Source organism: Petromyzon marinus, chromosome 9, assembly GCF_048934315.1.
Source record: "Petromyzon marinus isolate PM22_M1 ecotype Great Lakes invasive population chromosome 9, UKy_Petmar_22M1.pri1.0, whole genome shotgun sequence".
In the NCBI taxonomy this organism is placed as follows: Eukaryota; Metazoa; Chordata; class Hyperoartia; order Petromyzontiformes; family Petromyzontidae; genus Petromyzon; species Petromyzon marinus.
Window position 1 is genome coordinate 11,453,279 of NC_133675.1, and position 118,905 is coordinate 11,572,183.

Below are 118,905 nucleotides of genomic sequence, written 5' to 3' on the forward strand. Positions count from 1 at the left end.
AAGATGAATCTGTCCTTGGTCAGTGGAATTTGATGCAGCCATCTGAGCTCTCACAAACCAAGGCCAACATTTAACATATTTTTGGAACACTTAAGCTGATATTGCAAAGCAGAAAGTAGCAAAAATGCATATCTGAAAGGGGGTTCACGCAAGCGATACAGCAAATTGAAGGAAGGAAGTGATCACAGGCTGGTAAACACTACCCTTTGCGGTGTGAAAAAAGGGAAAGGTCTCAGGCCAGATGGAATAACCGTGGACATCATTAAATAAGTGAACAAGCTGTTGGAACAAAAATAGTGGAACTATTTGTGAAACTATTATATCATGAATTATATACAGCATCCAGGGAATGATGCCTCAATCTCTCCATTCAAAAAGAGAGACACGTTGACGACTTTACCGAACCACTTTCCTCATATCACAAATACGCGTGCATTCTTCACAAAGATCGTTGAAAACAATGCATGGACGATTTAGAAGGCAACCATCCACGTCAGCAAAGCTGCACTCAAGAAATGTGCTTCTGCCATTGGCCACATTTCTATCAAATCTGATTCCAGAAAAGACGAACGATAAAGATGTTCCATTCTGCTCTCTCTTTTTTTAGATTATGAAAACGCATTTAGCCTCATTGCAAATTCATGCGGTCATCCAATCTCTCACAAGCCGAGCGCTATAAGTAAAATGTAATATTTAGATATGATGAACAGGAAACATTTAGAGGAGTAGAAACTATAATGAGATGGATAAATTAACAAAATATATATGTGTTGGGGAGTCAAGCAAGTAGGTAACACCTACGCCAAAAGTTAATCACACCGACGTTATAAGTTGTTTTTCAAAATTGGATGGGAAAATAAATAAACATATGAGAAATACATATATCAACATTCACCATTTCAGATTTGCTTACGGCAGTCATTGTAATGGCTAATTTAAAAAAACACTTAAAGTACACTAAACGGTTGAAAAACTTAAAATGGCAGGGTTTTCAGTTCAGGATGCACAAAAACGATTTTTAATTTTTTTTCAATTAATGAAACTTAATAACTGAATATGTCTGTTTGAGAAACACAATTGAGAAGACATCACTTCGTGTGTACTGAAGGCAGACCAGGATCAATATGACAAATAAAAGAGGTGAGCAAGAGCAGTTTGATAATGAAGAGCAATAATCCAATGTGCCTAAAAAAATGAAAATGTCCCATCAATACTTATTGCCTGCTGTAACGTATGGATTAGAAACATTCGCACCGACTAAACAAATTGGAACATGAACGGAAATGTAGGGAAAAAATGGCCGAGAAGCGTTTGCTTGTATTCACACTGAGATGCAGAATGAGGACCACACGGAACAGGGAAGCAATGAAAATTAGAAACGCTAATATTGACTGTTAAAGTAAGTGAGTTAACTTTAGATGGACACACCGCTAGAAGAGGTGATGACCAATGTTAGAGATATATGATGGGGAGATAGCAAGAGGAGGAGGGAACTTGCCCAAGAGGATATGCAAACCGGAGATGGACCGATGAGATCAGCTTTGTTGACAAATGGATTCTTGTAACACGGAGCCATGAGGGTTGGTGAGGCCTTCATACAGCAGTGAATAGATAACGGATTGCTGCTGATGATGATCATGATGCAGAAGCAAACTAGGCGACTGAGATGCATGTATTGATTAAGATTCTACACACATGACACCATTGTCAGAAAGCATCAGCTTGCCAAATTTACAATCCTCGGTGCAAATAGATCACTATCTGTCATGTCTTCATGAGAAAAGGAATGGGTCACGGAAGGTGGAAGGTGATGGGTTAAAGCAATTGGAAGCTAATCTTTCTTGATGTCTGAAATATTACCGAAAAATGTAATGAAGGGAAAAGGGACACTGCACAAAGAGTATATGCATTTTAATTGGTAAGTCCGATATAAACTATGAAACGACGCAACTCGGAAGCACTAATGTAGACTGTAGCCTGGTTCTTAATCGGATTGAGTGGTTTTTTTTTTACCTGAAGAAGATCGCTTGTGTTGCGATCGAAACGTCGTGGGATGATGGCCTCTCGACGCTGTGTCGCTCAGAAGGGAGGTTTGACCGTCCTTCATCCCAACGGTCAGTGTGGGCTGGTAAAGAGTGGAGGTACCCACTATCCATTCAGATATCCCACGCCACTGATGTTAGCCGTGGCCGGTAACCTAACCGATGTCTCTAAGGTTCATAGTGCATTGCATCAACCACTGTGCCACTGCTTCACACATATCAAATATACCAAGATCTCATCACATAGGGGGCATACAGATGTACATAATTCTGCTTTTAAAGTATTTATTTTAATAACTCAGGTTGCAAATTAATTGGGGGGAGGGGACAATCTACAACGTTGTGATAAATAAATATATTTTCCATAATAGCCCAACCCATTGCCTCTGCAGGGCTACACTCATGTGGCATTGTATAATGATAAAGAGACCACAGCTGCATGTGAACTTGAAAAGGAGAATTATTTGTTGATCTAATGGTTGGCAAAAGGGAAATTGACTGTTAAATTGGAAATGGTCGGTCCACTTGTGTTCTCAATTGCTGAAAATGTATACAAAGGAAGTTTAAAGAAAGCAAATTGTCCAATTTTTGGAAAAACGAAATGAGGCCTGCGTGACATTGAGAATATTGCAATACAACATGCAAATATGCTGAGTCGCTGGTGGCGAGGTATATGCTGATATGTGGGAAGTAATACCTGCTGTGTTCTGGTGCTCATCCTTCTCCAACCCCCAAGAACCAGTGTAGTGAATTATGGTAAAATAATCCCCATGAGCCACATGGCATGGGAAGGCCTACATCCATCAGTGGATTGAGATAAGACCGTACATATAACCTAACTTTGGCAATGCCTTTGTTGCCATCTTACCACCATGACCGTGCACACAAGGCACACCAGTCACACGGGGGCTCATTCATCTACAACTTGTGGTTCTCGAGTTAAGAGCAGTATAATGGAAACACATCTTCCAATCAGAATTTCAATACCGTATAATGATGAAAAAAACATCATTCAATAAGCAGAAGTATGATGATTATAAATTTTGTGATACTGACATTCTTTAAATAGCTGTCCCTATAGCCAATACCCGCCATTCGTAACTAAGTGACACTCATATCGCCACAGCGCCTATGCCAGGCTAGGTGCACTTTGAGGCCACGTGAAGTGTCGAAAGCTCGCTGACATGAGGTCTCGGGACAGACCCAGCAGGTGCCATGGGTTGGCTGACTGAGATAACCGGTAGATGTACCACATGTTTTCAATATACAATCACATGATCTGTTGACCTTTCTTCAGCCTTGTGGGTGGATGATTGCTGGTGGAGGGATGTGAATTTGTAAATTAACATAGCTTGATTCTGGATGTAATGGTATATCTGATTGCAGCATGAAAGCCCACATATGACTTCTGTGTATTTGCTGATATCGGACTTTTTTTCTCTCCAAATAGCTATCAAGATACATCGCCACGAAAAGCTTTGGCTTCGTAGGTGAAACCACTGCCTCATATATTTAACACGTCTGCTCGGTATATCACTTTTTTAATACATACAGAAAATGCCTGCATTGAATAACAAACGCTAGTTTGCAACAGCACCAAACGTGTCGTTTCATCTCGTCGATGTGAAAGCCTCGAGTTAAATCCTAGACTGACAAAGTGACCGGCTCAGCTGAAGTGAAAAGATTGTGAGTCATATTTGAAATATTCATATTGACAGTTCAGATGTATTATCAGTGACGGCTTCATCTGTATGCGCCATTAAGGCAGTATCCCACCTAAATATTAGCTTAATTATTTATGACATTAAAATAAGTGTATTGTATTTAGAAAACAAACACCAATAATTTTACATAAAAAATGAAGGGGTTAATTAAGTAATTTTCATTTAGATTCTGATTAAATCGATTCAAACCGAGATTAAATGTTGAGCACTCATCTCACTGTCCCTATGAGATACGTATTTCAGTTATCTCATTGGCCCCAATCAAACTACTTCCAGTGCCACAATGTCTCACCAATATATTAATTCACAAACCGGCACTGTGCATCGTAATTAAATGCCACATCCTGTTGGTGCAACGACAATGTTGAGATTGGTTAATGTGCGTCTACGGAATATTCTGTACCAGCAACACCACTAGCCAGACCAAAATATATATTTTTTTACAATCATTTACGACATTTGCAAGACATCCCTGACAACTGCTTATACCCACCAACCTTAAAAAATAACCTGAAAAAACTATACACGCTTACATCATGATAATAATAATAATTCATAGCCCGTTTTTTTAATCCACTGCTTAATGAAGATATCCCCACAAGCTTCAAATCTAGAATATCCCCACAACTTGTTAGGCATGGAGATTGTGTGATCGCATAGTACGTACTTCATCACGCTGGTCAGTGCAGTTTGGTGAAGGGGGTCGGACACCTCGGACTGGTTCAAATTTCATGAGCCATTGATGTTGGTCACGGTTTAGGAAACAAACCCCATAGCACAGCACATTAATCATTGCGCAATCAATCCACTTGCACATTTTGCCACTTTCTATTATCATTAACGAGTTTTGTAATAATTCAGGGTTCCAGATAGCACCTGTGATGGATGGTGACCGGAATACTTCACTCCTTCCCAGTGTTTTTGGATGCCATTCGCTTCTATGAGGCTCGTCTGCCTTTAGTAAATCAACAGATCACCCAGGGTGCCGCTACCCTGTTGGTGATGCTGAGTTTGGCCACCATGCTTTGTTTTAAATAGAAGCGACTTGAAGCAGCAAATAAATATGCATGCAGAGAAAAAGAAGAAACATATCCTTCAGTCAAACGGCATTATAATCCAGTTATGTTTTTGTCATGTAGAAATACTTTTACTTCCATTATAATTCAGGCCCACTTTCAACCAAGCTTCCCTACAGCTTACAATAATAGCCCTTGTGCTGAAATTAATGCGAGTGTTTTGTGTTGTTGTAAGTTTTTAATAATGTCCTTGAATGTTGTGTTTAACATATTTAGCAATTGTATGAATGACAACGTATAGAAAATGCTATTGCTTTAGATTTCAAGGTTAAGTGTTCACGTTAGTAATAATAATAATGATTCAAATGTATAATGCGCATTCCATCCAAGGATCCCAATGCGCAATTCATGGAAATCAGGAAACAAAAACAGAAGCAGGGCAATCGACCGAACTAAAGAAGGAAGGCCACTTTCAAAGCGATGGGTTTCCAAAGCAGACTTGAATATATCTACCGACACGGATTGCCTGATTTCAAGTGGAAAGGTGTTCCATAGTTGGGACGCCACGTTAACAAATGCCCGATCACCAAAAGAGCGCAACTTAGACCTAGTATGCGAAGTTGGGGAATACTATTCCGAGTTTGCTGTTTTTTTGTTGTCATTATTGCAATACCGTATTTGTTTGACGAATGTAATGAAATGACCACGTGAATGTAGACAGAGGATGACATCATCGCTCCAATTCGCGCCAACATTGGACACAAGTGTAGTGGCATAGTGACGGCTGCTGGCGAAAAAGGTGGCACCGGGTCAACGGCAGCACTGAAGTTAGCAGGCCACGATATACACTAGAGGGGGACATCTAGGGGGGAAAGGTCACAGAGGGGGTGGCCATCGGGAAGCTTCGGGAACCCGCTGGTAGGTTCCAGAGAGGGGGCGTGGCCGGGGCGAAGCGAGGCCACGCTGAGAGTATAAGAAGGGCCCCTGTGAGGGACCTCGGGGCTGTTGCTGGAGTGGGATCCCCGTCGTGCTGTTCAAGATCATCGTTACCATCTCGTCGCCGTCGTCTCGTCGCCATCATCGCTGCCGTCTTCACTCGACATTGCGCTGCTAGATCGTTGTTGGCTGTCTCGGTTCAGTGCCGACGGTGTTAGACGGTTAGTGTTGTGTATAGGCTAGCAACAGTAATAGTGTGTACCCACGTAGTGTTGTGTATTATCTCGATGGTGCTCGTTAAATAAAGAAGTGCCTCCAAGTATTACTTTCTCCGACACAAGTTCTGTAATGTGCCAGTACATATACGAGGACGGCTCGTTTCCAAATCCACTGCAGAATGCTGGCCTCCCCACTCCATGGGACTCGCGCGAGTTATTTCTCTTTCGTGAACATGCCGGTCACTGTAAACACTTACCCTTGATTTCGCCTACAACACCTGCTTCATTCATGATGATTGGTTATCTAAGCACCATCCAGACTCAGCCCTGCTTAGTGTCCAAGATGTGACGAGACCGACCGCATTCTGGGTGATTTGATGATAGGCAATATACTCGTCTTCTAATTGTTATTTTTTTTTTATTATATTTATCATGGATTTAGTTTTTATTTAAGTGAACTATGTTTTACTCCTAAATGTAATACAAGATGCATATTTTAGTCATTCTATGAACAAGTTGTCACTTCACAGCTATACAGATTTGGGCATGAATGAAATGATTGCCTGTCAATTATTTTATGAATGTACCATAATTGTCCATCATGACAATCCCGCAATGGTGTTGCCCTCAACCAGTTGCCAGCAGTGGATTGCCAAAAGAACTGTAAATGTAAAAGTAAATATATACATAATCCGAAATGTTCAAATATAGGAAAAATAAATAAATCACAAAATACTGTTTACATGTACAGTGAGGGAAAAAAGTATTTGATCCCCTGCTGATTTTGTACGTTTGCCCACTGACAAAGAAATGATCAGTCTATAATTTTAATGGTAGGTTTATTTGAACAGTGAGAGACAGAATGACAACAACAAAATCCAGAAAAATGCATGTCAAAAATGTTGTAAATTGATTTGCATTTTAATGAGAGAAATAAGTATTTGACCCCTCTGCAAAACATGATTTAGTACTTGGTGGCAAAACCCTTGTTGGCAATCACAGAGGTCAGACGTTTATTGTAGTTGGCCACCAGGTTTGCACACATCTCAGGAGGGATTTTGTCCCACTCCTCTTTGCAGATCTTCTCCAAGTCATTAAGGTTTCGAGGCTGACGTTTGGAAACTCGAACCTTCAGCTCCCTCCACAGATTTTCTATGGGATTAAGGTCTGGAGACTGGCTAGGCCACTCCAGGACCTTAATGTGCTTCTTCTTGAGCCACTCCTTTGTTGCCTTGGCCGTGTGTTTTGGGTCATTGTCATGCTGGAATACCCATCGACGACACATTTTCAATGCCCTGGCTGAGGGAAGGAGGTTCTCACCCAAGATTTGACGGTACATGGCCCCGTCCATCGTCCCTTTGATGCGGTGAAGTTGTCCTGTCCCGTTAGCAGAAAAACACCCCCAAAGCATAATGTTTCCACCTCCATGTTTGACGGTGGGGATGGTGTTCTTGGGGTCATAGGCAGCATTCCTCCTCCTCCAAACACGGCGAGTTGAGTTTATGCCAAAGAGCTCAATTTTGGTCTCATCTGATCACAACACTTTCACCCAGTTGTCCTCTGAATAATTCAGATGTTCATTGGCAAACTTCAGACGGGCATGTATATGTGCTTTCTTGAGCAGGGGGACCTTGTGGGCGCTGCAGGATTTCAGTCCTTCACGGCGTAGTGTGTTACCAATTGTTTTCTTGGTGACTATGGTCCCAGCTGCCTTGAGATCATTGACAAGATCGTCCCGTGTAGTTCTGGGCTGATTCCTCACCGTTCTCATGATCATTGCAACTCCACGAGGTGAGATCTTGCATGGAGCCCCAGGCCCAGAGAGATTGACAGTTATTTTGTGCTTCTTCCATTTGCGAATAATCGCACCAACTGTTGTCACCTTCTCACCAAGCTGCTTGGCAATGGTCTTGTAGCCCATTCCAACCTTGTGTAGGTCTACAATCTTGTCCCTGACATCCTTTGAGAGCTCTTCGGTCTTGGCCATGGTGGAGAGTTTGGAATCTGATTGATTGATTGCTTCTGTGGACAGGTGTTTTTTATACAGGTAACAAGCTGAGATCAGCTCGTTACCTGTATAAAGGACACCTGGAAGCCAGAAATCTTTCTGATTGAGAGGGGGTCAAATACTTATTTCCCTCATTAAAACGCAAATCAATTTATAGCATTTTTGACATGCGTTTTTCTGGATTTTTTATTGTTATTCTGTCTCTCACTGTTCAAATAAACCTACCATTAAAATTATAGACTGATAATTTTTTTTTGTCAGTGGGCAAACGTACAAAATCAGCAGGGGATCAAATACTTTTTTCCCTCACTGTATTTAGTATGTAATTTACGATTCGGCATGAAGAGGTTAATTTCGATTTTGTTGATTACTTCTCACAAATGACTAATAACACTACACCTGCTAATGCAGTGGGAAACTTAAGCTCCCATAGGTATGCAAACATGGCAATGATTAATTTATGTTTTAAAATAAATACGTGCCACGGGTCGGCATTTAGCATAAAATAATGGAATACTTAACAATGTCTGTGGGAGGATGGAAAAATATAGAAATATTAAATCATGGCCTTACTTCCTATATCTCAAGGTTCCAGTTTTTGACTGCACACAGTCATGAGATATTAACTAGCTTTGGATTTAGAGAAAGCTTGCATGAGGTAGGTCAGTGTGCATTAAGCCTTCAGTGCGATGGCATATTTAAATTTTCTAAGTAAACCAGTGGTAAGATATTAACTACCTCGACTCGAATAGAGGAGGCCGTGGGTTCGATCCCGACCATGACACCGGCTGTATATTTGGAGTTTGCACGTTCTCCCCATGGATTTTTCCGCGGATCCTCCGGTTTTTTTCCCTCCACATTTCGAAACATGCGTTTAGAGTATTTGCCTGCTATACATTTCCACATTATAAGCCACTTCGTTGAGCTATCTTAAAAAAGTGTCTGATTTCAGATACGTATATGTTTCTATAATAGCTCATGAAGAACTGGATGCATTACTAACACATTGATACTCCCTTCACCAATATCTCATTGTGTGTATTGTTTTTACTGTTGAATGTGAAATGCTTTCATTATTTACACGATTTGAAGAACGGCCATTAAAAATATCACTGGTTTAATATATATTTTTTTATTTTGAAGGCCACTGTATTATTAACGTATGTGTTGAGTTTCATTCAATAGTATTTGTACTATGCGTTATCAGCATTAGTGCAGCTTCAAGTGCATCATTGCTGTAGAATAATGACGATGTATTCTGCTCAACCCCACTGTCTTCAGCTCAATATAGACCTAAACCCATTATCAAACCTCTCCAATGCCAAGATGACTCATAAGTTTTTAAAGAAACCAGCAGCGTGGTAAAGTCATGGTTACGGTTTCCAATTTTAGCTCACATTGCCCCTCAATACCAGGCTTATCTAATCAGATTCACAAGGGGACAACCGAGTAATAAAAAAAATAGGCCCCGTTCTCTTTATTTTAACCACTGTGCACCACCGCAAGTTTGGATGACTGCATGATTTTCTTTAGCGTTCAATGCCTTTGCATTGTCTACAAAGACTTGGCACAAAGGCATTTAAAACGCATTGGTCTTTTGCAGAATATGATTCATTGTATGTGGCCAATGGAAGGGAAACTACTTGAGATATTATATTCTTAGCTCTTTCGGTAAAGTCACGTTGAAGGGAAACAATAAAATAATAAAATATTGTTTTATATATTTTATTGTTTCCCTTCAACGCGACTTTACCGAAAGAGCTAAGAATATGAATTACTGCAGTCACGGAAGCTTTAAATCAAAATTTACTTGAGATATTGTTCAGAAACTTGGTCATGGACAAAATAAATAAGTAAATACAATTACTAAAAGAAGCATTGAGCGATGCATGCTTCCGATTACATTGAGAAAAAGAGGAGCACATGGATTATAAAACATGCGCTGTTTTTAAAGACAATAAAGACTGTTCATATAAGTAAAGGACACGTCACAAGCAGAGATGATGACCAATGGCAAATAAGAGCGATGAAGTGGTTGCGACGGAATTGAATGCGCTCGAGATGGCGTCCATCGAGGAGATGAAGCGTGCAGTGATGAAAGCTCATGTGCACAGGCTGGGTGAATCGTTATATCGTGGCATTGCGGGAGAGATGGTGGTGGTTTTGGTAGGCTTTCATCCAGCAGTGCATTTACCATGGGTGATGATGTCGATACTATACTGTCGTGTATGGGTAGAATAATGACTCACGAACTGCGCTATGAACCTGAGGATCGGAGTTAGATTCCCGGCCATGGAGATAGCAGGTTAACAAGGTGGTGAAGATAACAGTTTAATAAGGTGGTAAAGTATGGTCAAACAGATCCCCATGACTGACATAGGGTGGATAAGCTTTCATCCAACAGTAGATTGACAGATCCTTAAAAAAGGTATACCACAATACAAGGACACTCAATATACACATTTGTAAATAATTCATAAAAATGACTCCATTTACACAATAGAGTATCTGCATAAAGAATGTTATGGATTTTCTTTTTTTAAGTCTTACTTTACCCATTATAATTACGCCCCACTGTTCGGCAAATAATAAGTACTGCTGATGATCAGAGATTAGCCTAAAGCAGTGCCTGGCCCAAATTGAGTGAGCGCTTGAGATCACAGAGAGAGCGAAACACTCCACTGAATACATAACGAGAGGTGGGAGACATTTCCCAAGCAATGTCAGAAACATAGTAATTCAAAGTATTAATTAGTACCGTGTATATATTGATATTTAATTTTAAAAAACACACATGCATGTGCTATTTTGGGTTTTGGCATTTAAATGTATCATGTTTCACATAGCATAGACATACATTATATATGTACACATTTATCATATTCAGTATCTGTTGTGTACGTTATCTTTGGTATGGCTTTTGGTCAATTCTCAAAGCTAAGCAAATCGCTTTATTACCATCAAAAATACAAGGCACTGTTTCCATACAATTTCCATGCGATTGATAGACTGATAGACATTTATAGATCTAATGATAAACATATGTACAAAGCCTCATCTTTATATAATGCTGTATTCATATAACAGCTATTGGGCCTTACTATTTGGAATAATGAATTCAGAAATGTTCACGTGTTGTGTTTTTAATCCGTTGCCAAACGAGTGTGTCCACCTCACACTGTGTATATCAATATAAATGTGCATTTACTGTGTACTGCCTTACCTGGTAAAATAATATAAATAGGTGATGGTTTAATAGTTTTTTAAAAGCTCCATCTTCATGCCCTGATTTTTTCAACATAATTCCTCCCACTTGGCAAAGTCATCGCGAGTTTTGACATTTGATCATTATTGCTTTGCTGATGACAAGCAGTTCTACATTGACACAGACTCCACAAACCCAACTTCACTGTCCACTCTCACATTCTACCTCAGCACAATTCTCAAATTGCATTCGTTCTAACTTCTTCCAGATGTTCTTTCGTACTTTCGTTTCTCAATCCGCTTGTCCTAGTGATGGTCACGACTTCCTCCAGATGTTTTTTTTTGCCAAATAGGGCTCTCTCAGTTAAGAATCCGGTGGCAAAGATAGACAGAGGTACATGAACATGACAGAGAGACGGACACGGAGAGAGAAATACCAATAATTGTGAGGGCTTCTCAATAAGTGGAGCTCTGTGTAGTAGAACACTAACTATATGTGCACCACACTGGTTTTCCAACTGAAATTCACAAGAGACCCCATAACGTACCGTGGTTTCGCTCTGCAAGATCGGTTTCCGTGGCCGACACACCGTCCCATCAATACATTGTGGTGCACTCTCATTATTGACTCAGTGTGAAAGGGTCAATAGGCACTGTTGAAAAAAATGTTTTCCACCCACCTGAACTGAACGACTTTGTGTACATGTACATCCACTTTGTCAATCCACTGCTGGATAAGGCTTCCTAGTGTCGTGTTGGGGGGGGGGGGTTTATTGGTCGTGGGGGATGTTTGACCGACGTTTCAGCGACCATACTTCATCACCCTGGTCATTTCCGGTTCGTGTTGGCAGATAGTATGTACGTACACTGAAACAGCGAATCTTGCTTGCACCACCCTCTGCTGCTGCTGACAAAAATCCAAAATGTACATGAAATATTGCTCCAACTAAAATCGCAAGGTATTCATGCACGTGTCTTTAGCTGTATCTGCATTGTTATTATTTATCATATCAACCACATTACTTGATATCAACCATTCAGTCTGACAACCCCTCGGGCACGGCGTGACTCATATTTGGGCTGCATTTTTTAACGTGTGGAAACGATGTCATCGAACATCCTGCATTTGTCATGCTGTGCTCGAGGGAATGAGATAAATCACAGAGCTTGCCTATTCCCTGGTTAGTCGCACAATGGAGCAGAACTCAACTCTCTTAATTTGCAGGACGCATGCAGTGGTGGTGGGAGTCTATTGGCGGTTGGTGAGCGGGGCGGTGTGGGGCCTAAAGCAGAAATTATTTCTTGGGAGGAGGCTCCCCTCTCATTCTATAAAACCCGAGTGAGATGACAGAAGGTATACAGATACACATATATGGTTGAGAAATATAGACGCGGTGAGATGAAATAAATTATGGGCACGAGAAGAGATGCAATGAGATGATAAAATAGAGATGCTGGCGAGATAGAGATGACAGAGCTCAGTAGGCTGTTTATGGTCATTCGCTTATGTTTATTGGGATTTACATTTTTCGCTGATATTTAATTAAGCTGGGGCCCCGTTCGCTGCTTGGGGTCCTAAGCTTGTGCTTAGTTCACGCCGCCACTGCCGACGTGGGACCGTGGCCATACTCTCAGAGCAATCAGCAATTCGCACGGTATCCTCACGCTCGCTTAAACACAGGCGGCGAAGCTAACGGACAGGTGTTTGAGTAATGATTCACGTCGTGAATGAATGCACGCCTTCTTGAATGTGGTGTATAAACGATGTGCGTGTGAACACGCCATTCTATAGCGAAAGGAACACATGCTTTTCAATAGGATCTCACCCTTTATGTGTTGAACCAGTTGAGAAACCATATGTATGCATGTTGAACTTCTTTCGCACCGTACCTAGCCAACCGTGCTAATCGTAGGTGCGGTAGGCAGGACAACAAACTAAACACAAAACGCAGTTCTAAAGACGTGAGTTTACAATCTAGTTTGCAAAAGTGCATCGCTCCACTGGCTTCCTAATATCGGAAGAGCGTTCCAGACGGCCGCAGATGCAGCGCATCTGAAAGCGCGCGATGTGGTGTGCGTCTTTGTTCGATGCTGCGAGGATGACCGTGATAGTTTGCGTGATGATGGTTTACGCTCCTTGACGAGATCAGCAAGGCATTGTGGTTCATTTGCTGCAAGAACGTTGTGTGCCTAAAAAAGTGCGACCTTACAGTGAGGGAATAAAGTATTTGATCCCCTGCTGATTTTGTACATTTGCCCACTGGCAAATAAATTATCAGTCTATAATTTTAATGGTAGGTTTATTTGAACAATGAGAGACAGAATAACAACAAGACAGCTGGGACCATAGTCACCAAGAAAACAATTGTTAACACACTACGCCGTGAAGGACTGAAATCCTGCAGCACCCACAAGGTCCCCCTGCTCAAGAAAGCACATATACATGTCCGTCTGAAGTTTGCCAATGAACATCTGAATGATTCAGAGGACAACTGGGTGAAAGTTTTGTGGTCAGATGAGACCAAAATGGAGCTCTTTGTTATCAACTCAACTCGCCGTGTTTGGAGGAGGAGGAATGCTGCCTATGACCCCAAGAACACCATCCCCACCGTCAAACATGGAGGTGGAAACATTATGCTTTGTGGGTGTTTTTCTGCTAAGGGGACAGGACAACTTCACCGCATCAAAGGGACGATGGACGGGGCCATGTACCGTCAAATCTTGGGTGAGAACCTCCTTCCCTCAGCCAGGGCATTGAAAATGTGTCGTAGATGGGTATCCCAGCATGACAATGACCCAAAACACACGGCCAAGGCAACAAAGGAGTGGCTCAAGAAGAAGCACATTAAGGTCCTGGAGTGGCCTAGCCAGTCTCCAGACCTTAATCCCATAGAAAATCTGTGGAGGGATCTGAAGGTTCGAGTTGCCAAACGTCAGCCTAGAAACCTTAATGACTTGGAGAAGATATGCAAAGAGGAGTGGGACAAAATCCCTCCTGAGATGTGTGCAAACCTGGTGGCCAACTACAAGAAACGTCTGACCTCTGTGATTGCCAACAAGGGTTTTGCCACCAAGTACTAAGTCATATTTTGCAGAGGGGTGAAATACGTATTTCCCTCATTAAAATTAAAATCAATTCATAACATTTTTGACATGCGTTTTTCTGGATTTTTGTTGTTGTTACTCTGTCTCTCACTGTTCAAATAAACCTACCATTAAAATTATAGACTGATAATTTATTTGTCAGTGGGCAAACGTACAAAATCAGCAGGGGATCAAATACTTTTTTCCCTCACTGTATGTGCTTCTCTTGTAAAGGAGATCTCGGTGAAAAGGACAAAACATTAATTTAAAGTCTTGTATAGAAACTTTCGCGACTGCAGGATTTCATACGCTTAGCTTCTTTCGATAAAGTCACGTAGATAGCAAAATAAATCAAGAATTACGAATACACAATAAATAAGTAATGAGAAAAATATTTTGTATTTATTTCCCTACGTGACTTTATCGAAAGAACCTAAGAGTATTCATTTAAAGTGTTTCACAATGCATGTGTATTAACACATTGAGTCGAAGGTATATTAAGAATGTATATACTATACCTACATTACAGACATTACTAAACAATTACAAATGCATACAGTGTGATAATAACATACAATCATTTGTCAATCCATGTCTCCCCACGCCGTTTCGGCCATGGGGATTGTTTGACCATATTTCGCCGTGCTGTTTCACTGCACATTGATGAAGAGGAGATATCACTCGCTACTGATGTTAGGTGTGGCCCTGGACTATGGCTCAGAGCGTCGGGTTATAGCGCAGTGAGCTAACCACAGCTACCACCACCCACCCGCCTCCCCCACCACTACACCCCCCACTCACCACAAACATTAACATGGAGCGAAGTAAAGAACGTGTGTCCATTTATAACATTGATTAATCAATTCACGAATACGCGAATTAATGACCGAAGGCGAACGCACACTGATTGAGACCAACGAACCGCCTCGGCGTTGATTAATTACGAATTCAAATGCTGCACATTGCAAAGATGTGTTTATGGATGAATGCATGCGTGCAAGAAATCGCCCATGGACGGATATAACGCGAGCGCGGAATCGAACAGAAGGCGCTGAATGAACCGTGGGGTGAGTTAAGGAAGGCTGCTGCGCTCCATTCCACTGTCGGAGCAGCAGCGGTGCTGCTGCTGCTGAGCGCAGCAGAATCACGCGGCGGTGATTTCCTGCCGCATGCCTTCTCGCTGCTCCCCACACTTGTCATCGTCCTCAGCCACGATCCATCCACTGTTGGATGGAGGCCTCCCCAAGCCCCTGTACACCTCTCGCGACTGATCCCAGCGATTCGATAATCCACCGAGCAAGCAGCACACGAGGCGATGTCATCATCGCTCCGTTCACTCGGGAGATTGTCCTCTCGGACGAGTTCGGTGATGACAACGATGACGATGGACACCACTGCACCCCCGACAGACTGCCCTGCGTCGTGACAGACCTCAATCCCCCCCCCCCCGCCATGTAATTTCGCAGCAGCCGCAGCAACAACAAAAAAAAACTTGTATCCTCCTGCAAGAGACATCACTCCCCAGCTTCCACGTCACGCCATGGAGATCCAGCGAACGAGCGAGGGAGTGAGAGAGGGAGGAGAGGTAGGGGATGTGGGGGGGGGTAGAGAAAGGCACAGAGGGAGAGAGAGAGAGAGATTAAGAGACGAGAAAGGAGATCCTACACCAGTCGCCAGCACCTTGCGCTGGGGGGTGGAGCGAAGATGTCGTTTCTGCAGACGGAGCCGGGGAACGGCTCCCTCTTTGCGGTGGTCCCTTTAAACCGGTCCGTGGCAGGACCTGGTGAGAACACCTCCTCGGCCACCTGGCGCTCCAAGGCAGGGGACATCACCGTGGGCTCCCTGCTGTCGGTCATCGACCTCGTCACTCTCCTGGGCAACCTGGTGGTGTTCGTGTGCCCCGTGCTGGAGAAGCGCCTGCGGACGGTCACCTACATGTTCATCATGTCCCTGGCCACTGCCGACCTCCTGGTCGCCTGCCTGGTGATGCCCTTCAGGTAAGAGTGCGCGCGACGTTCGATTCAGGGTTGTGCCACTGCGTACGCTTCGCTCGCGTGCTGAACTTCTTTCGCGCCGTACGTAGCCAACCCGTGCTGGAGGTGACGGGGGGGTGAACAACAAATTAAACACAACAACAAGCGGTCACACGCATGCACTGGACAATGGGAGATGTTTTTACTGTACCTGACATCGGATTGGTCTTTCACCTTAGTTGACGTGCATTAACAACAAAAAAGTGTGCAGCTGCCCAAGCGTGAGCCGTTCGTTGTAGGGCGACCACGGTGAATGGACATTGGTGCTGGCTTCTCACAGCTCTTACAATGACGCTGGTGCTGTGCCGACCTTAATAGCTGCTTGCTGACAATGCTTCCTGAACTCAAGTATCGCTGTTCCCCGAAAACATGTCCGGTCACAAACGGAGACTGCACCCTGATGTGACAGGAGCACACTTTCCGTCGGTGAATTTGGCAAGTGTCAAGTACTGCAATGTGATGATGTCCTATTTGATTGTTTTCGCTGTACAATATAACACCAGTAATTTATAGCACCATGTCAATTCTCCCCTAGGGCGTGACTGCTGGGAAATCTACCCCAAAAACGCTGACCACCGAGTCAGTCTACATGCAGAGGCGGTTCGATCCCAGTTTGCGGCTTTTCCCATGCTGACGATCAAGTTTCATTCCACCCAGCACTCCCGTCCGATGTGCAGGAGGCATTTAAGTGGTACTGTAACTGGATATTTGGCAAGAGTATCCCTTCGGTGTTGCGATGTTTTGGTGCCACCGTGCAAATTTTGTGAAAAGCCATCTGTGAAAGCTATCTGCATACTTGCAATTGATTCTCTCAGCTTGATTAATGCTTGGAAATTAATTGATGTAGTTGCATTAATAGAGTTTGACGGAATAGACGGCATGTAACACACGTTGGTGCCGGTCCTTCCATTCTAAACGAATTATGAATGCCTTTTTGGTTTTCAGGTACAAGAATAGTACGAGCACACGACATCGGTACAAAATAATGTGTTATCACACTCAGGCAGACGAATGTTCTTGCGCGAGAATCGCAAGCGATAAGGTTTACGAGAAATTGCTTACCTACCGGTAGTGTCCAATTTTGCCCCTCATGAATCAAGCACCGCAATAACAATTGGACACGTGCAACACGAATCAATAATCGGTGTAATTGCCCATACATTAACGTTCAACCTTTGACCTCGAATTGATTTTTTTCCTCTCCAGGATTTCCACCTCTGAGAAAAATATATTGACACAAAACCAATACTTTTACTGGATGGCAACCATGGGACATTGGTTAAGAAAGAGAGACTGGAGGGTGAATTAAAGGCATGGGAGCTATTTAGCACGCATACCATTGTACAGCTGAGATTGGGAAATGTGGGGAAATATTTCCAACTTCACCAAGCAGTGGATTGAGATTGTTGATCGAGTGACTCACCCACCCCATGCAATCCAAAGTGCTGCATTTGCTGCACAAACATTATCAATGTATGTATGTGTAGTGACATGGAATGGGTCACTATGGCGCGTAGCGCTGGTTGCTGGCAGAGAAGGGCATCTGCAGTTGCAGCAGCCCTGTACTGTCTGCAGGTCACGTGATAAGTCAGAGAGAGGGATGTGGGGCAAAGGTGATTGAGGGGGCACGTGAGGTAAAGCCCGGGAACCTTCTAGTTGGTCCTAGAAGTGGGGCGTGGCCGAAGGTCAGAGAGCGAGGCCACGCTGGGTGGATAAAAGGGGACCCTGAGCGAATGTTCGGGGCCGTTGTTGGAGTGGAACCGTCGTGCTGCTGGAGTCTTTGTCACCATCTTCACTTCCTCGGCGTTGTTAATCAGGCAGCCTGTTAGCTGTCCTGACCATAATGTAGTTACTCCTTGTACCTGTGAAGGCTGTAATAAATAGAGTGACTTCTGCTACTAGTGTCTCTTAGTGACTCACTACATATGTCTAACTTATTTCGCACCGTACGTAGCCAACCTCCTTACGTAGGTGTTGGAGAAGGACCAAAATCATATTTAGAAGTGCATAGCTCCAGTGGCTTCCTCATATTGGAAGGAAGAGCGTTCCAGACGGCCGCGGAAGAGCATCTGAATGCGCGCGATGCAGTGACCATCATTGTTCTATGTCCAGCCTATGCATAAACACGTGAATTAATGTTATACAGCAACGGTGCACGTGTGTAGTCTTACAGATGCATACGGGAATTAATGCCTGCATGCAACTGCCAACTTCTAAAATTTGCAATACCCGTACGCGTTTGTCTCTCCATCAGCGAGAGAAAAACATTTTTTACTTGACTTATCACTTTTGAACTCATCCAAATATGTAATCCAACCGAACTGTGTCACAGGCACTGTTTTAAATTTGACACTTAGAAGAAAATAAACAGTCCAGATAATACCATTTAAATATAATGTAAATTATATTTCAGACAATACAATAAAACAAATGAATGTGATATGAAAGATTTTACGAATATGAACATAAATAGGAAGTTTGTAATAAGCTTTTTGCCCATGGTGGTAGTTACTGCCCGTGGTGGATATTGGTCACTTTTGCCATCCCAGGCAGTACTGGCCAACCCCCTTTGCTCATGGGCTATATAACCCAAACTCAAAATTTTCTAAACTGCTAAAAAATAACGATATCAAATAATAAATCTCAGACTCACATTCAGTTAAACAATGTATGCACATATGTAGTATGTAAATAATAATTCAGCCACATATTTAAATGTACGGTGCAAAAGACGTTCAATATACATGCATAGTTGGTGACTTAGATAAGGCTGAATGAACCGTATGTAAAGAGAGGATCCTTAACATTTGTCAGCATCAATAACTGTAACTGACTAATGATGATACACTAAAATATATCGAAACAAGTCCAGAGTTTGCGTGTACTGAACTAATGCTGCTAAAATAATGCATTCTCAGAGAGATGTTTAGGCATATGGGTTGTGTTTGAAATATTTTACCTTTTTTTAGATGGATAGACATTCATATGAAGGAGACATCTGCTTTTTCATTTTGTTATTGACATAGTCCGCAAGAACAGGCGTTATGTATTATAAACACGGCTGAGAGCAATCTAAATGCAATGTGATGGTTACGTGACGTGCAGTGAGTTTGGTCAAATGAAGTTGTATGCCACATATTTAACAGTACACTATTTTGTATGCTGTGTATATTTAAAACAAACATATAAATGGATTACTGGATTTACTGGCGAGTTCAATAACAATTTATTTTCAGCACTTGGAGGGAAAACTTCTGTAAGTGTTGGATATTAAATTCATTTAATGAGGTCCCCAATGTTTTTGTGTTTGAACCATTAAATCTGTTCTGTCGATGAAAAACGTAATGTTTTTTTGTAATGTACTGTATAATTCGGAGTATATACAGTAGTGGAGTGTACCTGTAGGTGACCATTAAAAACCCGAAATATCACTCAAGAATAAATCACTGCATACCTAAGCCATCATGGTGCTTGAATCCATTGGTCCGAAAATGACTTATCAGTACCAACCAGGGTGGCAAATGCCAACAAGGAATTTCTCATAGCATTTTGTCTTTAAATCACACATATGTATGATAGCAAGGTCACTGTGGTTGCTTGTTTCATGATAAAAAAAATGGTTAAAGGGTACAAAAGTATGTTCGATAGATAATACCATAAAAAACCAAATGTTATCTGAAACATCTAAAAAGTATGGAAATACAGAGGAAGTGTGTGTGTAAAAACAGACAGTATTTCTCCTAAGCGTCCTGCCCATTGTAAATACCCCCATGGTGGATATGTCATATACTCTACTGGTAGCTTTTTCCACTCCAGTTAGTACTGAACAACAACCCCTTTGGTGCATGGGCAATAAACAAAACTCCAAATATCAAATTTTCCTGTGGCTAAACTGCAATAACTCTTACAAGTTAAAACATATCTATGCATGTGTATGTATCATGCAAACAATAACACGGCCACATGGTGATCTCTGTCGAGGCGGTGACTTGAACAAAGCTGAGAGCATTGTACACGCAATGTGGTGGTCACATGACATGCAATCAAGGGGTGATGGGAGTCGTGTCTTCCTGATTTTCGTGTGCTCTTGCATTTACAAACAATGTATGCCGGGTTTATCAGAGTTCAATAACAAGTTCTGTTGCACTTTGAGGGACGAAACTTCTCTAAGTGCTGCATATCGGCTGCCTGTTTTAATGAGACTTCCCAATATTCTTGTGCATCTTCTATTAAATCTGTTTTGGTGACCGAAAAGTTGTCTCGTTGGAATGGACAATTAATTCCACAAACTACACGTACAGTGTACTTGTAAAGTGGAAATTAAAGACCTTGCCATTTATTCACACATATAAATCACTGAATGAATATGCAATAGTCCAATTTCCAAAATCTATAACTTGCCTGCTACTATACAAAAAACAAAACTCTCGTACTGACTAATTTTCAGCTTTGTAGATCTCCTTTATAGTGGCAATACATCTTAACAGACTTGCAACAATAAAAAAAAGACATTGATATACAGCTAAAAGGTAAGGTGGCGATGGTAAATAATAAAACTAACGTGGCAGCCAAGGGATGAAATACACCCGCGAGTACTGGATGCACCATTGAGGAGATGGAGTGATGAAATCAGCACGTGTGCAAGTGCAATGCGGAGTAATGCATCGCAGGATTATGAGAGATGGCAGCAGTTTGGGGAGGCTTCCATCCAGCAGTGGATTAACCACAGCCGTTGATTAAGCAGCAATGGCATACGGCACATTAGACAAACGCGCATTGTAGGCGACAGCTCTGGCACTTTGTTAACATAGCGGAGCGGACGCTCTGTGAGGTTCGATCAAATATTGATTTGCGATCTTCCAACCACGATGCATCAGCATCATTTACGAGGTTACAGGACGTTGGATGTTCGGGCGGATCTTCTGCAAGGTGTGGATCTCCTTCGACGTGATGTTCTGCACCGCCTCCATCGTCACGCTCTGCTTCATCAGCCTCGACCGCTACTGCTCCGTCTCGGCGCCCCACCGCTATGTGCGCAGGATGTCCCGCCGACGGTCAGTGCACTCAATCAGTTGTCTCAAAATTCTTCAACGCCAGTGGCGACGGAACAGCCAATGCACAGCTCCCCAATTACATCAGCACGCTCAGTACATGGGCATACGCGGTCGTTTTGCATAGTTTTATTTGCCTGTTGTCGTGCCGACCATTGTGCTGTTTCCCATGATGCCAGATTTTTTGCCACGATTTGAAGAAACTGAAGAAGCTCCCAGCACGTTGAGTGAAACGTTGAACATCGTACCGAGCAACACGCGGTCCAGCCAAAGCACGCATCAGAGAGTTATGTTCAGATGTCACTTCGGTGGGATGCTCTTGACTGGATGACCTAGAAAGCTATACCATGTGTTACTCTGAATACAGATGTTTTTTTATACTTGTGCCACTAAAACTAGCGTGAGGAACCGTTCCTTACTGGGGGTCGAATAGGACTTTCAGATACCTTTGGCTGGCCCCAGATTAGTTGCCATACCAAGATAGTATGCATTCACTGTGCTCAAAATAGCTTAAAAAACAACAGGTGACTGAACGCACTAAAAATTAGAAACAGTGTTGCCAGGAAACAAATATTCCCCTCTAGTACTCAATTAGTGCGGCTAAGATGGCTGCTACGATGGATAAATACGTAAATATAATTTACGTGCTGTTTCTAAATGGTGGGGCTCATGTATGTAAATTGAACTTCTTTCGCACCATACGTAGCCGACCGTGCTAATCGGAGGTGCGGCGGAAGGACAACAAACTAAACACAAAAAGCCGTTCGAAAGACGTGATTTTTCAATCTATATTTAAAAGTGTATAGCTCCAGTGGCATCATAGTGTCGGAAGGGCCATGCAATATCAAATGGAGTCTTGGGTCGTGTATGGCCAGTGGGTTGCACGTTCCCCACCCCTCGACGATAATGACGCTGGTGTTTAAGTTATTTTTTTACACGACTGGCAGGATGCAGAGCAGCTTTTTCCCACCCTTGACGTCACAGGTCGCCCACGTGCAGCCTCACGTTAATGCAACTTGCTGCATGTTCACTTCATATGCTCGGCTCACCAGGCGCTGTCGATGTTATCTGCCTGCCAACACTTCCACTTGAGCCTATTACAGGCTGCAAAACTGAGTTGTCATGGATTTGCAATGCAGCTGAATTAATAAACGATACGAAAGCAGCTATAAAGATCAAAGGTCAAAATGAAAATGAACTTTTTTTTAATTATGAGCAGAGAACCCGTTTCTCCGCAATGGCATAAAACAGGGATTTGCTTAGGGTTCCAATGCCAAATATAATATTTTTAAATCAAAATATTATAAACATTTTGAGATGCAAAAATATCTATAAGCAGTGCCTGTCCACTCTCTATCCCATAATAACCCCCCCCCCCCCCGATGATCATAAGGTTTATCTCACCTATAGTGAAAACATTTTGATTTAAAGCTTTCGTGACTGCAGGGATTCATATTCTTGGTTCTTTCGGTAAAGTCACTTTACCAAAAGAACCAAGAATATCACCTACAGTGAGGGAAAAAAGTATTTGATCCCCTGCTGATTTTGTACGTTTGCCCACTGACAAATAAATGATCAGTCTATAATTTTAATGGAAGGTTTATTTGAACAGTGAGAGACAGAATAACAACAACAAAATCCAGAAAAACGCATGTCAAAAATGTTATAAATTGATTTGGATTTTTATGAGTGAAATAAGTATTTGACCCCCACTCAATCAGAAAGATTTCTGGCTCCCAGGTGTCCTTTATACAGGTAATGAGCTGATCTCAGCTTGTTACCTGTATAAAAGACACCTGTCCACAGAAGCAATCAATCAGATTCCAAACTCTCCACCATGGCCAAGACCAAAGAGCTCTCCAAGGATGTCAGGGACAAGATTGTAGACCTACACAAGGCTGGAATGGGCTACAAGACCATTGCCAAGCAGCTTGGTGAGAAGGTGACTACAGTTGGTGCTGTTATTCGCAAATGGAAGAAACTTAAAAGAACTGGCAATCTCCCTCGGCCTGGGGCTCCATGCAAGATCTCACCTCGTGGAGTTGCAATGATCATGAGAACGGTGAGGAATCAGCCCAGAACTACACGGGAGGATCATGTCAATGATCTCAAGGCAGCTGGGACCATAGTCACCAAGAAAACAATTGGTAACACACTACGCCGTGAAGGACTGAAATCCTGCAGCGCCCGCAAGGTCCCCCTGCTCAAGAAAGCACATATACATGCCCGTCTGAAGTTTGCCAATGAACATCTGAATGATTCAGAGGACAACTGGGTGAAAGTGTTGTGGTCAGATGAGACCAAAATGGAGCTCTTTCGCATCAACTCAACTCGCCGTGTTTGGAGAAGGAGGAATGCTGCCTATGACCCCAAGAACACCATCCCCACCGTCAAACATGGAAGTGGAAACATTATGCTTTGCGGGTGTTTTTCTGCTAAGGGGACAGGACAACTTCACCACATCAGCCAGGGCATGGGTCGTGGATGGGTATTCCAGCATGACAATGACCCAAAACACACGGCCAAGGCAACAAGGAGTGGCTCAAGAAGAAGCACATTAAGGTCCTGGAGTGGCCTAGCCAGTCTCCAGACCTTAATCCCATAGAAAATCTGTGGAGGGAGCTGAAGGTTCGAGTTGCCAAATGTCAGCCTCGAAACCTTAATGACTTGGAAAAGATCTGCAAAGAGGAGTGGGACAAAATCCCTCCTGAGATGTGTGCAAACCTGGTGCCCAACTACAAGAAACGTCTGACCTCTGTGATTGCCAACAAGGGTTTTGCCACCAAGTACTAAGTCATGTTTTGCAGAGGGGTCAAATACTTATTTCCCTCATTAAAATGCAAATCAATTTATAACATTTTTGACGTGCGTTTTTTCTGGATGTTTTTGTTGTTACTCTGTCTCTCACCGTTCAAATAAACCTACCATTAAAATTATAGACTGATCATTTCTTTGTCAGTGGGCAAACGTCCAAAATCAGCAGGGGATCAAATACTTTTTTTCCTCACTGTATAGTGCTTGAGTTCTAAGCATGTGAGCTGTCAACAGCCAGTGTCGCAGATGACCAGATTACAAAATCAATTACTGAGTTCATTGGAGTGTTTCCCTTTTACCTCTACACAAAAGCTATTTAAAAATTATTTTCCTATCTTACACAACACTTCCCAGCTAAAAGCCAAGGTCACAGATGTTGCACCTCAAATAAACCCGATGAGCAATGCGAGCATTATTGCAGTGGCTGAGTAAGAGATATTTTCGTGACATTACATTAATGCAAAAAAATAAAAATAGCTCAATGGCTTTGTGAATAAGCAGATGGTCAATAGACACTTAAATAACACCATTAATATACAACCTTTTGTCAATTTAAAGCTTTCGTGACTGCAAGGATTCATCTTCTTTGGTTCTTTCGGTAAAGTCACGTATTCTCATTCTACGTGACTTTACCGAAAGAACCAAAGAAGATTAACCTTTTGTCAATTCACTGCTGATTAAAGGAATTCTCACATGGTGTCAGTCATGGGGGTTGTTTGATCATCTTTAGCACAGTGTGAGTTCTTGAAAGTGGGCCCACAGAGACAATTAAGTAGTTTAAATTTAAATCATTCCACTTGTGCCTGACAAAAGAAATAGGATTAAAATTGTCACATGTGAGGTCTTTATTAAGAAGAGGAAGCATTAAGACTGGGGTTATGTGTGACAATTCTTCATTTTTATATAATCAATGAAACCAACATTGATCATGGTAAAGGAATGTCAAATTCCGTTGTCAGGAATATTCTCTAATGAGATGATTACACCCACATAGAGAATCCTTGCAAACGAATTTCCTTCACTAAATTCCGCACCCTTTCCACTCACTGTTGACCTCATAATAAATTACAATAAGTCCTTGCTTTAAGCCTGGGAGTGGGGGGAAAAAAACTATAACACAAAAGGATTGATATGACCCGAGATTTTATTTCATATGGCCTGCCACATTGAAATGTCCTGGACACGATGCGTATCTGTTACTACAGGCATCTTAGTTGCACTATTCTGGTATAAGAGCGGAATAATTTCAACCTAATAACATTTCAGTACACTCAATTACTTGTTACCTCAAGAGCCTCTTGCAGTTACAGAGGAGGGTGAGATATGTGTGTAAACGTGTGTCCTTGCAAAGATATTTGAAAGTCCTTATCAGCCCTCGATTAAGGAAAAGGTTCCCCAATCAATGCTTAAAGCATTGTCCGGAGTTTTCTTGTTGCACACTGAATGTGTGGCTTTGTGTGTGTTCTCTCAGATGCGTAGCCATGACCGCCGCCATCTGGGTGTACTCCTCACTCATCTCCTTCCTGCCAGTCATGCGCGGCTGGAACGAGATTCCCGGCCTGGACTTCGACTCGAGCCGCGAGTGCGTGTTTGTCACGAACCGCACCTTCGCTGTCGTGGCCTCGGCTCTCGCCTTCTACATCCCCTTCCTCGTCATGTGCACCATGTACTTCTTCATCTACCGAGCCTCCAGGCTCAAGGCGGCGCGCATCATGTCGCAGACGCTGGACATCCACTACCACCCCAAGAGCAGGCGTCCCAACAACCTGCAGCTCGAGCACAAGGCCACGCGCACCATGAGCATCATCATCTCGGCGTTCGTCCTGTGCTGGCTGCCGTACTTCTTCTTCAACGTCTTCATTGGCTTCTACTCGAACAACGAAGACTCCGCACACGTCGTGCAAATGGCGTTTAAGGTGATTACCTGGCTGGGCTACTGCAACTCGGCCATCAACCCGATGCTCTACGCATTCCTCAACCGTGACTTCCAGCACGCTCTGCGGAAGATTTTCATCTGCCGCCGACTACGCTCCAAGGTGGACATTGGCGAGGACATGGTCTCCATCGTCACGTACTCAAAAACCGCACTAGAGGCGGACAATGCTGCTGCTGCTGCTGCCAAAGGAATGACCATCATTAAGCAGAAGCAGACATTGTGATTAAAAGGTGTACTTCTGCTTCTAAATAGCAGCTTACGTAAACATAAAGCACATAATTCTTGGTTCTTTCGGTAAAGTCACGTAGAAGGGAAACAATTAAATAATAAAAATATAAAACAATAAAATTCTCACAGTGAGAATCCCTGCAGTCACGAAAGCTTTAAATAAAAAAATAAAGCACATAAGTTAAGCCTGCTTCGATCCACAATGATTCCATCAATCCGAATTCTCAGTGAAGGTCAACTGAACAAAACTTTTACCGGTGTTTTGTGTCCAGAATCATTTTAATTAAATTAATAATTGTGTTTTGTCATAGTCCATGACTGCAATGACAACATTTATCAGTAAAGCCAAACTGTACATATGGAACTATGGTGTTTATTTTGGAAACTTGATTAATCTGGACACTGGAAAGTATGGGTTATTCATATTTCTTATATTCAAGACAATCCATTGGTTGCTGGACATTTAAAGTTTAACGAAATGAGTAACAATGTATCACGTCATTGTGGCTTATGTGGTTGTTTTATGGAACCATATATATATAAATACTGTAAATGTATAATACGTCTCATGTTACGTGAATCAATTGTCCATTATGTGATGTACTTTTAAAATTGTGTCATCTAAAAAAAAATGCACAAATTAAAAAAGTTAATCAAGTCATTGAAGGTGATTGCGTCGCTAAATAGTGGAACAGAATGACATGTCTGGATGCTAATAATGTATAACATACAGTATATCAACAGTGTACTTATAACAGCACTTGTGAAATATTGCATCTCAAATTGAAGAGATTGTGCAATCATGGTGTGAATATACACTTGAAGCTGTACACAATTCAATACGTGATACATACAATACATATTTTAAAAATTGTACCCATAATTGCATACAACTTCATGATAAGTACATTTGAAGAGACATTTTTAGCAAATTTCATTTTTTGTGGCAGATTTTTATTTTTGTGGCTCAACTACAAATCATCCTTTGGGTACCAAATACGAACATTTTGAATTGAAAATGTTTTAAACTAGAAATTAAAAGTAAATATTTGTTGTCACAATGTTGAGCAGCCTAATTATCCAGTTCAAATATTGCTTTGAAAAAAATCAAAACCTCACCATAAAAATGAAGCTTGGAAAACAATGAAAAGTAAAAAACGGTGTCTGCCAAAATTGGAATGTCAACAAGGTGGCACAAATGTTGGCATTAGAAACATCTGGCAGAATCCAACAGATGGAACAGCCACAGGTCAAGCTATTAAAATACGTATACCTTTTGTTAAAGCCCATGTGGACTGCCAAGCTGGAAAACCAATTTCTAGAAAGGTCTACTGAGACTTGAGACATGTCAGGATTTTTAAGGTTCGTAGCTGCAAAAGTGTTATTATCTTCAAGCACAGGTTGTTTGTGGTAAACGCAGTTTTGTTGTAATGGTAATGGATAAATTATAACTTTAAAAAAATGACAGTAAAATTTATATTATAATTACCCATAGGTATGTTTTTTGTGTCCACTAATGCTCATATCTGTTACAAGGCACATTCGTGGATGGAAACAAAACATATCTAAAATAAATAATCCTATATCCAAATCACCTGGAATGCACCTGCTCTTGTCAGATTGGGAAGCAAAGCTGGTTGAGCCTAGAGCTTGGCAGGGAAGGCACCAGGCATGAGACATGTTGTTATATGCGATGTTGAGGAACCATCGAGGCCAGTGGAGAATAATCCATAGTTGTAATGTACTATGCCCCGGCGTCTATGTCACCCTCGTTTACCAACCCACACCGACCATCGTAGTGGAGTATGTTCAACTAATCATCATTACCTGCAAGGCGTAGGGGAGGCCCTTATACAGAAATTGATTGTCAAAAGTGCTATATATGTACGTTCCATGCAATACCTATTATACAATCACAGTTCATGAGGCGGCTGAGAGAAAATTTTATGAACATGGCATCTTAACGATTTTGCTACTGATAGTGAAACAATTATACAATAAAGAATCCCATACATTTCTGAAACTGCAGTGCAAAAAAAAGAACAATACTGCTGCAGTGTTCTGGAGAATGTCTTTCCCTTATCCATCATTTAAAACATATGTTAAGTTTCACAGACAAAAGAGAGCCCTCTTTTTGTTCCCAATTATAACTCTGTTTTCCCTTTGACAATGGCTTAAATAAAAGGTTTGAAATGTTTGCTGAGGTGAGTCATAGCACAGGAAATCATATGAAGAGTCACATCAATGTTGATCCCCAATGCCCTTTTGAGTTTTACTGAACCTGCACTAAAATAATACTATCCCCCAGTCCACAGCTTGCTTCAATTCCCTAGTAACAATATGCATGTTGCCTCTGAGTCACTGGGGTATATTAAAATCGGGCCAAGTTGAACAATCACAAACCATATATGGTGTCCGTTCCATCTGTTACGAAGCCTTCGCGTATACGGGTTCATATTCAGACCAGGGATGAATATTAAGAGCTGTTTACAAAGTGAAATACGGTAATGCATAAATCTAGAAAACGCATTTTACTCAAAATCTGGCTTGTCAGTGGCAGGCTTGTAAGTGGCATATTCGCCACAAATCTTAAGTGGTAGCACTTAGCGTTGTATTTTTTCTTATAAAAGAGGTATGCCAATGATCAATTTAGTGTGAAAAAAACGATCTAGGAAGCGAGATTGGTGATAGTGATTTTTTTTTAATCTGGCAGCAAACGTTTGGTTTTAATTATATAAGTGGCACCTTGTTTCATAAATTGCAGATGAGCAGGCTTTTCAACTTTCAAAGCGCATTCACTTGTGATGTGCTATTGGAACAACGGTGTTCTAGTAATTAGGGTAAAATACATTCTGATTGCAAGTCAGTGTGTGTTGTGATGTACAGATTCGTTCTCTATGGATTTAACATGCCTTTGATACATATGACATTCGTGGAGAACACATGCATTTTACATATTCCACGTGGATGTTTAACAAATTATATTGTTCTATTTCAATGAAATAAAATGTTACAAAATATATTGTTTTCCTCTCTTACAAGACCAATAAACACATGATCAGTCATGTGATTTTTAAATTAATGTTTATTGCCCATCATGGGTTCCAATTACTGTGAATGCACATGGTATTGTTTGCACTTTAACCATGTAAGGGCCCATTTATAATAATTTTCTGTTATCCCATGGAGACCTGGATGGCTGCATATATGCTGCAGTATAAGGGTCAGCAAGTATTTTGTAGGTAATTTTAAAATATACATTTTCCCATCGGATTTGTATTTTTTTTTACCTTATGCAATTTTATTAATGTTGCAGGAAGTCTATTTTAATAAATCACCGTTTATAAACATGTCACCACAAAATAGGGTTTGATGGAAAAGAATAAAACATATATACACACATGAACCTTATGGCGGTACCCCGGGGTACCATAGTACCCCGGCTCTCGCATAATGTCCGTGATGCAGTCATCTTTAGTCCGTTGATGGTCGGCAATCGACTCATCGAGACGAGCGGTACACGATGCACGATTCAAAGTTGATTTTTTCGATAACGGATTTTTGATGTTAATGTTTGGCATTTTGATATCGCAGAGTAGCACCGATTTCGGATTGATTGGTACCCCAGTCGCGGAGTTAATTACACCCCTGGACAAAATGTAAAACCCTTAACGAGTAAAAACTGTGTGAGAGAGTGGTAGCGCAGTGTTTAGTACACTGCGCTATGAACCCAATGACTTGAGTTTAATTGAGAGCCATGAAAAACATACATATTGCATGATAACCGAACCTATCTTAGGCCCAATTTACCAACCCATACAGATTTGTATTGACTAAGGGCGGTGCTATACACGACGTTGCACACGATCTAAAGTTACAGATACTTTTTTGGTTGATTGTAATTCTACAACAGAAAAACAGCCCCAATATAATCACAACATATCGTAATTATTTGCATTTTAGATATTAATATATTGATTCAAATAATCAAGAGAGTGATGAATACGAAACACATTTTTGCTATTCTGACAGAAGAGTACGGTAGATGAAAAACTCCAACACTATTTCGTTGCCAAAGCAAAACGTTTCTGATAAGCGCCTCTTGTAGTTCATGGGACCAGCAGATATTGTACCACCCACCTATGGGAGAAAATCTGAAATAGTACCTATTTATTTAGTTATACGTCTAATAACAATTAATTACTTGGTAACCCACTCATAATAAACGGTTGACACCGAATGCACTGTTGTTGACCACATTAAGAAATTGGACCACTAGAATTATATGCCATCTGAGCTGGTTCCCACAAGGGAAATATCTCGTCTGTACTTATGGCCTATTAGTTCACTTTTCACTGCAAGACTTATCATGGCTTCTGGTCACAATACAGTTGAACTGATATATTTTAAGCCTTTCTGACTAATGTCGAAAGCGTCACAGAATGTGCTCTGTATTTCCCCTTCTGTCTGAAAATGGGGAGGATGACAACTTGCCTAAAGGTGATCCCATAGGAATGAAATGTAATTAAAAAGTTTGGGTTACTTTTGTGGACTTACCCAACAGAAAATTGGCTAAATTGATCCAGCGGATGCCCCAGAAATTGACAACAAATCCAGCGTGACAAAGATTAGCCTTGCCGGCCAGGCCATGTGTGACGTAACCTCCCGCACCTCCCCTCCTCACGTCACTATGTACTATGTTATCTCATCGTGTGGCTTGAAATGCAAAAGATCTCATCACGAATTAAATACCTCTGAAAACAAATGCATTGGTAAGCGTTGGAGAATCCATGTGTATCCATGCTTTTTTTTCTTGTTCAATTTTGCCAACCACTGATCCATTCTTTTCACATTATCTATTCAGTCGTGAAAAAAACAATCATTGGATTGGACAAAACCATCTAGCTACTGTAGTTACATCTTATAGAAGCACTATACTACATGTATGGGTGATCAAACACAAGTCAATTACTTGATGTGCATGTTAACCATTGCACCAATGCCACAACGTGAAGGAAATAAAAGTAAACCCTATTTCACATCGGTTGATTTGCCATTTTACGACCAAAAACCCCCACTGAGAACATCACAGGCACCTTTTTTGCAAGAGTTCAATTCATAGCAGCAGATGTGCACCCTGTTTGCTGGGCACTTGGGATCAGGAGGCATCAAGAATTTATGGCTAACCTTTTGGAAGAGTGTCTGAGCTTATCACAAACAGGACGGCGTTATTGCCTGGGAGCAAACAGTACATACCAGCCATGTGGTGAAATTGTCAACTATTTTGTGAACCGGGCCATTTGTGATTTCTCACGTAAACAATTTGATGTCAGCATTACTTAGTCACGAATTTGTTTGGTTCAAAATGCTTAGTTCAGCAATGCCCTTTGTACATTTCCCTGCATTATGCAGACAAATTTAACATTGGATACGTTTTCACAAAATGCCTTTCAGACCATCGACAATAAACTGTAAAATATATGATCAAAGAAGACAATTTTGGAGGAAAACATGCAATGTAAGTGTACAAAGATGACACAATTTGCTTATAACCATATAGTGTACGTTTTGTTGATTCTGATAACCAAATACAGGGTGCTTCAAATGTTTTTTTTTACACTTCTGAGAATTTGCAACAATGCCACAAGAAATGTGCTGCCTTCGGGGCTCTGGAGACCACCTGGAGAAGATTCCAGGCGTGTGTTGACAATGATGCTGAACAAATGGAGACTTTTTAAAGCTATTAACATTCATTTGTTATCATGTCACAGTGTATTATCACCCGTTCTTTTTACATTAAAAACGATAGTCCCATGTAAATGTTAACATTGTTTGGAAGCACCCCGTATAATCACGTGTGGTTCAACCAAAATAAAGCCCAAATGTTTTTTTTTAAACGACAATATAATCAGCAATCATGATCAATCCACTGCTGAATGAAGGGCTCCTAGAAGCCAATACCGTCTCTCAGGTTTGTGATGCAACATTCACATCGCAACTACACAAGAGCTACTTTCATTGCTCCATCTCCACAGTGCTCTCAAGCATCTTCCTTTCTTAAAAACTAAACTATTTTTTTTATTTTACCAGATAAGGACCACTGAACTATAGAGCTCTTTTTCAGAAGCGACCTGGTCACAAATGGTAGCTCAATGAAGTGACTTGTCAGGTAGAAATGTATAACAGCCAAATACTGGAAACCCATATTTCTACACGTGGAGGGAAAAGAACGGAGGACCTGGAGAAAAAATACACGTGACCATGGGGAGAACATACAAACGCCAAATACACAGGCATCGTTGTTAGTCTAGATCACCAGACATCATCACTTCTAGCAATAAACATGTCCTGCCCAAGCTCCACTTACTTTTCTTGCGGGTAAATGTGGTGACCTCTCACGTGTATATATTCTCTAGCCCATCCATTTCTCTTTCTCTCTCAGTGCCATTCCAAGCATGCGCCTCCCCAAGCGTCTTTGCAATTTTTTTTTTATCGAACTTGACCTACGTACGTACTGTATGTTGAACTTCTTTCACACTGTAGGTAGCCAACCGTGATTATCAGAGGTGCGAAATTGAAAAGCAACATTCCAATAGGCCTAAACGAGAGGCATTTTAACAACCTAGAAAATGGAACATTCCACCCATAAACACACTTATATAAATAATAAACGTTGACCCGTTTCCACCTCAGAGTGAAAAACGATAGCGTTGTGCCTATGGACAATACAGGGTAAGAGACAAAGCAATTACAATGGTTCAAATGAGGCAACCACTGACAATACCATAACTAGATGGTGCATACGGGAAATAGCACTCATAATTGGTGGTCCTTTAATAACCATGCATTCTGTGCATAGCTGCGTTGTAATTAGCATTCCAACTATGTATGCTGAACTGCATGTTGTGGGGGAGTGGTGACACAGTGGTTCGTAAGCTACAAACCACGATGCTGTGAGCACAGATGCTTAAGAGTGGACTCCCGACCGTGGCGAACATCAGAGGCGAGCAAAATCCGAGCCGCAGTCAATAGGCTCCAATCGCGCACAGCGAAAGTGAACGCTATGCAAGAATTCAAAAACAGCACGCTTCAGATAGCAGTGGGTTTGAGAAGTGGAGGTGATGTGGTTGTGTGAAGGACAAGCTTGCCCATTACCAACAGTGTGATGGTACACTCGCATATACAGGGCGTGCAATAGCGGAATTCTGTGAAAAAAATATTTTGTTTTGCAGAAGTACAATCTTGGGAGGTTCTGATGAACCGGTTATACACCTCAGCAGCGTGCAAGAATAGTTGAAATTTATTTCGGAAATAATTGTTCAATTATTTCTCCACTGAGAGACTATCGCAAATATTTAAGACCTGAACGGCTCCAACTCCGCACGGTATTCGGGCCTTTGATTTCCCGATTTCGGGAATTAGAAACAACGGTGGGATGCAAAACGTGTTGGCAGACCTCTAAGCAGTCGATCCCCGACTTATATTGAGCGAGTAAAGGAGAGTGTCAATGAGGACCCCGAAACTTCGACAAGGAGACGCTGCTCCGCTCAATTGGGGATCACACGACGGTTCGCTACGGCGAATCTTGGTACAGGACTTGCATCTTTTTTTTTTCAGATATCATTCAGCTGGTGCAAGAATTGTAGCCCAGAGACCATCAATGCCTCCTAGAGAGTGCTCACGTGCTTTCATTGAACTTGCAGACCAAAGCGATGCTTTCATTACAAATGTTATGTGATGTCAGACGAAGCTCATTTTCACCTTACGGGCTCCGTCAAACAAACAATAATTGCAGATTCTGGGGTTGATACACAATTATATCGAATCTCCATAAAAAAATGTTAAATTATATCATTCAGAGTTCGTGTTTTTATTTAATATTTCAAAAGTTACAAGCAAAACGAATCAGGTAGTCACGTATGACTCCCCCCCCCCCCCCCCCCTGTAGAATGCCCTGTTCGTGGTTACAATTTGTTTGTTTTACCGGGTGGCCGGGCGGGGGTCGCAAAATGCTCCTCGCCACCCCCTCCCCTCTCCCTTCTGGGCGCCTCAATCCATAGTCACACATTCTTCATCGGATTCGCAGCAGACGTGAATGTTGCCTAAGGACTCATCGCGAGCCAAGCTGGATGTCGCTCTAGGCTTGAGAAGTGTGGATGGTGTTGCTCCCAAGACCCCCAGCTCGCTCGTTCCCATCACCGTGAAACATGCACATACAGTGCAGGATTTATATTCATTTTAGCTATTGTCTTTTTTAAAAAAAAGTTTATATGTATAAGAATCACAGCAAAAGCGAAGGTTGCGAAACGAATTGACAGCTGTCCAGCTTTACATGACAAAATGCTTACAATCTCATCAGACATCAGAAGCCAAAGCAAAAGTTTGAGCCTGGATGTATAGATACTGTAATCCGGATGGTTCGTGGAAAAAAAAACAAGTGATATTTAAAATCTGTCAAATTAAATTAATTATGCTTTTTAGCTCGCATGTGATGCCCATTCTAAATTAGTGCTTTTTATAGGAATAGCTGACAATTCAACGTGTAACGCACTTTAATCATTCATCACATATTTCCATTAGATAGCATCTACAGTGTCAATTACATGTCATTGTGTTTAAAAGAAAAAAGGGCACCAGGCTTATACAATACTCCCTGCAGGCCATTTATGAGTGTCCATGTGGGCAAGTTATAAGCTTGATAGTATCACAGGCGAATTGGTTTTCATCATCATAAAGTGTTCTGTCCGTAGACAGGTTCGAGGCACAATGCTCTCGGCCATATATTCCTCTGCTTTGTCATGGAAATTACATGAAGGCAAGAGAAAGCTACCTTAACTTGCTTTTCTCGAGTATGGCATTGATCAAAACATTGAATTGGTGTCAGCAGAGGTTAACGAGTAAGCCTCAACCAACAATTACGATGACGACAAACTGACTTGTAAAACCCAAGCTCAGGAAATTCATGAGAAATAAAGAAAAAAATCATATTCTTAGCTCTTTCGGTAAAGTCACGTTGAAGGGAAACAATAAAATAATAATATATATAAAACAATAAAAATTCCCTTCAATGTGACTTTACCGAAAGAGCTAAGAATATGAATTACTGCAGTTACGAAAGCTTTAAATAAATAAATAAATGCGTACATGAATGGACATGAATAGATTGTTTGATTGTTGCAAACTCATAAATTTGGAGGCCTCGGGAAAACTTACTCAACTGCCCTCCCCTCCTCTGTGTGGTTCATCTCACGCAATATAGTACTGTACTATATATTATTTGAAGCTTTCGTGACTGCTGGAATCCCCATACTCTTTGGTTCTTTCGGTAAAGTCCACGTGGGTAGAAAATAAAACAAATCAATCACGACGTTTAGGGCGCAACACAAGCGCCCATCATCAGTTGGGTAAACTTTGATGATGGACTGCTTGTGTGTTGCGCCCGAAACGTCATGATTTATTTTATTTTATACCTACGTGACTTTACCGAAAGAACCAAAGAGTTTGTACTATATATATTTCACTATAATCAAGTGTAAACCTATGTGAATTGTGTATATGCTAAATTGTTCGTTGGCTCTGCATTTATGTATATTTTTTGGGACTGCAGAAGGAGTGTAACACAATATTTGTCCTTTTCACAGAGACTCTAGGGTAGTGTACAGTGAAGTCACACTGCCACATTACAAGTTCCCGAATTGTGTTTTAAATTCGGTGTAGGCTTTGTGGCTTTCAAGTCGATTAAGTAATCTCAACAATATGACTGCAATGCGGTGACATCAGTTGCCCATGGCTCGTGAATTAATGCACCAAGGGCCCCTAATCTGTGTCAGCAGCGCATAACAGTAAAGTGTCCTGTACACACCTCACCACCCTGAGTTTTTACAACAGCTGGACATCTGTGATGACCTTTTTAGAATGTGGCACGAAGATTTGAGTCAGAGCTGAAAACACCCAGGGGCTGTGAGCTATCAGCCACCACAACAGACTACATTTTAGTGGGGGAAATCCTTGTTATGTACTTTGCTTTGCATAGGGGTGTTCTACCAAAGCATTGATTCCGATTAATATCGACGCTTACACTCGCGATGGATACACTGAATTGTGTAATCAAGAATCCACGTGTTTTGATTAATGAAAATAATACACAAATGATCACATATTAAGCTAAAGGCACGAACAAAAGACTTTTGCAAATGAGAAACAACACAATTACAGTACTGAGGGATGATGAACGCTTGTGTTGCGCCCGAAACGTCGTGATTTATTTTATTTTATACCTACTTGACTTTATCGAAAGAACCAAAGAGTATAGATTCCTGCAGCCACGAAAGCTTGAAATCAAGATTAATAAAATAGCTTCGCAGAATTGTGATCATTCATCGTATCTCTTGCAAGTGGGGAGGAATGTCGGAGGATTTGTTGAGTATCTTGCACTGTATTCAGTAACCCAGGAAGGCTCTAAATCTGAGCTCCCAAGCGTTACAAATAACCAACTATAAAAACGAAACAAGTGTTTGTTATCCTGTATACCCGACTCTATTCCCTGTGCCATGCAGAGGTAACGACATCCATTCGTGAGCTGTTTTGCTAATTTGATTACAATAAAATACAGTTCTTAATCATTATAATCTTTGATTTATCCACTGCTGAATGAAGGCCCAAGTCATCAACATTTAACGATCTGGCGATGCAATCATTCTGCACATGAGCTTATTTAATCACTTTATCTCCGAAAAGGATGTACTGTTGGGCATATTTCCTCCTTTATTTCCACTGTCATTAGCCTCATACACTGGCCATCAACACTTCTAACGACATGTCCTGCCCAAACCCACTTTATATGAGCAAACACATATGGTATAGTCTTGCTTATTTCGTTATTTCTGTGACTCTTGTTCAGCATATCTGAGGGTGTTCTTTGGCATCTCTGCAAGCTGTTCCACAACCAGAAAACCATTACAGCTTGAAATAATGTAAGCGAGCATAATTTACCAAGGCATGGAAGGAATCATGGTCTAATACTTGGGTGACCAAATATCCTGACCCTACAAACAGCATAGAAAAATGTTCATACAGTATTCCCAAGAGCCACAAGACACACATTACATTACACATGCATTCTTGAAATGTGGAACTTTACAACTTAACAGAGATTATCCTGGACCAGCAAACATCATCCACTATAAAAAAAAAACATAAATAATACAAATATTTAAATATAAATGTGTCGTTAACTCATCACCACCCACCACAGCCAATTAGTAAAGTTTGTCACGTAAGCAAAACGTGCCAATGACAAACCTTTACGCGATCTAACCAAAAACACTTTATTATATTCGCCGTAACGCGAAAGCATTCGTGTTAAATTAAGCTCTCATAGAGAAAGTCTGAGGGTGGATAGGCTGAGTGGATCACATTAGGTGGTTATGTGGGTCTGTTCACATGAGGTTGTCATGCGGCCAGTCCGGTCAAGCTGGTTGGTCGTGAGGTTTTGACATCATAAATCATTTGGAGTGCACTGGGAGAACTCACGTATACCTCTGCTGCTCGAGGTGAGTGCCCCAGCTGCCTGCGTAGGATTTTCCTGTTTTAAAATACAGTTATATTGAGTGATTCTAAAAGCCGTGCCCTAGAGACTCTCTTTTAATAGAACTTCCCCCCACAGTTAAATCCTGCTTGAATTACTAACCTCAAGATTGAGTTACGACAATTGTGCATTTTTTTCCCCGAGAGGTTGAAGTAACATTATTATTATTGCCCTTGTTTACCCAGGAAAGCCCCACTTAGTCTCATAACTCCTTTTTCAGGCGGGCCCTGCCAAGTTTTTACAGTAAATAAAAAAAAATACACCAAATATGTAAAAAGCACAGCCTCTGTGTCCATGCAAACATCATGAGCAGTTGTTGAAGAAGTGCATTGTGAAACGCATGATATTCAACCTACAGGTATAAATTACCACAGGATATCTGCGACATGGCCATATGTGGCTGTTGTCCAACTTCATCTGTTCATTATCTTGCAAACAGACGGGGACTTGGTACCAACAAGCATCATGGTTTTAATGCAACATTTGGCCTTGGCTACCTGTATAATGAATGTCCTTTTACAGACGTATGCACGCAGGTCACATACATATTGTGGGTCATACATGTGGGGTAGGTATCATTTAATGACCCGTGTGTTTTAGAAACCCGTGGGGGAAAGATATTGACTACAATATAAAGAAAAGTGGACTTGAGCAGGACATGTCTCCAGAAGGTATGATGGCCCGTGGTCAAAACCAATGATGGAGTGTGAGCCAAAGGGGATAACATACCCGAGGGAATGTCAACTGAGACGATGGAATTATGAAATCAGCTTATGTGCAAGACACATTAAAGGATTGTAGCAGCTTGGAGAGGCATTGATCTTCTGGTGATCATGCCCAATAATGATGGTGTTTTTGGCATAGCATTCGAACATTCTTTTATAATCCAGTTAGCATCCCACATAGCCCCATATACAAATGCAGGAATGTTTAACGCACCGTGCGGGCCTTTTGTTCTTCAAATTTTTTTCTCACATTCAGGTCGGTTTGCATTACATTAGGTTTAATCAGTGACGTTTGGCCAACGCCCAAAGAATGACAGAACTCATTACGCTTTAGTCAGACAATACGAATATTAACTTTTGGAACGCCGTAAAAAATGTCCAACTCTAACTGACTTAATTGTTCGTGAGTCAATCACACGTCCCATTTTCTGATTATGATCAGATATCCACCTACTATTACCTTCCCACCTCACCTGACAGGAATATTGCTTGGAATATTTAAGGCTCTGTTTTCCGATACGTTGATGCATATCCTCTTAGTGACAATACATAACTGCATGTAAGAACCCTGGGGATCAGTTGAACACGTAGGCTTTCGCGACCAGTATCAATCCAGCGAAACGTCGGACTCAAATTGTAAATGTTGTGGATTCACTCTTCAACACATCGGTGGGCTGAAGTAGTGAACTATTTTATCTTTTGTCAACGTGACACATGTTTTACTGATTGGCCGTGTCGGTTGGTGGAGCGTTGCGACACATTTATAAATAACGCGATCTCACTCAAAAACCTTTATTATTAATAACCCTGGGGATATATATGTTTTTTTTACTTTACGTGTTCACAATACCGTAACGCAAAACATGTTGCGACTTATTGTTCCTAAGACTGTGTGTAGGCCCCCTCTCGTGGCCCAAGTGTAGTTCCCATTGCTTTATAACAACTTTAAATTATTATTTTTTTTATTTTACCAGCTAAGGCCCACTGAAGCGACCTGGCCACAAAACGATAGCCCAACGAAGTGGCTTATCGTGTGGAAATGTATAGCAACCAAATACTCTTGAATTTCATGTGGCGATTCTTAATGTGGAGGGGGAAACCCCCGGAGAAAACCCCAATCGACCACGGCGGGGAGAGACAGCGAGAACAAAGCAAACTCCAAATATACAACAGAGTAGGGAACTAACCCACGACCTCCTTGCATACCAGGCGACGGAGTTAACATTTCTCAACCACGGCTTTAATAGCATCGCAGAATTACATTGCGTCCCACCCCTCCCAACCTCACACCACGGGCAATTTCTGAAAATAAAATGGAGCAATTATATATGTGTCCTGTGTCGTGCTCGTCTCTTGGGGGGTGGGGGGCAATGCTCAGGACGTACAATTCTAATTAATGTACAGCTTAAGGGGTTTATGTATAGAGGCTTGGAACGAGCTAAGATATCGAGTTCGAGGGATATCAGAATCTGTATTTAGACTGGAGAAACCCGATGAGCTATGAAGCTCTTTTCCACAGATGTCCGGTATTTTCACAGATTTAACCGGTCCTGCCACCCCCTTGTTCAACAATTCGCAAATGACCAGCGTGGTGAAGTACGGTCAAACACCTCACATTAGATTTTAGATTTGAAGCTTGCGTGACTGCAAGGATTCATACTCTTTGGGGATTTTTTTCCGGTAAAAGTCACGTAGGTAAAAAAAAATCTACAAAATAAAATATAAATGAAAAAACAAATAAATTAAATTTTGAGTTGGGCATGCCAGGAAAAAAATGTCATCTCCATTTTATGTTTTTCCTAAGTGGTTCGTTCTTATTTGAACAAACTGGCTCCCATATTCTTGGTTCTTTCGGTAAAGTCACGTAGAAGGAAAACAATAAAATAATAAAAAAAATATAAAATTGTATTGTTTTATGTTATTGTTTTATATTTTTATTATTTTATTGTTTCCCTTCTACGTGACTTTACCGAAAGAACCAAGAATATGAATCCCTGCAGTCACGAAAGCTTTAAATCAAAACTTGCTCCCGTCAAAGAATGCGGAATCCTTCCCGCTGTTGGCTTCGGGCCACATTATTGTAGATCGTTATTGTGTGCGAGTTGTGCAAATCGCGTCAACAACCAGAGGTGATGCAATAAGCGAAGGGATAATTTAATCACCCCTATTTCTCCTCATGGTACGACCCAACACGTGCCGAGTCGCCTAAGGAAGCTCTTGCGTGGAAGAGACCAAAGTCAATTACAAGGGGTGTACGGGGAGGGGGGGTTGTAAACGGGGCTCGCGCTCATCACACGGAAGCGGGGGAAACCAGTTCGCGGAGTTGGAATCGCGCCCGGACTGATGACAATAATTTAAGCGAAATAACAAGACCTCTACAAGTAAACGCACGTATAGGTTCCGCTATAAGGTGGTCAATTGCACATCGAAGGATATTTAATTGCTGCTGACGTCACACCTCGTTATAATGGGCGATTCGCAGGTGAGATAATCCCTTAAAGCGATTTTAGTTTTGCATTCACTGATTCCAAGCGTCACCGTCACGACTATAAACAAATGGTATTTTTTTAAGTGAAGTACTGTGTTTGTGGGAATGTACAATAAGTTTGAACCCGTGATAGCCCTGGCAAGTTGCTGCTTGTTTGATGTTCCTAAGGTTTAATTTTTTTTTATTTTCCCGCCATCTCTCCCACGACGCCCCCCTCCCCTGACGTTATAAAACATTTCTTAAGGTGCTGCTCTATTTTGGTACCCTTGTGCGTTTAAATAATGGTCTTTAATAAGTTGCACGTGTTTCGGGACCTCGAGCCCTTTGCAATCGGTGGAAAAGCCAAAGTTCGATCAAGTAGAGAGTTAGTAAACAAGATTATTTACATTTTGTAATGAAAAAGGTGTCTCAGTAACGACACGGGGAATGTGTTTAGTTCGCAAGTTGCAGCCCAACATGCGGTGAATGTACATCGACTACAGATAAGAGCGTCCAGTTCAGAGGACATCCATGAATGAGAAACAAATCGTATAAAAGGTGCTCACGGCTGTAAAAATCACAAGTTTCAGACAACCACAGAGATAGCCTATTGAGTTATATAGGGCTTTCTCGTCATTCACAGACGTAATTGTCGGCATTTAGACAAGCTGATGGTACTTGGCAGCACGCAGTGAGCATTTGGTGACATCGGTCCTCGTGAGGACGAAACCTGTCAACATTTGAACCTTTTGTACGGTACCCCGGGGTAGCATAGTACCTCCTGCTCAGGGCTATACCTAATAAATGAAACTTTAACTTGAATAATGTCCGTGATGCAGTCATCTTTAGTCTGTGTTGACGGTCGGAGATGCGGCAATCGACTCGTCTCGACGAGCTGTACTCACGATGCGCTATTCAAAGTTTGCAATTTCTCCTGTACGACTATTAAATGATGGGTGCCTCATCGGTCAGGGAGCTAAGCCAGAACCACAGGGATATAGGTTTTAATCTAGGTTACGGCCACTTGTAATTTACCTGGGATGGTCGAAGCACAGTCACCGAATGACTGTATTAAACATTGCAGGTAAAATGTTCAATTTCATTTGGACGAATAGCAGATATGTCATGATAAAAAAAAAAAACTTATCGCTGCACACAAGCACCCATACACAAAACACACTAATTTGGGTTTTCACTTACTTTGGCTATATTCCAGCATTGAAATCTTAAACATCGGTTTGACTTTCATGGGGGGGGGGAAAAAAACCTAATCGCAGGGTGCATGGGAGAGTTCGACCACGAGTTTGCGAGACATCGTGCATAAAATAATAATAGCAATTCTACCGTGAGACTTCCAAATGGCTTCTTCGTCTCATCGTCTGGCGCTACGACCTTGAAATAAATTGGACGGAACAAAAGATCCCTTTTTTTGCCGTTTCACACGCACAGTTTATGGCAAACATGCAGCGATCCTCACTCATCTTTCAAAGGGCATTGAGCGACGCTCTTGCAACACACGTTCGTCCACAGTACACCCGAACAAAATCGCTATCCTCAGGGGTGGAACGATTCACTCCACTCCCCGAAAAAAAGTGTCCCAGAAATAAAATATTTGATTGCCTCGGCCCATTTTTTTGTTATTATTTGGTACCCCGGGGTACCGCCATAAGGATCATTTGTCATTAACTGGGAACACTGTCGGCCTCTCGGTCACATTTGCTCAAATTTATTTTGATGGTGACCAAAAACAAGAGCACCACAATGAAATTATTCAAGAACCGCCTATGGTTTTTTTGGCATAATTGCATAGAGGCTGTGTGTGCTTTTGTTCCACGTGCACTAAGTCCGCTTAAGCTGCAGTGACCCACCAACACGACGCACAGAACAAACTCCTCCGTTTTGTGCAGTCTTCTGAAGAGCTCTTTAAAACACCACAAGTGATTGTTTCCCTCATGAAGGAAATACAATCCTAACAGGGAGCCAAATACCTGCCTTGCCCAAGTGCAGGGTCGGTTAGTTCATTGTAACAATACGTAAACAAGTAAACAACTGCATCTCTTGTACGTTTTTTATATATGCAGTTTTTTTAATTCACTTAAAAAGACGTGGCATGTGAGATGTATGAAACAAGGTAAATATTACTAGATTAAAACTGGGTTTCTATACATTACTGTATGCTAGTTATATGAAATCCCGTAAGATATACAGGAAATGTATGGCCAAAACGAGTGCCTTGCAATTTCTCGAAACTGCATATTTCACCGCTTTGTCCTGTGAAACTAATACGAAGGCGATGTCTTGTGGCTTACCTGATTCTGCTTGTTCTAAAGGAAAATGATCTGTTGGGATTGGATGAACACACGGAGCATCTGTTGCAATTGGAGGCAATCAAACGGGAGCTGGAGGAAATGAGTGAGATGATATCGACTCTCTCTGGTATGGCATTGTTTTGATTATCAACCATATGTAAGCTCACGAGCTCTGTTTTAATCCAAGGTGGAATTGCTGATTTTTGCAGACTTGTAATATTTTTTCTCTTTAACAGAGCAAGCCCACCGTCTGATGATAAACATAACATTTATGGGTTCTGATCCAACGTTTGGTTTGGACTCCACGGAAGAAGTTAGAAAAATATGCAACGACTGCAAGGAAAAGATGGAGCAGGACTGGTTGGAGGTCATTCAATCTTGCCTTGCCACAGTTGCCATTCCACCTCCGGAGAAATGAATACATTGCCTTTTTACACATTTGTGTGTTGTTTAAAACTTCTGGAGCTGTAAAAAATGGTTGGTTGGTAACCAAAATGGTTATGTAAAAGTTGATTTTGCATGTGGTATAAGGAGCCGTCCATAAATGACGTCACACGATTTTGGACGATTTTTAACCAAACCCCGTCAAAGTCAGACCCCCCCCCCCTCAAATATGACGTCACAAAGCTCTGCCCCCCGCCCCCAAATTAAAACATTCTTCAAATCGCTTTAAACTAGTCATTGTAGTGCGTATTTAATGTGGCGCTGCACTCTGATGTTGTAGGAGAAAACATTTATTAAAAAGTCTATTTAATTAAATAGAACGTGTTGTCTATATTTATTTAAAGTTGAGCATTTTGATGTGACATCACATTTCTCAAACCCCCCCTCGTCACATGTCTGACCGCCCCCCCCCCCCCAGGTGCGTGACGTCATTTATGGACGGCCCCTAATTGAAGCGTTTCATTTTAATAAGTAAAGTATGTGATGTATTTCCTTCTGACACCCTAAAGCTCTATTCACCCCTTGTCTCCTAATTTTTCTAGCAATTAACAAGCACACATTTCCAGTCATTTGGTGTCAACAAAAATATTTTTCGTGGACATTTTATTTTAATCGGTTTAAAAATAACATGGTATTTTGGTCACCATAAAATATTGCACTTAAAATGTCAACCACAAAAAGAATATCCAAAGCCTAAAATAATTTAATTTACAGGTTTCACAAAAGAACATTGCTCTGGATTTAACCTATAACTCATAAAAATTTACATTTAAAACTTTATATTTAAAAGACAGACCAAAATATACAAACCATTGATTTGATTTTTTTTTACAGTTTGTGCACGTCAAACATTGCAATACTGTAAAATAAAAAAATATTAATGGTTTTCGTTACTTTGTTGAATACAAGCCCTTGTTCTTGCTTTCATAAATCATTCACACCTTGTTACATTCATTTTTGTTCAAGTTACCACCATGTTGTGGTTCCTGGAGGAACCATTACCTCATTCTTAGGCTTCCCTGTGCCTATTAACTGTTATGCACTGTTGTTCAGAGTTACTTAAATTTGTTTATTTGCTGTGCCGGTTCATTTTTTCTTTGAAAATACTTCATCACCAACAACAGCAACTCCATGTGATTTATTTCTAGCTCATCCTTCAATATATGCGCTTTGGATTTTGCACGACTTTTTTGCATTGTATTGGACATTTATTTAACAGTACCTCCGTGTTACATAGACCATTTACATTTGCCAATGCTTAGAGGACGTTTTGTGCTATTGCCATATGGACTGAAAAACTGTTATGCATGAACATCTATTTTGAATTACAAGTCAGGTCTTGAAATGGGTATAAAGTTGGAGCTGTAGAAATTATTGTATGTTATTTCCTGCAGCTTTAACCAAATGATATGCCATATGTACAGGTTATCATCCCTAAATAAAATGGTTTACTTTCATCGTACACTTGTCACACCTATTTATTCTTAAAACTTTATTATTTAGTATAGGTGGTGACAATTAGTGGAGCATTCCATTAATTTAGAGGTATCCATAGAGTTAAGTTGTTCTGAAAGGTAGCCTTAGAAAAGTTAACATTGAACAAAATAGTATCATTGTACATGTCTCCATAATGAGCATGTAATGTATTCGTTTTGGTAACATACTGGATGGAAAAAATAGATTTTAAAGAAAAATGTAAACAGACAAGCTGCCAGTATTTATAAATGGTCCTGGCCTATTAACAGCAAAAGATTCAAGTAAAATGTTAACATTTATCAGGAAACTAAGCAGTGAAACATTAAGATAATTTGATTTTTTTGTAACTCAATGTAACCAGAAAAAAGCACAGACAAAATTCTGCATGTATGAATTTGTATTATTATACACAATGTACAAAATCTAACCAACCCCAGGTCAACATAGAACAACCAAAAGCGCTTATGTACTAGAAAATGAGTTGGAACGTAATCTTATGCCGGAGAGGCTGTGTGTTCGGGAATGCTGGCGATTGACGGGGATTATGGGCGGGTCGAGTTCTGCAAACAGTGCAGCCTGGGCTATCTCCTCCGCCTCTGGCCTGAGTGACGGGTCTTGAGCCAGCAACCTCTCAACCAGCTGGTGCTGAAAGCACAAAAAAACACGAGTGAACGTGTCGCCGTATTTTCAATACTGAGCAAGTAACACTATTATAACCAGTTCTTACACGAAAAATGCATGTGTAGAATTGTGAGTGTGAGAATTATAATACAAATATTATGCTAATACATTGCATACTTAGGCAAATTTAATTAAAGCAGACAATACAAATGCGACAAATAGATTATTGAATTGTCAAAATTCCAGGGGGTGAGGGTTAACAACAACATTGTTTTACCAGTAATTTTCCCACTGTAAAACCTTACAAATACACAATTATTTGTACAGATTACACTTTGGAACAATGGGGCACATTAAATTCAAGGAACTATCTTCACACAATTCATACACAACACTTACCTCATCCACATTGCTCGTCACAAAAGGATCAGGGAATATGCGATTTCTGGCAGCAGAAAGTGTCTGCAATGACAAAAAGGCATGATTTATTTCCCAACGTGCATACATATGTTTATTTATTCAAAATCAAATGCATATGCATTTTGCAGTAGCCAGAATCCAGGACTTGAAGAACTGCATATGCTCACCTTGATTCTTTCCATTTGTGTGCCAAAAGGACACAGCAGCTCAAACAGAATGAGGCCCAAAGAAAATATGTCCACCTTATGAGAGTATGCTCTGCCAGCAAGCTGTAACAAAATATAAATATGACTTTAAAGCATAAATACACAGCACTTAATAGTAATCTGACAATACATCAAATATGAAACCCTGACAAATCGGTTGTAGCCAAAAATTGTTCTAACAATGTTGCACAAGTTTACTCCGTTGTTTCATGCCATACGTTCATAACTTCATGCATGATTGATGTTGGCAAGTTTTATGTGTTTGCCCGTTTGAAATAAAAAATAAACTCCATGTTGGTCATGCTGTGTCTCTACAATACAAAACACTTTACTCTTAAACAGATGCTCTATGGTTTGTAAGGATCTTTATTCTCAACAGCCATATACACAGTTGTGGCATTCGGGTGTGTGGTTCAATAATGTCTTCTATAGTTTCTATGTTAGCATAAAACCTCAACCTGAAAGCATATGAACCTGTGATGCAGTCATTTTTAGTCTGTTGATGGTCGGCAATGCGTCAATCGACTCATCTCGACGAGCTGTACACGATGCACTGTGGTGCATATGAACGTTCAGGGTTTCAGCACAATTGTCCTCGCTGCGTTTCGACATCGCGGAGTAGCACTGATTTCGGATTGATTGGCACCCCAGTCGCGGAGTTAGATACACCCCTGGAAAAAATAGTGTCCCAGAAATAAAATATTTAATTGCCTCGGCCATTTTGTATTATTTGGTACCCCGGGGTACCACCACAAGGATCAGTTGGAGAGCGTAGGAACACACTGCCTATAACACAGCAAATGTGGGAAGTAGTTGCAGGTGTGAAGATATCACGAGCGGAAAGGGTCGTCGTCACAGGTGTGAAAGAGTCTTACAAATAGTGATCGTGCTCACTTGCACACACCTGCTCGGGGCTCATGTAGAGCTTGGTGCCGACCTGGCCAGTGTGGTGAATATGACCCGGCATGGGAGTCAGCACCGCCCCTTCCTCCTCGTGCTCCGTGCCCGTTACCAACCCAAAATCTCCGATCTTCACAACTCCATCCAGCGAGAAAAAGATGTTTGATGGCTGTGAATGCAGAAATAAAGAACACACAAACCCAAATTATACATTAACATTACATTTGTTAGATTGCAATGCTTAATAGTTCAGAAGATGTAAATTACCTCACCCCACAACGCGCAATCTACCGATTAACTTTTACAAACGTAATCTTGCCAAGTCGCTTCAACCACCACTCCATTTGCGTGAAGCTGACAACTACTCAACGATGGCAGCTATACAAAAATAAAAAGAGATCCCACCAACAGCCTGGTTACCAAAATGAACAAAATCATCTCTGATTCAACAGCATTAATTGATCAGACCAAACAGTTCTCGTTGAAACCCTCTGCTGCCAGACCACCAAGATTATATGGCCTTCCAAAGATACACAAAGAAGATACAACCCTTCATCCCATCGTCTCTACTATCAACTCCCCCACCTATAAAAACTGGCACGTTTTCTTGCTGATATACTGCGACCTTTCACTGGAAAAACCACCTCTGCGGTACTAAATTCTACTCACCTGGTATCGACAATCAAAGGCATTTCCCTGTCCCCAGACGACCTGCTTGTCAGTTTTGATGTGGTGTCCTTGTTCACCAAAGTTCCAGTACCTGACACCATCGCTATCATTGAAGACTTGGTTCATCAAGGACTGCATACTGATGTACCCCCCCCTGGTGAGACATTGCTTAACCAACACATACTTCACCTGGAATGGAACTTTCTACAAACAGACTGAGGGCACCCCAATGGGCTCCCCCGTCTCCGGTTGTAGCCAACGTATTCATGGAAAAATTTGAAACTGACGCCATCCAGACTGCCACTCTACGCCCGATCTTATGGAAGAGGTACGTGGATGACACTTTTGTCATCTGGCCACATGGCCAGCCTGCTCTAGACCAATTCCAGGACCACATCAATTCCATACACCCAGCTATCAGATTTACCATGGAGGTGGAAAAAGATGGCAAGCTACCCTTTTTGGATGTCTTAATTAAAAGGAGACCTGATGGCTCAATGAGCCACTCTGTCTACAGGAAAGCTACCCATACAGATGCTTACTTGAAACCGGATTCCCACCACCATCCATCCCAGAAGCACTCCCTCATCAAGACTCTATACCATAGAGCCCAATGCATTTCCGACCAGGAACACATTACCAGTGAACTCAAGCACGTACACCAGGCTCTCAGGGCTAATGGTTACCCCGACTACACAATCCGCAAAGCCATCACTCCAGTTATGAAGAAGGATCCTCTTGTGGAGCCACTCAAAACCATCACCTTACCCTACATTGCAGGGGTCACTAAAAAGATTTCCAAAATCCTGAATAAACACAAGATCCAGGTCCGATTCAACACAGTACATAAAATCCGTGATCTGGTTCCATCTGTAAAAGATGCTGTTCCAGACATACAGTACCCGGGCGTTTACAAACTAAAGTGCCTCTGTGGTAGTAGCTACATTGGAGAAACCAAAAGACATATCTCGGACCGCATCCGCGAACATAAAGCAGACTTGAAACACGGTAGAACGAACTCCTCCGCCGTGGCAGATCACTGTTATAATTCAATGGGCTCACATGACATTGACTTCTCCAAGACGGAGGTTCTTTGCAAGCCAACCTGGCTACCATGAGAGATTCGTTCATGAGGCTATCCACATATACAAGCACAGAGACAATTTCAACCGAGAAGATGGATTTTGGCTTAGTAACCATTGGAAAGATGTTTTAAACCATTTCGGTTCTTAATTAATTATTTTATGGTGACCTTCAGACCGCAGCTCTTTCGCTGGCATTGACTCTTGATACTTCTCACACCACGGTTAATGGAATGGTTTATAACATGATTATAACAGTGCCTCGCAGCTGTTTCTCTCCTCTGTTCCGACCATGGATGGACTCGTCCGTCTGAACGGGGCTCGTAGCGGTCCGTGGTGCTGATGTGAAGGGTAAGAATCCACCTATTTTTTCACCATATAGCATCGTGATATACAACGACTTATTGTTGGTAGCTCAGCTGATTGGAGAATATATAGAGTTTATTGATAACATTGAGGTATTCTTAGTTTTTTCGGTAAAGTCACGTTGAAGAGAAACAACAAAATAACAAAATATATATAAAACAATAAAAAAAAAATAAAAAAACATATATATATTTTGTTATTTTGTTGTTTCTCTTCAACGTGACTTTACCGAAAAAACTAAGAATATAATTACTGCAGTCACGAAAGCTTTAAATCAAAACATTGAGGTAGTTTATATTTTAGTTTTTTTATCTGTTTACTATATGGTATTCATTATATAGTGTAGTGTATACCCAGTTGCTGTTAATAGCTCTGCTTATTGAAGAATATATTGAGTACATTTATTATATTGATGTAATTTAGACTTAGGTTTTTTTCACATCGGTTTACTGTATGATAGTTGAGTTGTTGCAGCTCCTTTGGCGTCCATGCACTAGGTACCTCTGTGGATGTGTAGGCTTTGACCAGTCACAAGCTAATCCCTCAACTATTTCAATGGTAAATTCTCCTGTTTGATATGTAAACCCCTTTGTCAAGGTGCCTCACTTCTCTCAACCACCTTAAAAGACGCTGCGAATCTTAGCAGCGTTCATTGTAGCTCTGTCGTCCCGACAGGTTTGTTCCTTTCACCTGAAGGCCACTTGTGTTGTGGCCGAAACGTCGTGAGAATTTTATTGTTTTATTTTATTCTCATTCTACGTGACTTTACCGAAAGAACCAAAGAAGATGCACACATTAAAGCTGATGTGGTTTTGTACCCAGTGTTGTATGTACAATTTGAGGGTAAAATCCGTGCGGCACCTTCAGGTCACGGTGCATGAGGCCGGAGACGTGCAGGAACTGCACGGCGTTGACGATCTGCTGGAAGATGGTCAGGCACTCAGCGCGGCTGCGATCGGCGGCATTTGTCCTGCTGTTGAGCCACTCCTTGAGGCTGTCCTTACGGCACAGCTGCATCTGGATGTAAAGGAAGAGCCGGGGTACCGGCCCTGTCTCCGTGCTCGCGTCCACGTGCGTCCTCGCCGGCATCGGCGCCGTGTGCGTTTCGTTCAGCAATAGCGACGTAGGCCTGTTGGGCTGGGTGGCCGTGGAGCTTGTGCTGGTGCTCGCGGTTTCGACCGGAGGAGTCGCCGCTTTGTTGGAGTCTGTCGAAGAGCTGGAAATAAAAATGTGGAAAGAACAAAGTTCGCAAATGTTCCAACAAGGAATGGCAACCTCTCGCACCCATTTTCATAATTTGGTCAAGTGGTGGTAAACAGCGGTGAGTGGTTTGCTACGTGGCATCAACTCCTGACTACGGCTAATAGCAATGGCGAATGATATGCGAACTTGTCCGTGTCCCTGCCTCCTACCCTTTTACCAGCGACCAGTGTTGTGAAAAGTAGTCAACCAGTGCTACGACTGACGTGGTCATTGCGGATTGGCGAAGCAGGGGGGATCAGAACTGGTTTCGATATCACTCACCACTGATGTTAGCCGTGCAATGCCCCCACCACTCCTCATGAATCTTTGTAAAGGGGGCAGGGTTAACCAACTCACCTATCTGTGGAGGTGCTGTGCATGTGGGACTCCTCTGGGTTCCCCGCTGCACCAGAATTCATCTTCCTGCTGGACTTCTCCCCGCACCCCGAGTCCTCAAATACAATGTCCAGCGAGTCGTCCGTGTGCTGCGCACCCCTCACAAGGCTCGTATCCTGCGATGTGGGCCCGGACTCCTCGCACTCTGTGAGGAGGCTGTCGTCCTGGCACTCTCGTGGTTCGGGCGACTTCTCAGTGATGAACGAGAGGTCGGAGGACAGCAGAGAGCCCTGCGTGTCGACCGCTGATGAGTTAACGAGGAAGGAGATGGAAGGCAAGTCGAAATCACTCCACGAGCGCGACAGGGTAGTGCTCTCCCGTGGCATGGGCCTCAGTGGCAGATGGGAAGGGAACTTCTCCGATTCCACCGGGCTTTGAGAACTGAGCACCCATTCACTGCTAAATGAGAAACAACATTAGTAGCAAGTGATGTATTAAAAAATATAAAGTTTTCAACGAGTAGAGTTTTACAACTACAAGAGAATACTATTACTACAAAGACATACAAATTCGGTAAGTTATAAACAGAATTCTGACCTTTAATCATGAAGTAACAAATGTTATTTAGATGCAATGAAAGATAATGTAAAAATATTTTGAAATAATTCAACTTGCTACATAGTAGAAAATGTTCACCTAAACACAATAACGGATGACAGTGTTATGAAAGCACAAAAACTAACCCATCAAACTGCCAATTGTATTATGCTTATTCTCTGCTGGGCATCGAGCAAAGCCATCAACTCAAGTTATTGACATTAATATATAAAGTGGTCGAGTGGTGGTGCAGTGATTAGCATTCTACGCTCGTACTTGTCGACATGAGTCTGATTCCTGGTCATGGCTTACAGCAATCCCGAGTTACATGAACCGGTCTTGGGATATAACCCCCCTCATCACCCTTCACCAACCAGTACTGACCAGGAGACTAAAGCAAGGCTCCACAACCCTGATGACCAACATGGCATGGTAAGACCTTCACTCAGCAGTGAATTGACAAAGGCCTAAAAATTAAGAATGTATTAATGGCTGCAAAGGAATACATTAATGAACTCGCCTGCAGTCACTGATCCACTGCTTGTCCTTCTCCTCCTGCCAGTCCTGTGGCGGCATCTCAAGCCACGCGTTGAAGTAGCGAACTACGCCCTGGTGTTCCAGCTTTGCCAGAGCCTTCACCTCACGCATCACCTTCTCACGTGCTTGTATCCTGAGCGAGACAACCAGCGCGACAAGGTACAGTATATTTGTATACAGTAGGCACTCAACGACGTGTGGATTAAATCGAGTAAAATATCTGTGCCTTCTTTGGTTCTTTCGGTAAAGTCACGTAGAATGTGAATAAAATAATAAAATAACACAATAAAATTCTCACGACGTTTCAGCCGAAACGTCGTGAGAATTTTGACGTGACTTTACCGAAAGAACCAAAGAAGATGAATCCTTGCAGTCACGAAAGCTTTAAATCGAAATATCTGTGCCTGTTGCGGCTGTATGGAGCTACAGCTGATCCGAAAAAGAGGCGGCGGTGTGGGCAATTTCCCATCACCAGGTCGGCCTCTCTTCTCCGAGTCACCAGTTATCGTGCGTGTGGATTTACGAAACAATGCATCTTTGTTATTAAAGCTTTTCTGCTTTCTGTGCCAAACCCTGGCACGACGTAGCAATTACTGTTTGGTGGCATCTGAATGTGTAATTATAATAGTCCGTTCATATAAAGTAGGCATTTAACAACACTCATTCATCAATTAAAATCGATTCTCATGAAACAAGCATAAAATAGCGCATCTAAGAATTAATTGACAATGGATGAAAATAATATATTAATATTATGTTCACGCTTCACGAGCGGATGAAAGTGTACAATCAAGACAAAAAACAACAAAAAATATAAATGGGACTCGAAACGAAATGGTCACTTAACGGTGCCAATATGGAGGTTCGTGTAAAGGAACACTCGGCACTTAGTTTGCTAGGGGGATGGGGTGGGGTGAGGGGCTAAAAAAGACCAGTTCACCGAATAACATCAGATAACAATCACTGGAATGATAAGGGTGAAGGTTCCCTAAGGCGAGGATCAAACAAAATTCAATTTAACGTGGTTACTTCACGTTTATCTGATGCACTTGGAGCTCTATGCAGCATCCAATGTCAATGATCTTTCCAAGAGTCAAAGCACTATTTCAAGCGCATCCTCCTCCACAACTGGTATGTTTCACGTGCTTTCTCTAAGTTGGCCTCATTTCGGACTACACATGCATTACCAAGATGGGTTTCTATCCAAGGACAGGGTCCTAATTATGCTTCAACATTACTGATTTACGAAGTTAAAGCTTACTCCTGACATTTACTGCAGGCCACCATGCATGCTAGGTTGTTACAGGCTGTGGGCTATGCGGTGGCCAGCAGAGGGTGGTGCAGCAACATCCATAGTTGTACTACACTGATTCTTCCAAGTCTATGCTCCTTCGCGCGTTCACCAGCACGGCAAGGTTTGATAAAATAACCCTGACGCGTCGTTCAGGCGCGAGGGTTGGTGGTTTGTGTGTTGTATACAGTGCAATGCCCTCGTGTAAATGGTAATGAAATCTTTCTTTCATTTATTTTAAAAGCGGTGGTTATATTCCACTCTCCTCAATGGCCCATACAGTTAGCCTCAATAAGCCCACTCCTATTCCTCACATTGAAGGCACTGCCAATTTATCGGTGTCACAGGGATCTTGGTGTAACGGCATAGGGCGTATCAATAGGTTCTTTCATTTTCAAGGGACTTAGCCTGGCTTCACACCCATGTAATTGGCGATTCAAATCACACCTTTTTGCTTCATGTTTTAAATGGGTTTTTAATACTGGTATCCCCTATGCCAGTGTACACGCACGGTCCTTTGTCGGTCTACTGCTGTATCGGAGGGTGGTTTATATGACCACATCTCACCATGCTGGTCAGTGTGGGTTGGTGAAGGCAATGAGCATAGACATGGGAGAAGATAAGAAGATTACAAACATGTATTTTGCTGCACTTCTCTAGGCGGCCCACTGCATTGCCTCGCAGCAGCCTACGACAACCAAGAGTGAATGTGGTCATGCATTCAGGCACATCCAGGCTTAGCCCAACTGAGCTTGAGGCCTGATGAGATTTGGTCATAGGCTCTGACCTAAAGACACACACTAAACATATGCTTTAGCCATGTAAATGTACCCCTCTCCCTTGCGATTCGATGAATGCTACAACTCGATTCAAGAAAGTATTGTTTGCGTTTCCTTTTCACCATCTCGTTTGTAGCATTTTCTCATTTTCTGTCTCATTTGTACATTTGCATAGAAAAAAAAGACAATTAAGTAGGATAAGGCTAATAATGTGAAGGGCCTGGTTGGTACCGGTTGGGCAAGCGGATCCTCTTGATGGCATAGTGGCAATCGTCGACTTTGTTCCGGGCCTCGAAAACGACGCCGAACCCTCCGCGCCCCAGGCACTGCACGTGCTCGAAGTCGGTGAGGTACCTGCGAAAGCAGAGAAGTATATAAGGGGATGTGTAAAGTAATTCGGAGCCTTTGGCCACTGCCTTAAAACTGCCCTACGGCGGTTCGTGTTTTCAAGAAAGAAACCTGTTCAAGACTCCAGCCGTGTGCTGGAACGCCTCTACACAAGCATTCTAACAGTGTGCTCGGTTTAAGATGCATATTTTCACAAGCAGCTATAATAAAGTGATCCTATACTATAAAACTGCTGCTAAACTGTGAAAAGGCTGTCATGTAGAAAAATGAGTTACTAGAGCTAAATAATGTTTTGGCTAAACTGCTAGATCATGGCCGATAATCTATAACAGTATTTCTCAACTCTAGTTCTGACGACCCCCATGGTTCAGCTTTTGGTGATATCCAACCATCAGGTGCATGCAGTGCGCACTGGTATAATTTGCATATTAATAAAAAATATGTAATTAAGAAACAGTCATGCCAGTGGGGATTATGCCCACTGCAGTTGAGAGACACTGAGCAAAAATATCATAATTCACACAGACGACAATGATTGATAATGTGAAGATGGTAATGGCTGATTGCCACCGATTGTAAATCTTTTGCAAATATTGTTGAGAACTTTCAAGTTATGTTGAGGAAGCATCCAAAAGTTAAGGAAATTATACCGTACACAGAGACTCACACTATTCCTTTAAATCTGCATCACACAAACCCCGAAAAACCGTTGCACGTATTCCAGTAACGTACCCGAGCTGTGGAGAGATGTTAGTTACGTTTAAACACGTCTTGGTTTACAGAAATTAACTGCCAAGTGTATGCAAGGAACCAGCTCAAAATACCTGCTGACGTAGGTGGTAAGATTGTCTTCCGCTTGGGCTGGGTGGTTTGGCTGCTTTGTCAGGATGTCACACACGCTGTCGGTCTGCGCCTCGCTCTCCGACGACTGACGTTTCTGCAGCGCGCACAGGGAACCCCAGGGGCAGTCATACCTACATAACTGCTGCGTCCAATTGAACTTTTTAAAACAGATATGTATGTAAATGTTCAAGTAGCTAATGTATTGGTTTCATGAGCATCTTTTCAATTAAGACAGGAAACGTTGCTCCTCTAGGAACTAAATAACTAATGTACGTACCAGATATGAATACTCAACTTTGCACATAAGACATTACAATAAAAAACAACTATTTTGGGACAATTTAAAGCGACAAAAATTTAAATAAATGTATTCCCTTAAGACCCTTCTAACTCCTCCCAAAACACTGCTGAGGCTACACGCAATACTATTATCACAAGTTCCTAAAAGGAAGATGACACCGCAACATATAGCTCTTATCTTGTAGATATTTATTTGGGCTTTGCATGATGGACTGCGAGATAAGAACGTCAAGCTATGTTATTGAAGAAAAAGGATTTCAAATTATGGTTAGGTATTATATTATAGCATTATATTAAGATTACTGCATTGAAATATAAAACTGTATCTGTCAGATGTCACTTAAGAGGTACAGTAGTGCCCCTGATCAAAACTTCAAGTGCCTTTTCCCTATTAATGAAATTTCAGTGTGCGACAGCTCCAGGTACAATGCCTAGGAATGTATCTATAAGATAACATCTATTTGCTATTTCAGAATTGCATCTTCTTGCAATGGCACTTAAGTGCCCCACCATGATCGCGGTACGGAGCACATGCTTTTTTTTAACAAACCGAACGTACTTTGTAGGTTTTCACAGTTGTGCTGTATAGCTCACCAAAATGTTTCAGGTTATACCACCCGTTGTTAAGTGCTATGTCTAAAATTCTCTCCAAGCGCATGCAGCAAAACATTGAACATCACGCCGAACAAACGCACGGATACAACACACCGAAGAGCATTAACTCCCCTTCCAATGTAGAAGCCACTTTGGTGACTGCGTGTGCACACGTGAGCGAGCGAGCAAACGTACCCGTCTGATAGTGGAAAGCGAATTCCGGAAGTAAACGATAATGACGCAGGTAGCCAGCACGACGGTGAGCACCAACGAGGCGAGGACCTCCATGGAACGGAGCGACGCCTCGGGCGGCTCCGGCTTCACCTCGAAGTCGATGAGGGCGGGCGGCGGACGCAGCACACCGCGGCCCGGCACAGGGTCGGGACCGTCAGCCACCAGTCCCGCTGCCGCTCCCTGGTCCATGGCCTCGTAAGTGTGCAGGAAGTAGAAGCCGTCATCTGCACAAGCAAAAAAATTAAGAGATATGATGATGGGTGCTGAGAGGCAACGGACGCTTTCTTTTGTTGGTGAGAAATGCGGTGACATTTTCGACGGCAAAAAAGAGCGCCGTAAAGATGTGGTCGTCAATGGTGAAACGGTAAAATCAACAAGTCTGTAGTTTTATTTCGTATATTATCACAGAACTTTCGTAACATAGAAGTGTTTTTTTTATTTTTACTAGGCCAAACACATTGTCAATGTTTTGTGGGATTATTTTTGGTGCAACAAATATCAAACTTATTATATAAAAGTGTGTACACATTACTGTTAATGCACAAGAGTATATATTTGAGTGGTAGAGCAGACTCACATCCAGTGGTGAAAACTAAACGCAATCCCACAGCGCCCCCTAGTAAAGAGAGAAAGGTAGAACATGAAGAAAATATTTACAGAGGCACTGAAAAGTTGGAAAAGCCTTCCTGTAATTGAGCACAGACACGAAGTAAAGCAATGGAAGAAAGGTAAGCAAGCTTGCAGGCCCCTGTAACAGCATCATCGTTAGCTTTTCAAATGGGACGAATTTACAGCTCACAAAGTCACACATTCAAATGGGACTTTTTTTCCAACCGCTTAAAGGACCAACCAAATGATGTTGCTGGCGTGTGCAGATAAAGCGGTGAAGAGAACCATCGGGCTTTCCCCCGCACCTTCAGATTAGCACGGTTGGCTACGTACAGTGCGAAAGAAGTCCAACGTACATACACAATGGTGAAAGGGGGGTGAAGTGAGCAGGGCATTCGCGGCTCACTATTGGACGAGGTGATGACTGAGAGGGCACCAGCTGCCGACTCGCCACTCGGGTCGGCAACGCCCCCGTTCATGCGTCGCTCCAGCTCGTTAAAAGGCACGTTGGCGGGGGTCAGGGACGGGGCCGTGGCTGCGGGTTACACAAACCACAACACCAGAGCAGCACAAGAAAGCCAGCGGCTTAAATGTATTTACAGACCAATCAAACGAATGCAGTTTTTTTTTTATCCAACAAATATTTATTTCACAATATTGATTCCAAGCTGAGTTGCAAAAGGAGGTTTTAGTGATTCATGATCCTTGAGAACGTACGATAAATGCAAAGGAAAGACAAGCAGCAAAGGCACACCCCCTACATGAGTGGGAAAAAAAACAGGAAGATTAATTTGCCAATACCATTTATAATTCCACATAATATACTACACTCATATAACACAGATGGCATTGCGCATTTATACATTTCTTATGCATTTTTTTTCCAGTGTTTACTTTCAGCTGTGCACAATTTGCAGTTGCATAAATTAGGTTGGTGCTTGGAAATTAGTGACACCTAGGAAACCTTGTACATTCTCCCAATATAAATCAGAATGAATCAAGTAAAATAAGGGCAGCAGCTGGATAATCTGGCCACCGAAAACAGTCAAATATGCCTTCTGGTAGAAATATCCAAATAGTTCAAACTATAAAATCCTATCCCTTCTACTCACTCACTCAACATTAGCTTACAATATATGCAATTTGGAGTTCTCAGGAAAGGTGTTTTTTTATTCTGATGGCTGGGCTTGACTCCTCACCACTCACCCAGCATTGGTTTCCACTTGACCCTAGGCACAGAGATGACAGCGTTGGAGTTGCGGTCTCCGTCCCATGCGTGCTTCTGGGCCACCTGTGCTATCTTCTGTGCCATGGTCAGTGAAGACTGGATGTACATCTGTCCCCTGTACATGCCTGCAAAAGGGAAAAGTGCAGCCTTGCAACTCCACTCAAGTCATTTCCGGAAAAGGGCCACCACTAGAGAGAGGTCGAGAGAGCCCCTACAGAGTATATTTGGCCTACTCTTCCATGCTGACCAGATGTCTTGGAAGGGGTGGGCATACCCACACGCGACCCACCAACCGACTAATTGTGGTGAACCATTTTGCTGCTGGGTGGACAGGAGCGGAGAGATACAAAAAAAACTTGGCCATTATTTGAAAATGCTGAGCCAGGATATACAATCAAACCAGTAACCTCTGGATTCCAAGTATAGTGTTTTAACCATGGCAGCATCCTTGTAATGCCTGTTGTACGGCAAAACAAACTTGTAAGCACGAATTCTGACCCGGTGAGTGCAGGAGGATGCAAAAGGGCTGCATCATCACCGTGTGTCATACCAAGGTAGACGCTGGGTTCGGCCACGCCACGTGCTGCCTCCACCATGTCCTCTTCCTCATCATCCTCCTCGTCCTCCTCACGCTCGTCAGGCTCCAGAGCCGGCACCACCTCACGGTCGAAAAGACTGACGGGCAGCACCTGGCCATCTTTAAGAAGCCACGCTGCCGCCACGGGACTTGAAAACTGCAAAAGGTACCACAGTGGGAAAAAAAACAAAGCTACTGGCCCGCATTCGTCAACAAAACGTCAACACCACATGGGACTGTGACATAATTCGAGTAGTCACGTCACAATATCCGTAAGGTATTACTGCAGTATGGTTTTATTTGTATTATAGCTTCATACCTATATTCGAAATGTAAACAAGTGTGAAGTCATAAGCAGTGACGACAATAAGCAGATAAACAGTATATACACACACACACGCCAAATGTTGCAACAGCGCACAAAGCCAGAAGGCACCTTTAATGGTAGCATGTTAAGGCCAGAAACTCCAAGACGAGGAGTGGCAGAACCAGGAGGAAGCCAACTGGTATTCTTTTTTTAGTTACAAGCACGCGCAGCACAATGCTGCCACCGTGCGCTCGAGTGAAAGTCGATATTCACAATGCCGAGTGATTGGTGCCATGGCAGTGGCGCCGTTACCTTGTGCTCCCAGACCACCTCGCGGGCACCCGCCTTGCGGAAGGCCAGCACCTTGCCATCCGGCACAGACACCTTGAGGGCCACGTCCATGGTCTGCAGCAGCTTCTCTGGGTCAGGGCTCTTGTCCTCCTCCTTCTGGAAGTTCCCCTCGTTGCCACGGTAGAACATGATGTCGTACTGTCCCACGCTGAAATTCCACCTGGAAGAGATGACAGAAATGCCACGTTCATTCATTGACTTCAGACGTGGACTTTTTCCTTTCATTAAAGGTGCCGAAAGCGAGCCTGGATCTACTCACTTGACAGCTATACGTCAAATATCTAAGTAAATAAAGTGAATGTAAAGTCCTCTGTCAATCCACTGTAAGATGACGCATCACCACACTGTCAGTTGTGGGGGCCTTTAAACTATACTTCACTATGGTGAGTACAGGTTCGTTAAGTCGAACAATGCTACAACAAAATAGCAAGTAATTAATGGGACATTACTCACAATGTCCCATTCATTACTTGCATAGTTACAATTGTACTTTTTTCTGGTTGGACTTCGTATTTGTTTAATAATTTCCTGCAGTAAATTTAGGTTTAAAAATAATTTTAAATATTTGAGAATAATGCTGCGAGGAATGCACCAAAATTTTAAAGCTTAAACCAAACTTTCGTCCATTCATCATTTAGATTTTTTTTATTCATTGTGATGTCTTTTTAAAAATCAAGTTTATTGTGCTCTCATCTCCACTGTGTACCACGACAAGAGCCTAATGAAAGACGCAAGCCAAGGACCAATTCATTCTTACATAGAGAGGAGAAGTAGCTGTGCATCCCAGGTTGTTTGGCATAAGTTTGAGGCTTCATTGGTGGGAAAAAGTTCCGATGGCACTAGTGATGTTATCGTCAGCAGGAAGGTGAAACAGAACCATGATTTTTTTCTTTCAATGTCTCCTTCAGGAAGCTTCAAACTTGTATCGGTCAGTCTGGGACACGCAACCTAGGAACCCACCTACATTACTAAAGCTATTAGTTCTCAAAAAGCTACATCCCTATTGAAAGTCTAGTCATCTCACTGTCAACAGAATTATATTGCACCTGACCATGATTTTAAATACTTTTTTACCCTCATTAATAACGCTTAGAACTTGTGTCAGACAGCCCGGTGATGCCCAGCCTAAAGGCAATAATGCCAAGCGATAAGAGCTCCGTTGTTTTTATTCGTATGTTGCAACGTACTTCTCGGCGCCACTGCGTGGGGCGACGGCACGCACAGTCTTCTGCACGCGCTGCACCAACACGAGGTCGTCCGCATCCACCTGATCGTCCTCCTTCCACGGGCGGCAGCCGGCCGACGTGCAGCTGTACTTCAACTACAGCACGGTGTGCAACACGGCCAAGCATTCGCGTAAACAACTGTACCAAAACGCACACAGGAGCAGCACGCACTACGTCGTTTTTGGAAGAAACATATTGTGTAACGCACCCTATGGCACGACACAAAGACAAATGTCCCACGTGAAGCCTTTCAGACTGTTTACCGTCATCATTATTATGATAATCTATTACTTATATTGCACCTCCCGCAAAGTGCATTTCCAGATGCCAGAATGAAGGTGTATTTGAGATAACAAGAAAATCTTCAAATACAATGCGGGATAGAAAATACAATTCAAAATATGTAGATAAACATAAGCGACTGTTGGGGCAAGTTCTGTTAGCGAGCACCTACGAAGACCGCCATGGCACACAAATTGGTGGAGGCGATCATTATTACCACGTAAGGCCACCAATGTCTCCCCAGTGATGATGTTTACATAGTGTACCAGGTACTCTACGCATTTGAGGTTGAGTCCACCTAAGGCAGACCCAGTACTGGTTCAGGTACGACTTTCCACACGCAACCACACAAATGCATCCGCGTGCTCACTCATGCCAGGCGGTTGCACGAGGATGCCAAGGAGAAATGGACACAGCAGCAGCCGCCCCCCTGTACCTTGCCCGTGTCAGCCAGGATGCCGTAGGTGCTGATGGCCTTGCCGCCCATGAGCACGACATCGTCACCGAGACGGGATGACGAGTCGAGCAGAGACTCCACGGTGAAGGGCAGCGCCTTCATGCTGTCGCCGTCCCACTGGAACAAACTACCGTCCAGCGACGGGATGATGAGCTGCCCATTGCGGAAATCCTTCAGTGGAACCGGGGGGGGGGAATAGTAGGGGTAGACAGTGGCAGACAATGCTGATGAAACACCCGTAGCACAGTAAAGAGGGACTTAATTCTCTATGCCCCATGGTAGTGTATGGAGGTATAGGGGTGGCCCAGTTGAAACAAAGACGGATATTGAAAACCACGTGTAAATTTTTGTTTACGCTATGTAGAATGTGTCATCTGTATTTCAAGTCATTTCTTCACTTACCCACATACAGGTAGTCCTCTACTTATGATGGAGATGCGTTACGACGACCCCATCGTAAGGAAAAAATATCGTAAGTCGAAGATGGCCTAGCCTACCCAGGAGTCTTAAAGAATGGTGATAATTTAGCAAAACAGAGCAATTTATAGTACCGTACAGTATGAACTATATACTGTATGCATTTATTAATTACAATACTGTATTGCAGAGTAAAATGTTAAGTAAAAAACAAGGTAAATTCTTAGCCTACCTATATGAACTACAATTTAATAGAAAGTTTATTCAGGAAACAAAAAACAGAAAAAAATATACGCGCTAACACCGAGACAACTTAACTCCGTCGACCGCTGGTGAGAGTGAGGCATCACCAGACAAGGCGGGAGATGCGTACATCCCGGCAGCGTCCCAACGTACAGTATCGTACCTCGTACGCTGCTGCGTTTGCCTGACGCGCGAAATTTAAAGTATTTTACAATTTTGTCGTATCGCTATCGCCATCGTAAGGTCGAAATATCGTAAGTCGGACCATCGTAACTTGGGGACTATCTGTATTTGCAGCCACGTAGGCAATGAGTGGAACTCCTAATAATTAAGACAGAGCAATGTTAGACAATTTTATCACAACTATGCTCAATCCGCAAGCTGTATAAATACACCCAAAGATAATTGAGCTTTAACTCTGATTTGAAAAAATTGTCCTTTTCAAGCCACCTCAAGATGAAGGCTTCTTTCATGCTGTCATTCGTAGTCAACACTTCACAACACTGGTCAGTGGAAATTGACAAAGGGGATGAGATGGGGAAGCAGAACCGGTACAGATTCCACTCACCACTGATGTTAGCCATGGCCAGAAACCAAACTCGCCTAAGTTCAGAGTGCAGTGCACGAACCACCACTTTACTACTATATTTACCCAAGAATGTCAGTGTGTAATGAGCGTGACGTCACTCCACATCGACCAGCCCACCTCATTAATAATCATTATAAGTTGACGTCCTCCAAATGGACACCCCCCCAGCCATTAATAATACTTAGCGGCTGACGTCACTCCACGTGGGGGGGCGAGGCGCCTCCTCCCCCCTCCTCGGCGTCAACTCACAACCCTCACTACAAAGGCAGAACTCTCATCACGTCAAGCCATCTCCATAACGCTAGAGACAGAAGTAAAAAGGACGTCACGATGAACAAGGTATTATAACCTTTAAATGAAATAGGTCTGTGTCACCGCGCCCTTACAAATTGCACACGAATTGATGCAATGGATATAGCACGTCGCGGTCTGATTTTCGCTTGCAAGTTTCAGGTTTACTGCAATACGCCCGTCCTTGGACGGGCAAAAGGCCAGTATAGTAATAATCATTCGTCAATCGCTTGAGTCTCAATTTATTTTCAGTAGAGTCCTGCTGAAGATGCATTGACCAAGTTCATTAATGATTATTATTTTCGTAAAATGTGTTTAATTCAAACGAGTTTAAGCTCAAACACCCAGTCGAGATATATACTCAGACACCACAGGATAATAGCCTTACCTTCATATGTTAACCCCTGGGTCAGCCAAAGGATGTTACCAGGTAAGTAAACAGTAGAACTCTGCTAATCCGCTCTCATAATTACGCAAAGCCTAAGAAGTCGCGGCACCACTGCGCAACAATTCCCGTAATACAGAGGGGCGGGGATCCTTTTGCCGTGGAATTTTGGATCTCTTCCAGAAGAATATAATTCCACCCATAATTTGGGGCACACCGTGATGGTGCAATACTTTGGGGTTTTTTTTTCCCCCGTGTGCCGTGGACTGCCAGGTCTGCGAGTTATAACATTGTTAGGAGGGTTGTAAAATAATGCAAGCATTTATAGATTAATATCGATTGTTAATATGGTATATGCATCAACTAATGTGTTTACGAATCAATGTAGTTCGATTCGTGCTGCAAATAGTCTACGTTACCTCCGCAGCCAACGGTAGCCACTACATCGTCACATGTTTAAAAATATTTGAATCAAATCGCGACCCTGAATCGTCAAAGTTCATCGAATCATCAACAATATAGAAATAAAATTAGAGTAAAAGGACGTAGGTTGTTTGCTCATCTTTGTGGAATTATTGGAAGAAAATAACATTTAATCCATCGAACATTAGGGCCTTCATGTTATGTTTTCAAACGGATTTTGCTTAAGCAAGGCAATATTGATGCAGTTTCAACTTCAATGAGTCTCACCAACATGGTTTTATTCGTATAATGCTGAACTATTATTGTAAAGGATCATTTTCAGATGAAATTACAAGCCCAGCTACCACAAGTAATATGTTGTTTAATAGACTATTTTACAATCGGTTGCATCACTTCCTTTGATTACAACCATCGAGTAGAATAGCAAATAGAACAATTAATCTATTTACGAGGGAGACCCGAGATGAAAGTGGCATGTAAATTTTTTTATTTTTTTTTAATTCTACAACGCAGTATTTAAGGCAATATAAATTAATCGAATTCGTCATAGATGATAGTATTGTAAATAGAATGGCCTCAATTAAATTTATATTCTATATATAACAGAATACAAATAAAAGAATACGAAATTAAATGAATAAAATACAAATCAAAGATGTAGTTAAAAACCTTCACAGTCTACAACTTCAATGTTCATAAGGGTGAAAGCACTTTTTCATGGTTTAAACGTCCTGCACAAAGCAAAGCAACGAATAAGGCACTGTGTCAATTCTGCACTTGGATGTTTACATTTCCCAATGGAATGATGATCAAACTCCCATCTGCTTTTCCCACTTAAAGCAACCAAACGCGCACACAATCCGGTGGTTTAAATGTCTTAAGAGAAATAAACAAACACATTTTTACTTTCGGGAGCCACATCCCCGACGGCTCAATTAACTCACGGCGGCGGCGACAAGGCTTGATTCATAGGCACCATTACATTAGAGGTGTCCGCCGCACCTCGGCAATATAATTATCTCTTTTTTAAAAAAAATGGGGAGACCAAAGGCTTGCCGGGGAGGAGGGGGGGGGCAATGTGTCTACTCATTGGCAGCCCTCTTCCTGTACACAAGCGGTGGTGCAGTCTGCGGGAGTGGCGGCGTGGTGCCACAACAAACAGCTTGGGAGTGGATTAGGTAGGGGACCGGAGGGCGAGTCATCGCCTAAAGGGGGACGCATTACCTCATTGCTCCTGCTGGGGGAACTGGCACGTGATGTCACCCTGAGCATGACATCACCCTTCTCGGGCGCACGCCGCCGGGCGGAATCGCTCATCAACCGTGGCCGCCACCGATTTTTTTTCTAAATGGGTATTGGGATGTCGGTCGGTCTACCGCCGCCACCCCCCCCCCCCCCATCATCTCCCCCCATTGAGGGTGTTTAATATTTCATTCGTTACTATGTAGGTCGTGGATAAAACCATGTTTTTTTTACAATGGTTGAGAATGCTTACATTTGAGATTGACTGAAAATTGCTGTTGAATGAGATGTCTATTATGCAGTGAGTTAGCAAGTTATCTTATGTTTGACACTTGGAAAGTATTTGACTGATCTACTTTTTTTCCAAAAGCATAAAATGCAATTAGCCTCCAAATGGATTGTCTTACATCATGGATAATGAAATAAATATTTCTTTGCTTATTTTTGTTAATTTACTTAGGTGAATAGGTTAACTACTACCCTACAAGTGTACATGCATAACCTTTATAACAAGGGTACGAAAGGTTAACTTTATTTACAACGTATTGGTAGGGCAGTCTATACGATTGTGCAATCAGACTTGTGCACAACGTCACCATGTCAAAATAAAAGCCCCATGCATTCTCTCTGGCTCAGCAGAACCACCCTTGAATGAACTCATCAATAACCGGAGGCAACAACGTGCTTTAAAATGGCATGTTTTGCCAAATGAGTCATCGACATGACATCCTCGGTATAAGGTGAACAGAACAGAGCATAACACGTCAGCACCACTTAAATATGGTTTCTAATGAGAAAATAACTACAATAAAAACATAACATTTTCAGTACTGAGCCATCTAGATCACCAATAGCGCTTGTGTTCTCTAACATTACGAGGGAAATGAATATTGCATACAGATGATGTGGACTCTGATCGATTGGACATGATGTCATCTTATTTGATAAGCAATCCGGATGCACAACGGAATACGTCTTCCTATGGAGTCTCCCCAGTGCACGGGGGAAGGAATTTTCTTTGATAGCCAAGGAACAACTTGAGGCAGGAGGTAACGGGCACTGCCATACTGATGACCTCTAACAATGGTAAAACGTGAATATCCACAGCATGTTTCTCCGGGTACTGCTCTTTCCTCACAAACACAAACAATCCTTGCCAAGCATCTCCACTCAGGACTCTCCGGAAAAATAGTCTTATGACTCATTGATGATTCTTCATACATAATTTACACAGTAACAAACTACTGCAGCAAAGTAAAAAAAACACACATTCAGGGCCCAATCCACATGTTGCTTTCAATGTTTTTTTCCTGACTAAAAGGTCCCAATGTCTCCATTACCAATCATGTGGAAAATTACCAAGGCAGTGTGATTCAGCTGTTTAGTCGAGTTGTGAATCTGGCCCTAAGCTGTCTTTTCTAAGACCCAAGCTGTTATACACCGACAAGCCAACAGAGGGCATGCAGGGTGCCCTGTCAGCTGCTGTCACATTCACTGGAGCCAACATCTTGGTGTGCATTAAATTAGAAAAGAAACATGACCTCCATCCATTTGTGAATCCACTACTGGATGAAAGCCTCCCCATGCTACATCGGTTGTGCGGGTTGTTTCATCAAAATATTTCACCACGCCGGTCAGTGCGGTTTGTGAAGCGGGGAGCCAGGACCCATTCAGCTGTCACTCACCTTGGATATTAGCCATGGCCAGAAATCAAACAAGGGTTGGTGGGTTCATAGCGCAATGTGAAAACTATTGTGCCACCACTCCCCGAGTGAAAATAAAGGCACAGTGGACTGTACTGTCGTAGGATTGTGCCATAATCTATCGGCGATGAGACAAATTATCATTCAGAATGCAGCTGAATTGGACATATTTTACAATCACGTTTATATTGTCTTGCTTCGTCCATCTGGATTGTATTCTGTTATTTATTGTATTATCCTAGAGTTAACATTATCATTTCAAATGCATACCATTTACACAAATTATAGGTAAACAATTTGTACATGCTTGATTCCATTTACGTACTCTTATAACAGAAAAAAAGACATTTAAAGATATTAACCGTTTCACAATTACATGCCCAAAACACAGCTGCGACGAGTGTTGAACTATTTAACCACAATGGAGGTTACGTGATAGGAAAGGTTGTAACCTGTGAAGTTAAAATGTGCACGATTCCCTTTATATTTTCAAAATATTGGGCAAAACAATAAAAATCGATATGCTTTCTCTGATTTACCAACATTTATATTCACTAAATAAACCCAAAATACAGAATATATCAAATAAATCGTGTATTTCTCGAACTTGATTTTTATCTGTTATATGTTGAATGTTCAAGCTGCCAATAAAAGTAATAAATTACAGTAGTCACGATACACATTTTAAGTTCACTGTTATACCACGTACAAGCATACTGAATACATACCCAAAAAGATGTGTAGTCTGGTGTTTCGTGTTAACAGTAACAAATATAAGAAAGACAAACACACACAGTTGTGCTCAATGTTGAATATCTTTACATTGGGTAGACTTGAAGAATAGTTTAGTTTTTTCTGATTGCAAGTGCTAACTTGATACACTGGTGGATAATTTGCTTATTTTTCGAAAGCAACACTGGAGATGATTAATCCGATTTACAGCACCCGGTGCCAAATTATATAATGCCTCAAGGTCATGCATGGCGTTTTGAGCCCAAGCATGGAACACTGGTTGCTGTTGTATTGCCCACTCGAGGTGGTGTGTCTTGTCTTGAAACCGTGGCACCATTGGAAGTTTTTTTCCACTCTTGTTGAGTGTTTGTGAGACGGCTCTTAACATGGGCCACAGTCTAGTGCAGACGCAGGCAAAATTTCATTTACTTTGAACGTGTCCTCTTATACTTGGGCATTCATTCGAATGCGTAAATGAATATACACCTTGCGATAGTGTGGCTGCTTCTGCCTAAAGTTTTTAACCCCATCAGTGTGCCCGATCCCATGAGATCTTGGCATCTATACCAATATAAATTATTACAATGTGGGACTAAATTATGGGCAGCAACGGGAACTTGAACTTGTTGAACTTCTTTCTCAACGTTACATCACCAACCGTGCTAATTGGATGTGTGGGTGAACGACAACAAACTAAACACTAAAATAAGTTCTAAAGAAATGAGTGTTCAATTTAGATTTAGAGTGCATAGCTCCGCTTCAGTGGCTACCTAATAGTGCACCAGAATGTATTGTTGTTCCTTATTTCTGTGCTCCAAAGTCACCACCTTCACGAACCCGCACTGGCCAGTGTGGTGAAGTTTGGTCAAATAACTCCCCACAACTTGCACGATGGGGGAGGGAATACCTCATCCAGTCGTGGATTGACAAAAAGGCTGGGCATGATTATACAATTAAAGTCACAGAAAAAGCTCCAACCTCAAAACGGGTCTGCTTATCTGAGTAAATATTGAAGTGAATCATTGTCACAATGGATGTGGGATAGACGCAATAACAATAACCTACTGGTGTAAATATAATATATAGACAATAACCGACTGGTGTAAAAAGCAACGAATGATGTTTGACCCACATGACAAAGCAAATGAGTTTATGCCAAGCAATATTACTTGCCTTACCAGCAAGTACATCAACCATTTAGCTGGTTGGCAAGGCCATGCATAGGTACCGGTGACTCATTGCTCAAAAAGAAGCCAAGCTGTTACGAAGTATTTGATCCCCTGCTGATTTTGTACGTTTGCCCACTGACAAAGAAATGATCAGTCTATAATTTTAATGGTAGGTTTATTTTAACAGTGAGAGACAGAATAACAACAAAAAAACGCATGTCAAAAATGTTATAAATTGATTTGCATTTTTATGAGGGAAATAAGTATTTGACCCCCTCTCAATCAGAAAGATTTCTGGCTCCCAGGTGTCTTTTATACAGGTAACGAGCTGAGATTAGGAGCACACTCTTAAAGGGAGTGCTCCTAATCTCAGCTTGTTACCTGTATAAAAGACACCTATCCACATAAGCAATCAATCAATCAGGTTCCAAACTCTCCACCATGGCCAAGACCAAAGAGCTCTCCAAGGATGTCAGGGACAAGATTGTAGACCTACACAAGGCTGGAATGGGCTACAAGACCATTGCCAAGCAGCTTGGTGAGGAGGTGACAGCAGTTGGTGCGATAATTCGCAAATGGAAGAAACACAAAAGAAGTGTCAATCTCCCTCGGCCTGGGGCTCCATGCAAGATCTCACCTCGTGGAGTTGCAATGATCATGAGAACGGTGAGGAATCAGCCCAGAACTACACGGGAGGATCTTGTCAATCATCTCAAGGCAGCTGGGACCATAGTCACCAAGAAAACAATTGGTAACACACTACGCCGTGAAGGACTGAAATCCTGCAGCGCCCACAAGGTCCCCCTGCTCAAGAAAGCACATATACATGCCCGTCTGAAGTTTGCCAATGAACATCTGAATGATTCAGAGGACAACTGGGTGAAAGTTTTGTGGTCAGATGAGACCAAAATGGAGCTCTTTGGCATCAACTCAACTCGCCGTGTTTGGAGAAGGAGGAATGCTGCCTATGACCTCAAGAACACCATCCCCACCGTCAAACATGGAGGTGGAAACATTATGCTTTGGGGGTGTTTTTCTGCTAAGGGGAAAGGACAACTTCACCGCATCAAAGGGACGATGGACAGGGCCATGTACCGTCAAATCTTGGGTGAGAACCTCCTTCCCTCAGCCAGGGCATTGAAAATGGGTCGTGGATGGGTATTCCAGCATGACAATGACCCAAAACACACGGCCAAGGCAACAAAGGAGTGGCTCAAGAAAAAGCACATTAAGGTCCTGGAGTGGCCTAGCCAATCTCCAGACCTTAATCCCATAGAAAATCTGTGGAGGGAGCTGAAGGTTCAAGTTGCCAAACGTCAGCCTCGAAACCTTAATGACTTGGAGATCTGCAAAGAGGAGTGGGACAAAATCCCTCCTGAGATGTGTGCAAACCTGGTGGCCAACTACAAGAAACGTCTGACCTCTTGTGATTGCCAACAAGGGGTTTGCCACCAAGTACTAAGTCATGTTTTTGCAGAGGGGTCAAATACTTATTTCCCTCATTAAAATGCGTTTTTCTGGATTTTCTTGTTATTCTGTCTCTTTAACACGTAGGCTTTCGCGACCAATATTATTCATAATAAAGGTTTTTGGGTTAGATCGCGTTTATTTATAAATGTGTCGTAACCCTCCACCACCCGACACGGCCAATCAGCAAAAAAAGTGTCACGTTGACACTTTTTTTGCTGATTGGCCGTGTCGGGTGGTGGAGGGTTACGACACATTTATAAATAAACGCGATCTAACCCAAAAACCTTTATTATGAATATTCTGTCTCTCACTGTTAAAATAAACCTACCATTAAAAGTATAGACTGATCATCTCTTTGTCAGTGGGCAAACGTACAAAATCAGCAGGGGATCAAATACTTTTTCTCTCACTGTACTCTTATCTGCTTAGAAATGGCTTATCTCTACCTTGAAACTAATCCGATATATTAAATACAGTTTGTATTCCACCCGAGCACCTGCATAACTTCCCAACATACAAAATATTTACCTTCTCCCTTATGACTCATTGAATGTATTTAACACGTTTAACTATAAAACAAATATTAGTATAAACCTCTTAAATTTTGATTTAAAGCTTTCGTGACTTCAGGGATTCATATTCTTGGTTCTTTCGGTAAAGTCACGTAGAAGGGAGACAATAAAATAATAAAGAACCAAGAATATAAACCTCTTGTTCACTGTTAGTTTTAGACGATTTGGAGTTGCAATTAGATTCAATAATCAACTCCTTTAATCTAGTTTATCCCATCTCATAAACCTGTTTTATTGTTTTAGCCATCTCATTTGTACAATTTTGTTTGCTACATTCGCCTAAATGTAACCTGAGCATATCATTTGCATAAATCGTAACTTATCCATTATGAGTGTGTCCTGAGCATAATAATCATTTTCTGTTGATGAAACAATCGATGCCTCGGTATGTGCCGTTTTTACAGCACTTTGAGCTCAAACTATATTTTGAATGTCCATGAATCCAAAGTGAGCTGCAATATATTGTAAATATATAAGCTATAGGTTATGACCAAACAATGTGCCCGATATCAACCAATCTCAAAAGCTTGGAATGTGCACAAAATAAGAGTCATAGATTGTTCCGAATCTACGCTGCCAGTAGAAGGCAGTGCAGAAAAATCTATTGTTGTGCTCAACCATGCTCCCAACTGTCGTGTTCCCCCAAATATGAAGTATGGACAAATAACCTGAGCGAGCCAGAACCAGAATCTGTATTTACACTGGAGGAATCCGCTGAGCTATAAAGCTCTTTTACACAGATGTCCAGTAGAGGCGGGTCAGAAAGTTACAACTATACAAAAACACGATCGGGGTGCAACGTATAGGAAAGGTAAGCAAATCACAAAAAAAAATATTTTACCAGGTAAAACCCATTGAGCTATTAGCTTCTGTTTCAGAAGCGACCTGGTCACAAATAATATCTCAATAAAGTGGCTTATCACGTGGACATCTATAGCAGCCAAATAATCTACATAATCTAAACGCACGTTTACGTGGAGAGCCCCTAATCCAGCAGCGGACAAACGAAAAGGCCGTGTACAATTAAGAGCGTACGCGGTCTCATCAACACGCGGCACAGGGCTCGCACTCTCACCTGGTTGGTGCTGATGCTCGATGCGAGCAAGGAGCCGGCACCGGCATCGAGACGCCAGCGCAGCGCACCGCCACTCTCCGCATCCAGGGCCGTCAGCTGCCCGTCCAGTGTGCTGATGATCACCAACGAGCTGCGAAGCCCCACAGCATACAGGTGAACCGCCGTCGCCATCGCCGTGTCGAGGAGCACAGAACTTTTTGCTGCTTTTATTTACACGTGTTGGTGCCGGGCGAGATTGCAGGCAGCAACAGGGCACTGTGGAAAAGTCCACTCTTGTACTATACTTCTATGTCCCCACATCTATTCTCCACGCCATCCCTAACCTACACTGATAAGCGTAGTTAAGTGTTGAAAAAAAAAACATCACCCGCATGATGTGGGAAAGCCCTCATCCGGCTGTGGATTGACCAAATGGTTAAAATGTCTGTTCGTGTACATGCCTTAACTTCAGCAAACTTCTCACAAGGAGGTTTCGAGTTTTAATGTTTGCATGTAAAGACATGCAGAGGCAAAATGCTTTTGCGTGTCCAACAGCAGTAAAACAATCGTATTGTTACACTAGCCTCGCTGGCGCATTTGGCCCTCTCACTGCCACAGCCGTGCCTATAGTTGTCAATTATTCCCTGGAATAAAATGGATGATGGATGAGTGGCACGCAAGCCCCACTCACTCTCTTCATCTCATTCAAACATGCACTGTTGCACAATCTGTGAAGTCACGCAAGACATCACATATCTAGACACCCCACTGATTTACAAGGACCCTCTTACTTTCTTCTCAATTGGTGATTGAATATTGTGAAGGCAATGGATGGATGGCTCCATATCCTAGAGAGGACGAGCGTTGTAAAATATTAAATAGGTATATTGAGATTGGTGGCAGACAAAGAGGATTTGAAATAAGATGTATCCCTATAATTTTAGTCGAGTATCTTCTACATGCATCGTGCTGTATATTGCTTTGCGACTTGCAGATGGAATTGAGGTTGTAGTTGTACAGTTGTTATTTATTTCTGTTAAAATAATTGCGGGTCACATTTTCTCCGAAAATATATATACTGCATGCTGGAAAGGGGACATTTTTTGCTTGCCTCAAGGCTGCCAACACAGGAACTTTAGGTTCTCGTGTTATAAGCGGAATGACAAACTTATTTCAATAAAATCAGTATTGAGTGTGACTATAGTTTTCCAACATGCACCATTTCAATTTGTAAGCACATTGCATTGCAAAGCAGATTTTTTTTTCATAGAGCTTGTTGGTGTATTGCTTATCCGAGTAACAACTGTTGTTTCTCGACTTTTGAGGCAAATGATAGCCAGATGTATTTGAATAAGTCTACAGCAGTAGGAATATGAGATGTGTGTACATGATAGGTTCACCCATGGAATAGATCACATGACTGTGAGAGATGGCTATAGCATAGAAAAGGTTTTCATCTAACAGTGGATTGATTGTGGCTGATGATATTGTCAGTTATATTGGACAAGGTTAGTCAGACAAAAGTCAAATCCAAATTATTGTAGTCAAGTCATCAGGTGAAAGAAAATGCCTTATTGGAAATACACAATATCAGCAGAATATGACATGAATGAAAGGGCAAGTGGATAACACCACAGGTGCCCCTTCTTTCAATCTCTCTTTACAAACATCTTGTAAGTAAATAAAACAGATGGGATAATTGATCCATAGTTTGGACCCACGAAAGATGCAATTATTCTACATGTAAAAAAAGGAAAGCCAATTTATGGCAACTACAAAATTGTACAGCGAAACATTCAATCGGCAGTAATGCCGTGTTATTTTTTGACCATTTGAATTTCTGTATAAGAAGCAGACACATTTTAGACACCTGATCTTCAGCAAACATCTCTTTAGATTGAATTTAGTTTTGTTATCAAAGCTGCTCAGAATGTAAAATCTTGACTTAAAGCTTTCGTGACTGCAGGAATTCATATTCTTTGGGTCTTTCGGTAAAGTCACGTAGATAGGTTCAAACTAATAAAAAAAACTACGACGTTTCGATCACAACACAAGCAATCGTCATCAGGAGGAAAAAAGACCGATCGCTTGTGTTGTGATCGAAACGTCGTAGTTTTTGTTTATTTTATTTTATTAGTTTGAACCTATCTACATGATTTTACCGAGAGCCAAAGAATATGCTCAGCATGTAGTTCATCTGATGCAATATTCTTTCACTTGAAGTTGTTTTCTTCTTTCCAGAGTCCATTGTATTTAAGGTTTCATTCTAGAACACGTTTGAGACGTGACACAATGAAGTCACGCTTCTTAACCCTGAAGCGATACACGTCCCCCTTTCTTACAGGAGCCACGCAAACAGTGACGCATGTTGACACTGTACTCTTCAACAGCGCGGGAGTCAACCAACGCATAAGCCAGTTGTTTAAAACTACGAACAAATTGTGAAATACTGCCAGGATTTTTTTTTTACAAAAATGAACGCTTGGGGTTCAAGGCATATCATAATCAAAATTGCTGAAATGCAGCATGTAGAAAAAAGTTTTTACTGACATACGAATTGGAAGGAAAGGAACTTGAGCCAAAACACATCTCTGGGTATAACTGACAGTAGACAATACAAAAAACTTCGGCCCTTTGTCAACCACTCCTGAACAAAAGTCTCCCCATGCTGTGTCGATAATGGGGGCTGTGTGACGATACTTCATCATGCTGGTCAGTGAGGGTTGGTGAAGGGGAGGTTCAAGCCTGGTTCCGCTATCACTCGCCACCGATGTTATCCGTGGCCAGGACTCGAACCGAGGTCACTGGGTTCAAAGGGATTTGTGCAAAACCACTGTCACCATTCCCCAAAACCAATACATACATTTTGATTTAAAGCTTTCGTGACCGCAGGGATTCATATTCTTGGTTCTTTATTATTTTATTGTTTCCCTTCTACGTGACTTTACCGAAAGAACCAAGAATATCAATACATATTTAGAAGGACAATGACCAAGCATCTTCAAGTCAAGACTGTGGCCTAACCCAGGACAACACACATTTACACACTATACTCAGCTTACATACGCTGTAACGTGTGGGTTAATGGACTAGTGGGTCACTTGATGAGGCTGAACAGGTTAGAATAAATGAGACACCACTGCATCAATGGCTCTATTTTAAAAACACTATTAAAGTGAGAGCAAATTCAATAAAGCAGAATACTAAACGTAATAATCATCACTTAAATCTGCCTCTTCTTTTAGACAGAGCAACACCAATGTCGTCAGTGATCACGTGTCGGTTAGCCAAATATCACGGGATGGATACAAGTAACTCAAAATGTCAATAATACAAGCATGCCTGAAAAAAAGCGATGGTTTTATTTTTTTCTTCAAACTAAATGAAACCAACCGTATGTCTGAAAAGACAAACACCACCCACACGTAGATCCTGAACTAAATGCAAACAAAAAGCTGTAACTTCTGACTTTTCAGATGCTGGAATTCTTCAAACATAACTGGGTTTTGTTTGTTATTAAGAACGGCAATGGCCAGCTTTTAAATACACAATGATTGTTAAAAGTGCACATTTCGTCATGTGCCAATTTGCACGAAGTCAATGTAAAGCTGTTAGACCGTATAAAATATCACAATTTGTTTTTTTTGGGGGTTTAGCTTACAGACACGATTCAATTTCACTTGTAATGATGCAAAACAAATTGTTTGGTGATGCTGCATTGGCAGTGGTGCAAAAGCACAATTAACAAACTTCAGCACAAGAACAGTCCGAAAAGAAATGCGAGTTTTTGCCCAAATGGCTCTTCTTCATAGCATATATACGTCTCAAACATGAGCCGAATCATGTTCACTCTGTGATAACCACATGTGTAATGCTGATTAATAAGTAATGATCTTGAGTTATGAATACTGACAAATCAAATGTATTTTAACTTAATCACCCGATTTGGGCCTGATCTTTGTGGTCTTTAAGAATGTATGCAGAGTAGAGCCTGGTTAATACTTTCATGGGAAACTGCTTGGGAATATTGCACCAGATGTTCTAGGTTTGGGTTGTGAGCTCGAATCAATCTGTGCAAAACCCCAAGTGTTATCCCCAAGTATATTTCAGTTTCATCCCACACACAAAATATGAATTGACCAATCATTCCAGTTCATTACCATCCTAGAAAAAAAGTATTGAGACTCGGCGAGAGTTTACTTAGTATAAACAGCATTAAAGTATGATTACTATTATATATGCTTTGGTTCTTTCGGTAAAGTCACGTAGATAGAAACATAATTAAATAACGTGCATTAAAAACAAAATTTTTAAACCCACTAATGTAGACTGTAGCCTGGTTCTTAAACTCGGTGAGTGTACTGGCAGTCTATAATGTAGATTGTAGCCTGGTTTTTAAGCTTTTTTTGCTGATTGGCCGTGTCGGGTGGTGGAGGGTTACGACACATTTATAAATAAACGCGATCTAACCCAAAAACCTTTATTATGAATTGGTGAGCGCATTGGCAGTCTTTAATGTAGACTGTAACCTGGTTATTAACCCGAGTGAGCGTACTGGCACTCTATAATGGTTCTTTCGGTTTTATATTTTTTGTAATTTAATTTATTCCCGAAAGAAACAAGAATAAGTCTACATTATAGACTGCCAGTATGATCACTCAGGTTTAAGTTAAGCCAGTCACGAAAGTTAAGTCAAGATACTATTATATATTTAACAAACCAAACCCAATCTTATCCATAACCCTGTAATGCAACTAAAGTAGCAACATCCATTCCAATTACTACATGAATTGAAAGCTTAAGAAGTGTGATCTGGAAAGGGCAGCTAACAAGTGCACCCCAAGTGTACGGTATGTGATTGACCAAAAATAAATCCGTTTTTTTAACATAAGCTCTGGAAAGCAATGCACATAGGGGTAGCCACCACTTGCCAATATCCACTGCTGGCATGTAATGCACAGGGAGCTGAACATAATAATGTAACAAGCACCCTCCCAAAAGTAAATTGAAAGGTATTGTACACAACAGGATTGCGTGTGCATCCCATTGGGAGGTTCATGTTATATGCCATCACATGGCCACGGAAAAGCGAAACCACAGCAGCTAGTTTAACATGTGATTTAACCAGCACAAACATCAGCACAAAGTTTAACCCCCTCTGGCAAATGCAACAATTAGCAAGTACCCTTTTTGCATTTAATAGTGCGCACACAGACTCTATGCTGCGTTGTGCTAAAGTGTAAGCAGACATGTGCTAACCCCTACACCACAAGGCCATGTGACTGTGCACATGGCCTTACAGTTTTATTAAATTACTGCACATTGCATGACTAATACTGTACCCTACAGTATTCGGGTTTACTTGCGTTATTTAAACCAGGTGGGGGGATGCAATGGAATAACATCTCATTTTGCAAACAAGGCCTAAGACCAGAAAAGAACAGTGTGTGTGTGTGGTTATAGTGTTGCATAAGACACTTGAGTACAGTAACTAAGTCCTTAACGACATACAATTAACTTTTATAAACGGGAACATTTAGAAAATATCGTTCAATAAACATTTTCATTCCCTTTTGAATTCTCTCGCCTTACCCCGAGATCGTGGTATACAACAATTATCTTCAGGGTACATTCAAAGACGTTTGAGAGTTCCTCCATTGTGAGCATGTCTGGCCAATTGCTTTTCTTCATACTCTTTTGGTTCTTTCGGTAAAGTCACGTAGGTATCAAATAAAATAAATCACGACGTTTCGGGCGCAACACACAAGCAGTCCATCATCAACGTTTACCCGCCTGATGATGGGCGCTTGTGTTGCGCCCGAAACGTCGTGATTGATTTGTTTTATTTCCTACCCACGTGGGCTTCACCGAAAGAACCAGAGAGTATGGGGATTCCTGCAGTCACGAAAGCTTCGAATCAAGATTGCGTTTCTTCCGTGCTTTAGTTGTTACTCAGTTGTTACAGATGTTCTGTCCCCGTTGTCTTTAGAAGAACGCCGGGTGGCATCAGGCGCGAAGATCCAACTTACCGCTCACTCATTAGGAAAAAAAAAGGTCTTTGCCATCGTGCAGTTTTGCTCGTTTAACAAATCTATGATGAGCTAACAACTTGCACATGGAGAGCGTCGGATAATTAACCGGTTCAACCCCCCACCCCCCATACGCGCACCATTGCATTCACTCAACTCGCTCGCATGCCTCAAACTCGGTGTTATATATACAAAAAAAATACACGTGGAAAATAAACACACACGGGGCACGGTATATACAAGTCTGGTCATATTTTTGCATCAATAAGTACGCGAACGAGCGAATGTTAAATGTTTGCGTTTCGTTGTATACGGTTAACGAAGATTGCGTTGCGGTGTGCGTGCAGGCGACGACGTTCCGAACAATGATGGTCGGCGACCTTCCCCGAGTTAACTCTCTCTCCTCTCTCTCTCCTCTCTCTCTCTCGTGAAGAGAGACGAGAGAGACGACCTCGCCTCACCTGGAGCTCGGCGTCTTGCCGCCCCCAGCGAGGATCCCAACTCCACCGCGGCCCGAGTCGTCCGGCTCCTGCCCCAGCTCTTCATCCGGCCCATAGGCGAACACCAGCGGCGGTGGTGGTGGGAGTAGCAGTAGCAGCAGCAGCAGGGCCCATACACACAGGGCTCCCATGGACACTTATTCACTTGCTCATAACAAGGGGGGAGGGTAAAACAAGGCGGATGGTGGTGGTGGTGGCACTCCACAAACACCGCTAACTATAGCACCTATCAAAACGTGAAAGCACCAATGGCAGATTTTTTTTTAAAGCACCAATTTTCACTACAAGAAAACCAACGATTATCAAACTCTAACCAGCTACCAAACACTATCCCCCAAACGCCTCCAAACAAGAGCAACCACAAGTGATGTGCATAACCCAACACTGTACAACTGCTTCGCGCAAAACGATGGCAACTATCACAATCAACAACACACTAAGTGCAAAGACGAATCGATCATTACTGTGCCATTCCAAACAGAGTGTACAATCCCACTACAAGCCACGATACCCAATCACAAAGCAAAGGCGACACACAACGCCAGTTGCGCCGACCATCATCCAAAAGCGTTCACTCGCACACGTGTTCCACCACAAACCACCTGCAGCTACGAATGGGCTCAACAAGCACTTAATATCCGTACCTTTACGCCACTTAACTGCACCACAATTCCACCACCATCGCCTGTTACCCACTAAACTGCACTACCACCACCACCACCGCGGTAGTGGTTGGCCAACCGTTCACTTTAAACAAAACTGGAATCAACTTCATAAACAACTCAAGAACCGCCCCTCCCCTCCCAGCAAAATCAAAACGGAGGACCCGAACCGCAACTCATCCCAACCACACCCCTCTAACGTTAGCCGCTGTTGTTGCTTGCTGCTGTTGCTGCTTCCCCCAGCGATTGTCATCAAGGTGGCAACTGCAAGCGCGAGTCAAGTCCAGACGCGTGTCGCGCGGCGCTTGGTTGCCTCTTCCACGCGCAACGTGACGACAGGTCAAGCCACGCCCAGCCGTTGGTAGACACGCCCACCACGCGGTAGACACGCCCACCACGCGGTACCACCACGAGCCCTCCCTCCCCCTTCTCCTCCCTCCTCCCCTCCCTCCTCCCTCCCCCCGAAACGTGTTAACGGGTCCCAAAATACTGCACCTGTAAGTAGTACTGTATCGACATTTAGGTAACTATTCATGTACAGGTTAAAAAAAAAATCAAAACTGTTCCATCAGGAGACATTTCTTGAATTGTAAGTCTTATATTTTTATTATTTTATTGTTTCCCTTCTACGTGACTTTACCGAAAGAACCAAGTATAGGACCCATGGTGTAAAACGTGCAGTCTCCAAACTCTTATTATCCGCTCTATCTCTCTGCGATGAGGGAGGGGGCCATTGCCCGAAACGTCCAATTTTTTTGTTTTAAATCCGTCTCTCTTTAAAAGACCAGGCAGCGCGTTCTTGACGAACGCATTGAGTCTCTGCTGTTGTTATCTTCTCCAAATGATGGGGCCACTTTGCTGAGCTATCATTTGTGGCCAGGTCGCTTCTGAAAAATAAGTGACTCACTGGGCCTTTGTCTGGTAGCATTGGGATGGTCGAGTGCTGTATTTGTATGTGTTTGGGTGATTTATTTACCTTTATTGTACTTTGCACTCCTATCATGTTTTTTTAAATACTGTTTGTTGTCGTAACGTTCTTATCCGCCCCGACTTGGACGTCCGTGAGAAAGAGCTTTATGGCTCATCCGATTCCTCTTGCGTCCAATGCATTCTGATTCACACGTGCGGGCCAATCGGCGAACGCTCTCGCCACCGCGAGTTTTCATGAGGCCCCGCCCCCCCATGAAACCCCGCCCTCTGTGAACACCGCCGCGCGCCCCTCCCTCGTGTAAACCCCGCCCCTTTTAAAACCCCGCCCCTTTTTTGGGTCCCGCCCACGGTTCTTGAAGGGCTGACGTCATTTGCTCGTACGTGGCTCGGAACACATGGCCAGTGAGTTGGAGCGGGTAGGGGAGGGCGCCGGTGGTGGTTGGTGGCTTTGTTCCTTTTCCGTGCGCTGCAGATTTTACCTCTTCTCTGCCACCACCCCCCCAGCCTCCTCCCAGTTTCTGCGCGCGCACACAGCCTCGGGTTATCTCATGCGCACGCGTGAGAGAAGTGGGGAGTGGAGTGGAGGGAGGGGGTGTGTGAGTGAGGTCAAGGGGGTCGTTGTTGCTCTTTTACGCCGCGTTAATTGGTGCGCCATTAACACCCGACGGTGGTGGTGGTGGTCATGCAATGGGGTCGATGGAGCGAGTGGTGTTTACTGCAGGGTGATTGCGAAAGACATTTCAGACGTAGAATACTGGATGAATCCGGTGAGCTACAAAGCTCTTTTTCTCCAGATGTCCATTGCAGTGGCTCGTCGTAAATTCATTCATTTGGATAACGTACAACTCAAATATAAAATGTACTTTACTTTGTAGACACGCATTTGGCAGTGTGTTCAGGGCCGTCCGACACCAGCTTGGAACTCGGTGAATAAGAAAACATTCGAATGCTCTTGTTATTGGGCTTTATAACAATGTACAGCGACTGTCAGTCACTTCTAGATGTGAATACTTCCCATTCCCCAGCCCACGGGGCTTGTTCGACCACACTTCTTCACCATGATGGCCATGCCGAATTTGGTGAAACGGGAGAAGCCCACGGGATCGCATCTCCCAATGTCAACTTCGCCACTTTCAGCCAGGGCCGGGACTCAAACTTGGGTGGGCCATTTTTTGATTTAAAGCTTTCGTGACTGCAGTGATTCATATTCTTGGTTCTTTCGGTAAAGTCACGTTGAAGGGAAACAATAAAAATGTAAAAAAATAACACTCACGACGTTTCGACTGTAACGCAAACAGTCATCATCAGGTGTGAAAAACCAACGGCAAGAAACATTTGAAAGAAGTGGCGGTTTGTATTTATCTATTTATTTTTAAAACGTTAGCACCACGGATAGCGATTTGACAGTTTGTTTAGATGGACGAGTCCATCTATGTTCGGAAAAGAGGAGGGGGGGGGGGGAGACGAAAAATTAATGTATGCTGTCTGAAAGCCACCGTAAGCGTGAACAATCAATTAAGACCCGAAATGGTTTATCAAATCCTTCCAATGATTGCTAAGTCAGAATCCATCTTCTCGGTTGAAATTGTCTCTGTGTTTGTACATGTGGATAGCCTCATGAACGAATCTCTCATGGTTGCCCGATGGCTCGTCTCCCCCCTCCTCTTTTCCGAACATAGATGGACTCGTCCTTCTAAACAAACTGTCAAATCGCTATTTGGGTGGGCCAGTTCATGGGCGGAAGTTGCTCCAACGATTGAGCCATCCGTAACAGCACGAATGTGACTGTGAAAACGTGCGCAGCGTCTTTAACGACGCTCGAGTATCGTTTTAAATTGGTCATGTATGTTCTCAAAGCGGTTACCGGTTTTAGTTTTAACAAGCCGAGTTAAAAAGTCACTCTTCACTGACACATTCTGGGAGATGGGGTATCCCCCACCTCTGTATGGCCACATAACAGCAACACGTTGTAGGTTATGTGTAGTTGACTTACAATTACGTCAACGGCAGTATTTGTTGAACTCGGCAAAAATCTGAACCGCTTTAAAACCGGTATCTAAAACAGTCACAATATTAGTTTTTTTACATGCATATCTTTAAATTCGTTCATTTCATAAGCCATGTGCTTGAGTTAAAGTGCAGACATATCCTTGCCTTATAGGTGCATTTTCAAATACAGCATTAACTTGGTTTCGGTATATTTCTACTCGGCACCCTACCAGCCCTATGCCACTGCACGATCACATACTGCTGTATACCACACAACCTTGTCCAAGACTGACCTAACCACGCCAAACCTGCACATCACCTACCACAGCAAATCGATCGGGTTACCTCTTGCCAAGGCCGTAATTAAAATATATTGGGCGACACACGTACAAATATGCTCAAAATGTCCCCCCCAATATATTGCTATAAAAATATACTTTTTTTTAAATCATTGCTCTGCTGTGTAAATAAAAACAACAATTTGCTAAACCTTGGCCACAATATCTGGACTTGTCTTCATATAACAATGCATAGATTTCTGCTAATATGATTGTGGTTGTACTTTATTAATCCCTAATCTCTGCCATTACATACAATGAAACAAGGTAAAAAAATAAAAAAAACAGAACAATGTAATACAATACACTGAGACATTGTTAAAAATGAATAAAAAGTCCATCCCATGTGTTAGTGAACTTTTAAAATATTTTAGGCAGGAAATGGTTTTCAAATTTTTCTGGGGGAAACCCCCAGACCCCCTAGAAGATTTGTCCCCCCCCAATGTTGACTCAATGCCTACGGCCTTGCCTCTTGCTGAAAAAAATCGAGCAACGTTGCAGCACAGAAACACGATTTGTAAATGATCGATTAAAAATATTTACACTGAATGACAATTTATCTGTCCAAGGGCAGAATATCTATGGCTGAAGGTCCCTCCATCATAACCAAACCCACCCTCTCACCACGTAACACGGGTTCTTGAGCATTTGAGTTGCTTTCCCATTTCCTTCAACACTCACCAGACGCAGTTTAACGTATAATCATCAGTGTCACACGCTTAAAGTGAAGGCTCAACACATTTTACAATATCTGTGCCCTGAAAGGAAAACAATACGTAGTGTTCGGTTTATTTTGATTTATTAAACGGATGTTCCCGTTTAGCCAGTTGCCCGTTGTGCGTTCGAGCAGCAGCAGCAGCAACAAAACAAAAAAACGTCAATATGGCAGAGAATGCGATTAGCCACCGATGGCTACGAACGGTGCGAAAGAAGTTCAACATACATAGCACAACGATGAATGGCGCAGAATGGGCCCTATTGTGTACGTGTATTTGTTTTGCCCATTGTGCCTGTGCATCTCTGCCAACGGAACATCGGCATCGCAATTATTTTCGTTGAAGCTTCGAGTGGAATTGTTGTGTACAACGTCCCTAATTCTAGATTTGAAGCTTTCGTGACTGCGAGGATTCATACTCTTTGTTTTTTTTTCGGTAAAGTCACGTAGGTCAAATAAATGAAAACTAAATTAAATCACGACGTTTCGGAGGCAACACAAGCTTCCGTCTTCAGGTGGAAGACGGAAGCTTGTGTTGGGGGGGGAAGCTTGTGTTGCCTCCGAAACGTCGTGATTTAATTTAGTTTTATTTTATTTTACCTACGTGACTTTACCGAAAAAACCAAAGAGCACAACGTCCCTATTGGACAATGTTGCGTACTACATACAATGCAGAAGGGCGCCGAGTGTCGTGTTATCCCAATTGCTTTGAACCTCTTTGCCGATAGCGATTTGTGTACGGTACTACTTCGTGGTTTTACCGCAATGAAAAGGATCACGTGATTTCCAGACCTCAATCATCAAGATAGTGTTAACCGGCGATTAGGAAAACACGTATGGCCCTGTAAGTGTATACATTGTACTTAATGAAACGCTTTACGAGGCTCTATCTACTGCTTGATGGTGCTGTGTCAACTTTGTTCCCAGTCAGATCTGATTGGTTTTGGGAAGAAATACCAGTTACGTTTTTCCATTAAAATATATTCCATTAACCTTTGGGTTTGTAATACTGGAGCACATGCGAGCCTGGATAATGCTTGGATTGGTGACCACGATGCACAATACTGTACAGTCATAAGCTGATGTGCAGCTATGTTGAAGGCACCAGAGGCCTGGGCAACAACATCCATTGTTGTAATGTACTATGCTCTCACGTCTATGCTTCTTGCCTTTAACCCGCACTGACCAGCGCGGTAAGGTTATGGTAAAATAATCCCAAAAACTCGCATGGGCAGTGGTTTGACGAAAGGGCTGGACATGTACAATGCATCACAAACAGCAGCCTTTGGTGCCAATGCAAAATAATTTGAAGGTATTGGAAATGTAATGATTCCCAAACGCGTGGTCTCTTGCTGCAGTTCTGATCCTATATTTTGTAACCACTTAAAAAGCAAAACATTGCAAGGTTATTCGTGACAAAATGAACAACACTGCCTCTTACTTTTACCGAGTTATGTTAAGCAACGTTAACATACCACCTGGTTACAACATACGTGGCTCTGCACACCCATCGCACCACACGCACCACTTCATACGACTTCAAAACGGTTGCACACAGACGCTCTTAACCACTTCTCCAAACAAAAATGAGAAGTTAAATATTTATAAATACCCAAATCATTCCACAGCAATTGTTTACATGTGATAGTTATCAGAGAAGAGTAGATGTATGTATCATTGCATCAGCCAATGAATAATTTTAGTTTGTATTGTCCACAATACTTGTAAGTTAGAAGTTAAGTTTCCGAGTCAAGCCAATTGAGCTATACACAGCTCTTTTTCAAGGGTGACTGTCCCCTCCCCCGGCAAAGGGCAGCAGCATAGCGTTACAAATGACCAATTACACGTACTTTTCAAAAATAAAGAATTATTTTCGACTTACGAACTTTCAGAGATACGGACCTGTCCGTATGTCCAGTTGCCTGTTCGAACAGAGTCATACGCTAAACTGTCGTGCAATAGATGGCGGAGGTGGCAACTACACCTGCAAAACATGAAGAACCCGTGGCGTCTACATCTACAGGAGATTATACAACTTAAAAAAAAACATTCCCCGTGTTTAGTGCCATACAACGGGTTTGCAATCAACAGGAGTCAAGTTGAGCTTACGAACAAATCGACTTATGAATAGACCTCTGGAACCTAACTCTTTGTAAATAGAGGAGTCCCTGTATTACCATAAAACAATTAAGCACATTCACATTTGAAAATGTGTGATGTCAATTGGGTCTGTCTAAAAGAGTACTTTACATAGATGGCAAAATGGAAATACCAATAGAAGACGCCAGGTGGTTTCAAAATCTTTGGAGCAGCTACACTTTTAAACCATTGCGAGGACTTTTGTAACTGCTGCCGTGCAAGGCTCCCCGCTCTGTGGACATCTGTGAAAGGGCTCCCACTCTGTGCTCCTGGACATCTGAAAAAGAGGTTTATAGCTCATCGGATTCCTCCAGTATAAATATTTCGTTTATATCCCGCGCACATTGAAATCGGATTGCAGCCCGAACTCCATGGGTGAGGGCTGTAGGCGGCAGGGAGAGCAACGAGGCCCAGGACAGGAGGGGGTGCGGGACAGCGTGACGAGGGGATCACCCCTCCCCATTACCACGTACAAACTAAAAGCCAATCACAACAGTAGGTCCAAGGTCAAGATTGAGGTGAAGGGTGCCGGAAAGATCTTCAGACGTGGACATTCACAGCTTTGTGTAGAAGCACTCATTCGATCAGAGGAAACTCACGAACCAATGGAGCGGTTCACATATTGCTGGAAGGATTTTAAAATCTGACAAGGCTCTTCTGTCTGCAAATGTTATATTAGTTTTACCACAGGATGGGCAGGAGGCATGAGGATAGAAAGCATTGGAGAAGAGTTGCCAAAGTTTGGGGTATTGTGTCAGAAGAGGTTAGCATTTTTATCACTCAATTGGAATTACACATAGCAATCATCAACCAAATACTGGCAGCCTAATGTCTGATTGCAGGCCAGGTGCCGAGTCACATCGTGCCCACAGGGACGAGCTGCCAATGTTTGAGACCCAGATGAGCTGTAAAGCGCTCCAAGAAACTATTCATCATTATTATTAAATGTTTTCCGGGACAAAACCAAATGACATGTGCTATTAAGGGCCGTTGCCCAAAATGTCACCTTTTTTATATATATACAGTAAAACCTTGGATTGCGAGCGTGTTTGTAATCCAAAGCACTCGTATATCAAAGCGAATTTCCCCATAAGAAATAATGGAAACTCAGATGATTCGTTCCACAACCCAAAAATATTAATATATTTTTTTTTAATACAAAATACCTTAAATTTTGATTTAAAGCTTTCGTGACTGCAGTAATTCATATTCTTAGCTCTTTCGGTAAAGTCACGTTATTGTTTCCCTTTAACGTGACTTTACCGAAAGAGCTAAGAATACAAAATACCTTTTTATATTTGTATCATTTAAATTTAATAAAAAGTATTCAAATGTATTAATTAAATGTAATCGTGGCTGGTGTGAAGGAGACGAGAGAGAGGAGGGGCCATTGTTGCAGTACAGTTACTAAAGAACACTCACTACACTTGGGACACAATAAAAAATGCTTTACGCACACACACGTGGTCACAACACTATACTGTAGTAAACAGCATACAGGTGGTCACAACACTATAGTACTGTAGTAAACAGTATACACGTGGTCACAACACTATAGTACTGTAGTAAACAGTATACACGTGGTCACAACACTATAGTACTATAGTAAACAGTATACACGTGGTCACAACACAATAAGTACTGTAGTAAACAGTATACACGTGGTCACAACACTATAGTACTATAGTAAACAGTATACACGTGGTCACAACACTATAAGTACTGTAGTAAACAGTATACACGTGGTCACAACACTATAGTACTATAGTAAACAGTATACGCTCGCACGGATGTTGACTATTCGAGTGAGGCACGCCGACTGAGACCGAGCACGGGAGACGATTACCCACAATCCCGCAGCGAGAGAAGAACCATCGGCTCAGTTGTGATGACGTGACGCTCGGCAGACAAAGTGTATACTGTACTACTCATTGCAAGACCTCGCTCGTTTATAAAGTAAAAATGTATTTAAAAATTTTGCTCGTACTGCAAAACACTCGCAGGCCAAGTTACTCGCAATCCAAGGTTTTACTGTATATTCCTTTTTAGGCAGTGATATGATCACATATACAATACAGTGTATTGTTTTATAAATCTGCCTCCCAAATATAAAAGCAGCACACACACATCTTTCCTGCCTTAATTACGACTCAGGAAATTCGGAAATCAAGTACACATTTATTACGTAATTTCTGTAACAGCACACAAAATTTACACCTGCCAAAATCACAGATGAAAAGGAGAATGTAATATGCTACAATTTCTCACATTTATCTCCGGCTACCAGTGTTCCACACTTCCCCCTCCTTAATAGCTTTGAATAGCCACCCGGGACTCTAGGATGGCGGCTAGAGTTTGTGGCACGGCGTTGTCGGGACTTAATTTGCGCTTACACTCAACAGACTGGCCCAAATGCAATCCATCCACTTATATTCACACCAGTCAACATCTTCTCCAGCTGTGACCTCAAACACATATTGGCCATTATAAAGTCGCATAAACAAATGCACATTTTTGCAAGCAATTCATATTTTTCTGAGCAGGGCTGACAAAAAAAGCCCTCAGTTGGTCCAGTATATAGGTGGTGCGCGAGTATGAATTAGTCGACAATATTTAAATGCAACCACTTTTTAACAAAATCGGAGGCAAACCGGTCCAGCCTGGTCAGATTTGGTGGACGCATCTCTCCCCGTGGGGGGTGTTCAATTGGACGTGTGGTGGGCGAGTCGGGCGGCGAGCTCCACCAGAGTGCGTGTGGGACGCCCCGCCATGCCCTTGCTCAGGTACGGCACCTCGTCCTTGTTGTCCATCACACCGGCGATGTCCAGGTGGGCCCAGTGCTTGGCCGTCACGAACTCCCGCAGGAAGGCAGCGGCCGTGCAAGCGCCACCGGCCCTATGCTCGCGCAAACACCCACGATAGCAGCACCTTGTATGTGTACGCGAGGATCGAGTACAAACCAGGCATATCGGCGATTCACCCTAAACAAGTGTTTAAATGAAATGTCATGATTCTGAGAAGCGATTCGATTGAATAATCTACCTTTTGTCTGGTTTGTTCTGCCTCACTGTCTTTCTCTTTTGTTCCTCTTCTTTGTACGGTCACGTTCTGTCTTGTTTGTATTGTCTCAATGTTTTTGTCTGGTATCATCTGCCTCCTTTGTTCTAATATCCTAATGGAATATAAGCATGCAATTGGCCTATCATCATGAATAATAAATCAATGATCTATAACTCTTTGGGTCTTTCGGTAAAGTCACATAGATAGAAAAATAATACATTAATAAAAATCACGACGTTTCGATCGCAACACAAGCAATCGTCTTCAGGTGAAAAAATACAGCAGGCGGACTGCTGAGGCAGGAAGAAATATAGAGGCAGGAAGAAATATAGAGCATGCACACACACACACGCACTGCCTCAGCAGTCCACCTGCTGTATTTTTTCACTTCAAGGCGATTGGTTGTGTTGTGATCAAAACGTCGTGATTTTTTTTATTAATTTGTTATTTTCTATCTACGTGACTTTACCGAAAGACCCAAAGAGTATGAATTCCTGCAGTCACGAAATATTTAAGTCAAGAATCAATGATCTTTTATAAACACAATTCGATTCGTGTATTGCAAGCACAATAATTAATTTTAATCATGAAAAGATGCACCCTTTTATCAACGTAACTTGTCTGTGGACAAAATATGCACTCATTGTGTGTTCTAATCCCATCCCTTCATGACAATTCTGCAGAGGTAAACTGAAAACCATTCGAGAAGGCTGCATTTCTTGCTGTGGAGTTGACAGTCATTCTATGCACTGACCACTACTATCGGATAGTTATATTTTACCTCTTATTCATGACTGACACAAGGAACGTGCTACATGAAGCAGTCATTTTATCCAAGATACTCCCTGAATCAAGGGAGCAGTCCACGCACATTTCCGGGGGGATTGAAAAATCTGACAGGGTCCTGGCGTCCGCAATTTACACATTAGGTTTACGCAGATGGAATGCTCTGCCTGGCTTCAAAGGCGCTCTGCCAACACGTGAATCAGCTCTTAGGTCCAAGCCCCATGCTTTTCTCAAGCAAGCAAGTGCAATGTTCAGTGACATTGCTTAATTACACAATGGAATTGAAAAAAAAAAGTTGATGCAATATTACTTGTATGTATGTTGAACTTCTTTCGCACCGTACGTAGCCAACTGTGCTGTGATTGGAGGTACTTCATATAGATGTCAATGCACTGAAGACCTTATCTTAGAATGACACACGATAAAAAAAAAATTACCTTTACAGATCTACCAGTATCAACTCAATCTGCAAATGCTGCAGTACCGGTTGCGGAGCAGGCGTCCACACTCCATGAAACACACGAGGGGCACATGCATGCACGCACGCACGCACGCGTGTGCGAGCTCTCACCGGCTGTACTTGCCGACATTGTTGATGTCGGCGAGTTGCGAATCGGCGATTTGTTTGGTGTAGTGCTGGAAAAGAGGCATCCTCCACACGCGGTCCCCCGTCTGCACACTCGCCTGCCAAAGCATTTACACAAGACACGCAGGCAGCAGGTGGTGAGAGGCGTCAATGGCTATTGCCAGGATACGTCTCCAATGAAGATAGCATTATGAAAAATCAGAGGGTATGATGTGGCTATCGGTTCAAATATACTTGCCAAACACCATCATATATAGTAGGCCGATTCATTCGATTCACCCCCATCATGATTCGATGGATTCATGGTCATAATTCAAGAATAGGAGTCATGTGAACCGTTTACATCAATTATACAAATCTAAAATAATGGTTTCACAAAGAAGATTTGATGCATGTACTGGCAGCGTAAATAGTACATTTGCTACAGAAACAGCTGGATCATTACATGCCTACTATTCAAAGAACTGTCGCAAATCAGGGCTTCGATTTGATTCAAGAATTAATTATATTTCGTCTCATTTTTATCATTATATTGGTATTATGTCTCATTTGTTCAGTTTTGCTTTCTCCAAAAAACCTTAAGAATCAATATTAGTCAATGGATATACATATTGTTATAACCATACTATTTAGTATTTATAGCGGATGTGGAATTATGAACCTGTCTTTCAGTAGATGAGCCAGTAACCTTACTATACTGAAATATTTTGAAAGAAAGTTCAGCGGACAAATTGCGTTAATAGATAATTCATCCTCAGTGTTAGACAGGTGATTGGAGCAAGAGTAATATCTCATCTTCTTTGGTTCTTTCAGTAAAGTCACGAAATAACCAAAGAAGATGAATCCTTGCAGTCACGAAAACTTTAAATAGTAATATCTCACTTTAGAAGTCAATCAGTGGCACTTTAAAAAAATAAATTAAGCCTCTAGCCTTTGAATACAGATGCACGTGGGGTTTGCGAGGAATTCCATGGAAGGGTAGGCAACTTAGAAAACATTAATATATTGTAACAAGAAAGCATTGCAGATGGAATTTAGAGGAGATGGTTGCAATAGATGGGATACGTGTGCAGCAGGGTGGAAGAGGCCAGGTAAGCGAGAGAGGAATCAGAGTGGCACCCCGAGATCGGTGACCAAGAGGAAGTCCTAAAACCACATGGTGGGGGCATAGTGCAAGCAAGCACAAACTTTGGGAGGTCACGCGTTGACTCTGGAAGCTATAGGAGCTAGCAGAAGCCATGGGGAGGTGTGCTCGCGTCAGTGGCATTTCCCCTGCACACACCCCTTGACCCATCTTTGCTTGTATTTACTCATGAAGAGCTGGATCCTTACCTCCATCAAGTGTGCCCACAGCCAGTCCGAGTTGGTGAAGACACCGGTTGCTGCAGAACCTAACGCAACGCTCATTGCTCCTGCACAGAGAACAAAGTCGCACGCCACCACCATCATTAACCACCGAGTAGTGGTGGTGATGTCACTAAAGTGTTTGTGCCAAGCTAGGCGCACTTTGTGTCCATATGCCTACTTGCATACAAAATGTAATACAATATAATTCGTTCTTAAATAACTCTGTTCAAGTAGAGCATCCCAGAGAATGTGAAAGCAAAAAGACAACTGAAAAAGCAATTGGTCAAGAAATCCGGCAAAACAAAACTGAAACAAATACTTTTTTAGTAATTTTCAATGTACTATTGAACAATCTCAATCCAGCCTTAAAGTTTAGTTACTAATCAAACAAATAATAAACTATTTAATAAAATAAAAAGGATGCGTTGTCCCAACCCCCAGCATTTCCCTGAATAAAAATAAATATTTATTTTATCTACAATGGCTTAAATTTTCTGTTGCAAAACATTAACAGTCAGCTCCACTAACTCCTGACTAATTTCTAAACTAATGACCCGAACAATCAGCAGTTCAGCAACACTGCCCGACTGCCAAATATACAAGACTAAATTGGAAAAAACACTAATCAAACCCGTCTCTGTGGCCACCGACGTTCATGAGGTGTGGTTGACCAGGCATGAGTGGCGAGCTGTGTACCGGTAAGTGTGGCCGCATCCAGCACCGCCCGTGGCTGGAACGTATCCGCGTAGCACAGCGCGTCCGCCAATATCAAACGTCCCTCTGCATCCGTGTTGTCAACCTGCAATTTAAAAAAAAATGAAAAGCGAATGCACCGTGTTCAACACTATCAATCAATTGCTAATATTGAATAAGCAGCCAACCTGTTGAAACTCTGCACAACAGAAGACTCTAAGTTAAAGCTCCCACCTGAATGGTCTTGCCATTTTTCGCCACAACAACATCTCCGGGTTTCGTGGCCTTTCCACTTGGCATGTTCTCACACAGCGGCACCAAACCTGCCAAACAATTAACCCAATCAATCAACCCTTGGGTACAGCAGAAAGAAACGCCACCCACAATGGTGCACGAAAGAATTGAGCATCGTAAGGATGAATGAAACAGTTTATTTTCTGTTTGCAGCAACATTTGTAAGTTGCGCTAAAGATAAACAGTGCAAGTCAAGCAACATTGTTCTCAAAACAATGTCTGTGTGGCTCCTTTAAAAAGGCATCTATGAGTGAAAAAAATTCATATTTCTGTGAAACTTTCTAATTTATTAAAACTCAAAATTTTTAATGTGGTGTTGTTGCTGCACACGCAACACATGCATTGATTGGCTGGCTTGGGTCACATGGTCCTTCTGACAACCTGGTTCAATATGGCTGAATATGCATATAGGGCATGAAGATTTTAAAATAATACTGGACCAATATTTGTGAATGTATATAGCACACGAGATAACACATTTCTTACATTTTCATATTATTGCCTTATTTACTTCTATAAAATGCCTGGTAATTTTTTTTTGTAAGCCAACCCAGTGGCTTTTCTTGCCTAGATTCCCTGCCTGGTGCCCTAGGCTGAGCTGCCCAGGCAAGGGGTGAGGGCAGGGGTCAGGCCTCTCACATATACTTGAACAACAATCATAGACATCAGCCGTTATTTAATTTAACGGCTTGGTAACACAAAACTCTGTTGCCAAAACCAAGAAACAAAGACGAATAGTTTAACAAGACATGGCCCAATAATTTAAGAATGCAACAAAGTAATGTGCAGAAAAGTTGCAGCATTTAACCTTGGCTTTAGAGCAAAGCATAATGGATGGTTACGTGTAGCTGAGGGTGAGGTTAATACCTATTATGTGAATTGGCAGTTGCAGTTTGGCAGCTGTGGCAATGGCTGAGCAAACGGTCGCCGCACCACCCATGTCTGCCCTCATGGCATCCATGCCGGAGGAAGGCTTCAGTGAGATGCCACCACTGTCGTCAAGTTACAGACAAAAGAAATAAGCATCACTGTCAAGTATTATTCCTGCCACCTTTAAGTAAAGCAATTACTGCATCAAGCCAAACACTTTATACCAATACATGTTGCAGTTGAAGGACAAAGACCAACACAATTTTTACAATCTGTTTTGATATTTAAAATGAATTCATGTTAATCCAGCGTTTTAGACTCCTCTGTTTTGACGTTTTACCCTGTGAAACAATGTGTTGTATAAATAAGTCAATGAAGGTGCACTTTTAGTCTCTTTACGCAGAATTGCATCATATAAATTGATCCCTGCTTATAAATCAACCAATTATATTTTCACACTTACACCTTGACTGTAAGACCCAGCAAACACGGGGAAATGTCATTCCATACAAACATTTCCTCGTGCATTTTGCAATCCAGAAAACGCAAGCACAGCAGAATTGGGTTCTACTGAGAGAATCATTTTCAAAAAATATTGATGGCTTTGGCCAATCAGGAGAGACTCCGACCACGGGTCATAAATAATGTGACGATGCTCTCTCATCTTAACAAAGTTTCCTGACAATGTTTACAATAACATTTTTTTTAAGGAATATGTTTCTGGAAACACGCTTCCACCGCGTTTGCCAGGATTTGGCCAACCTGTCAAACGTGACGCCCTTGCCCACGTATACAACGGGTGATGGCGCACCACCACCCGCGGAGGCCCCGTGGTAGTGCAGCTCAAGGAACAGGGGCGGCTCCTCGGAGCCCCGCGTTACGCTCAGGAAGGCGCCCATCTGCTGCTCCTCGATCCACGCGCGTGGCCTCGCGTGCACCTCCACGGTACTTAGGGAGGACAGCTGCTCCTGGATGGCGCGCCCGAAGATGGCGGGTGTCATGTGGTTGGCCGGAGCTTCCATAAGCCGACGGGCTAAGTTCTGCCCCTCCGCGTACACCACTCCTGTGGCCCACGCCGCTGCTCCCTCACTGCTCATGGCAGAACGGGTGCATGTGGCAATCAGTATGGTTCAGGTAATAATCATTGCATCAGTATAGGAGCAGAGTAGTTGCTTCACTTGAGTTCAGCTCCTTCATGTTATTATTACAGAAAACACTCCCACGTAGACTCGTGGTAACTGAAATGCCTAAAATATGCATGAATATAATGAATTCCTAAATTATATATTTATTTGTAACTCTTTATTCCTATAGTGGTTGAACGTACAAAAAATAGTGAGCCAATTGGACATTCATCGCTATGCCGAATAAATGTTACGTCCGTCTGTATATCCGTCCGATGAAGGTTCAAATTTTGGTTAAAAAAATACAAAATCCCTAAAACCAATCACTATGAAACTTACCACAAAGCTTACCAAAAACACCGTCCAAATCTGTATTTTGTTGGGGCAAGAATGACTAACATATTTTGTACGAGGCATTAAAAATAAATTATGCCGAAACATGAGCAAGCAGGCGTTATAGAAGGCACGTGCGTCGGGTGTACAAGCACGCGCACTCACCGTCCGTGCAGCTTGGCAGCGACGCGCGTTTTCTTCTTCTTCTTGAACTCGTCGTATTGAAAGAGAGCGAGCACGGAGCCTTCAGCGGCAGCCTGCGCATCTCCACACGGGTCCACCTCCACCTCCGCGACCTCGAGCTCCTGCAGCTGCCGGCACCCAGCTGCACCCGCATTCAAGTGCATCGGTACGCGGGGAATCAACACAAACGGTGTTTCGATTTAATTCGAGTGGCTCAGAGACCAAGCTGTGAGGTGAATTAAATAATTACATAATTTACAGCCTATTGTCAATTCACTCCTGGATGAAGGCCTCCCCCCCCCCCCCATGCTGTGATGGTCACGGAGGTTGCCGTGACCATATTTTAACATGCTGGTGAGTGTAGATTGGTGAAGGGGGGCTCATGGGACAAATTCAGATATCACTCGCCATTGATATTATCCAGAGCTGCAAATTGAACTCGCCCGGTTTACAGTGCAGCGATGACCACTGTGAAAGACATGTTGCTTGAAATGGGGCGACAACCGACGGCCCCAATTAGTGATGTAACGTGGTAATAAAAAAAAGTTGCGAACATCAAGTTATAGATACGCAATTACCCAGAGCTTTTTTTTGTTAGATTGCGAAAAATATAAATGTGTCATTAAACCCGCTGCCACCGAACACAGCCAATTAGTAAGGTTTGTCACAAAAACAAAACATGCCAATTCCTTACTAGTACAGCACACCGGTATGTTGGAGAGTAAATCCACAACATTTACTCAAATTGGCATGTTGTGTTTACGTGACAAACCTTACTAATTGGCTGTGTCGGGTGGTGGCGGGTTTAACGACACTTTTATATTTACGCGATCTAACCCAAAAAAAAACCTACTATGGATATTGGTCACGAAAGCCTACGTGTTATACGCGAGTACCTTCCGCGTAACTTTGCTTTGCACATCTACAAATATTTGACGGCCACGAACCGGTTTCTTAGCCGTGACACCTACCTGCCGCAGCTGCACGAATGGCTTCCTTCTGCTCATCCCACTGTTCCAACTTGTTTATCGGGGCAGATTTTTTTCCAAGTCCAACAATGACGACGCTGGAGAACTATCATGGCACAAAACAGTAGACGGCGACGCGTTCAGCAAGAACACAGCACACACTTTGCAGCTGTGTCTTCTCATCTCAAATGTTGTATGTCTAGAACAGCTAATATATTTTACTCTAAATGTACAAGCGTGAATGTGTAAGGCAGATATAAGAATACAAACATATATTGTTAAACAGAGTTTTTCGAATACAATATCTATCCAAAATGTTACCTCATGCAGACCATGGAATATTCTGCTTTTGCCTTTCTTCAGAGCAGGTCCAGACCTTCAGAACGAAGCAAGGATTTTTTTTTATATATAAATCATGGTAGTGGAAGTAAGCGCATTAGAATTATTGTTTTGTTAATTAATTGAAAGATATATGTCATTCTGTCCACAGCTCAGCTGAGAAAACATCACACTGTAGTGCTATCGATTTATTTTGCGTTGTCAAGCTAAGAATGCGTTCACTCCTCTATGCCCCACGGGTAGCCATCACATGTGCACAGCCATAGTGTTGAGACACAGCGCCACAGGTGCCACCGAATCTGGCTCACGACTTAGAAATCCTACCACTCGAAAAGCTCCACTCAATTACAGAGTGTTAACAAACAAGACAGGGTCTGGAGATTAGCGCACTCGGTCATTTGCAGACCTTTATTTTCCACAAAGTGAAGGCAGGCATTGAACCGCCAAAATCTGCCGAGTATACATGGTACTGTATATTGTACAGCTCGACGTGAAAATCCACTGCTGGATGAGCGCCTCCGTAGCGGGGATCATTGCCGTGGGTACATAGAACGATAATGATCAATAATAAAAGGTGTCTTTGGTTAGATCACGTAAATATAAAGTGTCGTTCACCCACCACCATCTAAGCCTACATGTTAAACAATAACACTAACACATTTAAATTTTGATTTAAAGCTTTTGTGACTGCAGGGATTCATATTCTTGTTTTTTTCGGTAAAGTCACGTAGAAGGGAAACAATAAAATAATAAAAATATAAAACAATAAAATTCTCACGCCGCTTCCGCTGCAACACAAGCAATCATCATCAGGTGTGAAAACCACAGCAAGAACTTTTGAAAAAAGTGGCGGTTATTTTTAACGTTAGCACCACGGAGAGCGATTTGGCAGTTATTCAGATGGACGAGTCCATCTATGTTCGGAAAAGAGGAGGGGGGAGACCAAAATAATGGATGCGGTCTGAAAGCCACCGTAAGCGTGAACAATCAATTAATACCCGAAATGGTTGATCAAATCCTTCCAATGATTGCTAAGTCAGAATCCATCTTCTCGGTTGAAATTGTCTCTGTGTTTGTATATGTGGATAGCCTCATGAACGAATCTCTCATGGTAGCCAGATGGCTTGCAAAGAACCTCTGTCTTGGAGAAGTCAATGTCATGTGAGCCTACTGAATTATAAGTGATCTGCCACGGCCGAGGTGTTGGTCCTACCGTGCTTTAGGTCTGCTTTGTGTTCACGAATGCGGTCCGAGGCATGGCGTTTGGTTTCTCCAATGTAACTACTACCACAGAGGCAACTTGGTTTGTAGACGCCAGGGTACTGTATGTCCGGAATCACATCTTTTACAGACGGAACCAGATCACGGATTTTATGTAATGTGTTGAATCGGACCTGGATCTTGTGTTTATTCAAGATTTTGGAGATCGTTTTTGTAATCCCCGCAATGCTGGGTAAAGTGATGGTTTTGAAAGGCTCCTCAAAATGGTCCTTCTTCATGGTTGGAGTCATAGCTTTGCGGATTGTGTAGTCCGAGTAACCATTAGCCTTTAGAGCTTGGTGTACTAATAATAGTGGTTTTCCCTTTTTTCTGGCAACACAACTGAAACCTTTTTACAAGGATCATGTCTACATTAACCACAATACCTGCAGTCACAATGTCCTTGAAACTATTGGTCCACACCAAGGGACGGCTTTCTTTTGAGCCTCGACCTAATTGGTACTCGACCAGATGACGCCAGTTTCAAGGACAATGCATGTATTACCATAGTATGTTGTTTGCATTTTGACTGCAGGTATTGTGGTTAATGTAGACATGAATCCTTGTAAAAAGGATTCAGTTTTGTTGCCAGAAAAAAAGGGGAAAAACCCTATTACTACATTTTGGTACTGGCAAAGGAGGTCTAATGATGAAGCTTGGTGTATGTGCTTGAGTTCACTGGCTATGTGTTATTGCTGTGGTTTTCACACCTGATGATGATTGCTTGTGTTACAGTCGAAACGTCGTGAGAATTTTATTGTTTTATATTTTTATTATTTTATTGTTTCCCTTCTACGTGACTTTACCGAAAGAACCAAGAATACTAACATATTTGTTTTGCTCCTGGGTAGTAAGTGTTATTTCCTAATTGTTTATGCCTCAAAAGTACAGAAAATGGATATTATTCTCCACAAACTTTGCATATGTGACCAGGACAGTGATATTTTGAAACGTACCTATTTTCAATGAGAAAACAGGCGAATTTGTCTTTTCGTTCACATAAAGCCAGGCATAAGCAATTACGAAATAACACAACCCAGAAACACATTACATAGATTAATGTGTTTCTGCACTGCCCTCTGCTGCTCGCTAAAGGGCTATACCCAGGGCTGTTCCATCCATTCTCAAACCATAAAACGGATAAAGAGGACTTCTTCCTACGCCGCGTTGTTGCCGAGGGGGTTTTGAGAGTGAACTTCACCACATTTCTCGGTACAGGTTTGGTGAAGGTGGCGGTGGAGAGGCCACGAACCGGTTCTTAGCCGTGGCCAGGAATCAAAATTCGCGTCGCCGGGTTCGTAGCGCAGCGCGCCAGGCACCGCAGCAGTTTGTGTGCGAGAAACAAATCAGCCTCTCTCTCTCTTCCACCCCTAGCCCTGAATCCCAGCAACGGTATCATAAAAGTGCAAAACGGTAACGATCCCCCGCCGTGTGGCCTGTAACAGGCTGCTGCTGCTGGGGCTAGTGCCGTTAGCGAGCAGCACCTATGATGAAGTGAAGGCCGGAACGGCACACGGGATGGGGGTGACCAGCAAACCACGTCTGACCGACCGCCTTCGTCTTCCCCAGTGGCGATGAACACACATCACACCCAGGTAATCATTTGAGGCCGAGTGGACCTAGGGGAGAGCCCGATAAACCCGGTTCTGATAATCGTCGCTGGTGTTGGTCGTGAGCGGGCAATCGAACTGGGGACGACCGCAACACCACCGCGGCCCCCCCCATCACCTGTGGATGAGCTGGGTCAGTCCACCCGGCACGCGGCTGCTGAAGGCTTCTCCAGCCGGGGTGAACAGGGAGAGGGGGGGCCCCGCTGCCTCGCCTTCCCCCGCCTCGTACACGCCCAGCACCAGACCCTTGCGCTGTCAACGGCACGACGGAGGCAGGGGTTGGAAAGCGAAAACTCACCTGATCAAGACGAAACCGTGAAAGTATTGCGGTTTTAATAACCCTCTCATGCTTGAATTACCTGAAGCAAAACATCTTTAGTGGGGGGTAGAATGCAACGTCACGAGTTAAAGGACACTGTCCGATGTACGCTTAAAATCTTGCCCCGAGTTCCACCATAATTGTCGGATTTACTCCCCGAGAACCACCCCCCTCCACCCCCCATCTCCACCCAGTGCCGTCCGTGACCTTCCCGTATCTCATTCCCCTGGGAGAACTCTCTCCGGGGGGGGGGGGGCGGTCGTGCAGGGTGCTGCACGCTTTCACTTTGACCGAGTCTAATAACGCCCCAACAACAACAACAAAAAGAACGCACGCCTCCTCACTTCACCTTGCCGCTGTCGTTCGTCGCCTCCGCCGCGGACGCCGCGCTCAGCTTCCTCTGCACGCAGCCACCCAGCAGGCGACGGTGCCCGAGCGCCCTCAGCTGCGGCAACAGCAGCAGCATGGCCTGGACGGTGGGGGGGGGGAACACGTGGAGTGACGACCCCGGCTATCTCCGCGACCACGTGGGTTACCGCACGCACCGACGTCACCACGCGCGGGTCGACGTCACTACGCGCGCGCCGACGTCACCACGCTCGCGCGTGACAATAACCACGCGCGGGCCGACGTCACTACGCGCGGGCCGACGTCACTACGCGCGGGCCGACGTCACTACGCGCGGGCCGACGTCACCGCGCGCGTGACAGTACCACGCGCGGGGCCGACGTCACCGCTCGCGCGTGACAGTAACCACGCGCGCGCCGACGTCACCACGCACGTCGGATAATACAGGGACTCCTCTACGTTCGAACGAGTTCGGTTCCAGAGGTCCGGTCGTGCGTCGATTTGTTCTTAACGTGGTGTACGGCGTGTACACTGAACACGGGGAATGGCTTTAATCGTTGTATAATCTCCTGTAGACGTAGATGGCACTGGTTGACATGTGGCAGCCCAAGCTACACAATACACGTCCTAACCACGCTCTTGTGGTTGTTGTTGTTTGACTTGCATCCCACTGGCATTTTTTGCACACAGCGTTGGTGTACGGTGCTTTTTTCAGGAATATTTAGCTGTTTTTTCCATGGATTTTCTGTTTGCACAGTCACACACAGTCACTTTAAGATGTTTTTCTTGTTCGTGTTTTTTGTTTGTTGTAGTTGCACACGATTCAAGAGCCGAATGGCTCACAGGGCTATACCAAAATAAATAAACTGAAACTGAAACATATTCTGCAGATGTAGCTACCACTGGTTCTTCACGTTCTGCAGATGTCGATGCCACTGGTTCTTCACGTTCTGTATTGACGTAGATGCCACTGGTTCTTCATGTTCTGCAGATGTAGATGCCACTGGTTCTTCAAGTTCTGTAGATGTAGCTGCCACTGGTTCACGTTCTGCAGATGTAGATGCCACTGGTTCTTCACGTTCTGCAGATGTAGATGCCACTGGTTCTTCATGTTCTGCAGATGTAGATGCCACTGGATCTTCACGTTCTGTAGCTGTAGATGCCACTGGATCTTCAGGTTCTGTAGATGCCACTGGATCTTCAGGTTCTGCAGATGGCACTGGTTCTTCACGTTCTGCAGATGTAGATGCCACTGGTTCTTCACGTTCTGTAGATGCCACTGGATCTTCAGGTTCTGTAGATGCCACTGGTTCTTCACGTTCTGTAGATGCCACTGGATCTTCACGTTCTGTAGATGCCACTGGATCTTCAGGTTCTGTAGATGCAGATGCCACTGGATCTTCAGGTTCTGTAGATGTAGATGCCACCGCCGCCATCTATTGCGCGGTGGTTCAACTTACTCTCGATCCGAACATTCAACTGGACGTACGAACAGGTTTGTTCCGATCTTCCCAAGTCCAAAGTTCGTAAGTAGAGGAGTCCTGTTCCACTGGTGTAACGTCCTCTCGTCTGTTATACTTACGCGATTAATCGCTTTCATTTTCATTTACAAGTTTATGGTTGAAAAACTTCTGTATGCAGATTTTTTTTCCCCTGTCCCCTTGTCTTTAGGCCGTCCTTTCCTTTTTAGGCTTCGTCCATTCCTCTAAACCACATCGCGTGAATTGGCAGTGGTGCCAGTTGTGAAAGATGGGGGAGGGGGGTGCCAGCAGCAGTGGTGGTAGTGGGCATCAATTACAGATGTGGCAAAGTTGAACTGTGCCGAGTCAATGAATGCGGACCGTTTATTGATTTGCTTACCTTTTTTACACTTTTAACGCATTTTTGTCGAAACTCTGTGACCCGCCCCTACTGGACATGTGGAAGAGCTTTCCAACTCAGGTTGCTCGAGTATAAATCCAGATTCTTAGGTTTAAAAAACGTAATGATTATTGGAAATGTTATTCAATGTATCAATTATAAGTTACATGATTTGCCAATGGAAAACCGTAACACATTTATGCAAGTTGAAGTGTTTTGCATTCAACACCACATGCTGTATTTTCAAAATGTGATTGGAAGACATACAAAACCTATGTCAAATGCAAGTGAATTGTATCAGTGTATTTTCAAACATTGGACGAGTTCAGTTTGTTTCAAGCGTCAAATTACCCTTGCATGAATTGTCAGTCAAGAAAATTCGTCATCTTCAAACTTCACAAAAAACGCTTAAAAGTGCAATATTTAAATCTTTTTTTATTTACTCTGAAAAATGAGGAAGACCTCAATCTTTCAATTTCTCGTTGGGTAATAACACCAGGATTTCTTTGTACGTTCAATGAAATACAATGGCAGAACCCTGGTATTCATTGTACAACGAGTTCACAGACCACCGGACAGTGTTGCCAGCCCTGCCTTGGGCAGCTTTAAAAAGCCGAACTTAAAATTCGCGAGAAAAAACAACTAATGTGTAGTCACCGTTTTGCTTCAAGACAGCTGTGCTATAGAATTAAGCACGCAGCTACAGTGGCCCCTCAAACTCCAAATAAATATGCGCAATTATTGTGGACCATCTTGTAGTTTTTTTTCGGGATTGGCAACAGAATGGGGACTGCACAAATTGTAGGTAGTCTACCGTCAATTAAGGGAATTAATAAAACTGCAAGATGGTCCCTTACCTCACTGCATAAAAAAAATGAAAATATCCTACTTCCATGTTGTAGATTTTGGAATACTCTGCTCATAAATGTTTACAATGCAACAGCAATTCACACACATCAACAATGCACCAATAACACTGTGCAAACAACAACTGCCTTCTTGATTGCAGGCAAAGCTCCTTTTTTAGTCCTTCTGGCATCAGTTCTCCATTCCGAAAAATATTGGGCCATGGATGCAGACATCTTCATTCTGGCTCCGTTCTGTGGTGCAGATTGGTGTGATTTAGTTCATTTGTGGTTCGTTAAAAAAAAGGGATATCCTCAGCATTCGTGAAGCTCCTGTTAGTCTGTGTAACGACACAGGGTCGGTGCATCCTACGCAAAAGCAGCAACTGCCAAATGTGGCCCATGTGGACCAATAGTCCCAGTGGTTTCATAGCCGCGCACACAAAACATGCGCTTACCCCAAAGGGACACGTATAAATTGGTTGGCAGTCAATGTGCATATAAGAAACCACGAGAAGTGCTCAGTCTAGGCAAACCAACACTACTTAAGAATGTCATTGGAAGAGTTTGGATGCAAAGAAGGACAATGACCAAAACCTTTGCAAGGAGGCCAGGCTTTTGTTGGCAACTTGCAATTTGGCTGAAATGGAGACGAACCGCAGGTGAAAGGGAAACAAAGTAGTTACACAGACTAAGTTTTATTAACAGGGTGCCCGCTGGATATGTGCAACCAACAATAAGGTCGTGGGACAATATGAACAAGCAGTCTTTTTTTTCCTTTTGTCAAGTCAAGGTTCAGGCCTGACTTATATCCGGCGGGGCTATTTATTTAATTATTTTTCAGAAGGCAGGGCTGGGCGGGTTGGTTGTTGGTTTTCTCCCAATTGCCCCCGCGGTGGCCGTGTGTACTCTAGGCACGTGATTGAAGCCGGAGGCGCCGAGCCCGTCCCTCAGTAGTCGTCCAGATTGAACTCCTCGTCGTCACCCTGGAAGTCCATCCCCTGGAAGTCAACCCGGTATCGCAGGATGCCTGGCAGAAAACACAGCAATATCCATTAACTAGGATTCAGATATTCCCAAATGTCACATTTGGCTCAGTCAATTCTCAAACATATCCTGGGTAATAGAAGGGAGCGGTGGGCTGGGATAAAACTAAAACAGATAATTAAAAAGATTTTAATTAAGCTCTAAAACATGTATTTTCCTCAGTAGAATGAGTTTAATACGTAGATTGTCTGTTTTATTGTTTCTTAAAATAATCGGATTACTTGCCAATATGGCCACATGTGTAATAAACCAGTGAGCAAGTAAAAACTAATTTTTGCAAGCACGGTTAACCCATAGCCCAGATATAATCAATAATTAAGAGGTACTGTATATGCATAAATTAAAATAGGGAAAACACCAAATTTCAAACGGGAACAAATTTAAATTGTTTACAAACTCGTATGTATTTCTAAAACGATGGGAAATAATGTAATCAAGAATATTGTCACATTTTTCATCACCTCCAATGCCTCCAAAGCCCCTGACAAACTGGGAGCCTTCCTGGGACTTGTCCGTGATGATTTCCAGCGTGGCTCCAAACTTCTTGTAGTTGTTGGCAAACCACTCCAGCAGTGGCATATTCTCAACCATCTCATGCTCCACCCCCGTCTGTTAAAAAATAATGTACCAACAAGCAAGACACAGCAGCTTATTCTCTACACTTTGTCCTATACATTTCCCTTCAACCACAATAGACACTGTTTTAAATGTCAAACGGAGAACAAAGGCTGTTCTCGCTTGAACACAAAATATCTGGAAGTCAAATATGGTATTTTAACTCATGTAAATTTAAAGATTTGCAGTTCTGCTCTGATATTCATCCACTGCTGTTCAGTTATTCCTGGTTGATGTAAATAATTGTAGTGTGGTACACCAAGGTTGCAAATGTTAAAATTACAAACCTCTTTGTCAATGAAGTGTGACTTGTCCTTTTCTTGCTCTGGCGTTAAATACAAAACCTTCTCCGGGTCTTCAGCTGTTATAAACATGTCAAGAATTTAAATTTCACATGACCAAAACTGAACATATTTCAAAATCTGTGTGAAGTTGAGTTAGCAATTCAAAGTTTAACCATGTGCTTTTGCAAGAATGAGAATCCATTCCCATTTCAAAAAGGATTATGAGCACCGTTTGCTTTCAATTGGCATCGATGGTTTATCACGAACCTTTTTTTTTAAACAAAACCGACTAAGTGTGAAACGCTAAATATAGACGTCATTATACAACATGCATTTGTAAATGGTGAAAACCCACATGCAAAAATAACGCATCACCAACATACTACAACATTGTTTGTATAGTTCACATCCGCTGACCCAGGTGGGTATAACGCAACCTACTAACCCAGCCCAAAGCGTTGGATCATAAGACGCTTGTCAACCCACACAAGGTTTGTTTCATTTTTATTTCCATGTGCTGCTAACCTTCAGCTGGGTTGCACCTCAGGACGTATCGCGTAATCTCCAGATTCTCCCATACGATGAGGATCTCCACCGCGCCCATCTCCAGTGCCCTCAGCGTGTCATCCACCCCAAAGCAGTACTTTCCCGTGTCCTGGCTGATCTCCTCGAAGTACTTGCCTGAGTGGGCATGGCATGATTCAACATCACACGGGCCACATGGGATCGATGCAGCAGAGGTTTTGTCTCCACCTTTATTAAGTAAATGCAAAACTAAAATGTTATGTAACAAGTGCAAGGACTGAAAATGTTATGAAACTATACCACAATTTTAGGGCAGTGATGAGTCTAAACGTTGCCTGAAAGTATATATACCCCTGGCTTCCAATCAAATGGAATATTTTTTTTTTACTATAACGTTGCAAATGCAAGTTGTGGGCACCCCTTAACACTAACTAGAGGCAGAGCCCATCAGCTAAGCTGCTAGAAGTGAAATATATTTTTTTAAATCACTATTAAACAATGATGCATTTTCTAATAAGATTCAATTCTATTTGAAAACGAGTGTGCAGTTTGTCAACAATGAGTAACAACCAATCACCAAAACCTCATGCGCACGATAAGAATATTTTGAATACTCAATATTGTTTTTCCCAACAATCTAACAGTTTTATTAACCGCATTCAACCATTAACCAACTGACATGCATATGTGGAAAACCTGTGTATTTAATTCAATCACTTACCAATGAGCTTCTTCTCTTGGATGAATTTGACACTTGTGAGCACCTCCTGAGACAGCTCTATGGCCTGGTTGAAGCCATTTTCCCCTCCATACGATATGTCCACAATTTTCAGCACCTTTGACTGCAACCTCTAGTAAATCATATACAAATACATTAAATAAATTGAATATGGCAGTGTACATTTTTTGGGGAAAACCAATAAAAAATGTCAAAGCGTAAAAAATATAAATTGCTTTTGCGAAAAATAGCTACAAAGAGCAACTACAAAGAACTCCAGTGTCATTGTATATTTTTGTATATCTATGCTGATGAAACAGCTGTACATATCCACTTAAGACACCACTCCTCCTCACCATCTGCTGTCACACCTTGTCTTGATACAGTCTCATCATGGACTCTCTAAATTCATGAAGTTAAATACACCCAAAACAGAAGTTTGCCAAATTTGCAAAAAAATTGCCTCAACAAAGAACCCATCATGTACTCCTCTTTGGGATCAACAAAAGCTTGCCATTGTCAATAATCTCAGCATTATCCTGGGTCTATAACTCTCCTTCCCCAATCATCTCACATCATCGAAAACATTGACATTATCCTCAGTTAATAACTCAGCTTTCTCACCATAACGGTTCAACTTGGAAAGAATATCTTTATCCCTCACTTGTACAAGATTTCCCACATCTGCCACTTCTATTCCCTAACTACAGCCAAGACCCATATCATTGTCTTCATCACCTCCTGCCTTGACTGTCACTCCATTACAAAATGGGCTCCCCAAATCCTCCGCCTCCAAATTGCCGATGCAGAATGCCACGATAAGACTCCATACACCCAACTCGGAAGTCCATACACGCAAATGGGCAACGATAACATATCACTTCAATACACAGACTCATTTTCTAGCCAAATTAACCCAATCAAATGCAATATCATCCTCACCACCATTAAGTTCCTCCATGGACTCATCCTCACTTAGATCTTCTTTAACATCTCACTCTGTTCAGTTACACGACTAAAGTACTTTCAGACACTTTAAAGATTTGTGTAATTATTAATATAATTATCAAGTGGCATAATATCTAAACCAATTAAAATCACACCCATTCACGTTAAGGTAATTATTTAAAATTCCGAGTTTGCCTAATTCATGACACTAGCTCGACTGTTCTCCCCCATTAGCTCTACCACAGTAACCACGATCTTATGCAAGAGACCTCATTCAATCTCTGCTCAGTGATCGGTTGCCCCACTGGTGTCCCTGTAGTCTGGAATTCCCTCCTGTTGGTCGTCCACACTGCCGAGACACTTCTGCAATTCAAGTCCAAATCATGACCCCAATTTGTCACCATTCTATTCCGTGTCTTTTATCCCACCCACACAGTTCATGTAAACACTAATTAATTGGCCGATAACACCTTATTATGGAGAGGATCACAGAGATTTGTGGGAACTTGGTGCCGGCGCACCACGTGACTGCCATTTCCCAGTCGTCTACGATTCCTTGCACCTCTCAAGTCATCTCTTCAAGAGCGAGAGATTCCTGTGCGCATTGCAAGTTTTAAATTATTACTTGTCCTAAAACAACCTTGTCGAATCCTCCCCCATTCTCTTTATTACCATCATCCCATTCACCAATACAAATTTTAACAGGCAGGAATTAAACAGCAGCTCGAAAGAACAAAAAAACGTCTTAGGATCCTGACAAAAGGCCAACACTGATGCTGACGTGCGGCGCCTTGAGAAAGGCAGTGAATTCCAGACGACTGGAAGTTGCAGCAGAAGCGATGTTGGCCTTGTCTGTTTCCAGAGACATGCTTGACAACGAGGCTAGCTTGAGGCAGATCGGAGGTTGCGTTGTCAAAAAAATGGTTGCGAGTGAAAAATCACCGTTTCAAACAACTGACTACTATTTTCCAAGATTTAGGCTTTGAGCAGACTGTTAATTGATTAAATAAACGAATAAAAAAACACAACACCATATTGGCAGGCAGCAAAATTATGGGGAGCAAATAAACTGCGGCTGCTGCACTAACATATACTGATGGTGGAATCAACGTCAGGAGGAGAGGGGGGGGGGATGTCATACTAAGTAGCAGAAAAGACCACTAGAGATGACAAATATGAAATCGGTCAGTAACAACCCAGACTGGATCAACAACAAAAAACCCACCGGGTCAAACATATCGGACTGGCTGAGCTCCGTCTTGAAATCAGCTGACCCTGCCAGGATGAGGCCCACTACGTTGGGCTTGTCGTTGGAGATGAAGAGCTGCACGGCTGTCTCTGCCACCTTTCGCACGTAGTTGTGCCGCTTCTCCATGCGAAGCCGCGCAAAACGCAGCGCTGACTGACCTCCACGTCCTACGAGAGACAGAGAGAGAGAAAGATTCGGTAAGCAGGTCACATGAAGCAAGCGCGAGCGAGGTGACCTTGCTGGTAACAACCACGAGCGGTGGAGGACATGACTGTGACAAACACAGCTGCCCACGCAAATAAAATGAGCAGTCATAGGGTAAGAAAAGCTGTTCACAAGAGATTGAGGTAGAATTTCTCGGGAACAAACGTGGATGATTTTATTATTTACTCAATCCAAAATAGAACAGTGCAAGACACTTTTTATTTGTGACTCAAGCTGATGCATGTGCCAGCATATGCGGTTGAGGTGGCCTGAAAGCGATTACATTTGAAGATGAAGTCTGATTATAACCCCATAAATTTCAGGGACCTAAATTCTTGACTTAAAGCTTTCGTGACTACAGGAATTCATATTCTTTGGGTCTTATGGTAAAGCCATGTAGATAGAAAAATAATAAAATTATCACGACGTTTCGATCGTAACACGCAATCGTCTTCAGGTGAAAAAGTATAACGAGAGAGCTGCTATCTGCGCGGATTTACCGAAAGACCAAAATAATATTTTAGGGACCTGTTAGAGATTTGTTGTAAATCAAAAGTATGGTTCGGAAAAAAGGTAACAGCAAAGCTTTCAAATTATTCATTTTCAAACCTGCTGTTACGTTTGCACAACTGACCAGTGAAATGACAAAGGCCAAGCACAAAATTTCAGCAAAAGTCATGTTTTCTACAATGGTTTCCATATGGTTGCATGCAAAATAATCAGCTTCTCAATACACATTGCGTATTCATGTTGTGACCTCTGAGGACATGAGTGGAAATGCTGACATTTAACGGCTTGACCAAATCAAAGCTTGGTTCAGCTCACTAAGGAATGAGGGAGTTTCTTACAGGTGTGCAAACACACAATCATGTAAACACGTGCTATCTGCTCTTTTTAAGTGGATGTGATTGGTTTTAAATGGATAAAGTTTCACTCGTGTAAAAAAATAAACAGACCAGATGTGGACAATCCAACTGGATCATAGGCAAGCTGCTTATATCCTCGATGCAAATTGGTTTCATTAAGCAAGCTGCAGTACAAGTGCATTAATCCAGATTACGGTGCAAATGCAAAACTACCCTGCACACAACTCAACTTTATCAGGCGATGCCTTTTTTAACACAATCACAAAAAAGGCTATTTTTAAAAGCCAACTGGGTAGCACCTAGCAGTGTGTTCGTAAAAGACTGACCGTGCTTTTTGGGGAGGTCCACAGTAAACTTGTGCAAGACCTCTCGAGTGTTGCCCTGCAGCGTGCCAAAGAGCGCGCCATTTCCATCCATCACGATGAAGCCAAACTTGCTGTCGTCTGAAAGCAGCGCCGTCAGAGCCTGCATAGAGACACACGGCATGGCATTTTATCCACCTTCGGGTCCAAACGGCATAATTCCAACACACACGGTGGTGGCCCTCCTGCAAACCTTTGGGAAAACACAGGACGTACAAAGTAAACGCAAGAGTTAAACAAATTCTATTTTATTTCGGGTTTACAGAATTAAGCTGGGTTTTATTTCTTCTCATTACCTATTTCACTCAATACAAAAAAAAACTAAATTTATTTTTTTCTGCAAGTTGAATACAAAAGCGCAATGAAAACATTTTGTACCTCTATAATGAAGGCTTTTGAAATGCACGTCCAAGATAGATAGAATCTAAAGACTCCCAACTCACACCATTACATTCAATAACATAGCAACAGCAGCCACACTCACGCACCTCTGTGTGGAACTTGTTATCGCACAAGTAAAGCGAAGTGTTGATGGGCTTGAAAGGCTCGAAATCGATGTTGACTTTCTTCTCTTTACCCTCCTCTGTGACGATCGTGCCACAGTAAACCACCAATCCATTGGGAGGGACTGTCGATAGGGAAACACGGATCAAGGGATATACCTCTCATATCAGGTGTGGTAAGGAAGCTACAGGACATTGACTGCATGTTGATCAGAAATATTCTGAGCAAGGACCATGTAAATGCCACAAAAAACCCATAATTAAAATATCTGGCCTGATTGAACATTACAAGCAGCCTGTCTCACAGCATGGCTTCCTTTGCTAATTACAACAGAATACCTCCAGCATATATATGTAATATACATAAGCATAATGTATAAATGGATCTGAAGCTTTTACACATCTTGCAATCACAAACTGAAACGCACCACAACAGCACAACCCATCAAGTGTCACTGTTGTTATATCGGCATTTTTAAGTTAAACAAAACTGCAGTGGAATCTAAAATGGCATGGATATAATGAAACATAAGCAGCACTATTGAAGGAGATAACCTTTAATCAAATAGGAGATGGAGAAAAGTGCCTGTGTTAACAGGGGACGAGGATGAAGTGCCGAGTAAAACAATGGAACTGAATTATTGAAAATAAAGGCTCAGCCAGGAGCTGATATTTTTCAAAAAAGAAAAATCAACTTTCAGTCTTAAGCTGAAACTAAAAATACCGTGTGGTCTCCTGAACGGACCACCAACTTTATGCTAAAGGTGAGCAATTACATGGAAAAATACATTTAACATCAACATACAGCCTTAAACCATTTTACACTTGTTTTGCAAAGTCTCAAGAGCCAGAGGGAAATAAAATGTGTGTCTAGTGGCTGGAAATCTCCTTCCCTACCATGCTGCCAGATTTATTGCTGTGGGGCATCAGAGAGGCACACGCGCGGCTTAAAGTCATCAGTAATTGAGGCATCAGTGCACGGTGCACACACTTTCTGAATGCACACCGCCATGCGTGACAGGCATGTGGGCACATCACCACCACTCCATCTACGTATGTGTACATGTACAGCCCTTTTGTTAATCCACTGCTGGATAAGGGCCTCCCCATGCAGTGCTGGTGGGCTTGTAGGGCCCATGCCGTGTGATGGGGGTAATAGGGCTATACTTCACCACGTTGGTCAGTGCAGGGTGGTGAAATGGGGGTGGGGGGGGGGCTAGATGTGACCATAGAAGTACAGTACAAAAATATAAACTGCTGTACTGCCTAGAACATAATTTATACATCAAAGCCTACCCCTGCCTATCTTTCAAAATGTGAAGAGATTGGGTGTATTTCTGGCAATTTGACACAGGCAAGTACTCCATGTACAAACACACCAATATCCCAATGCCATGCTAACAGCTTATCTAAACCCCCAAAAGAATCTGCCACCACAGGCGAAGCATAAGCAGACACCCTTGGGTATATTAACTAATGGGAAGTTTCAGGAATTTTCCTTCACTCAGCAAGGACACGTAATTGCCGTGGACATGGTATAAGTATGATTACACACAGGTAGCCCTGGAGGGAGTGGTGCCAGCGGTTAGAAGCGAGAGAACCCCAGAGACCACAGCAACGCCGCTGTCACCTTTGTTGTAGAGCTTGAGCCTCTGCTGTACAGACGTGATGGCTCCGAGCACGGACAGCCTGTTGACGCGCGACTTGATGTTGGAGGCTGTGCCAAATTCGTCTGCAAGCATCTTGGACACGCGCGAGATCTGGTCCTTGGGCGGGATGATCAGTGAGATCATGCTGGTGCCATTCCTAGGGATCACACAAAAAAACGAAGAATAACAACCATCACAGGCCACAAATTGGCAATTAAGATCAGCCATTTTATATGCGCTTGAAAACAAAGGTTTCAAACAATTGTGGTGTCAAAGCCTGCAGTCCTGATTAGCTGCACTCCATTTGTTATTTTATCACTCAATATTTTTTTTAGTTTTACTCCCTTGGGGGCGTTCTATCAATTGGCTGAGAGTCCATCACTGCTTTGTCATCAATCATCTGTTTCACCAAGGTGGTGTTCATGTGTGTCCAGCGGCAATTAAATGCAGTGCTTGAAAATGCACACATACATTCCACAAGAAAACTGTGACCTTGTTAAATTTTCTCCACCTAAACGTTGCACATATGGCCTGAAAACTAGCTGCACTGAAAAAATCCCAAGTTTGCAGACAGGAGCAGAATAAATGCAGAGTACTCTAATGCACCGCCTCCATGAAACCCCCACCATCCCTTACAACATGAACCATGGCAGTGTAAATTATTATATAGCATCTTAAACCATTACTTTCACACCATCTGTTTTTTAAGGCAACCTTGTAAACATTGGGTTGTTTGCGGACCAGCGAAAGCGCACGTCAATTTGTAGGATACACATTTGGTATGTTTAGCACGTTAAGACGTCACATGCATAATAATTCCTGAACATTTCTGTGCAAGTGCTGTGTTTTGTTCTGCACGGTCTTGGAAAATTACTATTTTCATCAGTATACAGGCAGGGCATAATTTCTCCAACGTCACCATCAACTGCACAGCAACCTACCAGCACAAACTGAGCATTATGTGCGACAGCCTCAAGGAAGGAGGGTTTTTTGTTGTGGGATTGTACTGGCACTGGGCTCGAGCCAGTAGTGCCCCAATACTTTGCCCTGTGTCCAAATTGGACTCGTGTCTCGAGCATTCCCGCTGCCTTGCAAATCCGCAAGATGCAATTCTGCCTCGTAGCGACCATTAAGCGTGTGCAGCGTTGTCTGCCACCCACTGTGTCTCATTTAGATATGGGCTAATGGCGAATACTTTGGGATGTAACGCTGACACATTTTTATTCATTTTAATTTGAGAGTTATTGTTCAGTGTGTTTCAGTTAATTGAGCATAGGACTAATAATACATTGTCATAATCTATTATACAACATTTCCACACAAGTACACATTTTAACTGAAAATGCAGTAGTTATACATTCCATTACCCGGGAATAACTACATTTCAAAACCCAAGCAGTGTTTGTAAAAACAAATAAACCATCATCTTAACTTGTCAATACAAAAAGTAAATTACCAAAGCAGATGTATTCATCAGATGCTTCACCTGAGATTGGCTGAAAACAAAAATAATGAATGCATCCACCTTGGTAGCCTATCACACACTCAGCACTGCATTGCTAATTAGCTGAGAAAAGATCCAGATGCAGCGAGATCCGGCTAGCTTTAAAAAAAAGCAGTCACACGGTTTTTGCCACACGACTGCTGTGTTGGGGCAAATGAAGACGAAAATTCACCTCACACGTGCACAAGAAAAATTATGTGTCCAGTTTAGGACAAGCAAATTAGGGCAGCGTATTTAAATCCCCCCCCGCCCCCCCCCCCGCCAATTAAAAATGTTGGCGTCAGAAAACCATGTCAGTAGCTGCCTTCGTCAGCCTTTTCTCTCATGCCACTGCATACAAAGTGTATTTATATAGAGCATTATATAATTACGAAGACAAAAATAACCATGGCATTTGATAAGTTACTATTAAGACAATGTACATATTACAAAATCTACTATGCCCAGACTTAAGAAAAAGCTTTAAACGTAATTTCAACTAGTTGACTCATTCTAGACCAATGCTGCCTGTACGAATAGACCTGTAACATACCAGCTAATGCAGTGTGAAAACGGTGTGTGGTGTACATAAGACCATCACAGTATGCCACTCGACGAAAAAAGCTAGTTCAAAGCAATTGAAACTGCATTATATTTAAATATATATTCTTTAAAATCAAATACAGTACGCTGATTTAGTCAGAGTTTATTAAAAACAAACAGCAGGATGACCCTAGCAGCAATTGAAGCGAGAGGTGGCATTTCAGGATCAAATTAACGGGTCCCACCCACATTTATGAAACGGACCGCTGTAAATTCCCAGTTTTATGTAATAAGCAACCAAGTACCATATTTAATAGCGTCGTGCTGTACTTGGCAAACCCGGGAGAGCCACGGGTCAGTGTCACGACGCTCACTGCCGAAATCTACTGCAGTGTTGCTTATTGTGCAAACGTTATTCAAAAAGCGTACCAGGCAAATGTTTGTTTTAATACGCCAAACCAAAACTGCTGCGTGAACAAATTGTTACAAGCCTCGTTCGCAACTGAAATCTGTGGGTGTGGTCACGATACAAATCATGAACTAATTTTTACTTGCTTTGCCAATCAAGTAATAGAGAATGAAAAAAACATTTGCAATAAATGGGTGCCCAAGATGTACTCTGTACGAGTGCAGACTATACAGACACAAAAATAAGGTATAGCCATTTCCTGAAATGAAAGCCCAAAAATGCCTTATTCGGCAACATATGGCAAAATCGAACAGCCTAGACCGAGAGCACACGCACAGAAGGAAAATAGACATTTGAGCAGAGCCGAGGGAGGGGAGGATTGCTGCTGCATAGCAATGTTGGCACTGGCACAATGGCCCTTCATCGAGCAGTGGATAGATAGTGAACGACTTTTTAAAAAGCGGCCTTATTAGCATGTTAGTAGCATGGGGGTGGGTGGTAGCCGGAGGCAGGTTTTGTGCTGTTGCACAAGCCGTCCGTGTTTTCCTTGCGCCTGTGGGGGAATGATCCGCGCCACATATTCGGCGATGCTTGCTTCATTTTTAGTAAATAAGTTCAGAATTCATGCGTCGCGTTAATTCGACTACAGGCGCTGGGTGCCCCGGTACCGTTTCGACACGCGTACGGTGCCGTACAGCTCGGCTGCCCTTGTCAATAACTGCTGTTCGGAAAGCAGCCGAGATTGAGGGCGAGTCTCCATAATACTGTACGTAAAACACTTGGATTTATAAAGCGTGTGAACGTGATACATGGGGGGGGTTGACACGCACATCTGCAGAGCGCGAGAAGGGTTTCTATGATGTATTTTATAGGAGGGAAATAGGAGTGGAATTGGATGCTGTAATGAAAAAGTGCAAATTAATATGCAAGAGAGGTACACACTCAAAAGATAGACAACGCGTAGCTGCTTTACAACGCAGAAGGGTACGTGTTGTCCGAGTTATCAATTGGGTGTCCATCTGGAAAACACGACCTGATCGATATAAGGAATTTTTTGGGACATTAACTACGGTACACAAGAACACGTTCACAAGCCAAAATCCACGGCCTTGAAAGATGTCCCAGTTGAAAGCGACTTAAAACATTATATTAAAATTAAATACATTATCATTATGAATACAAACATTTGTATGGCCCTTTGACAACCACACCATGCTGAATTGAGGCTTCCCCACGCCGCTTCAATCGCGAGGGTTGTTTGACTATATTTTACTTTGATGGTCCAGAGCAGGGTATGGCAAGTACCAGGTTCTGGAATCGCCACTCACTACCGATGATAACCGTGGCAGCCTGGTTCAATATCGCAGTGCGCTACCTGAGAACTGACCACGAGAACATCGCATGTTTGTCGTTCTTTACCCAGAGTTGATGATATTGAGCCATGGTAATGGGACGAACAACGAACCCTCGTTCCCTAACAGAGCCCCAATAACACGCCTTGCATGAGCCAGGGCCGCAAAAACAGGTGCGCGGGGCCGTCGATTGACGCTTGCGATTAGTGTGTCAAGAACACATTCTGACAATTGCCCAAACGCATGAAGCTGCGTTGACAATCTATTTTAATCCACCGCAAGTCACACGGCACGCCTAATTGTCATCAACGGCTAGTTCATGGCAAACGTGGTAATACGAGTGGCGCAAAATCCTAAATTTGCATGTGCATTCTCAAAAGGTTAACGTCCCATTGGTCTCCGAGGGCTTGCAATTCATGAATCTCGTCGATTTCGGATGACCTTATCTGACGCACATAAAAGCCCGATAGCAAAAATGAACACTGAATATTGTAGAGGTATTTATATTAAAAAAAACAAGTCGAGTCTCGGCGACATTAAAAAAACACACGAGGCACTTAACACGAAAAGGTCAAACGGAGCCACCACAGAATTTCACCAGGGGTCGCGAGAACCCATGGGGACCAAGGCTCATGTCTGCTCGCCATCACTGACCATGGGAGCCCGTACACACCACAGCCATCCATATTGGGGTAGAGAGAGTAATCACCCTTGGCGTGGGCGGCAACTCACGGACATTTACCAGGACCGCGGCCCATTACACAACCTCGTGAGCACGAACAGCCTGGGGAAAGAGACGACGATCTCCACCACCCCCCCCCTTACCTCGGCACATACACAGTGTGACACGCGTACCAATGGCGAACGCCTATAAACAAGGACACCGCGCACATAGGTGACATGGCCAGTACCCCACTACGTAGGCCTGGCGACCTGTCTTCATCCAAAATGCCAACGTAGATTATACACCGCATCACGTACTCGTTTTAAGGCCACAACCGCACTGAGGGAGGGCCCAGGAGATGGTTCAAACACCACGTGCCGCCGACATCAGCCGTGGCCGGCCATCACACCGGCGTCGCCGGGTTCGTAGCGCAGTGCGCGAACCGCTGCGCCAGCGGGCCCCGCCACGGACACAGACCCGCGGGACGCAGCGCCGAGACGCGGCGAGACGACGACGGAACGGAAAAGGAAGCCCCTCGTTTTTCGGCTGCGTCACTCGCCCGCCTCGCCGCTGCCCTCCCCTCGGCCTCCGCGCCGCTTCCAGCTCAACCCGGGCTACCCCCCCCGCCCTCCCTTCCCCACTGCCGACGATGCCGCCATCACCGCCACCAGCGCGCGCCGCCTCACCCGCGCGCTGCCTCGAGGCTCTTGATGAGCTTCTTGATCTTCCAGATCTCCACGTTCCTGTCGGCCGCCGTCGGGTCGTCCGCCATGTTCGCTCCTAAAACAATGAAGGCGGAGGGAGTGGGAGGAGGGCAACGGCCAAGAGGGGAGACGGACGACGGCGGCGGCGGCTGAGACGGGGGCAGCTGTCCTGCGCGGAAGGCAAGACCCAGCGGACGCGGCTGAAGTTCGACGCGCTCGGCTAGGGGAGGGAGGAGGAGGGAGGGAGGGAGAGGCGGCGGCGGCGGCTGCGCTCACTCGCGGGGCCTCGCTCCGCGCGCTGCTGCGATTAGATGAACATGTGTTGCAACCTGGCGTGGCGCGCGACGAACGTCACGTCCGGGAGTGGCGTCACGTCCGGCGCGGCGGTGACGTCACTGCCGCCCTCCCTCCTCTCTACCCTCCCCCCTCACTACCCCCCCTCACTACCCCCCCTCTCTTCCCCCCCCCCTCTCTACCCCCCACTCACCCCCCCCCGACTCACCCCCCCACTCACACACCCCACTCACCCCCCTCTCTCCCCTTCACCCCGCCCACACCCCCCCCAACACCCCCCACACCCCCCCCACACCCCCCCAACTTCGCCGCCGTCTGTGGGGGAGCCCGCGGGGCGTCACTGCGGTGGGCGAGGCTCTGCGGCGTGACGTCATCGCACGAGGAGCGGTGGGCGTGAGGTTTGGGGGGGGGCGGTGATGTCACGTCCGTTACGTTTTAACTTTTTCGGATACAATTGGAAAGCGCTTCTGAAAATCATCACGAGCGTCGTTGCGGCGAATGTCATACAATAAGTAGAACTAACGTATCATAATTCTTACTATATTAGAACAAAAAAATGTTTGCTGCCTGGATTCCTGGCTGGCTGGCGCGCGGCTAAGTGCGTGTGCGCTGCGATGACGTCACCGCGTCCCACAACGTCGAGACGGGCTCGTGCGTGTTGACGTCACGCCGCTACCCAACCCACCAACCCACCGAGAAGCAGATTCTGTATTTATACTGCAGGAGGAATCCGATGAGCTATACAGCTCTAGATGTGAAGCTTTCGTGACTGCAAGGATCCATACTCTTTGGTTCTATTCGGTAAAGTCACGTAGGTAAAAAAAAATAATAATAATAATAATAATAAATAAAAACAATAATAAAACAAAAAATCACGACGTTTCGGCCACAACACAAGTGGCCTTCATCAGGTAAAGGAGGCGACCTGAGCTTGATTTTCTTCACTCCAACGCTATCCTCTGGACAGTTTGGTCCCTTCACCTGATGAAGGCCACTTGTGTTGTGGCCGAAACGTCGTGATTTTTTGTTGTTTTATTATTATTTACCTACGTGACTTTACCGAATAGAACCAAAGAGTATAGCTATACAGCTCTTTATCACAGATGTCCAGTACAACAAACAATACAAAACACGATCCAGTATACAGTAAATATTCTGTTTTTTTAGCGTGTGGCCCTCGGGAGCTGAAGATGTTGAATTACATTCCGAAGGTAACATTTAAATATAGTAGTAAAATGTTAGTTTAACACCTAGGCTTTCGCGACCAATATCCATAAGAGGTGTTTGGGTTAGATCGAGTAAATATATAAATGTGTCGTTAAACCCGCCACCACCCGACACGGCCAATTAGTAAGGTTTGTCACGTAAACAGAACATGCCAATTGCTTGAGTACATCAATACCGCTGTTGGAGAGTAAACCCACAGCATTGGAAATGTAACCCATAAACCTATATTATGGACCATATAAATGTTGTTATATGTGAATGAATCATACAAATATATTTTTCTACAATCATTTACGTTCTTGGTGCGTGTGGGGAGCGTTAGTGGAGTTCGATTCCCGGTCGTGGCCAATTATTTGAACCGGTCGTGGGTCTCCCCTCGGGCGGCTTGGCCTCAAACGTGTCCAGGCTTGTCTCGCTTAACGAGCAAGATAGGTTCCGCGAAAATTGCTCGGTAAGCGAACACTCGTTAAACGATCGTCGTTTTTACCATTAACTCCCATGTTAAGAGCCGAGCTACGTTTCAGACCCAACCTTTTAAAACTCTTGAACAACCTTTTTGTGAACGTGTGAAACCCAAATAATATTTTTATATATATAAAAATAATAAAACATCAAATATAACACCACACATGAAGAACCAGTGCAAGATACCGGTATAGCCTTAACAAACTGTTAGGGCAAGTGCCGTTAGCGATCGCCTATGAAGTCCGCTATGGCACACGAGGGGATAGGTTGGCCAGCAACCACGCCCAGCCGCATGCCTCCTTCGTGGCGATGTTTACACACCGCACCACGCACTCATTCGAGTCCGAGTCGACCTAGGGGAGGCCCAGGGAGCAGTTCAGAAAATCGTCACCGGCGTTGGCCTTGAGCGGGGAGGAATCGAACTCCGGTGGCCGGGTTACGTCGCGACACGCGCTAACCGTTGCACCACCGCTCCCCTTCCGCCACCCACCCACGAGTGACGCCACAATGCCCCCCCCGATCCGTCGCATCACCGCTGGAACACAAACACCTGCGGGTCACCGTGCACCCAACCTGCGGCTACGAGACGCACATCTGTCGGGTCTCCGCTCGACAAGCGAACATTTTGCGAATGGGTCTAAATTCAAATTGCTCGTTTTAGCGAATTCTCGTA

General features: G+C 42.9%; 4 protein-coding genes and 1 long non-coding RNA gene across 8 annotated transcripts; 2 read left to right on the top strand and 3 right to left on the bottom strand.

The window, feature by feature from the left end:
- Positions 1-15,709: 15,709 nt before the first annotated feature.
- LOC116940537 (histamine H2 receptor-like) lies at positions 15,710-29,314 on the top strand. Its single transcript, XM_032950485.2, has 3 exons — positions 15,710-16,229; positions 21,143-21,319; positions 25,602-29,314. The coding sequence occupies exons 1-3, from the start codon at positions 15,937-15,939 to the stop codon at positions 26,287-26,289; spliced, it is 1,158 nt and encodes a 385-aa protein (XP_032806376.1). The 5' UTR covers positions 15,710-15,936; the 3' UTR covers positions 26,290-29,314.
- An 11,551-nt stretch (positions 29,315-40,865) lies between these two features.
- On the top strand, positions 40,866-46,841 carry LOC142924163 (uncharacterized). Its single transcript, XR_012941327.1, has 3 exons — positions 40,866-41,088; positions 43,404-43,509; positions 43,619-46,841. It is a non-coding gene; the product is annotated as an uncharacterized LOC142924163 (long non-coding RNA).
- Positions 44,393-79,543, bottom strand: EIF2AK3 (eukaryotic translation initiation factor 2 alpha kinase 3). Of its 4 annotated transcripts, XM_076065904.1 has the most exons (20): positions 79,168-79,542; positions 78,485-78,667; positions 72,016-72,145; positions 61,684-61,875; positions 60,927-61,060; positions 59,701-59,899; positions 59,055-59,238; positions 58,483-58,629; positions 57,683-57,811; positions 57,245-57,283; positions 56,629-56,891; positions 55,521-55,633; positions 54,580-54,702; positions 52,262-52,411; positions 51,166-51,603; positions 50,428-50,782; positions 47,454-47,618; positions 46,511-46,612; positions 46,323-46,385; positions 44,393-45,947 (listed from the first exon to the last, which is right to left on the bottom strand). In XM_076065904.1, exons 2-20 carry the CDS (start codon positions 78,652-78,654, stop codon positions 45,765-45,767), a joined length of 3,279 nt encoding a protein of 1,092 aa, XP_075922019.1. In that variant the 5' UTR covers positions 78,655-78,667; positions 79,168-79,542; the 3' UTR covers positions 44,393-45,764. The 4 variants fall into 4 exon arrangements, with proteins under 4 accessions (XP_075922019.1, XP_032806373.1, XP_032806372.1 ...); XM_032950482.2 differs by having other exon boundaries at positions 51,166-51,600; positions 78,485-79,543; XM_032950481.2 differs by having other exon boundaries at positions 78,485-79,542.
- A 7,919-nt stretch (positions 79,544-87,462) lies between these two features.
- On the bottom strand, positions 87,463-99,642 carry LAP3 (leucine aminopeptidase 3). The gene is made up of 12 exons (XM_032950480.2): positions 99,418-99,642; positions 98,868-99,001; positions 95,862-95,916; positions 95,544-95,646; positions 94,555-94,714; positions 93,695-94,021; positions 92,930-93,054; positions 92,003-92,091; positions 91,772-91,874; positions 91,061-91,140; positions 89,714-89,826; positions 87,463-88,191 (listed from the first exon to the last, which is right to left on the bottom strand). Exons 1-12 carry the CDS (start codon positions 99,532-99,534, stop codon positions 87,999-88,001), a joined length of 1,599 nt encoding a protein of 532 aa, XP_032806371.1. The 5' UTR covers positions 99,535-99,642; the 3' UTR covers positions 87,463-87,998.
- A 2,049-nt stretch (positions 99,643-101,691) lies between these two features.
- On the bottom strand, positions 101,692-116,621 carry ETF1 (eukaryotic translation termination factor 1). The gene is made up of 10 exons (XM_032950479.2): positions 116,229-116,621; positions 111,073-111,248; positions 109,428-109,567; positions 108,904-109,042; positions 107,484-107,674; positions 105,314-105,443; positions 104,593-104,748; positions 104,071-104,144; positions 103,630-103,777; positions 101,692-103,151 (listed from the first exon to the last, which is right to left on the bottom strand). Exons 1-10 carry the CDS (start codon positions 116,312-116,314, stop codon positions 103,072-103,074), a joined length of 1,320 nt encoding a protein of 439 aa, XP_032806370.1. The 5' UTR covers positions 116,315-116,621; the 3' UTR covers positions 101,692-103,071.
- Positions 116,622-118,905: the final 2,284 nt, after the last annotated feature.

Excerpts from the sequence above, each read along its gene's own strand:
- LOC116940537 (XM_032950485.2), top strand. The coding sequence starts at position 15,937 with ATGTCGTTTCTGCAGACGGAGCCGGGGAACGGCTCCCTCTTTGCGGTG. Across the intron at positions 16,230-21,142 it reads TGCCTGGTGATGCCCTTCAG|CATCATTTACGAGGTTACAG; the intron begins GTAAGAGTGCGC and ends ACGATGCATCAG. Across the intron at positions 21,320-25,601 it reads CGCAGGATGTCCCGCCGACG|ATGCGTAGCCATGACCGCCG; the intron begins GTCAGTGCACTC and ends GTGTTCTCTCAG.
- EIF2AK3 (XM_076065904.1), bottom strand. The coding sequence starts at position 78,654 with ATGGGAGCCCTGTGTGTATGGGCCCTGCTGCTGCTGCTACTGCTACTC. Across the intron at positions 57,812-58,482 it reads CAAGTGGAAACCAATGCTGG|CCACGGCCCCGTCCCTGACC; the intron begins GTGAGTGGTGAG and ends TGTAACCCGCAG. Across the intron at positions 56,892-57,244 it reads TTTAGTTTTCACCACTGGAT|ATGACGGCTTCTACTTCCTG; the intron begins GTGAGTCTGCTC and ends TTGCTTGTGCAG.
- LAP3 (XM_032950480.2), bottom strand. The coding sequence starts at position 99,534 with ATGCTGCTGCTGTTGCCGCAGCTGAGGGCGCTCGGGCACCGTCGCCTG. Across the intron at positions 99,002-99,417 it reads CGACGAACGACAGCGGCAAG|CGCAAGGGTCTGGTGCTGGG; the intron begins GTGAAGTGAGGA and ends TGCCGTTGACAG. Across the intron at positions 91,141-91,771 it reads GGATGCGGCCACACTTACCG|GAGCAATGAGCGTTGCGTTA; the intron begins GTACACAGCTCG and ends TTCTCTGTGCAG.
- ETF1 (XM_032950479.2), bottom strand. The coding sequence starts at position 116,314 with ATGGCGGACGACCCGACGGCGGCCGACAGGAACGTGGAGATCTGGAAG. Across the intron at positions 104,749-105,313 it reads CCAAGAGAAGAAGCTCATTG|GCAAGTACTTCGAGGAGATC; the intron begins GTAAGTGATTGA and ends ATGCCCACTCAG. Across the intron at positions 103,778-104,070 it reads CACACTTCATTGACAAAGAG|ACGGGGGTGGAGCATGAGAT; the intron begins GTTTGTAATTTT and ends ATTTTTTAACAG.